The sequence below is a fragment of the Populus nigra genome, chromosome 3 (genome assembly GCF_951802175.1).
Source record: "Populus nigra chromosome 3, ddPopNigr1.1, whole genome shotgun sequence".
In the NCBI taxonomy this organism is placed as follows: Eukaryota; Viridiplantae; Streptophyta; class Magnoliopsida; order Malpighiales; family Salicaceae; genus Populus; species Populus nigra.
Window position 1 is genome coordinate 25,906,050 of NC_084854.1, and position 144,179 is coordinate 26,050,228.

Consider the following 144,179-nt stretch of genomic DNA (forward strand, 5'->3'; position numbering starts at 1 on the left):
TTGAAGCAGCTGAGTTGTTGGGAAGTGAAGCGAAGGAGCTGGAGCTTGTCTGAAAGAAAGTAGAGCGGATGGTCCGCATGGAACGGCCGGCGTGTCGGTGGATTTTGATAGGGGAAGGAGAGGCTGAGGTTAAAGGGAAGCGATTTGGAGTGGAGTATTGAGAGTGGGAATCTTGAAGGGAAACCATATTTTGGAAAAAGAGTTTTTCTTTTTCTTTTTGCGTTATTTCAATTCCCCCTCGAATGAAATTAAATTACCATGGAATTGGATGTTTGGAGTTTCAAGAAAGTTTCATGGTGGAGAGGGAGGGAGGGAGGGAGGGAGGGAGAGAGAGAGAGAGAGATGGAGGAGAATGGCTTTTGCTTTATCCAGGGGATGATGATAAAGTTGCATGGTCACAGGTGGACGCGCTTTGAGCGCTTATACAACCTTTGTTGCATAGCTTAGAGGGCATTGTTAGATTACTCGGTTTAAACTCATACATCATCGGGTCAATTCGAGTTCTTAACTTTCGAAGTAACGTAGAAACAAGAATGGCTTTCTCGAGATTTATTTTTTAAGAAATTACTTTTTAAATTTTTTTGTGTTTATTTTTCATTAGAAAAGTTAGTCAATGAAAAATACTTTCCGGTCAACGGAAACACTTTTCGGTCAACGAAAATACTTTTCGGTCAACGGAAAACACTTTCCAGTCAAAGAACAATTTGGTTTGGTTTCTAGAAAAGTGTTTTCTCTTTTGGCTGTGTTTATTTTCTGGAAAGTGGTTTCCGGGAAACCACTTTCCAAACTTTCATGTGTTTGTTTGCCATTGAAAAAGTTGGTCAACGGAAAACACTTTCCAGTCAAAGGAAAATTTGCCATGGTTTTTAGGAAAGTATTTTCCTGAAAAATTTGGGCGGAAAACACTTTCCGAAAGTTATGAAAAATTTAGAAAAGTCATTATTTGCTGATTATATCAAATTTGATCCTCAAACTTTTGATTGCTATATATAATTTGTTTTGAATATTTATTTTTCAATTTCATCTCTTAAAATTTAATTTTTATATTAATTTTGGTCTTTATTTTTATAATTGCTATTTGCTTTTTCCTTATCATTGTTTTATTGAATTTTTTTATCTATCAAATTTGATCCTCATTCTTTTGATTTTTACTTATTTTATTTGAAATAATTTATGAAATGTTAATTATTATTATTTTAATTTCTTCACCTTTCATTTTTTTTAATTTTTTAGATTTGATCTCTATTATTTTGATTATTATTTATTTTATTTGAGATAATTTATGAAATTTTTTTTTTTTCAATTTCATTCTCATTCAACTTTTTAATTTGTAAGATTTGTTCCTTATTATTTTAATAAACTTGAAAAAATAAAACATTAATAAGTTATTTTCCAGCTTATTTCCCATAACATAACCAAATACTGGAAAGTGTTTTCCAACTTATTTTCCATTACACTACCAAACATCAGAAAATACTTTCCTGAAATTCACTTTTTCTGAAATTTATTTTCCAAAAAAAAACTACTTTTCTGCAAACAAACCGGGTCTTGATGATAAAAATTTCTTAATTTTTTGCTGCAGAGTTGTCAGGCAAGATATAGGGACTGATCGAGTTTAAATTGATAGATAATATCTACAAGTAATCAATCCGATTGATTCGAGTGAATTATTTATATATATATATATATATATATATATATATATATATATATATATATATATATATTACAGGACATTAATGACGTTGAGTTTGAATTTGGATTTTGAAATCGTGGTATTGTTTTTAAAGTTTTTAATTTTAAAATATATTAAAATAATAATTTTTTTTATTTTTAAAGTTTATTTTTTATATTGTTATATTACAATTTGAATTCGTGGTGATAATTGTTTTTAAATTTTTTTAATTTTAAAATATATTAAAATAATATATATTTTTTATTTATTTGAAGTTTATTTTTTATATTAATATATTATAATGATATAAAAACATAAAAAAAATTAATTTTAAACAAAAAAATAATTTTAAAAACCCTTTGACCTGATTAGATTGACCTGAAATCTTTAGCTAGACCTTAAACCAAACAAAAAACACTGATTTGACTAGAAAACCAAACCAAAACAGAAATTAAAGCTTAAAATGAATCAAACTTTAAAAAATAGAAAAACACAATTTTTTTATACCAAAAACAAATTAAATACAAAAAAATCAAGAACAACTCAAGAACATTAAAGAACATTCAAAACAATTATAACAACAAGATTTCCAATCCGGATTAGATTTCAAGAAACCAAAGGCATAAAAAGGTTGGAAATCATTTGAGAATAAAAAATCTAGCATCCATTCACTTCTATTAGCATTCACAAATTACAATTTCATCAAAATAGATCTTGAATCAAAAACCAAAATTCTAATATTAAAACCCCAAAAAACTTTTAATCTCGTGCAGTTCCGCACATGTCAAGCTTAATAATCAACCATAAAGTTCAGCATCTTTTTCAATTAGGTCCTTGATTTTTGATTTATGCAAATTGACTTTTAATTGACCATAAAACTTTCAATTGTCTTCAATTTGGCCCTTAAGTTTGCTGATTTAAGTCTATAAAGTCTCGTGCCTTTTACAGTTTGGTCCTTGATTTTGAATTTCTTCAATCAAGTCTTTAATTGCCTATCTAACTTCAATATTTATGCAATTAAGCATCTGATTTGACTAAATTACCTTTTCAAAAGTGTAATCCAAACCTTAAATTTCAATTTTTTCCAATTAAAGCCTAAATGGAATTCAAAAACTAATTTTTCTTGCAATTAAACCCTTAATAAATTCAATTAAACCCTGCAAAATCTCAATTGAGTTATTAAACATCTAATTTTAAATTTCTCTTCCCAAATTAAATTTTTCTTGTTAATAAAGCCTTCATCGGTCAGGATTGAGCTATCAATTTTTCAACTTTGGGTATTTTGATTCTCCTCAACCAGTCTTTGACAATTGTTTTGGACATTTTTCATGTTTTTTCCACTAATGTATTTTTTTTGAACTTTTTTTTATTTTTTTTGTATATTTATGTGAGGTCCTAAGATGGGTAACAATAACCTTTTATTTCAAAGTTATTGATGTTAAAGAATAATATAAATTATATCTTAGGACCTCGCCTAACAACTTAAACTATTGGGTTGAGATGGTTTTTTGACATGGTATCAGAGTCTTGATAACCAAGTGATCATGAGTTTGAATCTCATCGTCCCTGTTTATTTTATAAAAAATAAGCACAAGATAGTATGGGGTTATACGTGTTTCAAACTCGAAAGACTTTCACTTGAGGGTATGTAAAAGAATAATATAAATTATATTTTAAAATCTCACCTAACAACATAAACTATTAAGATAAAATAATTCTTTAACAGTTGGTATGACACAATCAAGCTTTTATAGAGCTTAACTTTGTCTTACTAATCTATAAATATATATGCTAAGCTTTCTATGTGATTTGTTAATAACATATCCCTATGACAAGTCTCTATCTAACTACCCAGAACCTTCATTTTTTTTCAATATAGCTACATCGGTTGGAATTTATATTAACGTAAATTAATTTAGTGTATTTAGAAGGATTAAAGTAGAGAAACACTAATTATTATTTGATGAAAACATAACAAAAATTTATTGATTTACTTTATAAATTTTATTTTTTAATTGTTTTTTGTTTTGGTTTTTTAGAAAAAAATAGTTAATAATTTTAAAAATAGCAAAGACTACTTACATCTCATTAAAAAATCATAAAAAAACATTTTTTTAATTTTTAATTTTATTATTTCAAAGATAAAATATCCTAAATGATCAAGCCAAATTGGTAGAAATAATAGATAAAAAAAAAACAAATCAAGAAGAAAAATTCGTTGGCTATTTAGGTTAATCTAATACACTTTCTAAGCAAAAAAAAAAAAAAAGAGGCAAGAATAATGGTTTATTTATGTGATTTTTCTTTAAACAATTTTATATTGTAGGTCTCCAATACAGACAACACGTGCGGTAAAAAAAGCTTAGCCAATGCTCATTATTGATTATCATCTGTCCGATCAAATATCTAACGTTGAGCAAAGGATTCTATTGGCGGGATTAGTGATCAAACAGTTAAAGCTATTATGGAACAGTTCTTATTATGTGGAATTATTTTTTAAAATATTTTTTATTTTAAAATTTATTAAAATATATTTTTTAAAAAATTATTTTCGATATCACCATATTAAAAAAATATAAAGATATTAAATAAAAATTAATTTAATTTTATTTTAATTTTTTTAAAAATATTTTTCCACCACAAAAACAAACATGCTCTAAGAAATCTGAAACAGTTACATGGAAAGCCACATCAGTCTCACGTGCTGGGAGACCCAAACCTATTAGACGTACTTTTAAGTATAGTTGTCAAACCTGAATTTAGAATATATCATTTATATGAAAACAACATTGTTTTAATATATTTTTTTAAATAGTATTGATGTGAGTTTGATTAGGTTAATTAGATCACATATTAATCCAACTAGATCTAAAGAGTTTAGCTAGATGAATACCAAAACTAATTTAAACTAAATCATGTTTTAAATTTTGAATTTCAAAAATAATTCATTAAACCAAACGAGTTTAATAATTATATGTAGGGAAGTATTTTCAAACCAAATTTCATGTATCAACACTAATTTTGTTATGGTTGAGACTTGAACCTAATCATCTAGATTATTTTTATTATTTGATAGATATACTTGTTTTCAAATTAATTTATATATTAACAAAATTTTTAAACAATGAATGATTAAAAATCATATATTTGTTACCTGTCCGTGTATTTAGAAGAGTACATCTCTTTAATTATCCAACATTTTTCTTAAAATTATCTATATTTTAATCCTCCTAGCTAGAAGAAACTTATTTAGATTTGTTCTAGAAATAACTTTCTAAGCAATTATTTATCGTCAAACATTTAACAAATTCATTAGAGAGTGTGGGTTGGTTTAGACTATAGGGAACGGTCAAATTAAAAAAATGCTTCCCTTCGAAAGCATTCTTCTTCTTCTTCTTCTAAGTTTCTTCGAATATCAATTTTTAAAACTATGAATTAAGGTTTTGGGTCTCTTAATTTCTTTACGAATATGCAATCATTATTAATGGATTTTTTTTTTTCTCTTGATCATGATTTTTTCTTATTTCATACACTTTCTTTCCACACATTATGATATCAATATTAATGATTTAATTAACCATCTAGGTGGTGGCCTAGTGGTAAGAGCTTGAGACTAAGGGGTTTGCTCTCTCTTAGGTCTCAGGTTCAAACCCTATGGCTGCTCATATGATGGCCACTGGAGGCTTACATGGTCGTTAACTTCAGGGCCCGTGGGATTAGTCGAGGTGCGCGCAAGCTGGCCCGGACACCCACGATAATAATAAAAAAAAATATTGATGATTTAATTTCCACGTACAACCAGAAATGTGTAAAGCCAAAGGAAACTGCCAAGCAATGGAGATACTTGCAAGGAATTAGAGCAATATATTTATGTTATTTTTAATATTTTACAGTACGTTCTTATTAATGTTTGCTACGTACGTTCTTTTAATTATAAAGCAACAAGCTAGCTGAGTTGTTTAGCACCCTAATTAATTAACTGTCTCTTAAAATAATTTGAAAAGATCGTATTTGTCCCTCCTAAGGAACAACCTTCAACATATTAGGTGAGTGAATAATAGATTCAATGAAGGACATCTCATACCATTATTTATAAATGTTAATTAAGGGCCATCCCCATTTAATTATTTTTATAGAAATATGTGTATATATAAAATTCTTGATCAATGCCACGCAATGTGTAATTTACATCCACATGATTCCAAAATCCTAAAACATTTATATTTTTAGATGGAATTAATTAGTTATTATCCTAGAATAAAACATACATAGGAAGATAGTTTATAATATGTTTTTACTTTTTATATATTTATTTTTTATGTTATAAGACATTAACAAGCACATGTTTTAAGGTATTGATTATGAAATTAGGTTTTTTCTTCTTCTTATGATGGACAAAATGACACTGGGATTCATTAACTCCATTATTAAGTATCATTATATATGGAAAACTCAGGTTTCATGATCACGCGTTTGACAGGATTAAAGGAAAGGTACCCTCAGCAGAGTGCAATCCACTTCGTTGCAAGTTCATGTAAAGCCTTGCAAATAGTTTTGGAGGCCCTTTTCAGCATCCTAAAGCGTGGGAGTTCAAAGATAATCTTAATTAATTAAGATAAGCAGTGGATTTCATTTCTACTTCACTACTTTCTAGGTTAAATTTCATGAGACTCGTGATGGGTTCAGGGACTTGTGAATTTAGAATGTGACTTGCAATGATAAACATCATGCACTGAGGCTGCCGGGCTCAAGAGGTGATCATGAAGAAGACAAGCTGTCGATCGATTCACTAACGTTAATCTTGCAGTTGTTGCTCTGCAATGTTCGCAGATCCAGGGATTTATCATTTATGGTTCAGTTTCCATGCATTTCTAGATAATTGCTTGAAGCTTGAAGAGAATTAATGGCATCCACAATAACCACATTTGGTGTTTGTCTGGTGGATTTCATCTCCCTTGGCAAGCAATAATTCGACTTTTTAAACACACCCTCATAATTTTGTGTTCGAGATTCTAACACGCAATTCGGAATGTCCCCGAAGTAAATCTCATTGAAGAAATTAAGAAGTGGGTGCTTATAAAATGAGAGGTCTTTATTTCCTTGAGCTAAAAGTTCAATATAATATATACATATTCTAATTCATGTTAATTTTTGAAATAGATTTATTTTTCTAGAAAAACAATATTATTTTATTTTAAAACAATCACAAAACAATATAATTTCAGGATAATCAAATAACTAATGAATTGACTCGACTAACTCATTACCTAAACGGTAGGTCAGGTTTTAGGTCTGGTATTACTTACATCATGACTTGTGTAATAATACTTCAATCTAAGCCATTAAACACAATTTTTTTTTATTTTTTTTCAATTTGAAAATTAGTTATTGAAATTGCGTCGGTACTCAAAGAATCTACATTAAGAACCTCACATTTTGATATACTTTCAATGTCAAGACTCGCAATCCACAGCTAATGCCAAGCCAACCAAATGGACTTTATGAATTAAAAAGGGTTGACAAATCAAAACTTCTATAGGGTTGATCTTACATGATTGAATTTAATTGGGTAAGGTCATTTTCAATAGAATTAATTTCTAGATCCACGTATGGGTCCTCCAATTCACCAGACCCCATGACCTAATAGTCGAGGTAGCCACCAAACAAGTGTCACCTCAGCATTTAATGGGCGAAGAGGCTTTTTCGCATATACTTTGGATGCAAGCAACCTAGAATTTAGACTCAACTTTATACCAGATGCATATGGCAGTGTCTGTGGTCCTGTGTATTTTCACTGTTGGGTATAATAACACTTTAAAAAGAAAAAGAATTGAATTTGCTGTCACTTCTTTTCATGCATTAAAAATTTAAATGAGACATGGATCCAAAATAGTTTTCAAACAATAATGCTGCTGCTGAATGTGTTAATAATTTAAAAGAGAAATGCCACTTTTTTTCTTTTTGTCAAATCACAAAAGTTAGATTATGTTTGGGGTTACACTGTAGATGCAGCCGCGTGTTAGGCCATGTTTGGGAGGATTACAAACACTGTAGACGCAGCCGTGTTTTCAAATAAATCTAACTATATTTACATGTTAGTGTAAAAAGTTAATTTCTTGCCATAGGCATTCAACACTATATATTTTGGCATATATATATGTGTATATATATATATATATATATATTGTCGGCAGGTCTAGATATTCTCCATCAATAATATTTCTTCCCCGAAAACTCATTCCTAAATAAATACGCGACCTAAATATATCATCATCTCAACAATTCCTTGGTCGGCAGGATTCTTTGTCACTTCAAAGACAAATTTTAGTAGAAGTGAAAGCAAATACTAAATAAGATGCATTATTTTGCTACAATTCTTCTTCTTTCTTTTTGTATTTTTTTTTTCTTTTTTTGGTGTGGTGATAAAATTCTTTTCTTGACAGCAACTTGTGCATGAAATGTAATCATGTCTTAATTTAAATTGCTTTTTACATGAAAAATTACCAAATTGATTTATTAAATGTCTTTTTAATGGTTTTAATATGATGACGTTAAAAATAAATAAATAAATAAATTATTTTAATATATTTTTAATTGAAAAAACCTTACACCATATAAATAATATGTTATTAGTAACAATATATATATGTAAAAAAAGGTAAAACCTAGAACTTTGCATGGGGTGCTATTCTAGGCAAATTGGTGGCTCCATTCATAGTGGGACTAGGAGCAGTGACTTGAGAGGTACTTGTCGTAGCCTATAGTTTTCAAAGAGAGGTGATGGAAATGAAAATGAAAATGAGAATTAATAATTATTAAATAGAAATGGTGATGATCGATGTAGGGCAGCGCCGGGGACACAAACTCTGGGGATAAGTTGGTGCATAATTCCATGCTTAATGAGGTTCAAAATATCGGTGATGAACGACGAGGAGCACACAATTCTTTCCATCGACAGCTCCCAGTTGGCACCTACCTTTCGGCTGGCTTTAGCATGCGTGAACAAGGAAAGCAGTATATCCGATGCTTACGATGTTTTCTTTTTGTGATTTTTAATCATATTATAATACGAAATTCTAAATTGAGTGGCAAAAACACCATAGTCACATTCACTAGAGACCATGACATAATTTACTGTGTTAGTTTATTTTTATTTTTGTTCTCAAACGTGATTTAGTTTTTTTTTTTTCCAAACTAAAGTTCAGTTTATTCAAATAGAAATGACAAGATTAAAAGAAGAAAGGATCATAATAAATGAATAAAAAATGAAAAAATAAGTGATAGTTTTGAAATTGGATTGGATAGCTTATTTTGATCATTCTACTTTTCAAATGATGAACTTTAGGTCTCTCAACATTTTAAAAATTCAATTTTAATCTAAAACTCTATTTTTTTTTTAATTCAATCCCTAATTTGATCGAGGAAAAGGAAAGTGGCTAAATTCTAGTGATTGACAGAGAAAATCTTGTTTGATACTGATTTCAGCCACAAAATTCTAGTGATTGAGAGAAAAAGTCTTGATGATATAACTTCAGTCCAAGTGTTCTCTTCTTAAAAAAATGTTTGATATAGAAAGATCTCATGCACCTGGTGGACATATAATTAAATAAAAAATAATTTTGAAAATAAAAAGTTGTTGATCAATGGGGTGCATGACTCGAATTGCGGGTTTGACAAGTTAACCCGAGTTAACATGGGTTTTTTTTCCTTTATAATCGAATATTTTTATTTTTAATTTTGTCTTTCGATATTAAGTTAATTGGAAAGTAAGCGTAGTAATTTGTTTTGGTTAGCTTTTTATAGGGTTATCACGATTTCATATTTTGAGTCATAAATTTAGATGATTAACTTCGGTTTATCTAGGTCGATGCAATATATAGTTGTATCGGTATTTTTATGTAAATATCATCCAATATATGTTAGATTTGGAATTCATGTTTAGATTTTTGTTCTCTTATTAAACACATTAAAAATATCTGCATATTTTTTTTTTGTGTTTGAAGAAAAACAGATTAATTTGACCTGTTTTCTTTTGCATGTTTTTTTATAATTATCCGATTTAATAAAAAAATCGATTCTAAAAACCAAAGGTATTCAACACATCCAGTCTATTGCTCTTGTTAGTATATCTTAATACACATTTATCTTTCAATTTTTCAATTTAATATTTAGTTATTATTAATGATTTTTTTACATTTATTATTATTAATAATTCTTGATTTATTTAATTAAATATATACACATTATTTTTTGAGATTATGAATCTTTCTGGAGAACAAGTTGTAAACGTTTGCATATAATTTTTTTTTGGGTGGAATTTGTTTTTATATAGTATATATATAATGCAGTGTAGTGTATGATAAGAGACATCATTAATTATCATTGCTGGCTTGGGTCCACTAGACTCACCTTGTCTAAAGCTGGCTCTTATCAGGATTAGGGGTCGAAGACTTGTTGGATCATTCTTATTGGATCGAATTCTTAGGATAAGATTCTTGAGCGTGTCAGGGCCAAGCCGATTATGTAAGTTATTACTGTAGCTGCCATTAGCACTGTTGGATCAAGCTAGGCTAAACTTTAACAGTATGTTCAGTACATTTGGGCTTTTGCTTCTCACTAAAACATAGAGAATGGGCTTTGGGACCCCAGAGTTAGGTCAAGCCTCAATTAACTTGATAATATAATAAAAAAATATAGTAAATAATAAAAATAAATAAATAAAATAATATTGAGTCTGGTTAACATGTAAAATTCATGACCTGACTTATGAGACCGGGATAAACCCATAGAAGGATGGAATTAGAAAAAATAAATTATAAAAAAAAACCTGGAAAAAAAGACCCCCAGAGTTAAGTGTCAATTAACTTGATAATATGATAAAAAAAATAAGGAATGACAACAAAAATAAATAAATAAAACAATATTGAGCATGGTTAAGCTGGGCTACCATGCAAAACTCGTGACCTGGCGCATTAGATCGGGATAAATCCATAGGATGATGGAATTAGAAAAAATTAATTGTAAAAAAAAACCTGAAAAAAAAAACCTAAGTTAACCCGGTTCAATCTTTTAAACTAGTGACCCAAAAAATTAACAAAATTTGGTTAAATAAAATGCTGAGGGATGAAATCAAATAAGAAAGTTCCAACAAAAATGGATTAAAAATAAGATAAATAATAATTAAAAGAATAAGGATTAAATCTAATATAAAATAAAATAAACTAAAATACTAAAGGATGCAGCTAAAAAAATAATTTAATTAAAAAAATAGTATAAAATATCAAGGGATGTAATTGAAAAGATAATTTAATTAAGAGAGTGGTTAAAAAAACTTAATAATTAAAAGAATATAGACTAAATCTAAAAAGAAAAAAATATAAAAGAAAATTTCAATTCAATATACTATTTAATATAGAAAAAAAATTAAATCTAAAAAGAAATAAAGAATTACTTTAAAAATATGTGGAAGGCTCTGGAACCAATAAAAAAATAAAAGAGAAGGAAGGAAAAAAAAAAAGTCATTGAAGCAAATCCTGATTATTTTGGTACACGCATCACTTATTGATGGAGATCACGTTGTGAGGAATAAAAACAATTGACCCATATTAATCTAAAGATCCAATAACCTATATCCTTTTTTGAATTTGTTTTGGAATGAAATCTTGCAACTAATTTACTTTCATTTTTCTCCTTCGTCTAAGAGATTAAGGATTTCTATCTCTTTCCCTTTTTAACATATTAACAAATGGTGATTCTTTTTGGAATTTGGTGCTTTTTCTTCCAATTAAAAAAGAAATTAACTAATTATCTAGAAGATGAACCAGTGATAAAAGCTTGAAACCAAGAAATTTACTCTCTATGTGATCTCATGTTCGAGCCTTGATGTTACTAATATTTATGGCTACTAGAGGTTTACCTGATTATTAACTTCAGGGTATGTGGAGATTAGTCAAAATACATGCAAGCTGGCCTGAACATTTCACATAAATAAATAAATAAATCAACAATATTGCACAACCGACAAAGAAAACAAATCTAATAAAACTCCTATATGGACTATAATCAAGCATAAATCCGGAGTAAATACATGCTTCATTGAGTGGGAGTGGGGGTGTGATGATGTTTTTTAATTAAAAATATATTAATTTTTTTAATTTTTAATATTAATATATTAAAATTATAAAAAAATATCAAAGTAATAACTTTTCATACAAAAAAAAACTAATGAAAAAACATAAACTATCGCATTACCAAAAGTTACACATCTCGTAAAGGAGCAGTGATGGGAACTTTTTCCCCAAATCCCAAGAGCTCACGTTAAACTTGAGACTTTTTAGCAGAACTTCCAAATCTTAACCCTTTATCCGTGCCATTGGAGCCTAAATGGGAACAGAGGTCTGCATGTTTCTAACATTGAAATTTAGTTCAATATGCATAGCATAAGCTTTCATTACAAACATTGATGGGATTGCTGGATTGAAGCTTGACTAAAATTTAACATGGAAAAGCTTGCTCAAGCCCATCCACCAAGCACCTTGCCCTTTGGGTTTGGTTTTGCAGCTTGTTGAAAAGCTTGTATTGTGCACAATAGACCTGGGTTTGCTTGTGTTTTGACCTTTGTATAATGATATTCCATCTTCAATTCCATTTTGAATTGAACTGAATTGAATTGAATTGAATTTTTTACATCATCTAACGTCAATCCCGTCAAGCATAATCCAAGGAAGTCAAGCATGCAATTTTTGGACCTTTCTTCTTTTCATGGATTCTTCTTTATGCTAAGCAATTTAGAGGAAAATATATGCAAGCATGCATGGTTAGGTCGGACCTCAAAGTAATCTCAATGAAAATTAATGTTTCCATAAAAGCTTCTAGACCTGTTTAAAATAATAATGGAAAAGTAAGGCTGACCTTTATAAGAAAGAGTAGACAAGGTTGTTGAAGGGTTTGGATCTAGTTTAGATTAAGAGATAGAGAATTGAAGACTTGCATATTACTTGTATGGAAACCCAATTCTAATTTTATATCTATATATATTGAGACCCCTAGCTGTAAAAGTCATTATGTAACACATATCATTAGTGTTTAGAAAAATATATAAATCATATTATAGAGTTTTATTTAATAATTTAAATTTTCTAGTAAGTTGGTTTTTTAGTATGGTATTAAAGTCTTACTAATAAAACGATCACGAATTTGAATCTCATTTCTCATATTCTATTTGATAAAAATTAAATACAAGATAATATAAAAATGTAAAAGTTTTAAGCTAAAAGGTTTTTACTTGAAGAGGTATGTTTAAAGAATCATATAAATCATATCTTGAGATCTCACCCAATAACTTAAATTTTTTAATGAGATGTTTAGTTGATAATGAGTCATTTAAAAGATAATGTTTTTTTTTATCTACCCTGTTTAATTATATCTCTTTTGTTATGAAACAATAACTACAACTCACAACTAATCTTCATAAAACAAGACTAAGAGCGTGTTTGGCAATGTGATTGCGGGTGCAGTTCAAATAACTTTTCGTGCCAAAATACATGCCAATGATTTTTTTTATTTTTTAAAAATTATTTTTGACATCAACACATCAAAACGATCCAAAACATACAAATCATATTAAATTTTAACAAAAAAAAATTTAAAGTTTTTGGGAACGCAGCCGCAGCCGCGTTCCCAAACGAGCTCTAAATGCTTTTCTTTTGAGTTCTTGTCAAATTAATTATATCTAAATTGATATGTTTACAAGAATCTTTTTCTTTGTAATTTTTTTTTTATCGATTTCAATAATAGGAGAACAAACCCACTTATTATATAAGGGAAATTTTGTAATGTATAGCTAACCTATAGATTAGCTTAATATATTGAGACTCTCATTAGTCATCATCTCACCAACCTTGGTAAAGATTGACGCACCAATGCCAAAAGATTAACCCTCACAATTTTGTATATGCATAGTTTTACACGTTATCGATCTCACATATTACATTGAAAATATTGTGTTTGTATTTGGTGTGTAAGCCACCACACAATAAAATTAAAAATATTTCAGTCAATATTTTGTGAATCTGATGAACTCATCAATCTATTTTGCTTTTGTGTGGAGGCTTTGCTTCTTCTATAATTGTGTTTTTACAAGTGTGATGAGGAGACAACCATCAAAAGTTGTCAATTTTGGTATCTTCCTCCGAGGCTTTTCCCTAATGGTCCATGTCTTGAAATAACATCACAACACTACGTACTAAACCTAACTATTGTCTTGCTCAAATTTTATCTAACCACGTCATCTTATTCTTTTTAAATAAATAAATGATCATTAATTATAATCATGCTATTGAGAGTGCATTTTTGCCTATTTTTACCTTTTGGTTCTTGTAATTTGCAAAGCTTACAATTCGATCACCAATTTGTTTTTTAGTTTTATTCTTTAATGTAATGTTTTCATGATTTTATACGCTTAAATATGTGTGGTTTATGTCTTTTCATTGCTTTTCTGATATATCATTAAATATTTTAGCGTTAAATATAAAAATAGAATTTTAACTTTTTAAAAAGAAAATTAAGAAATGAAAGGAATAAAAATGATATAACCAAAAGAAATAAAAATCTCTTTCATAAAAAGTGTAAAAACTCTATTTGATCCTTCAAACTTCATGCATTAAAATAACATAATTACACTACGCACTAAACCAAACTACTAACATGCTCCAATTTTATCTAACCACAACAACTTGTTCTTTTTAAAGAAAGAACGGAATATATATATATATATATATATATATATATATATATATATATATATATATATCCTACTAATTCGAAGAATTAAAATTTGATTCTTTGATTTTAAATTAAAAATTTAGATTTGCAAACTTCAAATTAAGTATCATAATTCTTGGAACATAAAAGAAGCCAAATTCAGTAAATATACTACGATAAACATTAAATACAATCAATTCATTTTACTATAAAAACTACAATGATTTGAACTCCATGTCTTAATTCCTTGGCACCAATAAGGGAAAAAAAGCATTATAACCTGTTGTTATTTAGAAAATACTAAAGAGAAAACAGAGGTAGAAGAAACCGTTGACATATAAACCGCTTGTCCTCGTAATGATTCTCTTAAGACTATTTAATATTATGATAATTTTTATTTTTATTTAATTAAAAAGAAAATATTATTTGATTAGCTAATTATTATTTTTTTATATTAAGACTTTACATATAATTGTGTTTCAAATCTTAATTTTTAAAAAGCTAAAATAACATGTTTTTTTATTCATGAAGATTTATTTTTCATTTATTTTATATGAAAAAATCTATCTCATAAAAGTTTTAATAAAACACATTTAAAAAAAAAAACTGTAAGTAAGAATATTTTTTTAAAACCTACTTTATTTGAATCACAATTACAAGAACAACCACCATATTAATTAAATACATACTTCAAATCCCTTCTTCGTACAACAATTCTCAACCCATGCCAACCACTAGTATTAATGTGGTTGACCACTCGTACAATTTTAGCCAATCTTAACTGATAAATTATTTTTTTAATTTTTTAAATTCAAATTTTAGAATTTATATTTAAGAGGATTTATAAAAATATTTCTGAAACTTATAAGTAGAGTTTTCTGATAAACATAACATAATGTACATTGAAATTTCATGTAAAAAAATAAACCATAATTTATTTTTGTTTTTCTAAAAAAAAAAGGTGTTATATGTCACTTCTATTGTTTATTTAAACTTTAATTGTTCTTGAAACCCCTAGAAGATGCATGCACCGATTTGACAAGTAATAAATATTTATAAGGAAAGTGATTGTGACTACATGCATGATATAAAACTTTAAATTAAGAGATGATATATATATATATATTGTACGCAAACTTTTCAAACTTCACACCTTCAAGTAATTAAAGAATTCCATGGATGATCGATCGATATATGTCACTCTCCCAAAATTAATATATAGTATATATCTTGGCAGGATTGCTAGCTATGTTATTAAATATGGAAACAATTTATATATAGTAGCTTTTCCCTACTTTAATGGTGACCTCTCCATGCTTAATTTGTGACGCAAGGTTAACATCATGCTCACATTACCATATTTCTATACATGAAGAACAATTATTCCATGATTTTATGAATTCAATTAATAACAAAATTAATGGTCTTAAGAAGAACTGACAACATAATTTAAAACAGTGATAACAGGAAATTTGATTATTAGATTGGATTTCAATTTTTACAGAGGATTTTTTAGGTTATTTTTTTTTATGAAGAATGATTTTATCTCTTATCAAACTTTTAGTTTTTTCTGAATTAAGCTTAGAAGTTGCTGTTTTGACTATTTTAGTTATTTATATATGTATTTTTGAATTTTAGTTATTTGTTTCTGATTTAGTTTATGTTTCTTGTTTAGGTTGTTTTTAAAAACATCTATATAAACAATTGGATTGTTTTTTATTATTCAAAATACTATTCATATTTAATTAAAAACATAAAAGAAATTTCCTTAGATTTCTCTACAATTAGGTTTGTAATCTTTGGGTTTGAAAATCCTAATTTTTTTTTCTAGGCAGAGGTAGAACGTTGGGAGGAAGAATTTCTTGTAGCTCGCCTAAGTTGAATTTATTTCCATGTTATTATCTAAAATTTGAATTAAAATAATGTGTAAAAGACAATTTTTTTGTAAATAATATATTGGTTAAAACATGATTGAAAGGAGATCCAGTTTTAACACACACACACACACACACACACACACACACACACACACACACACATATAAAATTAAGCTAATTATATTAAATAAGAACAGATTTAAAGAGAAATCTTATGATCATGATTCAATAGAAGAAGACAACAATGAAGAAAATCTTTGATTTGTGAGCAAAACAAATAACACAAAACAAGCAAGATCCGCGCGCTAAAGCATTGTCTTCTTGTTTTTGATCATGTCATGCATGGGATTAACTTATCTTATTATCATACATGATTAATTAAATCCTAATTATTGAGGCCCCATCAATTTTATCTCAAAATAATTAAAATTTCTTAATTCAATCCTTTTAAGGAAAAAACATTAAGTTTATTTTTATAAAACAATATCTTTTATTAGAAAAAAGAGAGTACAATATGGATGAAAAGATGCAAATGAGAAAAACTGAAACTTAAGAGATAAAATTGATACAAATTTTTTTTTATAGGAGTGGGATTGAAACTATCTCGTAGTTTGGGTCATTTTTGAGATTTTTCAAAGAAGAAAAAGAAAAATATAATTATAATGGAATGCGTGGAGAAAGGACGATAAAGCAGCGGTGCTCGAGGACAAATGGTGGTGGTGCCGTGGTGGAGCAGGTATGCCTTGAGGGCTACAAATAGTGGGTCCCTGATTAGATCACCAGCCGCTTGACCTTGTAGAAAAGCTGCATGTGGCCATCAGATTTTAGACACGAGGCCACCAGAGATTTGGTTTGACCAGGAAATCGGTCCCTTGTTTGATTAACCATATACCTAACCCCAACCTATCCTTTCCCATTTTGGTCTTTTGTAGCTAAAACGATTCGTTTAGGGAATTTTAATTTCTAATTAAGTAGTATTATGAGCTTTTGTTGTCCAACTTCGTTGACAAGCTTTAACGATTTAACTCATTTCCCACCTTGACCAAATCAGTTCTTTTCCTCTTTTTCTCAAAATATTTTTTTTTCCCATTTGGATTTGCCGCAATTATCGCCGTTATGTTCAATTAGTATTTTAGAATAAAATTTATTATTGGCAAATAGTTGGATTATCATGCATGCATGAATCGTTCATAGTCATTTGATAGGACAATCAATCTCAAAATCATGATGATTCTGTGAAACATAACATCTAATTAAAAATCTATTATCATGATGAATAAAAAATATATTTTTTTTGAATGAATTTTTATTCTTTTAAAATAAAAAAAATATAAAAATATATCATATCTATCTTAAATATCACCGTCTTTTCTGTTATATTCTAAAATAATAACAATATATTATCTAATAGTTAAATAAATATAAATCAATAATCTCTTAGTATATATTTCATTCAACTAATATACGTGAAAAAACAAATTATGTGGTTACCACACTATTGTTAAAAATGACAAATAAAATTTGGTATTTAGCTTGTGGGTTGCATAATCATAAAATCAGCAAGTATCTAGTCTACTCTATTTTCAATAATTAAAATTTAGGTGAACGATTTATTTGGTATCATAATTTTTTTAAAAGAAATTTCTTTTTTTGTTGACCAGAAATTAAATAAATAAATTGAAGGCTCCTTAAAATTTATCCTAGGAGAGAATTCTGCCATGGTCGACCAACAACTATCTCACTAACCAACAATCACCTACGAGAGTTGCTTCGTTGGCTCCATTAGTACCATGTTGTTGGAGTTGGGCATGTGTAGGTGTGAGAAGGAGTGATGGTTACGAACTAACAAAGAAAATAAAAATAAAAATAAAAATAACATGTTTATTTTTTTAAAAAAAAAATGATAATGTGGACTGACATTAATGTCATGACTTTATGTTAACATTATGGATACGTGTGACATATATAAAGATATTGATTATAAACAAATTAATTGGTTACATACAAACAACACATTTCTCATGATAATATTACAGCATTGATGGTGTTTATATTCTTGTATTAAAAAGAAAGAAAAAGAAAAAAAGAGGTTGTGTTTAATTAGTGTTTTACTATAAAAAAAATGTATTTTGTTGGAGAGATAAAAATAAAAATAAATATAAAATAATTTATTTTTTCTTTAAAAACATGAAGAATACGGAAATATGTCTAATTTATCTCTCTTATCTATTGTTTTTTTTTGTTTATTTCAAGACAGTAATCAATTATTATTTATGAATATTTGTTTTTATATTTCAATCTACTTTTAAAAATATTTTTTGCTATATTTTTTAATAATTTTAATGTATTTTTAATTGAATTTTTTTAAAAAAACAAAACACTGTACATAACATCAAATTATCCAACAAATACTTTGAATTTTATTGATTTTTGGAAGAGTGTGAAAATATGTAACTACTCTTAATAAATGGAGGCATTCCCAACGGACAAGCCAACAACCTAACCCACCTAAACTCTTTATACATTAAACTCTGTTCTCCCCTTCACAAGTATCTCATTGTTAGGTTTCTTACAATTTCTTGATCGTGTCTAGACCTTGTCACATAAGAAAGCAAGTCCTTGGTTTTTTTTTTTTTTCTTGTCTTGGTTCTTCTTTAGCCATCATGGCTAGAACGCTAAATCTTGTGTTCTCTCTCGCAATTCTCATGTCTCTGATTTTCTCTTCAACTGCTCAATCATGTAAGAGCTATGCTTTCTCTAGCAACAAGATCTTTAGGGCATGCAATGATCTTCCAGTCTTGAACTCATATCTTCATTGGAACTATGATTCATCATCAAACAAGCTTCAAATTGCGTATAGACACACAGGAATCACTTCCTCTAAATGGGTTGCATGGGCTATCAACCCTACTTCAACTGGCATGGCTGGTTCACAAGCCCTTGTTGCATACCAACAAAATGATGGAACTATGAAAGCTTACACATCACCTATCAGTAGTTACCAAACCTCATTGCAAGAAGGGAAACTTAGTTTTGATGTTTCAGATTTATCAGCTACCTTAGCAAAAAATGAGTTGATCATGTTTGCTACTATAGAACTTTCAAACACTAGTACCGCTGTTAACCAGGTTTGGCAAGATGGTCCACTCTCTGGTAATGCTCCTCAGATTCATTCCACTAGTGGGTCTAATGTCCAATCCATGGGGACTTTAAACCTTCTTTCTGGAGAATCTAGTTCTACAGGAGGGAATGGAAAAGTTAGAAAGAGAAATGTAAGCCCTAGAATCAGTATTTTGTTCTCCATATATGGTTCATTCTGTTTCCATTTGTTCTGTTTTTTACCCTGTTTATGACTGTTAGTGAATCAAAAAAATTCTTTTCTTTATGAACAAAGAACTAATTCTGATCAATTCTTGAAAAAACTTCAGATTCATGGGGTGCTAAATGCTGTCAGTTGGGGTATTCTGATTCCTATTGGTGCTTTGATAGCAAGGTACTTGAAGGTATTCAAATCTGCAGATCCTGCATGGTTTTATCTCCATGCCAGTTGCCAATCCATAGCCTATATTGTTGGTGTTGCTGGGTGGGCTACTGGTCTAAAACTTGGCAGTGAATCAGCTGGCATTCAATATGATGCTCATAGAACAATTGGCATCATCCTTTTCTGCCTCGGAACCCTTCAGGTAAGCAAAAATTCTCCGTGTCACATAGTTTTTGAGCGTGTTATACCTGCAATAGCGTTTTAAATGATAGGTTTGTGGTTTGGATTTTAGGTGTTTGCTTTGCTTCTAAGGCCAAAAGCTGATCACAAGTATAGATTTTACTGGAACATCTACCACCATATAGTTGGATACACTGTTATCATCCTTAGCATCATCAACATATTCAAAGGATTCAACATTTTGAACCCTGATGAGAAGTGGAAGAATGCATACATTGGTGTCATTGTTGCTTTGGGCTTAAACGCTGTCTGGCTGGAAGGTTATACATGGTATGTTGTGGTGAAAAGGAAAAGTTCAGAGACTGCTGGAAAGATGCCTCATTTCACCAATGGATCAAATGGGGCTAATGGGTATGGTGGTAGACCACACCAAGGGGTGTAAATTAAACTATAGGATATCAGTTGTGAATTTCTGTTTGTTTTTCCCTCTTTCATCCTTTGCTTTTGCAGAGTTTGTGCACCCTCATGTATATTTATGGAGGCCCCATATGCAGAGGGAGGTTAGGGTTAGAAGTGATTCTTTCACTGGTTAGTCTTTAGGAGTTTTCTGCGTGAACATGGTCCTCGAGATCACATGTATTTGCCTATCTCTGTTTATTTATTATATATTTCCGTTTTCCCCCTTGTTTCCTTGATGGTTTTCATCTCAATTCTTTGCTACCCATTTCTTGATGTCCAATTTCCTCGCAAGTTTTCACATGTAGCAAAGGAAAGAAGATCAAACTGCCTGAACGTTTGATATTTGATATCCCCATGAAACCAGCAAGCACTCCACAGATTCAATCAAGAATTCCTTGCCTATATTTTTCTGCATGTCAACCATAGTCATTGCCTTCGCTGCTATTAAATATTTATTGCTGTGAAACACTTTCATCAATTGGGGAAGACCCAAAACTCTCATTCGGTATCCTGTTCTGTTTGTTAGAGAATCAAGCTAAGAGGTTCAGGTAATACTGGGAGAGACAAAAATAAGACAGCCCATGGATCAACCAGGCATGCTTTCTGCTCAATGAAAAGTGAAGAATAACATTGTCTAACATGGTAGTTTTGAATGACCAACAATGGTACTTGTCATCTCAATTGGAGTCTACATATAAGTTGGCACTGTTTAAAAACCACAAAGCAATTGGAAGACTCTCAGCTGGCAATGATTGAACTTTAATGGTGAATGAAATCGATGACCGCTCATCGTTAGATGCTGACAATAAGAAGGGAAACTAGATTGTCTTGAACAACTAATATGTGATTTCCTTGATTATAATAGTTGCTTTCTCATTCCGACTGCTGCAAAACCTCAACAAATGCATCCTTCAGGAGAGGGTTTGAAGCTGCAACTCTCTGAGAAGTGATGTCAAAATCTTTACCAGATCTGATGCAAAACAACAAACATGAAAATTTTAATAAAGGCATTATATTCTCAAAAAAATCTTAGCATGTTTTTATTTTTAAAATCATGGACTTGATGCATGCACAAATGACAGATTTGTAGGTGTCACTAGACAATGACCGCGGCAATTTGACCTTTGATAAACACTGTTCTTGCATGTTAAAGAATAGTGTCACGGGGCTATTCCCTACTCATCTTATATCCCCCCAGTCAAGTTGTGGAAGAAAAGATAAATAATGTGCATCACTCACGGATCATAAACAAGTCCTCCAGCTTCTTTGACAATCACAGCACCACCTGCTACATCCCTGAGTTCAAGAGTAAATTATATCATTTATGCATCCTGCCAAAACTTGCTGAAATCAATCACAAATACGTACCATGGGCCTCCATATCCAGTTTCATAAAACAAATCAATCCTTCCACACGCAATTCCGCATAGATTCAAAGCACAGGAGCCACTCATTCTAAGGGATCTCACCTGATAACAAGAGAATCAGATATGTTTTATGGACACCAACACATTTCACCAAAGCACATGGTTTCCATGACAGATTCTGGTCATACCTTGAAAAGTAAGCTGTTAATTTTGTCAGTAGTGGCATCTACAGTGGACTTGTCACGTTTTGTTCCAGCCTGATGTCACCAGAATTTAATTTGATCAGTTTTCAACATGATTTGAAATGAAACATAAAGAAGTAGAATTGAAGAAGAACAGAACTTTAACAAGATTCCATATGAAGCACACCAGGAATGAACTTGAAGCACTCCTTTATAATGTATTTTTTAGCAAGTGCAACATGGTAAAATCTAGTTACTTTCAGAAACCATTGATCTGCAATGCTCAGATACAGGGAGCCAGATTCCTAGTGCCTAAGATCAATATTACAACATAATAGGAAGGGGTTAAGTAGCATGCCGGCAAAATCAATTTATGGGTAAAAGAAGACTAGCCTAAGTTTTGGACATAGAAGATGTCCAACACTATCTGGGGTCAAAGCTGAAATCCATTGCGTTGCAAGGCACTACCAGAAGCCTTAAGAAACAAATCCAACAAGAAACCAATTTGTAATGTATACTTTGTAAGATCAAATCATTACAAAGAATATAAGATCAGTAGGTATGATTTGATCCCTGGTTTAAAATACAATTCCAACTTCTCATTTTGGTTTATGCTACCTGAATCCTTTCAGCTGGTCATTGTCATCAATTTATTAAATTTGAATTCAAGTTCCCTTGTGTTTTTTAAGGAACTCTCAGTGACTCTAATTACAACTTTGGGCTGATAAAGACAGTACTGAAAAGCATACCTCTGTTGCAAGAAGAGATTTCACAAGCTCACTTTGAGATGATACTGCCATTGAAACACGAGTATGCAGTTGCTTGAGTATCATGGAAAGATTAGCAAAAAACAAAGTATCAGAATCTGAAGATTGATAATAGTCAACCCAGAAACACACCTTTTATGGGTTTTCCATTCAGAAAAGCACCTTTTCCATGGATGCCTGTGAAAAGCTGCATTTATAAATCAGAAATTTTTAGCAATTATTGGGACACATTTCAAGTTCTAAAACATTTTGACATATCAATCTTATAGTAACTTTGATGTTAAGTAGGCCAATATATGACTGGATATCTGAAATGAAAGCAAAACGTCTAAATGAAGGCAGATACAAATTTGATAGGCAAACAGCTTAAGATATCCAGTTACATTTTTCCCCAATATTAGAATATTGACAGGCTCAACATCACAAAGCAGACATTTATACAAGTAAAAGACCATAAAGCTGAAAACTAGAGGTTGGTGTTCGTTTCATGCAGAAAGGTGCACTCGCATAAGGCTTACATGTAGGAGATCACCAAGCTATATCAAAGTAGGTCAACTCTGCATGTTCTACATAAAATTTCTAATCATTCAAAGTTCTAAATGGTATCTGGCCACCTGAGCTAACATGTGAACCACAAAATCTCACCTCATCCATTATTGGGTTGTAAACAACACCTACTGTGGGAACTTTTCCAATCGTAAGACCAATAGAGATACACACAAAGGGGAACCTACATCCAAACATGTTGCAATACATTGAAGTGATGTACATGTATAAAAACAAGAAGAAACTGCTTTCACCAAACAACATTAGAAAACAAGATTTACCCATGGACAAAGTTGGTTGTTCCATCAAGAGGATCAACAATCCAAGTTGGTTCATCAGTCAGTTCTGTAGCACCATAGGCAGCAGTAGTTTCTTCCCCAATGAGCTAAGAAACAAAAGTAAAAGAAAATTTTTACGAGAGTAACACAGCCATTTGTGAGGAGACAATATACCCACAAAGAACTATATTCCATGAATTCATTAGCTACAGGGAGCGGCAAGTAGAAAAGATGAGTTAACCTTATGTGAGGGATACTGTTGCTTGAGATGATTAAAAATGAGAGCTTCACAAGCCTTGTCAGTCTCTGTAACTAAATCCACCTGCAATTTAGAAATAAAACAAGCAATTGTCAGTAATTACATGATATAGTCAAGTTTGTTTCATCACAAAAATTTTATCCTGGCTAAATTAACACAAATGAGTAGGAAACTTTCAAGTGCTAAATTTCTCCTCTATTTCCATAGTACTGTTGCTACATGTTCAAGAAAATATGCTAGCTATAGAAAATCGAAGGAGCAGCATCAACAATGGCTGATTTCCTTACCAACTCGATGACCTCAACGCAAAGATCAAAACTTTGTTGCCATAAGTTTTATAAACCGGCATGCCAATTCAACTGCCATTAGCTTTACAAACCTGGATGCTAAATTTAATTGCCATTTTAAAGCTCCCCTGGCATGTTAGAAATTGTTACAAAACTCGTTTACCCCAGTGCCAAGATTAAGACTTTATTTCCATTAGCTTTACAAACTGGGATTTTAAAGCTCCCCTTTGCATGCTAGATTCAATTGCCAGTTAGATATAATCAATCACTGATATGAATTCAAGAATATTTAGCAGCATTTGATCAGCACATTTCCTTTCTTTAGAAAAAAAGAATTGCTAAGCACAGTACTGCACAAACTCATTCTACATTCAAGATCAACAAGGAAAGAAAAAAAGAAACCAAAAAAAGCAAGATGGGTACCTGGCCTTTATGCTCCACATGCTTCGTCTGGTAAAATCCTTCACGGATAATCTACAAATCAGACGAGAAATGTAAATGAGACTAAATATGAGGGACCAAAAAAGAATCTAAAATTTACAATTCACCTCTCCAGCTTTCTTTGCTGCCTCAACAGCAGTTTCCAAGAACTCTGAAACAGAATCTGAAACATCCAAATAGAAACAAATAAAAATCAACATGCAAGATCATCAAGATCCCATATTGAAAGCGAATCAAATACATGAGAAAGAAAGTGATAAAAGATTAATGGGGTCCTACCATTTTGTGCCATGTTTATAAATTTGTATGCACAAAGAAGAGAATGGCAGAGGGAGGTCAATTATTGTGGTGATAATGATGAAAATGATGAAAGGCTACGTGTCTTTTTACGTATATAAGGAAGCAGCAGCCAGCCACAGAAAGGACCGTTTGGTTTCTGTTTTTTTTCTTTTCTCTTTTTATATAGGCACGTTTTATGGTGAGGAATCTGCTTTTCTTTTTCTGCTTTGATTGGATTTCCAGTGTGTAGTGTCCTTGTTGCCATAGTTTTAGAACCTGTTAATCGGGGGATAAGACTTGGGTTATGAATTAAAAAAACACCTGGTTTTTTGAAAAAGAAAAGGTTAACGGATTGACGATTGAGTTTTGAACTGGTTTCACTCGAGTTTATTGGATTACAAGCGTCAACTTGAGTTTTTAACTAGATCAAAACGAGTTTGTTTCTTTTTTTCTTTTTTTTCAACTTGAATAGGTCTAGACTTGGGTTAGTAAGGTCTCGATCAATTTAATGATTTTTTAATGAGTCGGCCTAGATTAACTGGATTACCAGATTAATCGAGTTTTTAACTAGGTTAAATAAGTTTTTTTTTCAACCTGAGCAGCTCTAAACCTGAGTCAGTGAGGTCTTGAGCCAACCCGGGCAATCAATGCTTCTTGCAGCAAAGTCCAGGTGAAAAATAAACTAAGTCCTTCAATGATTTCTTTTGAGTCTTTTCAACCCTTTTATTTATGGGAAAACTATTAATATACTCTTCATTTCTTGGATAGGTATCAGTCTGGTTCTTCTTTTTGTGATTGTAGCGATGATACCCTAACTTATCCAAATTGTGTTATTTTTTTTGTTAATTGAATGGTGATTTGTTTTGTTAAATTAGATGCTAATTTGAGTATTAATTTACTTCTTATTTAATCCATTTTAACCTTCTAATTATATTCACAAACATTTATGATTTAATTTCATTATTAAAAAAATAGCTGTATGTTAAATGATAGAAATCTTCGAAGTCACATAATAAACATGAATGATAGTTAATTTGGTGTCACTTGCTAAGCATAAATTAAGGCAATTAAATTGGAAGGTTAAGAATGAGGAATTTTGATATGAATTGGAAAACTTGATTTTTGCAGGCAATTTATGGGAAAATTAACATCCAATTAATGAGGAAGAGGGATTACACAATTTCAATATTGATGAGATTAGAAGGAGAAGGACCAAATTGAAACCTACACAATAATTGGAGGGTGTAGTCGTAGATTTTCCAAAATGAAAACACCCCATTGTCTTATACTCTTTTTTGCATCTCCTTTTTATGACAACGAAGAGTGCTAGTAACAGACTAACAGTCAAAGCAGAGAACATTCTGCTTTTGAATGGAAGCAGATGCTTGGAATATGCTTGTGCTTGCAGTGTTTGGTGACGTTCACCGGTGACTCCGATGTCAATCAGGCCCTGAAAAGTCCCACCTGGAAGCCTCATCTCTAATGGCAGGGAAAATGACTCCTTTTAAGCTAGGAAAGAAAGAATTTTGGTACGAAGCCTAGCCTTCGTTTCTGCTTGATGCTTCCCATAATATCCTCCTTGTTAGCATAGTTACAGTAACCTACTCGGCCCAACTCAACATATTAACTCGATGCAGCCCGAGGTTAGTTAATGAAAATCTTTTTTTATATATATCAAAATACTATGGTTTATAATTTTTTTTTAAGAAAAATTAAAAAATGAATCTACTCGAATGAATCTTATTTACAATTTTATGAACAATCTCAATTGAGTTTTATAGACAAGCAAGTAGATTCTATTAAGTGTGCTTTACTGCTAAGATACATGTGGACAAAATGGGGCTGCAAGGACAGAGGCCTTTGCAAGAGAATATTTTTCCCTAGCCTCCCTTCTTCAATAAATTAGATTTTTAGTCTTAAAAATAAAAAAAATTTAAATTTTGGTCCTCCTAAACTTTTCTCTAATTCCCCAAAATTTCTAGCTCTGTCCTTGACCACCACTGCCATCATGATGATCTTGAGGGTGGAAATAGCATAGCGATGTGCTTTTTTAGCATCCTTTAGCACATGAACATTTGCTAGCTGCAAAGATACCCTAAGTTAAGTTTGGTTAATGGTTAACATAGAAGTGGTGAGATTTTCTAAATGCATAAAAATACAGTATGAACCAGAAGTTGTTACAAAGATGATGCAGTCGGCCTTCTAAAAATTAAAGGTTCTGAATAAGAGTGAGAATCTAAAAAGAGACTTTACCATTAAATCAGCTCAGGTTTTTCCAAGTAATTCTATCAGTAATGTTCTTATAGAAAGCCACCAAATCGCATATCGAACCGTTGAATATCCCAGAATTAGAAATAAAGCCCGAATGTTACTATTTGTTTCAATTTCCTTTGTGCTTTCAAATTTCAAACTGTTGTTTTCTGGCATACATATAGATGGTCTTGTAAACCTCAGACTTCATTAGTTCTATTTTGAAATAAATAAATTGCAAATTTAAAGTTCATTTCCACAGTTCTTTTTTGTGTTGTTGCTGTCCTTGTAACTTTTGTCTACAAGAAAAGGGGGATGAACAGATGGTGAAGCTAAGAGGTTGATAAAACATGAACTCCTTCTCCTACAGGGTTCTTTTGCCACCCATTAAAACAATCTTCAAAGCCAAGTATTGGATTGAACTCAATTCATGTCTTTTTATTTCTCTCTTCCCTTCGCACAAGAATATACAGTTTTAACATATACTCGTTGGATACTGATATTGTCATCAGGGTATGAGAACTGTAAATTATGTAAAATGATTACAAGAAACCAGGCACACTCATGGCTACTCTCTAGGCTCAAGGGCAGCTATTTCTTTCACAATTTGAGCTTTGTCTGCCTCAAATTGTTCATCCTCTGCAAAAAAAAAAAATTGTCAATACAGTGCTGAAGCCAGCATAATTTCACTAGACATGTATTACGTTTTTATACCTTTATCTATCTTGAAATCAGCTAACAAACGAAGAAGCTTGCTTCTATTTGCAACAAGTATACTAACTATGTCGGGAGGTTTATTTTGGTTTGCAACAAAAAGCTGCAGTACAGGGGGGAAAAATCAATAAGAGAGGAAAGAAAAAAGCACATGAAGTTAAGGAATCAAAGAGGAAACATTCACAATTTCTTTCTTTAAATTGTACCTTGAAAACATGAAAGGCTTCTGTCTGGATGCTCTTACTTGATTCCTGCAAAGGAGGATTCATCACATATAAGTTGAGTCCAATCATGTATGAGATTGGTGTACTAGTAATCTATCCAGCAGACATCACAAATGCCAGAATGGTACATCGGTAATTTCCTAACAATCTGACAACATGGTATGATAACAAGCAATCTAAAAGGGATCATACCCTGAGAAGATTCATAAGAATCCTCAAGTTATCCCTTGAGCTCACGTATCTCGTCATCACGACTGCATTAGAGCGATCCAATAACATATCTCCCAACAGCTGTCACAATTAAAGAAGCCTTTTCAATAAACAGTACAATTATCAATAGTAACAATGAAGCAGAATTTAATGAAGGCATTTCCCAAGGTTCAGATGCCTAGAGGATAGCTTCATTGACTGATCTAAGAATATATCAAATGTTTCCCCTACCTTGATAGATTGTCGTCTTGTAATGTAATTGGTGGACTCTAGCAGCTTCGAATTAAATTCGGCAAAGAACTGAAATCCAGAATAAGGTGCACAGTTGTTAGGCTCTAACCAATAATTTCAAGGATGGCAACAACAGGAAATATAGACACACATATTTCAAATGTTACAATCCGTGTGTTTGTCATAGATATGTAACTACAAACATGCAGTTTTAAAAAGGATACTACAAAAAAGGGAGATAAAGCCACTCAATTCATCAGAGAACAAAGTAATAGATTCTGCTTTATGTCTGCTTTAGGCAAATCATCCTTTTCTAATCTCACCAGCAGCAGGCTTTCCCGCAACACTTTTGTCTGCCTTCAAACTCTTTTAAGACTGGGAGGATTAGACATGCCCTATTATCCAGTGTCTGTGTGTGCATTACTGATGAGATATATAAGCGCATATGTATATATTCGTATGTAAGTTTTGAATTTGGGTTTTCGAAAAAACCATTAGAAGTTAAAACCTTCACACAGTGATTTTATAGGGTTTGAATTGGGGTTTAGATTCTACTTTATGTCTCCATCATTGCACAGCCACAATATCTTGATATTAAAGCATCACTAGATAAATAAATCAGCACATCATCTTTCTCAGCCACAAGTTTTCCAACTAGAATACTTGTCTCCCTCCAAATTCTTTAAAAGAGGATTGGACATGCCCTGTTATCCATATTGTGTGTGTGGACATAACTAAGGAAATGTATAACACAGACACGTATATATCTGTACAAGTATCCATCTAAACAAAAGTGACAACAGAACTTACCCAGTCATAGTTTTTAGAAAGAAATTCAGCTACTGTAGATTTATGTCTTGTCAAGAGTTCCTGCAACAAAACAATACAAATGCCTCAGATTGACACTACCCCTAAAAGCAAGTATAAGACTGAAACTTAATAACTTCATAAACATGCAATGAAGACATAAAATTTCCCAAATAACAATTTGCCAGAGCATTTAAATTGAAGTTTGGGGTTTTTTTAAGTGAAATAAAATAGTGGACCCTATCAAATACAAATGTAAGGCTTAAAAATCTGGGGCTGTCAGAAGTTGCAAAAGCTGAATACACTTCAATCATTTGAGAATAGTTGCGTGCAATGATGCAGTACAATAATGAACATGTCCAACATTGTAGCATGGCAGTACAGAAGATACTCTCACAAATTCTCTAATGCAACAAGCAGAATTTTAAAGTCACTTAGTGTTAACCTTTGACAGAGGATGACAAAAAAAAAAAAAAGACCGCATTGTATGAAGAAAAAAAAATTCAAATAGAAAAGGAGGGATCAAAAGAAGTTAATTATCATATCTGAGTCAATCATACTTAACCTTGAAAGTTGCAGCAGCATCTGCAGAAATGTCGAAATTTGGAAGTTGTATATAGTCAAAGAATTTCTTCACGTGTGGTGATTCCAGGACATATCTTCCATCAAACCAGATAAATGAGTGCACAAAACATTGGCAAAACACCATTGAAAAAATTAAAAAAGAAGAAGAAGATAGAAGCTGATAGTTGATAAAAACAGTTCCGGATCAACAAATTAAAATGAGTGTTCTAGATGTTGACTTCACAATACACTTTGACATGTTTATGTAAAGATAAATGGATCATAATTTTTAGTATACAAAGTCTAAACAGACAAACAAATTTTTAGGACTTTCAGGAAAAGATTACTCTCTCAATTAGAGATGATATTGATAATCGGATATAGATTAAATCACCCAGTTGATTTTGCTTACCTTGCAACACTCTGGTGACGGATGCACTCCTTCAACATTACACCATAGTGCAAAGCCATGTCTGTGTTTTCATAACTAAAGAAGCAAAACACGAGAGTTAGAAGATGCCAAGTAGTATAGTATACAAGACAATCATTTAAAGATTCTGTAAACAGCAACATCCTCTTGCATTATAGATATTTCAAAAATAAAAATCAGAACAGCTAAATACAACTTCCAGACATACATCTGGAAGAAAGGCATTACTTGTCAAACAGATCACATCTAGAAGAATGGCATCACTCGTCAAACAAATCATTAATGGAATCTTTATACAGATAATCGATGCTCAAACTAAATGGGATGTGATAATTAAGATACCAATAGCTATCCATAAGATTTCAGAAACTATGCAGCAAGTTAAAAATTTAACCCATGAACCATCTCAATAATATTTGATGACCTATTGAATGGAATCATTGTAATCGAAACCCCCAACACTCTCCAGGGTTAATGGCTTACCCTGCTATCAAAATATCTAAAAGATCTGTATTTTTCTCCAAGTAGTCTGATGCAATCAATCTTGAATTAACTTGTTGCCTTTGTAGATTTGCAACAACCTGAGTGGCATCTTTTCGGGTCTGCAAAAGGAAACATTTTCATGCTAAATGACAAAAAGGGAGACACTGGCAGTTAAGGGCAAATTCCGTCCAGTTGGGAATTTAATCCAACAGATTCACCCAGGCAAGCATAAAGCACAAGTGTCACTAAACCAAACCATTATGAAAGAACAAAGAAAAAGAACAGTATCACCTCATAAATCTGATAGCTAATTCAAGATAACAATCTACATAGCTCTCAACAATAATCCTGTGAGTGCTTACCTCTAAGTTCAATTTTGGAAGACAGATGATCAAAAGCCGAAGTGTGTTCTCTCTGAAGAACTCCTGAGTCAATTGTGCACACGCTTCTGACACTGGTTCAGATTCACTATTTCCATAAAGAATTGACTTTAACTCCCTGGTATTTTTAGCTAATTCTGCCATCTGTGTTAGAATATATAACTGTAAATATCAGATTCCACAAATAAAATGCTTGACAGAAGCTCAAATGTCCCAGTAGCCCTACTAACGATAATAACTTGCCAAAACAAGAAACACAAGCAAGAAATTATATGACGAACCTGATGCATGTTCATCACACTCTTATACCTACACTCACCAAAACTCAGTAGGGCTATTCTTCTACCGTGAACAAACAAGTTGAAACAAATCAAAGACAAATATAGCACCATAGATCAGACCTCATTCGCAAACCTACAATCAAAGTTTCCACTTTGAATCCCTCGACAGATAAAGCCACTAACAAGTTAAAATCTTTACACTCAACTCACTGCCATCAAATCAAAATCCTCTCATAACACACCCACCCAGCCACACTGAAGTTAAACTTGATCAGCAAAAGAACCCCATCGCAATCAAATAAGCACTTATTTAGGTAAAGATCACAGCATATCATAAAATACCCTAATCTAAAATCAAATCTTCCATCAAAAACCATCCCTTAAACACCCTCACTTTTTTCACAAAGTTTCAAACTTTCGCATCCAAAACAGAAAAATAAAAACAACCCTGATCCCAAAACAATCTCAGATCAATCAAAACCCACCCAATTCAGAGAAAAAACAAAAAAACAAAAAAAAACAAACACAAACGCATAAAATTATACAGAAATGAATAAAGATAATGCCAACCTTCTCTTCTCGTTTTGAATCAGACAAAGAAGATGAACTCCGATCAACATAGATTAACAGATCGCGAGTCTGTCTAACAACATCGACAGGAGTTCTCGGCTTTGACTTGAAAAGTCCCTTCATCCTATTCGAATCACCCACTAAATGTCCCGATTTCGAACTCAACAGCCCTGAATGTCTCTTTGTTGCTGCTGCTGCTGCCGCTACCGGAGATTGTGGTGGTGGAGAGAATTTCTTCACCACTACCTCCTCCCGTGCTGCTGCAGCAGCGCGTTTTGACACGCAGACTCCTATTTTTCCTCCCTTTATAAACCCCACAAAACACAAGAAAGTGATTGCTTTCTATCTACTAAAAGGGTTCACGTTTTACTTGTTTTTAGCCACCAATTTTGCTTTTGGATTATTGATTTTTTATGGGATTTGATTTACGAGAGAGGAAAATGTGTGCTTGATTTTGTTTGTGTGAAATCCGACGGTTCTGTTTCTTTTTTTGGGGCCTTACATAGACAGACTATTAGTCGACACAAACGGTTACAGTACAGTAACTGAGGTCGAAGTGGAAAACATTGTCCTAAAGGGTTAGATTATGTTACAAGGATAAGATTCATTTATTCTTGTGTTTTTGGATTAAGAAACATATTTTTTAAATCTAATTTGAAAATATATGGAGGCTAATTTTAATTATGGATTAAATGCTTTGGCTTGGATTAATTTAAATTAACTTCAAAAATTTTATTTTATAAAAAATAAAAATAATAAAATTTTTAATCAGATCTTATGAAATTAATTTTTTTTTATTTTTGTTAAAATTCAACTTGATATACATTCTATATTATTTAGGTCATAGATTAACCTTGTCGAGTCTGAAGGCACTGCCTAGAACTAGCTAGTTTGATTAAATTTATTTACAAAGGTTTTTGAATTTTGATACTGACACATATACAATGATAATATTATTAGATATATATATATATATATATATATATATATATATATAGGTGTAAAATGCGTAATATTTTCTTTTAGAAATACGACCATTCTAAGAATTTAAAATTTTAATTTAATTTCGATACAAATAGTTGAATTTAAAATAATTAAATTAAAAAATCTTTGCACAGCGATATATAGAGTTTCATTTCTCAACGATTAGTAGTATCTCTAAAGTATATTTCTTCCCCATACTGCGAGTGAAAGGGAAAATACACAGACTACTATCAAAGCAGCCAAAAGGGAGATTTAATATATCCATGACCATGTAAATTATATCTCCTATCTCTACGAACATGAAGGAACTTCGCTAATTCTATCTACACAATCGCTGTTTAAGAAAACAATATATTGTATTTTTCAGGTGTATATATATTTTAACTAGAATTATATAAATTATATCTGGATACTTCATTTAATTATTTAAATTTTATAAGTTTTTAGATTAAGATAGTTCTTTGATATAATATCAGAATCTAAGAGTGATTATTTTCGGTTCGGTTTGATTTTTTAAAAAAAAGTGACCAACCCGGTTTTTTATTTAAAAAAAACCAAAACCGGTTCAAACCAACCGGTTTCGGTTCGGTTTTTATCAAGAAAAGTAACCAAATCAGTTTTTTTATTTAAAAAACCAAAACCAGTTCAAACCGACTAGTTTCGGTTCAGTTATTTTAGAACAAAAACCAGCTTTTTTCGGTTTGACTCGGTTTTTTCCCGGTTTTTTTCGGTTTCGGTTCGGTTCGGTTTTTTCAATTTCAAGCTTATAAAACTGAAACCGAACCGGTCGATTTTTTAAAAAATCTAATCAGTTTTTTTCACAATTTGGTTTTTTCGATTATTTTTTTCCGGTTTAATTGGTTTTTTAGTTTTTTTCCTCATATTTATTAAAGCCTTATTGATCAAACGGCTATAAGTTCATATCTCACTATTCTCTTTCTATTTGATAAAAATTAAGTATAAGATAGTACGTGTTTGTGAAAGTTTCAAGTCCAAATAATTTTCATTTGAAAAGATATATTAAAGATAATTATATAAATCATATTTTAGGATATCATGAATTATTTTTGGTAAGAAATAATGAAAAAATAGATTAGTAATGCTTAGTTAAATAGGTATGAAATTATTAGGAATGCCGGGATATCAATCACATATGCTTTAAAGTTTCAATTTATGTGTGTTTTTTTATATACAAATGTGATATGATTTTTACAATGATAGGTAATCTTATTGTGTGCGTGTGATTATATAAAAAAATAATTATTGATTTGAATCCAATGGTTTGGATTTATTATATACTTATTATGTTCTTAAGAATATATGAGAACTGATCTTTTCTTAGAAAATGTTTGGTGTGATTTGTTTTTTGGAAATTCATTAAGTTGTTTTTCAATTTTTGACTAGAAGTAATTATAAATATGTTTGGATAAAATTGATTCCAAAATTAATTAATCATTTTCCTTTTTTTATGGATTGGAAAATTGATTCCAAAATACCATGAAGTGATTGTCAAATTAATTATTATTATTTTGAAAAGCACCGGTTACTCTTATAGTCAATGCTTTCCATTCATCCCTATCATGCCAGATGCCAAAGAAGCTGAACTCCTTCCCAACTTGTGATTTAACTGTAGTTACAAATCTTGAATTAATCTGGCAAGTCGATTTAAAATCCGGTTAACATAGAGTTATTGACTAGGGTTAAAGAAAAAAAATTCAGTTAACTCAATTAAAATTTTGAGTTAATCTCTTTACTAGGTTAATGTGTGTTTAATTCGGTAAAAATTTAATTTTAAAATTTTAAAATTTTTTTAAAGAAAATAAAATTACTTTATATTTTTTAAAAACTATTTTTAGAGTTAATCTAATCTATAACTTGAATCTTATCTTGAATAGATATTTAGTTAGGTTTTACGGATTTCGAAAGACATCTGTCCTTGTTCAATGCCGCATTCTCACATGCAATTTTATTTTTTTTCTTTTTGACTTGGACTCATTTCCACTCCTTCTCCCAATATATAATTTTCAGCCGTCCCACGTGGCAAAAGTTCCTTCTACACGGTTTCAAAAGCTATCATTTAAGGATAGTATTAAGTTTCGTTAACTCTCCTCTTTTTTTATTTTATTTTTTCACTCTCTTCATTTTTATAGCATTATCCTCTTTCTTTTTTTTCTTTTTTTTTTTAAAGTTGTTTGGGATATAAAGGATGTTTGAAAGTGTGATAGTGATTGTGTTTTAAATTATTTTTCATTTTAAAATATAATAAAATAATATATTTTTATTTTTTTAAAATTATTTTTAATATCATCATATTAAAATGATATAAAAATATTAAAAATATATTAATTTAAAATAAAAATAAATAAAAACATTTTAAAATTTTTTAAAAATATTTTCCAACTCCAATACCAAACACTATTAATTTGTACTTTCATTCACCAAGGCCATGAAATTAGATCCTGACAGTGAAATAGCTAGCTCCCACGAAGAGTAGCTTCCCAAAACTACAAAAAATCACATGAATTATTCTATAAATATCCCTCCAATTCCCTCTACTATTAGTTTTGATTACCTTCATGAAACCAAAATTAAACCTGAACACCTTTTACTTTAAATAAAATGTTTTTGTGCTGAAAACAACTGTTTAAGTTTTGAAAAAATTATTCTGAAAAAAATTGATTAAATTCTTATATTCATGGGTTGAACAAACAAATAAGCTAGAAAAAATAATTTTTCATGGATCAAATTCAAACCCATATTTAAATCGGTAAAAAATCATCTGTTATAGCTCAAAAAATTATATTACAATAAATTCACATTTAGACTCAGAACTGAGTAAATTCACACGCAAGCCTGAGTAGATTCACACGCTTATAAACCTACTTTTCTGTAAAATGGGTGCTAGATATATTCTGAAACTCATTAAAAAGAGAGATATAATAAAGAAAAGAATTTTAAAATAAATTGGGAATTTTGTTATGGACAATTAATATATATACATGAAAGTGCTATTTTAAAAAAACTCCCAAGTTTATAAAATCAAGGAGCATTGATTTATTTCTATTTTCTAAGATTTCTTACGATTTTTTTTACAAAATCTTGTCCTTCCTCCATGTTCACCAAAAGCAAACACACCCTCTTAACACCACACCACAGCCATTAATTCCCTCTCATTCATTCTTCGCAATTCCTTCAGATTCTTGAAACGACAAAAACGTTACTATGAAACGACAAACACTAGCCCTCTCCCTCCTCTTCATCGCCATAACTATGGTGGTGGTTGATGTAACGCTGGCTGACGGATGGATTCCAATAAAGAACTTGGAAAACAAGCACGTGGTAAAGATTGCAGAGTTCGCTGTAAAAGAGCATAACAGGCAAGCTGGATCCGAGTTGGAGGCTATATAGTATCCACTAGCTTTGATACCCGCGTGATGCCGCGGGTCATTTTTTTTACATAAAAAATATTAAAAAAAATAAAAATTTAAAAATTTTGGATTTTTTTGTAAAGTTATACCCAAAAATTTTAGGTTTGGCTACAACGCCTGATCTAAGAGTAATATTTATAATATTAAAATAAAATTAAACTTGTATGACCCAAGTTTAAGTGAGCTTGGCTGTAATACCGGACCCAAGAATACTGAATGTGGGTCTGGCTATAAGGTTGTGTCATAAAAGTGTGACAATTAAATAGATTAATTTAAAAAAATTAAAAAACAAAAATTAACAGGAAGAAAAAAACTAATGAAGAAAAAGAAAAAAAATATGAATTAACTGGGTTAACCCGTCAAACCTGAGATTTATGTCATGAAAGTCTGATAACTAAATAAAAAAAAATTAATATCAACAAACTAAAAAAAATTAATTAAAAAGAAAAAAAATAAAGGCATTAACCTTTTCACCATGGACTGCATACAATATTAAAAGATGAAATCTGAAGAACAAAACTAATGAGGAAAAAGAAAAACAATCTAAATCAACTGGGTTAACCCGTCAAATCTGAGATCCATGTCATGAAAGTCTGATAATTAAACAGAAAAAAATCAATATTAAGAAACTAAATTAGAAGAACAATTACAAAAGATAAAAAGAATAAAAAAAGATAAAAAAAAAGAAACTAAATGCATCATCTTTTTCACTGTGAACTGCAGTGTGCAGTCCACAATAAAAGGCTTAAAAAAAAAGAAAAAAACAAAAACAAAACAAAGGCATACGCCACGAATTTTTTTCTTGCATAAAAAATATCAAAAAAAGCTAAGATCTATCAGTGTTATGTCTTTTTGCAAAAATATACTCAAGAGCTTTTGGTCTAGCTACAACGCTTGACCCAAGAGTAATATTTAAAATATTAATAATAATATTAAACTTACATGACTCAAGTTTAAGTGAGTCTGGTTGTAACACTAGACCTAGGAGCCTTGGATATGGGTCTGGCTACAAATTAAATAGATTAATTAAAAAAAACAAAAAAAAACTAATGAAGAAAAAGAAAAAAACATCTGAATTAATTGGGTTAACCCTTCAAATCAGGTTAATTCGTCAAACCTTAGATTCGCGTCATGAAAGTTTGATAACTAAATAGAAAAAAAATTGATGGGTTAACCCATAATTAACTGGGTTAACCTGTCAAGCTCAGGGTACATGTCATGAAAGCTTGATAATTAAATAGAAAAAAATTTAACATTAACAAACTAAACTAAACGAAAAAAATTAATTAAAAAGAAAAAAAGCAAAAAAAATAAAATTTCGGGTTAACTCGTCAAATCAGGTTAATTCATCAAACCTGAAATCCGTTTCATGAAAATATGATAACTAAATAAAAAAAAATTACCATTAACAAACTAAATTAAACAAAAAAAATTCATTAAAAGAAAAAAACACAAACAAAAAAGCAAACAAAAACCATAAAAGCATAAAAAAATAAATCAAAACAAAATAAATTAAAAACGAAAAAATATATGTGTATTATAATATAATAATAATAATAATAATAATAATAATTATTATATTAATAATGGGGAAATAATGGGGAAAGTAAAAGGTGTGGGGAATGGGAAAATAATAAGAAAAGTGGAAAAAATTAAAAGGCGTGAAGAAGTTACAGTATTTTTCTCACACCGTTTTAGACTATTACTTAATAAAGGGGAATTGCAGGTCAAAGAAGGCACGGATTATCGGCTTCTTTTGGCAGTGATAGGGGCTGGTGGACTGTATGAGGCTGTTTTGCATGAGAGTTATGATTATTCGACGGTTCTAATATCCTTCGTGCCTTTAAATGGTTAAGGAAAAAATAGAGTAATAATAAATGTGGTGAATTAAATATAATAAAAGCTAGTTTGGTGTGTTTTTGAATAAGATTGTCATTTTAGATTTTTTTATTATTTATCTTGTATTCTTGATAAAACAAACAAATATATATATATATATATATATATATATATATATATATATAAGTTAGTATATATGTATTTTTCTTTTTTTTTTCTTTTGCAGTTCAACCTGTTTTTAAAGTATTTTTAAATTTTTTAAAAAAGATATTAAATTGATGTTTTAAATATTTTTTAATAATTTTATTCTATTAGTATTAAAAAATAAAAAAAATATTATTTTAATAAAAAAATATTTTTCTCAAAATTATGCACCTGTGTCATCAGATACACTAAATACACAGAGGTTTAGAATAATATGAAACAACTAAAAAAGTGTTCCCAAAACTTGACATCCTTATCTTCTTCATCTGTAAAACCACAGAAATCATGGCCTCTTTATTTTGAGTTGAGCTTTTTATATGTTTTAACAAAGTGTTGGGTGAGGCCAACATTACCACTCTTTCCATTGATACTGCTGGTGGCAACCTTTGTGCAAGAGAAACAAAACTTTCTCATTCTCTTCGTGGCAGCCATTTCCATCACGATGTTGGTCCAAATTGAACTATATATATGAAATACTAAGTTCAAAGCCCACTTCTATCATTCATGCTACAATAATTATATTAAAAAAATAAATTTAAAAGTATTCGAGATAAATGGATTCACGACGAGTATCAATCTCGGTATTTATTTATGTCAGAATCATAAATATCAAATTCGATATTTATTGACGCTACAATAAAAAATATCCACATCAATATTTATTGACGCCAAAGTTAAAAATATTATAGACAAATCATTGATAATATAGAACAACAACCCATAACAATTTAAGACAAAACTAACAATGCAACCTGTTTAAAGTATGACACTTTAGGGGTGATAATATATTTCCTCTAGCGTAACCAGTCCTTTCCGTCTAAAGATCAGTTAGGGTTTCTACTTTCTAGTGATCATAAAAGTAGGTGATGACTCCTTAAATAAGACATTTCCCCTCTAAAAATAAGATGTCAGCTATTTGTTTTTTTTCATAGTTTTTTATAGGTCCTGCAATGTTAGTTACGACATTCATTAAGGGTATTATGATCTTTTTAAGTTGAATAATTATTATTTTTATTAAAAAAAGATGTTGGTGCATCCTCTTCACGTATTAGTGCATGGGAGGCGCCCATGTCTTTTAGACGATGCATACGATGCCTTTCAGTTGCCAAACCTAACCTTTCATTGTATAGCTTAAAGTGTCATTGCATCCTCTTTCTCCTAGTGCGATGTCTGACAATGGTTGATGGATAGTTTATCACTAATTGCTATTTTTTTCTTTTCTTTCTCCTAACATAAAAGTACATGTCGGTCCTTTTTATTTGTGTTTTTCAAATTCAATCCTTATTATTTTGATTTTTTTCTTGGCTCTTTTATAAAAATTTTGCTTTTTTTTCCTTCTCAATTTCATCCTTTGATTATAATTTTTCATATATATATATATTTTTTTAATTTGATTCTTATTCTTTTTATTTCTATTTTTTTCCTTGGCTCTTTTGTTAAAGTTTTATTGGTTTTCAATTTCATTTGTCAATCAGAGTTTATGGAGTATTATTTTTCCAATTTGAGGAACCAACATTCTTTTAATTTTCTTTCCTTTTGTTAAATTTATTTTTATTTTCAATTTAACCCTCCAATCAAAAAAAGTTTGTTGCCCTTTAATTTGTTTGTATTTTTTTGGCACATTAAAATAAACTTAAATAGCTCTAAAAGAAAAGGAACATTCAACTGTCTTATAAGCGTCTTTTTATAATTTTTTTCGAAACATAATAAACCTACCATATTACCTTTATATTCAAAAATTTCAATTCAAGACTAGAGGGGTTTTTTGTACTTTCATGTTAGTTTTTTTTGTTATTATCAAGTGGACAGTTTGATATTTTAATTAATATAAAAAAAATTAGTGTGCGCAATCCATGTGCCAACATGAGCGCCCTCGCCATCTTCAAGACTCGAGGGGATTTTTTGTACTCTCATGTTGGCTTTTTTTTGGTTAGTATCAAGCGGGCTAGCAGCCATGAGGTTAGTTGTTTTTTTTCTTCAAATTTAATCCATATTCTTTTAGTTACAACTAGATAGGTTGCCTATGATTCGCTATGCGTCGGCCTAATTTTTTTGAAGCTTAAAAAAATGATGACAAAGAATTGTGAGTGTGTTTTAAAAAAGAAAAAATAATAATAGCTCCATATTATAGAAAGAGAATGAAAAACAATATCGACCGTCAATCCCCATAAATACAAATGATAAAATCAGGAACAAAAATCAATGAATAAAAAAAAAGTCAAGAAAAAAATATTAGCAAACTTGAGTGATGAAACTAAAAAACAAAATCAAGATTATGGATCTAATGATGAAATAAAAAAATACAAATTGATAAATGTGCCAAGAATACAAATTTAAAATCAAAACATTGAGGCCTAAAACCTAAAATACCATCAAATATTGAATTGAAGGACTAAATTAAAAATTTCTAAGTCCGTAAATTCACAAAATAATCCAAAAAATAAAAAATTGAGGGAGGACCATATTTGAATTTTTTTTTTAAAATCAAAATACACGATTTAATGCTCAAAATGCTCGACCTGATGGGTTGACTCGTGACTCAAGGGACCCAAGGCTTAGGCCAGCCTGGGTCTCAAAAGTAATTGGAACAAAGAAAAAAATATATTTAATGCTTATATTCAATTCAAAAGCAAGACTCCTCATAAAAAAACTAAATTGAACAAAGCTAGAAAAAAAGTAAGAAAATATATGAGCATGGAACCAAAAAAAATGAGCTAAAAAAAAGGAAAAACCAAGTAAATTTAGGTGAACTTTCTAAGCTCAAGTTAATCTTTTAAAGTCGCAAACCGTTAAACTCTAAACCTAAAATAAAATAAGAAGCTTAATATAAAACAAATTCAATGTTAAAGGGTGAGATAAATTATTTTAATTAAAAAAATTTCTTGTTAAAAGAGCAAGATCTAACTAAGAACACAAAAAAAACAAGGCAATAACAGGCTAATTTAATGTTGAATGATAAAATAAGTTAATTTAATCTAATTAAAAACTTATTTTAAAAGAGGTAGAACCAACAAAGATAAAAAAAACAACTCAAGTCAACCCGTGTTACACTAAAAAAATCAGAAAAGTCCCCTCGAAAGTGGAAAAATATATCGGATGATCAAATAAAAAAAAACGAGTCAATCTAGCTTAACTAGATTTTTTGTACTCTCATGTTGGCTTTTTTTTTTTGGTTAATATCAAGTGGGCTAGCAGCCATGAGGTTAGTTGTTTTTTTCTTCAAATTTAATCTATATTTTTTTTGAAGCTTAAAAAAACAATGACAAAGTATTGTGAGTGTGTTTTAAAAAAGAAAAAATAATAATAGCTTCATATTATTAAGTTAATATTAAACAAATACATGAAAAAAGGATAAAAAGAAAAAAAAATGAGGATCAAAATTGAAAACAAAACAAAACAAAATTAAATTCTAAAGGATAAAATCAGAAAAAAAAAATTAATGCAAAGGATAAAAAAGTAGCCATCAAAATAATAAATACCAAATTAGATAAAAAAAAAATATATGAAATAAAATGAAAATAAATGGAATTAAAAAAAAAAACCTAAAAATAAAAATAAATACAGATGAAAAGGAAAAAAAAATAAAGACCAACTTTTAAAAAATACAAACTAGAGTACACATCTTAATTTGTAAATGTCTGTCACAAACACCAATACATATAACCAAGGCTTGTAGCCTAGTAGCATAGGCAAGGTTCCTTGCATCTGTCACTTGAGTTCGAGCCCTAACGTGCACGTCTGTCATCCCCGCGGTGTCTTACATACCTGCTAGGCTTGCAGGGTATTCAGTGGGTCTGGGAATTAGTTGTGGTGCGCGTAAGCTAGTCCGGACACCCCGGGTTAAAAAAAAAAAAAAAAGAAGAAAGGGAAGAGAAAAAACTTTTATTGTTACCGAACCGCCGCTAAGGAGGCCTAACATGTCACACCAACAATTGCACCATCACATAACGTGTTCAATGACACAATGATACATCCCACGCAACACCCCATCTGGGGAATGAGGACGCACCGTTTATTTATATTGATTTATTAATATTTTAATTATTAAAAAACCTTGAAGGCATTGTAATATTAAAAATAAAATGTTGCAAAGACGAAAACATCCTCCCAGATTCATCTGGGTTCACTTGTCGTATTTTATTTCCCATTTCATTTAGAGTTTATTATAACATTAATCATTTAACATAAATTTTTTAGCACTTGAATACTTTAGGAATTTATTAAATTAGAATGTTTTCACCCTTCATTTCCTTTTTCCTTTCTTTAAATTTTATTTTTTTCTTCTAATTAAAAATTCAGCACCCAAATTTTCTCAATCAATCCAACACTGGTCAATTTCTCTCTCAACAATCCAAATCAAACCAACTAAGAAGAACCCAAGAACACAAAATATATAAAAGAACCCCCAAAGTCTCTATTATTATATTATCATCCCAAATTTCTAAAAGAAAGCTGAAATCAGAACATTACATCAGAGCATTACATTTCTCAACCTTTAAAAGGTTGAAACGACGTCAGTCTCTTCAAATTCTCCCAAGGTTTCTCATACACAACAGCCTGGTACTTGGCATTAGCCCTTCCTTTCACTGCCAAAACGAGCCGATAGTTCGTACCCGATACCACCTGCGATTCGCCTTTAACGATACTCTCAAGCATCAAATTTGATTTGGCTTCCTTGTTATGCTCTGCTACGGCGAACTCCGCGATCTCTACCACGTGCTTGTCTTTCAAGTCCTTTATCGGACTCCATCCGCCGAGGAGCGCCGCGTCAACCACCACGACGGTTACAGCGATGAAGAGGAGGGAGAGGGTTAGTATTTGTCGTTTCATTGTAAAGGTTTTGCTGTTTCACGGGTTTGAAGGGTTTGTGTGGACTGAACGGATAGATTCGGGGGTGGTGCGCTTTTATAGGGAGATTTACTTTGGTGACGTGGCTGAAGGATAGGATTTATTGGGCTTGGGATTGGTGGAAATTACGGATGATGCCATGGACGCGGTGAGAATTTAATGTCTGTGGGCACTGACACGAGGGGCAATTTGTTTGATTGGCAAATGGTTTTTTTAGGTTGACACCGTGGGATGTTTTTCCTAAAATGCCAGCCACTTGTAATAGAAGTTCGATTGGCTTTGGAAAGAAATTATTGTTGTTACCTACAATGCGGGATTTCCCCCCCTAAAATAATGCACTATTCTTTTTTTTTCTACATTAATAGTTTTAATCTTATTTATTATTTGTTAAAATAATATATTTTTTCTATTTGTTAAAATTTATCAAAAGATATACTCTATAAATGAACTTTCTAAATTCAAATCTTTAAGCTATGTTATGTTATTGTAAATGTCATTTTGTTGGTTTAAATTAGTGAATGACTTTTTATTGTTGGTAAAAAAATAATTTGGCTAAGATAGAAGTTTATCAAGATTAGTTAGCATTGTTTTTTCTACAATTATTTTATTAGTTTAGATTATTTTATAAATAAATTTAGATAGGATAGAAAAAGTTATCTGAAGATAACTTTATCAAGTTAGCAGTCCATTACCAACATAACAGATTAGAAATCTTGAAAATTATCCTTATTCTTATCACATAAGACATGCATATAAAAAAGATTAAATATAAAAAAATGAATGTGTTGTATGCTTCAGAAGAGAGTTTCAGAACGTAAAAGCATCAATTACATTGAAATAAGTGTGTCAACCAGTTAAGGATTTTACACGGAGTTTCGCAGCACATTCACACACGAGGGATGTGTAGAAAATTCTCGATGAGAATTTGTCCATTAAGAGTTGGAGAGTTTGCAGACTCGCAAGGAGAGTTTTTATGTGAATTGTTAGCAACTGGAGGTTCCAGTTAAGAGGACAACAATTTAAAAATCATCAGATGTACTGGCAAGCTACTGCGATAGAAGACATAACATAGTTTATTGTCTCATCAAGTAAGATAATATAGACACAAATGGTTGTATTTATAAATACTTCTCTTGTAATCGTTCAAATTAGTGAAAAAATTATCTATCCTGAGTTTGGCTACCCCAAGGGTTTTTTGTTTTAAGAGTTCTTCAAAAAGTTTTCCCTTCGTAACCAAATACCTTGTGCATTTAAGTTTTTTATGTTTTGTATTTATTTAGTTACTGATAGTGTTTATAAATTGTTATCAAGTCATTTATTAACATATGATAAATAAATAAAAAGGGATTTTTAATTTTTAAATCTAGTTCAGCTCAGAGATATTAACTCACTAATCTGGGACATGGTTTAGGTCGAGTCAATGAAAAAACCTAGATTTTGTTAAGTAGAAAAACATCTTTTTGGGTTTTATTACTATCTTTTTTTTTAAAAAAAAAAAAAAACTAGATTGAACTATGTTAACTATGCCAATCCATGATTCAAGTCTTGGATTGAATTAGGCCGAGCCAATGAAAAAATCATTGAGTAAATGAAAAAATCCAGGTTTTGTGAAAAAACATCATTTTGGGCTTCATTATAATTTTTCTTCTAAAAAGTCTATGTTGAACTGGGTTTACTCAGTCTAATTCATTACTTGAGTTTGACGAGATTGATTCTAGAATTCAGCTTCTTAACTATAATTTTGAGCATGTTTAATATTGTGGTAGTGATTTTTTTTCATAGTATTTTTGGATTAAAAATGTATTGAAATAATATTTTTTTATCTTTTAAAATTTACTTTTGACATCATCATATCAAAATGATATGAAAATATCAAAATAAAAATTAATTAAAAGTAAATAAATAAAAAAATATTTTTAAAACATAAAAATAAATTCTGTGTTAACTATCAATTAAAAATGTTTATTGTTTTTTAAATAGAAATTGTACTGTATTTTAGAAAACAGTTAAGCAAGTTGCCTTGGGTTTCGGGTGACGCGGTGTAAGGTGTAAGAGATAAGGTTGTTTTGACCGAGGGAAAACTACTGGTGTGCCGTCTAGACGCGGCGAAAAACTTACTGCTTGGCCTGCTTGCACCCTCCGTGTATGGTGTCGGGGCCCTTGTTTTTGGGTGGATGACCACGGAAAAAAAAAAAGATGGTGCAGTCCCAATCTACAAGAACAAGTTGGGACAGCACACAGATGCATTATGCAAATCAAATCGTATAAGAAAATCCCATTTGAGAGTACCTCATGCTAGTATTCATGCGTTTTTCTCCAAACACATCCAGATCTTCATGGCTTGGAAAGTGAATTTAAGTATTTTCTAAAATATTTGGCACGCAATGTATGCTGTTTGACCAATTCTATCTAATTTCAAAGGGTTGATGTGATATGTCTGTAAAATAATCATTTCAACAAAATTCTTTTTAACTTATTTGGTGAAATTCAAAAATATAATTTATATTAATTTTTAATATATCCTTTAAAACTTATACAAACTTCTATTATCTTATATTATTTATTAATTTTAATTTTAAAAAAAGATATAAGATTTTACAAAGTAAGGTTTCAAAACATGATTTAGTTTATTCTTTACAATGATTTCTTCCCTGATTTTTTTGTTTCATATATTAAATTCAGTATTTAAAAATAAATTTCTTTGTACAAATTATATTTCTACGAGGACGTGTCTTAAAATTATTTGAAAAAAAAATAGTTTTTATTGACATGTAAGCTATTGAATAATGCCCTTTAGTGTCTTTTAGTGTTGCATTAAAAATATAGCAGTCATGTCCAAGCTTGGTATAAGCATCAATTTAATGTTCTTACTGCAGAGGAGAACTCCAATGATTTCTGATGTAGTCTGTCTCCTAGAAATTGAAGTTCTTAAACATTGAGTGAGAGCATAACACTGCGATAATATGATCTGGATAGACAATAAGATTAGGCTTGAGAGAAGTTAGAACAGATTAACACTTTAAAACTGTGACGACAAGAGATTTGATTATTGAATTAGAGTTAAATATTGTCAGATAAATCTAGTAGCAGTTTTCTGATAGGCAACAATGGAGTCACTGATCAGATCTTCCAGAATCAAATTTTAGATCCGGATGTTAATGTTTGGGTTAATTTTCTTATTTTACGTATGGTTTTTTGGATTTTATGTTATTCCCTTTATGTTTTTAAAATTTTTAGTTGTTTTCTAGTAGAGATATAATTTTCTGATTTATTTAAAAATCTTATAGACTTTTGAGGAGGTGACCACTTTATTTTTTATTTTCAAAGAATAAAACTATAAATGCAGAGTTGAATTCCATTTGCTCATTAAATCGTCTGTATTCTTATATGTTTTTTTCCTGTATTTCTACCTTGTGGCTATCCTATTTAGCTTACTCTTGAACCAAATTCTAGCACCTACAATTGTAAGTTTGTTTATTTTATATTATGAATACACTATTGGACGCTATTCATGGGTGAACAACCACTTCCAGGAACTAAAATAATGGTGGAGAGCCCGCTAACTCGAGATTTACCAGTGATCACACACTTATACATTTAATACTTACAATAATTCTTAGGAGATCATCTATTTTAATACTGCTCTAACCCAAACACGTTTAACTTCGAGTTACAGGATAAGGTGTATTAGGCTAGATGGATAACTGTTAGGATGCTACATGATTGATAACAGATCGATTTAATTGGCGAAGACTAACGCTTTCTTGAATGAGGCCTATATTAAGCTAATTTGGGTGGAATTGACTAAAATAGAAACGTATGGTGCAAATGAATTTCCATTAAACACGGTGGAAAATTAATTTTTTTTCTTTTTTATAAATTTATTAATTGAATCTCCCTTGAAACTGCACCATAACAATACGAAATTCGACAATTATTTTATTGTTTTGATCAAATTCATAGAATTTTCTCCAAGTGAAAATTTATATTTCAAGGAAGCTAATTAAAATGTTTAAACAATAGTTCATAAAATTTTGATTTTTTTAAAAAATTAATTTTTTTATATTTTTTATTCGTTTTAATATAATAATATCAAAAATATTTTTTTAAAAAAATAATATTTATATTATTTTCATAAATTTCCAAACAAAAAACCATTACTTTTAAACATCTCCTGAAAAATCTATAATTCAAAGCTTGATTTTAACATAGTTTCAAATTTATTAAAAAAATATTAATCCAACTAAACTCAATTAATACAATCAAATCATGTCAAATTAACATTAATGTTTTTAAAAAGCAAAATGATATCATTTTAACAAAAGATAATTAACTTAAATTGACCCAATGATTTGTACGTTAACATGACAATTCAGTGACTTGAGTTCTTATCCAAGTCATACTTTAAATCAAACTAGTCTAACAACTATAATTTTAATAACACAATGAAATTCGAATATTATATAAAAACATATAGTCGGGCGATAATGCAAATGACTAGAAGTCAGCTCGTTAGATATTTATCTGAATAGTGAGAAACGCACCTCTTTCCCTCCCCTCGGATATATGGTCAGGTCTTTTTTCCCGCAAAAGGAAAAAGTTCTATCTCTTTTTATGTTAAATATCATCCAAATTATTTCTTTTGTGATTTAAGATCAGAAATTTTTTACATGTTCTTTAAAATATAACAAGGGATTTCACTTTAGTACTTTATGGAGTTTTTTTTTTGGACTTTGTTTTGTAAAATCTTTTAATAATAATTTAAACAAAATGTACCTTCAACATTATTCTATTAAATGGTGTTTTTTATGACTTAAATTAATCATGGTAGCCTTCACTCGCAAATATTCAAGTAATTTTTACTTGAAAACAAACACTTAGCAATATGGAAAAACAAGTTGACTTACTTTAAAAGTAAGCAAGTCATGCGCCCAAAATGCGGTAGCTTCAAGCCATTGACATTTCAATACCAGAATTCTTAAATTTATCGATGGAACTTTTCATCGATAGAATTTTAAGTTGGTATTTATACTATCAATCCATCAACAATAATTTTACTGATAAATTCATCGATAGAAATGCTTCATTGGCAAAACTCTCATTGATAATTTTTGATATGTCAATGAGTCAGTCGGTAATAAAATTATCGATGAATTTATTAACAGGAAAAGCGTGCAAAAAAAATTATTTGCTTTATTCCATCGGTATTTCCCTTAGGAAGTTTGCCATATAACAGACATAAATACTGTATGCAATTCCTTCGGTGATTAACTAATGACACAATGATATTTGCAGTAATTCTTTTTGAACTATTTAAAATATACTGAAAGACTTAATTTTTTGGTACTACTGTCATTAATTATTTAAAAATATTTAAAAAATCTATTTAACAGAATTAGAACAATAGTAATACTCTATAATACTAAAAAATAAACAACAATAACAAATAAATAAATCAACTAAAAAATATTTTCATATAACCTAGAAAACCTATTCCATAATCCATAATCCATAATCCGTTAACAAATAAATAAATTTAATTTAATTCAAAAAATATCTAACTAAAATCCAACAAAATTTATCTCATATGAAAAAAAAATCCTACAACAACATTTCATACAATTATTAAGAACATAATTTTTTAAAAAAAATAAATAAAAAATATAATGTAAAAAAAAACACAAAAAAAGAGAAGAAAAAAAGAAAAATCTCACCTTAATTTAATTGCGAGTGAAGATGAGAAGATAAAAGAAAAAACAAATTCATAAAGTATGTTAATGAAAAAAAAATTGAGGTGAAAGAAGAAGAAAAGAGGAGAAGACATACTTACCTGTGGAGGAGAAGAGAAGAGAAGAGAAAGAAAGAAATGGATGTTGGTTTTTTTACAGAAAGGAAAGAAGAAGAAGAAGAAGAATAGGCGCGCTTGTTATAAAATGAGGGATTCTAGTATTTTTATTAGGCTATTTTACTGATGGATAATTAAATATTAATATTTTTAATCATTTTATCGGTGATTATATTGGTATTATTTAATTTAAAGTTTCAATTTAATCAAAACTTTTCAAAAACCCTTTAAATATCACCGATAACTTTTCAATCCGTTGTTATATGTTAAACCAAAACTATAGGAACAAACTAAATCAATGTTCCCTAATGTAACATGCTTGAACTAGGCGAGTATCGAATATTGGTAAATATCAATATTACACCCGACATCACAATGATTTTAAAAATAAATCTTTCATGGAAATAATGGATTTCTGGCATTCTATTCTCTTTGATGGGGAGTGGTCTTGTTTAAGGAGTCGCCGCCTAGTATTATGGTCACTAGGAACTCTGACTGATCAGCAGAGATTCTATGGTATGGGACTGATTATGCAAAAGGGAAGATATTATCACCCCTTAAACGTCAGGCAGACTGCATTGCTGGTTTTGTCATAAATTGCTAACATTTTGTTGGTTTATGCTATGATGATTTGCGTGTAATATTCCTGACTTTGATGCTAAGGAATATTCGCCCATGGATACTTCAAACTCTGGTGTTGGTAAAAATTACGTAGCTATAAAAATGAAATAAATTTAAATCAGTATTTTTATTCCTGACTCTAGCATCAGTGAATAAAAAAATAAAATAAATTTATTTTTACGCGTGCACATTTTTTTATTTTTATGTAGCTAAATAAAATACAATGAAATAAATTTGAATCAATATTTTTTATTCTTGACTCTGGCATCAAAAAATAAAAAAAATAAATTTATATTCTATTTTTTTATTTATACATACACAAATTTTCATTTTTTTTATATATGTTTTCTGGCTGGGTCCATCCCGGCCTGGTCACTGTCCCCAGCCAGTGACTCGGCTGGGCACCGTTGCAGACCGCATGCGTGAATTATTCACGCATGCGCTGCACAGTGCGAAGGTAATTAAAACTACCTTCGCACAGTGCCAAAACAAATGAAATGCAAGGCGGGGAGAGACGAGGAACGACTTACTTGGTGCAGCGAGGCGTAGCCGAAGACGATGGCGCACTGTGCTGGAAGAACGATGCTGCCTCCTCTGCTCTGGTTTTTTCTCTTTTGCTTTCTTTATTTCCTGTTTTTTTCTCTGGCTCTCTCTGTCTTCTCTCTCTCTCTCTACTGGTTTCGGTCCTCTGTTTTTTTTTTCTTTTTCGCCTGTGTTTGTTCGCCTGTGTTTCTTTTCTGACCTGTTCGTCTCCTTTGCTCCTGGTTTTATATTCTGTCACCTTCAGTTCTGAGATGAAGGGACAAAGACGATGGTGGGGCTGATCCTCGTCTCTGTGTCGTTCCTCTGCTTTTCTCTCCTTCTCTGTTTCGTTGTTTTTTTTTCCTGTGTTATTCCCCCTTCTCTGGCTTTTATAAAGCCAAAGCATGGCCTCTCTTCACGTGTTCGTGCCTCACGATCGTGAGGCACGAACGCCTCTGTTTCTTTGAGAAGAAACAGGGGCAAAAAATTTGCCCCCCTCTGTGTTTGTTTTTTTCGTATGCTCCTCCCAGTTTTTCTTCCCCGTTCTCGGTCACTCTCTCTCTCTCTGTTTTTCTTCCCCTGTTTCTGTTTTGTTTGCTTCTCTCTCTCTCCTGCCGGTTCACTCCCCCTCTCTGTTTTCTTCCTTTCGTTCTTTGTGTCTCCTGGGTTTTTTTGCCTCCTTTTTCTTCGTTGTTCCTCTGTTTTTATAGAGCCTGGCCGGTGGTAACGGACGGTATGCAAAGGGACGACAACCATTAAAACGTCCATAACTGAAGCGAATGGATGATTACTGCTGCAACGTTTCTCAGCCTTTACTGCTGAAAACGGTCTCTGGTTAAAGGAGAAGAAGATAAACAGCGTTCTTCCAAACGGCGCCGGTTTGAGATATAAAATGGCCATTTGCATTTTGACCCGTGAAGTTTTGAAAGTTTTGTAATAAAGCCCCTAGTTAAACTGTAATTGGACCCCTGCGTTTCCGCGCCATGTTCAAGCTAGTCCTTGGAGTTTAATGTTTGCAGTTGTGACCCCAATTAAACCCCAAACTTAGATAATTATTCAATTAAGTCCCTGAATAAATTAATTTCAAGTTCAATTAAGTATAAAAACATATCAATTCTCTAATTAAACCTATGATTTGATTAATTAAATTAATTTCATGCTCAATTAAATCTTAAAACTTATCAATTGTGAAAAGGCTGATGACTTTTGTATTTTTTTTCTTTTTAATTAATTTTTTTTTGTTTAATTTAAATTGTTAATGTTAAATATTTTTCTGTTTAGTTATCAAACTTTTATGACACAGATTCCGGGTTTGACCGGTTAACCTGGTTTAACGAGTTAGCCCGGTTAATTCTGGGTTAACCCATTAATTTTTTTTTTCTATTTAGTTATCAAACTTTTATGACGTGAATCTAAAGTTTGACGGGTTAACCTGGTTTGAAGGGTTAACTCAGTTAATTCATATTTTTTTTTCTTTTTCTTCATTAGTTTTTTTCTTTATGTTGGTTTTTTTTCTTTTTAATTAATTTATTTAATTATCACACTTTTATGACACGACCTTGCAGCCAGACCCACGTCCAATGCTATTCGGTCTGGTATTGCAGCCAGACTCATTTAAATTTAGATCATGCAAGTTTAATGTTATTATTAATATTATAAATATTACTTTTGGGTCAGGCGTTGCAACCGAACTTAAGACTCTTAAGTATAACTTTGTAGAAAGACCTAATACTTTTAAATCTTAACTTTTTTAAAATATAAAAAGTAATTAACCCACGGCATTGCGCGAGTCATGTAACTAGTATAATTCTAATATGGTAGCAACCCCCGCCAGCTATACATTGACTGTATACATTACATGGACATAGATTATGAACAGTTTTTACCATAGTTATGGAAACTAGGGGTTGACCCGATTAAAAGGTCGGGTTTTAAGTTTTATAGGTCAATTTAAAAAAATTAAAAAATATTTAAAATTTCAATATTTCATATAAAAAAAATTAAGAAACAACCCATAAATATATTTTATATTTTTTTTAATATTTATATAGTGAACTTTAAAAAGTATTAATAATCAACTAAAAAATACATATAAAAAAAGGGTATAGGAGAAAAACCACATTTGAAAAAAAAAGGTTTCATTTGGGTTCACCCGGGTCATGGGTCAACCTGCCAGATCGACCGAGTTTTGCTGAGTTATTGCACTAGCTGGTCTTTTATTTTACTTGAATTGGTCTAGTCACCGAGTCAATCCATCATCCCAGTCCGAGTTTAATAATCATGGTTTTTACCATAGTTTTGAAACCCGGCCCAACGGTTCTACCCGAAACCCAGCTGATCCGGGGCTGGAACCAGGCCGGGTTTAAAAAAAAATAAGGAAAGGCAAAACCTGAGGTGACCTGGTGGGTTGACCTGGTTGCAACCCGTTGACTTTTATTTTTAACTAAAACAACATGTTTTGATTAAAAAAATTTGACCTGAACGACTGAGTCAAAACCTGTAACCCGAGTCTTCAACAAAGGCAGCCACCTGTCAGGGTTTAATAATGGTTTTTACTCTTGGCAATTTGTCTCGTCATACGAGGAACAGCTCATAAGATTGTCACCTCTTGCTGCTATTCTGCGTACGCATGAGCTACTTATTTTAGGGCCCCAAATATAATAAAAGATTAGGAACAGAAGCTGCCAGTTCATAGCTGGTGGTGCATCTTGAACCTTTACATAAAGTATCAATATTCTTATCGGTGCATACCCTGCAGTTGATCAAAGGAGAACAAAAAAAAAAAAAAAGAATGGCTGAGCCAGTACATTATAATTTTAACGATTATACGTGGATAATAATGTTTTGTGTATTGTTTTCAAAGACAACATGAAAGAGAGGGAACTAGAAAGAGAGACTTTTGCCCTTAAATAATGAGAGTTTGTGTCGATTAATGTAGTAGGCACATGCTAGGAACATGGATTCACTTTATTAACATAGAAAGGTTTCTTTAGTTCTTAGATTAGTGAAAATGTCCCCTTTTTGGAACGATCACATGTTGACCCAGGTAAATTGATTAGCAATTAAGTTGTATTCTTGCATAGATAGCTCTCTGGGTAACAACTTGGTGCCATACCCGCGGAACTGGGGAATCTGAAATACCTTGACACTCTGGAAGTATCATCCCAACCAGAGCTCTTCCTTCCTTTGTTTTTTTTTTTTTTGGAATATATCTTGAATTCTGAAGCACTCTAGTTAATAAGGCCTCTTTCCTTACTGAAAATACTCAGAATGTAAGCAGGATTGTAGTTTTTGGGTTCTTCAGGTTTTTGGATACTGGTGTTTTTTCTGGTCGAATTCCTGTCAAATCTCGTCTTCGTGGATGCCATCTCAACTTTCCATGACTTCCATCTTTATTCAATTCTACCTGGTTCGGTCTTTAATGCTTCTTGGTTTAATTAGAGATTTGGAAGAGAATCAACTCATTGGTAGCTTACCAATAGAACTTGGAATTTGACCAAGACTGTAAGCTTTTCTGGACCATTGTTTATAATACTATAACATAAAGAAGAAGAACAATGATAAATTGGAAATTTTTTCAGTGTTCCAGTGATAAAGTTTGCAGCCATGTGAGGTCAAGGCCTCCATATTAGATGTGAAAGTTAGTGTTCGCGATTTAGTTTAAAACTTTTTTTTTATTTTTTAGTTTTGTTTAAGACCATTTTACTAGTATTTAATAATATAAATTCAAAACAAAGTTCTTATGGTTTAGACTTTTTTTTAGTAGAATTGTATCTTTCATCATAATCAGTCTCCATCTAGCTGAACTTTCACTTTAGAAATATTTTTTTTTGAAGATAGATTGTGGCATCTCACTGTCAATCCCATAAAGAGAGAAATATTGCACATTTGTATGAACTCCCAAGTGTAATATATTATGACATTATGGAATATCAAAACAATAATAATAAAAATACTCATTCCATTATGATGTTATTGAAATTCTACAACAAAACACAGGATTTTCTTAAAACAAACACTTAGTCTTTATGATGCTGAATACATATCACAACCAAACTGAATAAACAAACAAACAAGCCAGCACACAGAGTTCTTGCCACACCGGTGCATTTTCCACATCCTCAAAAGCTTTGTAGAGAAGATGATCCTTTGTTTTTTTTTCCTATTCCCAACTCTTCAATCTTCAATCTTCACTCTTCCTCCATGTAGCCAGCTTGTCGAGAGGATGTGGAAAATTTATCAAATTCAGACAACCACTAACCTCTGCATATTGTAACGAAGGCATATCCTTTTCCACGTTTTTCCAGTCCAGCTTTAAATTTCGCAGGACCTTAAAACATAGACCTTCAATGTTCCAAGGAAAATCTCTTCCATCCACAGACAGAGGACTTGTTTGGAAGTCAATGATTTCTCCGTTCTCAATACAAATGTATTGCAATTTAGAAAGCCTCTCAGGATTGATCCATGTAGGAAGAGTACCTTGGTGATAACGCCTGAGATACAACTCTTGGAGACTTGGAGGAGGTGAAAGGATGTTAAGCATCGTAGAGATAATGTTGTCTTCACAATCTTGGGCATCAATGGCTAGTACCTTAAGCTTCTTGAGCTTCAAGAGTACCTCCCTTTCATTTTCTGTAATTTCACTGTCCTTGCCGATACTCATTCTCAGCACTCTTAGGTGGACAAGTTTTTCAAGATCACAAAACTTGCAACTTGCTGCTGATCTGCTATTGGATGCCACTTTGAATCCAGACAGTTCTTGAAGATAGGAGAGCCTTTCTATTCCTGAAGGTAGGTAATGGAAACAAGATCCTAAATCCAAGACCACCAACTTTTTCAAAGAAGTGATTTGATCTATTTTGCCTAGGTCATTGCGTCCAGCAAAAACCAAAAACTGAAGGTTGCGGAGCTTTCTGAACGAATATGGTACTTCTTTAAGGCCTACAATACCACTTAGATTCAAATATGCCAAGCGTTTAAGAGAGGAAATCCATTCCACGAGTTCCTCTGTAGAAATCTTCTCCAACTTAGTCAGGGAGAAATCCAACACTCTGAGAGAACCAAGCAACCCAAAATGCCTACCAAACACAACTTGATCATCAGTTGACATTATCAGCAAGGCTCTGAGCTTTGAACTTCTCTTCAATGGTTCTGGGTTCATTTCACTTGTAAAACCCAACCAACGAGAATTTGCAGTTATTTCCTGCTTGCCCTGTTCATCAAATTTGCCAAATGACTCCTCCTCTGCTATTCTAGTGGTCAGTTCCCTCACCATGTCATGCATCTTGCAACAGTAGACTCTTCCATCATATCCTCGTCTATTCACAGCTTCAACCAAGCACCTAGTGACTAGTTCAGAGAGGTAACGAAAACCCAATTCTTTTGCGGTTTTCGAGCCCTTGCCCTGGATTAGCCCCTCTGCAACCCACCAATGGATCAGTTGCTCTGCTTGTATCTCGGAGTCTTCAGGATAAACGGAGAAACACAATAGACATTGTTTTAAATGTATTGGAAGTTCATCATAGCTCAGTTGAAGAGACGCCATCACTGAGTTAAAATTTCTTCCGGCAGTCAGTTCATGAAAATTTTCATTGATTTCATTCCATTGGAGAACTGAATTTGATCTTGGAGCCAAAAGTGCTGCTACTGCCTTGATTGCCAGTGGAAGTCCCCCGCATTTCTCCAAGAGTTCTTTACCAACTCTTTCGAATTGAGCATCTGGGCATTTTCTATCCCTGCACCTGGAAAACGCAGATTTGCTGAACAGCAACCAGCTATCATTGGCTGTTAGCAATTTTGGCCGATGAACCCGTGACTTGTCAACTCCCATGCTAGTTAAGACTTCTTCGTTTCGAGTTGTGATTATGATGCAGCTGCTTACTCCAACTGCACTCTGCAACCCTGAGAAAAATTGATTCCACCATCCTAGATTAATCTTCCATACATCATCCATAACAATGAGGCATGTCTTGCCTTTAAGTAGTTCATTGAGTTTGTGCAACATTTGAGCTTCATCAGACACAGAGCAATGCGATTCTAATTGTTCCAGCATGCTCCTCATGATCCTCATGTCACTTGAAACTTGAGAAACCGACACCCAAATCATGTTATCATAACGACCAGCTACATGTTGATCATTAAAAATTTTCTGGGCAAAGGTGGTTTTACCCAAGCCTCCCATCCCGACGATGCCGACTAGGAGAAGTTCTTCTTTTGTGTCACCAATCCAGCCTTTTAACCTTTTCAGATCCTCTTCTAGTCCAATTATCTCAGACGGAACATAGTCCTGTGCTGTGTATTTCATACTCTGGGCTGTGTTATCTCCATGGTCGCTCTGGTCCTGGTATTTTAAATGCTCGCCTAGTGACTTCTCCATCTCCCCCAGTTTTGCATTAACGACCTTCAACTTCTTGCCTGTTTGATACCAGAACAGTGGCTTCTTAAGTGTCAAACTGGTGCAGGATGCTTCTTTCTGATATTCATCTCTAACAAGGCAATCTGTCATTATGTTGTCAGCTTCGTAAATTAGGTCTCTCAAGCTAATCAAAATGGCCTTGACAACTTTCTTCTTTTCCTTGAGGTTCTCTGTGTCAGCAAGCAGGGCCTTTGTAAGGTCTAGCCTGGTCTTCATCAATTCAAACTGATCTTTGAAGTCAAGTGCAAATCTAGCATGTTCTCGCAGAGCTGTGAACACTTGTTGTGTCAGGCTTTCAAGCATAGCATCTACTACTACTGCCATCTTCTTGTATTTTACCTGTAGAAGAAAGTCTTCTTTTTATTCCATAGTCATCTATAATGATAAATCACGAATGCGATACAATCTAAAGCGTCCTGCAGACCATATAGACTTTAAACTTCATTCCCATCTTTAGCCTTCTGAAATCCGAGCATTTCATCAATTACATGCAAGTAAATCATAGAATTTCTATTTTCTAGTCCTTGAAAAAAACATTTGATTAGAAAAATGGAAGGCACGTCCAGTTTCAGCAACAACCTACGTTGGCAAATTGACTCCATGGTTCAACGTAGGAAACCTTATCTGATCACTCGTAACCCAACATAACAAATGAACAGCCTTTAAAAGAGAAATTGAGTTAGAAATTCTTACCGATGGCTGCTTATAGATCTTGAATATTCAGGGCGGAAATTTAAATCCTGAAAGGACAGAAAAAGTTCATCAATCAAAGAACATACGCTAGAAGTGAAAGCATACTTAAATGGCCTGAACCATGAAGACAAAGATGGTCATGAGAGCAAGAAAAAGAAAAATTCACCTTGCTGCAAGTGGCGGAGTTCGTTTAGCTGTGACCAAAGAACTGTAAAGAACTACTGAGAGAAGCCATACCATAGTCCAAGCATTGGAGATTAGAATAATTTTGGGGTCAACATTGCTGGGCTGAGGTATAGATGCTTTGTTAAAGCCACTTTCTCTTTTTTGGCAGATAGCTGAAGTGGGGCAATTATTGGGGAAAAATAGGGGGAAAATAAAAAAGAAGAAGACAAATAATGGGGCCACCACTAAAAGTGACCTAAGTCATGTTTGATGGATTCCACAACATCTATTTTAGACTTGTCAATAAGGTAGATTCCTTTCAAAATTATTTTTCTTGATGTTCCTTGTAGATATTCAAGAATAAGGGAATTAACTAAATAATTTTCTATTTTTGCAATATTGTGTCCTTTGGATGACTAAATTGATGTATTTGATTTTATTTTGTTGTCTCTCTCAAACTCTCTCAAATAAGTTAAGAAAACACACATCCAAAAACTTGGTGAAAACAAGAGCCAGCTTTGTGCATTAGAATCTGTAAGAAAAGTCTACTATTCTTGGCATATACCTTTTCTTAATTTTTTGATTTTTTTGGCAAAAGACGTACGTTTTGGGGCATCGAAAAAAACAAGAGGACTCTCTTATGGTACCAGAGGGAGTAATTTTTTACTCCAATATTTTCCAACAAGATTCCAATAAAAAAAGACCAAGGACATCAAGGAAAAGAAAACAATGAGATAAATATCCATAAATATAGAGAAATTGACAAACCACACAATCGCAAGCTACATCGACCATCAGGTCTTGCAGGACAGACTGCACACCATTCCAACGTATTGATCTCTTTGAGAAACACAAGGACATCAAGGAAAAGAAACCAATGAGATAACTATCCATAAATGTAGAGAAACTAACAAAACACACAATCAAAAGCTATATCGACCATCCGGTAACGCAGGACAGACGCCAAATCATGCCGAGGTATTGATCTCTTTAGAAATATCCTCAAGGGTTTTTGAACGTTCAAGTACAGCCACAACCTGAGGCATTGTAGGCCTGAGAGAAGGTGATTGATCGGTGCACATTATTGCCAGGTTCAAGGCAATTCTTGCCTGTTCGCTATCACTACTGCCCAACCTTGTGTAAACTAGCTGTTCAAGTTCTTGCTTCGCATGCAACTTACTGGCCTGCATTTATGTGAACCTATAAGCAATAAGTACTCAAAAGAGTATCATATCTACATACTTTTACTCCCTATTAATGTCCGATCGATGGATACTAATAATACTGAAACATCCAATCCTAAATTATGAGTTTCTTGAATACATCAATTGGATGATGGTTGCTATGAGACCGGAAAATATCAATGGTAGATTCTTCTTTTTCCATTTTTTAAGATGAAGAATTGAAGCGGGTACTTAATTTTTGTTATTTTGACAAAAAAGTTTAATTAAAGAAAAACTGTTTCTAGCTCTTACCGTATCTAGAAGAAAAACAGAGTTTTCGTCTCCAGTAGAATCTGCATTATTTTTCCCACTAATGATTTCAAGAAGAAGGATCCCAAAACTGAAGACATCGACCTTGACAGTCATGGCTCTTCGGGTTGCATATTCTGGTGCCATGTATGAACTGAAATTGCAAAGAAATGATAGATTAAATAGGGAACCCAATTTCTTTCTCTAAGCAGCCTGGTGTCAACTATCAGCTAAAAGGCAAAGTTATTAAACCCGGTCCGGGAAGATGAATTATACAAGTTAACCCATGTTCAATTCAAAATGAAGTTGTTTTAAGTGTTTTTTTTTTTTTAAAAATTAAAACCATATTTTATTTTTAAAAATCAAATCAAGTTTTGATTGAGTTATGAGTTAGCCTGCTAAGTTGTTTGAATTTTACTGAATTAACTCCTATCATATTTATTTTAAAACCCGTTAATAACAGTATGAAAAGGTGCATTACTATGATCGGTATCTTTCCAGTATTCAGAATTAAACTTCATAGAGGAAATAAAATTGTAAGATAATTTTATACTTACAGTTGTTTTCCTGCTCCAACTGCAATATATGGATTTCCCTCCTCGTAAAGCTTTGCCAATCCAAAATCTGATATTTTGGGATTCAAACTTGCATCAAGCAGAATATTAGTGGATTTAATGTTTCGGTGAATTATTTGTGGCTTCCTTTCATGTAGATACTTCAAACCCTTTGCTATTCCCTTGCAGATATTAAATCTTTTTGGCCAATCAAGTTGCACTTTAGGATTTGAATCTGCAAATAACCAAGTCAATACTCAATCTCTCTCTCACACACACAGCGATATAAGTTAAATTTTGTGCAAGGACAAAAAATGGCTTCAATTCAGTTATGTCATGTTCTTCATTAAAATTGTTTTGATTGATCCACATATAAGCAACTAAATCTTTACCTGTGCTTTTTTGAATTGTTTGTGGATTCCATCTAAGTAGATTCTTCAAAGCCTTCGCTATACCCTGGCAGATTGTAGATCTTTCCGGCGAATCGAGTTGCTCTGTAGAATTTGTGCCTGCAAATCCCCATGGCACTAGTCAATATCCTCTCACGTTGTAGATTTTGAAAATCAAACTCAATACACACACACACACACACACACACAGCAGTGAAGCCTATCAAAGTTCCAAGAGTTTTATGAAGGTGGAAGCTAACCCACTTACAATCTCAAAAGATGAACAACAATCGTGAGTGACTGTTGTATATAGAGAGAATAAAATTTGAATACAAAACAATATAAAAGGTTAATTAAAGAATTTAGACACAGAAACGTAAAATATCATGAAAAAAGGATACCTCATCTATGGCTTTATAATATTCTTTCATCAAATGAAACATATCAAATAAATCCTAGCTACATAACAGAAGCAACATGGTTATCAACGCTGGGATTGAAACTGAGATAAAAAAAAAATACCAAATAAAACTTGTCCAAGTGAGCCATGTTTCATGTATTCGTAGATGAGCAAATGCAGGTGCCTTTTGGAATAACTAGCAAGCAATGTAACAACGTTGTCATGTTTCAAGTCCAAGGCCTTCTTAGCATAAACTTCGCTTGCTATTTCATCAACTGCTTTTGACTTTGGGTCTAGCTTCTTCACTGCTACTGTCAGATTTGGCAGGTCAGCCTGCATTCTCCACATGAAGAAACGAAGGGAAATCAAAGAAAATAAAAAAATTATCCTTTCAAAGACAAAAGTTCATGAGCAAGAAATTTTTTTAACCTTGTATACTATCCCAGAACGCCCCCTACCAAGCTCGTTCTCGGGGCTAAAATTTCCAGTTGCATCAACGATCTGTTTAAGGGTGAAAGGTTTTCCTCCGATCTTCAGTTTTGTTTCTATTCCAATAACAAATGATTTAAACCACAATTATCTTAAGAATTATTCAGATAGATAACAGATTATGTTCATAAATCTTCTTCTCTTAGTGTTTACCCCGTAATTCTCTGTCTCCTATCCAGCCCATTCTCCACATGAAAGCCAACAGCAGCAGCAGAAATAAAATACAGCTTACTGCAATCACCGCAATTTCCCAAGGACGTAGTTTTCTGGGAACTTTGGAAACAAAAAACAGCAGCTTGTAAAATGCAAGCAATAATTTATTCTCAGAGTAACAGAATTCTGGGTTTTATCAGAAAAGGGTAAGTGCTGCTTCCTTTCCTACCACGGGTGACTGAAATAGCTGATATGAGAGGTCCATTGATAGCAGGTGGATTGTACAGAGATCCTTTGCCAGTCCAGAAGAAATGGATCTCCAACGAACCATCACGTATTTTGGTGGTGTATTGTCGCTTTAGTTCTTCATTTCGTCCTCCAAGAGCTTCCTTTATGTTGAGATCTTTCTCCACTATCTCTTTCTGCCATCAAGAGTTCCTTAAGAGTGTGATATTACTACATAAATTGGCATTCTGAAAAGTGAAATACTTACCTGAATATACACATCGAACACACGTTTCCCTACTCTGCTGTTATCTTCTCCCTTCGAGTATAATGTTTCAGCAAAATGAAGTGTCACATGGTACTCGCCATTACTCAAGCAAAGCCCATAATACTTTAGAGAGACAGGAGCAAGGCGGAAATTGTTATCTAATTCTGCCTCGGGACTGGAAACTTCACATGTCGAGTTTCTTACTAAAGTACTGTCATTGATTCTGGCCCAAAAGTAGTCTCCAGAATAGCTATAAGCCCAATCGTCATTTGGACTTTGAAAAAAATTTAATGTTGAGGTATCGTTATGATAATGAGCCTTTCCCACGGTTACCTCCTCACCACCACAATTTATAAACAAGGAATTATCTGCGATAAAACTTATTTTCAGTAGAAAGATGATTGTTCTCATAAAGTGGATAGAATTCAGTAGAAACAATTCTGTCTATATTATTTTCAATGATTAAGTTAGATGAGAATTTCATCAATAGACCTCTTATTGTCTAATTTTAGTGATTTCCTTCTACTTGCAAGGAAGTGTTATGTTCAAACCCTCTCTTTAGAGAGTTTGAGACTAAAAAAATGCCCTTTTAAGGAGACCAAAATAGCTCCTCAACTTTGGCCATGGTGGCCAATCTAGTTCATGTACTAATGCTAACTCCTAGACAGTTTGTCTAATGACTAAGGATTGTAGCATTCTATCTGTGCAAAGAAAGAAGAAGGTTTAAATAACTAATTCCAATTTGATATACAGTATATGCGAGACAACTTCATTTAATTAGCTATCAGAAGAATGAACATACTCTTTCGACGACATGTTTCCTTCTGCATCATCTTATCTATGAAAGATCTAAGAAATTAACAGAGAAATTTGTTAGAAATACTTCATGATTACTCTTGTTGTAGAAAATGATGATACCACATACCTAGTCGGATGACTGGAAAAGCACCAAGATCATGGATCATAAAAAAAATAAAAATCAGTGTGAAACTTTCAAAAGTGATTTACGAATGTAAATAACAGTGTCACAGAAAGCCAGATGGATAGGAGCCTGCTCTGTCCCCTTACATGTGTACTTGTTCCGGTTCCAAGCATGTTGAATTTGTACAATTCTCTTTGAAGTTATTGTATGAAAGATACCTGCAAAATAACAACTGATAAACATGAAGCTTATATAATTTAAATTACGTAATCTCTATAGGCATGTTTTTAATAAAATCCATGATTATAAAAAAATAAAATAAAATAAAATTACGTACTCTCTAAAATGCTTCATATTTCAACACAATGTCGAGGTGGAAAAGAAACAATTTAGTCAAGGAGAAGGAGAAATTACCATTTTACAAACAACACATTCGTAATGCAGGCATGACTCATATATATATTCTTTAAAATCCTTTGTTGATTATATACTATGAATTATTTAATAAAATCTTAATATTTTAACACATTCCACGTGTTAGAGAGTTAATATAATATCATTTCAGATATTTTATTTAACAATTTAAATTTTTAAATTAAAATAGTTTTTTAATATGATATTAAAAAATTATCGATTAAATGATCATCAATTTGAAACTAATTATCATATTCTTTCTAATTAAAACTAATTTTATACATAAGATAGTGATAAACTTATGTAAGTTTCAAGTTCAAAAAATATTTTTCTAAGAAAAAGTTATATTAGAAAATAATACAAATCATATTCTGAAACCTCATCAAATAACTTAAAATTTTGTGTTGAAATGATACTTTGATAACAATCATAAATTCATTTGAATCTAACTTAAATTAAAACTATAACACAAAGTAGTACTAGACATGTGTAAGTTTTAAATTTTAATTTTTTTTATTTGAGAGTATTATCACAAAACTATTTCAGGGATATCACATAATAACTTAATATTATGTAATTGTTGAGCCTAACAACTAACTCTATGTAGGTTGAGCAATTTTGATGGATATGATCTATTGCTATTGCTATTGCTATTCCTGTTTAAATACAATACAAACATTACAAATAATTAATATAATTATAATAACTATAATAATACAGTTTTTTAATGATTTACAAGTGATTTATTAAGCACCTATTATAGCCATTAAGAACATGGCTTAACAGAAAAAAATACACTATAATAATATAGTTAAATATATATGAATGATTGAACAGATAAAAATTATGTACACTATTGCCAATCTACTCTTCACGCCAAGAGTAAGCCACATTCCATAGCAGTAAGTTATACTAAAGAAATTTGTTGTCAATCTAAGTACTGTCTTACATTTCAGGATAGGAAGATCCATTTTGCTTGCTAGTGATCCAGGAAGGAAGCTCATTAAGCGAGTTGTTTGTTAGAAATCTACGCAGGAAACAACAACCCGTTAGCAACATTGGTCTGCCAGCTGTACATTATCATAAAAATAAACAGAAACGTCTAATGTTTAAAGAACACATACAACTTGCCACTAATGTTCTGAAATGAATCGGGAATGCCACCAGTTAAGTTGTTGAAGCTCAGGTCACTGCAAGACAAAAGCAAAACACATCCAATATTGGTTCTATAGCACTCAACATAGATAATATCATATTGAATTTTGTACTGAAGTTTGAAAGAATAAGCAAGAGTTGCGAATAAGTGCACGGAGCCAAAATACCAAAGATTATAATTAACTTCTTGTGCGCTGGCCCAATATATATTAAGTGCGGTGTTGCGGTGGTTGCACCGCAATACCAAAAGTAGACTTAGAGGAATAAGAAGTTAAACTACCTGAAATGGAATAAATATTTGAGAAAGAAAGGTGAACGTACAGATATCTTAACTGAGGCCACAGGCCAATGTATTCAGGTATTGGGCCCCTAATATCGCAATTCCTCAAAATCCTGTATAAACAATTGAAGAAGTAAGGGAATCATACTTGAAGATTTAGTTTTCATTTATCAGGATGAGCAATAGGCCTTGATCTAGCTAAATAAAAAGAAACTAGCCCTCCCCTTCCTAAATGCCACCCCGTCCTTCTTAAGTTTTGATCCTAGAATTAATCTCCTATTTAATATCTCTTGTTTGGATCCTATGATAGCTTCTAACGCCAGACTTTAGCTTCCATGATGGATAACCAGCAATTAACACTATATGGAGAGAAACAATACTCACACACTAGTCAAACTTTCAGATATTACATCATTTTCTGGGAGAAATATTCCAGCTGGATTACTTACGTCACTGACCAACCTGGAATCATTGAACAAGACTTTAGAGTTCATTAATAAGAAAACAACATGTTTCATCTCTATCTACACATGTAAATAAAATAAAATGCATGGCATCACAGGGCTGCACATACAATAACTTCAATTGTGGCAGACTAAAAGTTTCTGCAGTCAGATTCCCTTTAAAATTATTTCCTATAAGAATCCTGACAAGTACATAATAATATGGTCAGCTAAATCGAATTGGTTAGCTTTGATAAATTTAATTAACTCCTCTATATATAGACCATAACATTTTAGTTTATGATCTATCATATTAAAAAAAAAAAGGAGAAAAAAAAAATAACAAACACATATTATGGAAAACTTACAGTTTGGTGAGATTGACCCAATTTCCAAAATAATTAGGTATCTTACCAGACAAATTGTTTCCACCAACTACACTGCATTGACACAAAAGCCTTCTTTAATGACAACACATCGTAGAATTAAATACATGACATTGATAGACGAAAAAAAATATCAAGGAAGAAACTTACAACTCTTCCATATTGACAAGTTGGGCATATGTCTCAGGAATACTTCCGTTAAACTTGTTGGATGACAAGTAGCTGGAAGAAATTAGGGCCAAATTAAGATATGACAACGTATTAATTATATCTTGACAATGAGGCATTTTTAAACTCAAACTCTCTAGAGGGGGATTGAACCTTGCATGCTATACCATTCCTCCCTTAGGATGACTGGCAATGATGACTGACCAATTCGACTTCCCCATTGTTAAAAATAAAAAAAGAAAGATACTTACAGTTTTTTAAGTTTGATCAAATACCCAAGTTCCTTAGGAAGGTTTCCCTCGAGATCATTGTCATCCAGATACCTTTTTACAAAGGGAAACATAGGAATAAGTAGGTGACTTATAGTACACTTGGAAGAGAAAATAAAAGAAGCGGTGAGTGTATTTTTCATACAAAGTATGGAGGGAAGACAGGTTTCCCAGTTCGACAGGAATATGGCCTGACAACGAGTTACTATAAAGATCCCTGCACATTGAAAGACATAAAGTGTAATAAAAAAGCAACCATGTTTGAATGATAACAGCAGTAAAAAACAAAATTATGATTGTTGAGACCACGACATTCATGTAACTTAACAACTGGTTCTGAAGTTCCTTACAGAATTTGTAGCTTAGAGAGTGAGCCCAAACTTTGAGTTATGTTACCTCCCAGGTTGTTGAGCCGAAGAATGCTGCGACATGACGATGCACAAATATTCGATTTAGAAGCTAACTGTAGATTAATGATTGTACTAAAAAAATAAGTTTTTTTTTTACAAAGTAAAAAGTTAAACTGTGAGCATTTCTCAAACATCAAGTTATTAGAGTCTGTACTAATTATATTAAAGGATTGTTGAGACCCAATGGTTTATATTATTGTTTAAATATTTTTTCTTTGTACGATCTATGAGGAGCGGTCCACCCACTTGCGTCACATGTGCACATATATAGGCGCGCACGCTCACCTGCATGTGAGTTGTTTTTAACAAAGTGGCAATGATGCATTGCACTTTACTTTCACTAGTTTAATTTTAAGTTTCAAAGAATTTTTATATAGAAAGTGTGTTAAAAAGTTAATATAAAACCATTCTTTAGATATTATTTAATAGGTTAAACAATCAAGCTGATATAATTCTTTTACATTATCTAACATACTTTGATCAATATTCACACTATTCTTGAAAATTAAAACAAGCTTTTTAGTGTTTTTTTTAATAGAATATCAATAAGATTTAGTTAGTGCTATTAAAAAAATAACAAACTAATTAAAAGAAAAACTTACAGTGTAAAAAACAAAACAAAAGGTTAATATTTAGCATTAGAACACCTCAACACACAATTTCAACATCTAACCTGTATAATTAAAATTCTAAAATCTAATTCGAAGCTATTGAGCTAAACAATTAAAAATTAAATCATAAATTTTATCTCAATTAGGATTAGCAACATTAAAATCTAATTTATTATGAGTAATTTAAATACGTATAAATATCTTTGCACTGAAAATTCTCATGTAACAAACGATTCCAAAACAACCTTTGATGAAACCAAAAGCCTCATATATATATAATCCAAAATGTTAAAGTGGAATGATCACCACTTGGTGAGAACAGAGAAAAACAAAACAACAAATAAATCTAATGAACAAACTGCATCAAACTAGCAGCAGCAACAGTAGTTTAATAATGAAGCCCCTTATCAGAAGATGAAGTGAATGATCACTGAACGCCTCGTATTTAACCATCGTAAAACTTTTCATCACTAGAATGATGAAAATAACAAGTTTTAACTATGCTATAGTTATTTAATTACTACTTTTTTTTGACTGATAATCATGTAGGCATATGAGCTCATGAGATTTTAACTATTCTCACTAGAATGAAAATAACAAGCTTTACATGCATGCCATCATATACAAAGATTTGATATAAAAGATATAGTTTCAATTTGTCTACATTTATTTATTTATTTATTTGAGATTTTGAGAGGTCACACGTAACATTGGTTAGCTAGCTAGGGTCTTGGAGAAGTGCACATAGATTCACCACTAGCTGTGATCCTTGGATATATAGTGAATATATCTTTATATATTTGAACATTAAAGAGTTAATGTAATCTGTTAGATATACACCAATTTGTTTAGTTTAAATTAAACATTCTAATACTATATACAGTATGCTGAATTTGGATTCCTTCATCTCATTACTATCTTCAATCTCTGAATATAAATAAACAACTTTAAAGTTTTAAGTTCAACGATCGCACTACCCCTGCTTTAGGACCTTACTACAGATTTTACACATAACATTGATAATTCTGTGTACTTGATTATTATATTTTTTTTTTTATGTATTTGAAAGACTTATTATGTACTGTTGCTATCTATCCATTACCAGCTCTACTTAATTTTAATCACACAAGAATAGAAGATGAAGTAGATGTTCGGCTATGGAGAAAGACTTACATGGCTGTCAAATTTTTACAATAACTTATGCTGTCTGGTATACTGCCTGTCAATTTATTGCTTTGAAGATCCCTGATGGACATATATACGAATGAGGATACACACACACACACACACATGTAAACCAAAACTAGAGATATAAAAGCAAAGGTAGCATACATAGCATTGACTTACAAATAGCCAAGCGATTGTAAACCGGTCAGGTTCCGAGGGATTTCACCATCAAGATTGTTGTAGGCAAGTTTGCTGTTCGGGTGCAATCATCACGGGTTCCAAGAAGAGAAAGACTTTCAGTAAATTTCAATTGACTGAATTAAATAAACTTTCTTATTAGAACAATCCATGGAACTTCTTAGAGCATAATTCAAAATTCTTAGCATAGTTATGATCATTAGAGGCTAGAATGTTGATCAGTTAATTTCAACGGATTGAATTATGTACTTTTATGAATATTGGTAATAAAACACTCAATAGAACTTTTGAGCGCAGTGTTTGAAATGATTAGCAAAATTATAAATGATGTAGCAAAGTTATATTTCTTCACTATCTTTAGAGACAATACACTCTATATCAAGTAATCTTGCAAGAGAAATTGGTTGTTGTATACCTCTTTCTTACATGCACATAGGATCCATGAAAAGTGTCCATATATCTGATTTTTATATGATAGATGGGACAATATGTGGACTAGAAGAGAACTCTTTGTGCAGTTGTTTAAAAATAATATGCCTTTTTTCTTTCTTTCGAAACATTATGTCTGGGGAAAAAAAAGCATGATCAATGCCATTGAAAAAAAAATAGAAGGATATTTTGGATTAGCTTTTAGCTTAACATAATTTTTCTTCCTTAAATAATTATAAATTTTAGCTCTAAAATTAGTAAATTTTAACTTTTTAGCTCTTTTAATTTTGTTTTTTAATTTAGCCCGCTCAACACATAATATTCTGGCTTCATCATTGTTTATAAGTGTATCTTTATCTCTTAAATCATTCTAAGCATGCTCCTATGCTTCTTTAAAGAAGGATTTTATTTTATAATTTGTTTTGTTTTGTTTATTATGAAGTTAAGTAATGATACAAAAGCAATTTTACAAATATTCTTTTACAGCTTAAAGATAATTAAAAAGACGAAGCCAAGCACCATTTAAATTAAATTGAACTATGGAACAATGATTTGTAGCTTTCTTGCACGATTCTGCCTCATTATGAGTCATCACAAATTATTGGACCGAACTACGTACACTTATCTAATATATTTTCTTGCCAATGAGTTAATTATAGTTCAATTGATATTAATATTTTCATGTAACAATTTTTTTTTTGTTCTCTCTTGATTCAACTCTATCACGATCACATATATTGTTTTTTTTTGTTCTCTCTTGATTAAATCCTAAAACTGGAAGCAATTGAGACAGACTTACAGGCGTTTCAGACTCTGCAACAGTGTCAGGTTGTCAGGTATCGACCCAGTCAATATATTGTTTGCAAGGTACCTGATTTTTGCGTAAAGGCATTTTACCGTTAGAATTAAGGAGAGCCTATGCCATCATTTATATATATAGAATCACGAATCATAGCTTTAACATACAATATTTCGAGACGCTGTAATTTCCCCAGCGAGGGAGGAATCACACCAGTAAGCAGATTGTTGGATAGATCACTGTTGTGGCAATATTATCAAACCTCAATTTCCATCATCATGACCACTGTAGGTGTTTAGCTCAACAAGCACAGCACACGACACAGTAGTATATGAACAAGTCATGCAATGAGATGGAGTGATGGTACTTACAGTATTTTCAAGTTCTCAAAGTCACCTATTGAAGAGGAAATCTGTCCTTCTAAATATTTGCCTGCCAAATTTCTGACATAGAAATTAAAGTGATTCACAAAAAGAGGATTATTTTTTTATAGGTTTCATGCAAACTTTCCCTTTCTATTGCTTGATTTTTTTAATAACGAACTGGTTTTATAATCAAGTCTAGGCATACATTTCAGTGACGGAACAAGCTTCATTGCTGTTATCATAGGAACATCTAATCTTCGCACCCTCTTTGTCTGAACAAACCATCTTCTCAGTGGCCTGCAAACTCCTGAGAAGGAGTTGAAGAGCATTTCCTGCCAAAGGTTTCAACACACAAAAGTTCTTTTGATTAAATCCCAACAAGATATTCTCATGTTCAAGATAAAAATACTTAATCTACATTAATACATAGATGGAATAAATTGAACAAGAATGGAAATTTTGAGGACCACATAAGTATGAATTGAACGTTTCAAATAATGATTTCAATCTAAAAGTTCAAATGAAATGAGGCTCTACAATATAATTTTATATTATACTTTCGTAAACTTCAAGTGGAAATACTTTGAGTGTGAATTCTTAAAATTGCAATGCTAAATAATTTCTGATATCATATTAAAAAAAAACTATCTCAGCATAAAAATTTAAATCACTTTAGATTTATATATATCTCTCTCTAATTTTATATTATCTTCTTAATCAACTTAATTCTATGAAACTTTTTAATCTTCTATCCCCATGCTTTAACTCTATCCTAAATCAATTAGTAATTAAAGTTTGGTGGGGGTTCAATTCTAGATAACAACTAAACATATATTCAGCATCTTCGAAAGAATAGGAGATCGATTAATTCGTACCTTCAGAACCTGTAAGCTTACAATTATTTGTAGTACTGTTATCGCCATTATCAGCAGCAGCTTTAGTCCCAATATTGAAAGTAGTGCCAGTGCCAAGTTGCCATAGAAGAAGAGAGACGAAGAGAAGAAGTCTACTAATGAGTATTACTGACAATTCAGAACCCATTAGTTTCGACATAGCAGTAGTACTTCTGCTGTGCTTTGCTTGGTGAGGGTGCATGTGCCACTACTCTTGTGTTCTTATATATAAGTGTACATGCAGAAAAAAGATAAAACACCTTGTAATTCACAACTGTGTTGTCAAAAGAGAGATTATCAACAACTGGGAATCAAATGCTTTGTTCTCTTCAACAGCTTTGTTGTTTTCCTCTTCCGGAAGTAATCTTCACAATTCAAAGGAATGATATCATCTCACTACGTCAAGGTGGGGAAACAGGGACTGATGGGCTATTGGATAGCGACTAAAGAGGAAGATTTCTTTTGGAAAGTAACCAAAGTAATTGATTCTGCATACAGTAATGCCTTTTGTGTTCTTTACTATTATTTGTATTTTGTTCCTTGAAATTGTCTCTTGTTGCGAAACACAAAAATAACAAAGACGAAAGGTAAAAGGATAATGACAAGAAAAAGTGCACAAACGAGGTGATAAAAAGAAAAAGAAAAGGAATCAGCTGATACTTAAACAGGAAGATCAGGAGCAATTAAAATCTCAAAATTGTACTTAAATGATTAATTAATTAGTGGGTCAGGAAAACAGGTCTTGTTAAGTCACTTGTTAATGGGTTATTTACTGGTTGTTGATGATATTTAAATTTTCTTTTTTGAGAACTTGGGATACATTAAACACCAAGCCAATGCTGGAGAAGGAAGCAAAGAAAGGCTGCGAAAAAGGGGGCCAGCTGCAGAATTTTCAAAAGACAAGAAAAGAAAAGGAGTAAAGGAAAAAAAATACAGCATCAAACTTATCAGTGGATCATGCGAAACACGTTGGCTTAAGCAGTATACGAGGGCCTTGTGGTATTCAATCACCAAGCACCCCAAAACACAAGGAAATTAAGCAGTTGCAACGATGAAAAGAGGCACAATCCTTGCAAACTTGTATGCTCATAAACTCATTGATAAGGCAGTGATATTTAAATTTATTAGCTTAATTGTTAAGAAAATTATTTTCTATAGGTGTGGATGGTCTTATTAAAACAGATGTATGAAAAACATACATAAAGTAGTGATAATTGATACCATGAAACCTCTCGATGATTATAAAAAAAATTTGATACCATGAAACAATATAAGTCCCATAACTCAAACGAGCGTGTCCTCTCTCTGGGGGCTATAATTTCAAAAAAAAAAAGAAGTAAAGAGTAAAGAAAAAGCCATTACATATTAATTTATTACATTATAAACAGTACTCATCTAATTTGTACCTTCATCATTTGTAAATCACTGATGTTAGTGGTATATTTTAGTTTAATATATCTTGTAATCAATCATTTGGTTACGTGATATTATTATATTAATCTAAATATATATTTATTATTAATAAAAGCTTAATTTATATTTAATGTTCATATAATAATAAATTTAATATTTGATTTATAAATTTAGAGTATATATAAAGTTTATTGGACAAAGATTCTTTATGGAAATTATAATATTGTTATAATAATGAGATTCTTATTACATTAAAACATTGTTTCTAAAATGTTTCTAGTCGATATTTTCTTAAATATTAGATATTTATTAGAGCCGTTGAGACTGATACATATTATGTTTTTTTTTTAATGATAGTAAGCATCTATTGTTATAAGTTGAGGTGTAAGAGATACACATAACTAATATGTAGGTGCTTGTTGTAAGCTTCTAATTTGATCAATTTCAACCCTTATATTCACGTGTTTTTTTCAGTTTGGTTTTTGATTTTGGATTGGAAGAAAATAATATATAAATATATTAGAAGAAAATAATATATATTGTTGTATTGGATTTGTTAATTTCAACCCTTATATATATTGGAAGAAAATAATATATAAATAAATATTATTTTCCTCCAGTATTTTTAAATTTTTAATTTTTTTTTATTTATACAAGTCCCAAAAAATAAGTAATAACAAGAGCCTAACGATTACCAATGGTTGTTATTAGAAATTCTATGGTGGAATTCATGATGGTACAGCCCACAAACAAAAAGATCATTGGGTTTTTGACTTACAAGGTTCTACCCTAAGAATGTTGTATTAGATGTTCATGGTCACAAATGGTTTCTGATTGAGAAGGTTCTGCCTCGAGAACATTGTTATATATAATACTCCGTATGTATTTATATAAATATGAATGCACAAAAAAGATGAGTAGCCTTCTAATTCCCCCACAGTACTCTGTGTGTATCTTGATGAACATACATGCTGCACAAATGGCTATCTAATACTTTGTTGTTCTCTTTTAACTTTTTTTCTATTTTCGTCTACACGTGAAGGTGGGAACTGGGGACTGATAAACTAAAGGAGAACGCCAAAGTAACCAAAGTAATTGCTTCAGCATCGAGCAATGCCTTTTGTATTCTTAATTTACTATATATATATATATATATTTGTATTTTAATCGTCTCTGATTCTGATTTAAAAATATCACAGGAATAAAGAGAGAATACAATGATAAGAAAAGTGCAAAATAACAATGATAAAAAGAAAAAGAAAAAGAAAAGGAATGACTAACAATAATAAATCTATCGATGATTATATATACAAAAAAAGAAATGGAATCAGCAAATACTAAAGTACTGTTTTTTATTTATTCCCATAAGATTGGGAACAATTAAACTTTGAAATTGTATTTATATCAAGGATTGGAGGATGAATGGCTAAAAATCTCCACATGCCCTTCACCATGTTAATCTGGTCCACTAACTCCTTTACAATGAATTTGATACAATTAACCCCTCGGTCTATTTTTCGGTTTGGTAGACCACATTCTGGCTGCTGATCTGAATATCATCATCATGGCATGCGTCATTGATCAGAAAAAGGAAATTAAAAATCTAGAGAATAAAAGAAAACAAGTTAACATAGTAAAACCGATTTGTCAAGTTAATTAACTTAGCTATTTGATTTCAGCTTCAGCATCATTGATAAAAAGTAGTCAGGATTAACGAGACTGAACAAGTAAAATTTATGATCAGCTGATCACAGCCAAGATCGAGCAGCTTAAGAAGCTTAAGCAGTATATCAAGACGTTATGGTAATCTTGTGCCAAGCTCCCCAAACATGAGGAAACTAACCAAGTGCAACGAAATCAAGATCTATGTGCAGTATTTGCAAACTCGTATCCTCATGAAGGGATCAACCTCCCCTCGAATGAGTTGATCTAATGATACCAAAACTAGGAGTTGGGCATTCCGGCTTACACAACACATTCATCGGTCACAAAATCTCAGATATCGATTTAGATCAAAGGGAAGTATTTTCTTGTTTCTTGTTTTTATTTTTCTGAATTTTTTAAACCAATGAAAAACAAACATCCTAATGTATTATTACATCAATTAATAAAAACTCTTGAGATCATGGTTTCAAACATGCATGCTTGACGCTGATGAGCTGCCTTTTGTAGATGAGATATACATCGCTCAGGCTTCAAAGGTACCATTTTCAGGTGGCAACCTCGCAATTCTTGATAGCTGGCCCACAAAAAACAACACCATCACTTTTGAAAATCACTCTTGAATTCAGTGAATCACACCACAATTATTTTAAGAATTCTTCAGATAGAGAACTAATATTACCTTTGCTTAGTGCCCACTGCGCAATTTTCTGCCTCCTATCCAGCCCATTCTCAAAGAGAACGCCAACAACAACATCAGAAACAAAAGACAGCCTATTGTAATCAACGCGATTTCCCAACGATGTAGTTTTCTGGAAACTAAAGAAACATAAAAAGCTGCAGTTGTCAACCATGCAATAAATTATTCTCACTAAAATTCTAAAACCTGGTCTTGATCCCAAGGCTTGAACCAAGGCGGTCAGTTGAGAAAGTTGAATTTTTAAAAACAATGTTGTGTCATGCTCTTTTTTGAAAGAAAAATCTGGGTTAACTTTACTGATCTGCAACCGGGCCTTAGGCCAGGTCTACCCGTGTTTCTAAACTACGATTCTCACAGCATATAAAGAACTGACTAACAGAATTCTGCAAGGTTTTAACATAAAAAGGAAGAGTAGCTTCCTACCACGAGTGACGGAAATAGCTTCTATGAGAGGTCCATTGATACCAGGTGGATTGTACAGAGATCCTTTGCCTGCCCAGAAAAGCTTGATCTCCAACGAACCTTCATTTATTTTAGCTGGGAATTTTAGCTTTCTTACTTCATTTTGTAGTTCAGGGATTTCCTTTATGTTGAGATCTTTCTTCACCAACCGTCCCTACAATCAAGATTTCCTTAAGAATGTGATATGAGTACATTAACTGGCATTCTGAAAAGTGAAATTCATACCTGAATATAAACATCAAACACCCGTTTCCCTGTTATGCTATGATCTTCACCCTTTGAATACAATGTTTCAGAAAAATGAAGGGTCACAATGTACTTGCCTTTATGTAAGCAGAGCCCATAATACATTAGAGAAACCGGAGCAAGACGAAAATCATTATCTATCTTTGTCTCAGGAGTACAATCTTTACATGTTGAGTTCCTTACTAAAGTACTGGCATTGGCTGTTGCCCAGAGGTAGTCCCCAGAAAAGCTATAAGCCCAATCGTCAGATGGACTGAGATTAAAACTTGATGTTGAGGTGTCGTTGTGATAATGATCCTTTCCCACGTTAAGCTCCTCACCACCACAATTTATAAACAAGGAATTATCTGCAAGTAACTTATTTTCAGTACAAACATAATCGTTACCCCTAACAAACTCAACCAGCATAATTAGAACGTAAAAATTCCCTATACATGTTAAATTATTAATGCACTTAAAGAAGATTCTAGAGATCAATTCTAGAAAATACTACAAACTACAAGTTAGTGCTCAGCTAAGTTATGAAAGTTCTAGAGAAATCAAACAAACACTAGGAATGTTCTAGAAAAGAATGATTGCTTGTCCATAATTCAAAGAACTTTCAAGTGTATTGGCTAAATTTCCAGCAAGTTCTATGGCTGGAAAGTTTATCTAGATTTTTCCTTTTAGGTTAGTTAAAAGACTATAAATAGCCATGCAACCATCTTTTGTAAAGCAAGCCATAAAACTACGCTAAGTTTAAGGCCTTTGTCCTAAAACTTTCCTCCTTGTACTGTAGCTTCTATCAACAAAGTTTTTGTTTTGTGTATCCCATATTTTCAACTATTTCTAAACTATAAATTAAATCCTTTTTTTACCAGAATACTACAACTAAAAACCTTAAGTACCTTCATTTCAATTTCTAATCACTAAAACCTCTAAACTACTTCTCAAACTACCATCATCTTCTAACAATATATCTATATGTTTCTCTATCTATTTATCTATATGTGTGAACTTGCGCATGTGCATGTACATATACTTTATACTTTTAAAATATAAAAATTCACTTTAAAATTATCTAAAAACAACTCACCAAATTTGTTTTTATGTCTTCCTATATCTATTCCTTCTATCTAAAACACTATAACCAAATGCAATTTTAACATTCCTTCTTGACAGTCCTTTCATACTCTTTTCAAGGACTAATTTAGATAAGGAATTGAACCACTGGCCTTTAGTGGTAGTGACCCCTTCCCACTTGCAAGGAGGCCACCGTTTCAATCAACCTTTTTTTTTTTTAATTGAGTTTGGGCATAAAACTGTCCTTTGAGGTCATAGTAGCCTATCAACTAGCCAATCCAATCTCTGTCATGGTAATACAAGTCTCTTTCTCCATAAACCACTAATTGCCATGGCTAAACTCTTAGACTATCTGGCTATGGACTGCTGGGTTCTTTAATAAAATAAAAAAATTATGGAATTCCAATTGGATACGCAGAATATGCCATTACTTAATTTAGCTTTCAAAGAATGAACATACGCTTTCGATAGCATTTTTCCGTCTTCATGTTATCAATAAATGACCTAAGAAACACGAAAGTTAATTTGTTAGAATACTTCAGGATCACTCTTCTTGAAAAAATGATGATTCCACACATACCTAGTCGGGAGTCTGGAAAAGCACCAACATCATGGAATCAGATTAAAAAAAAATCAGTGAGAAACTTTCAGAAGTGATTTAGAAGTCAATAAAATTGTCACGTATATAAATGCAAAATCCCTTACATGTTTACAGCTGCCAATCCAGAGCATTTTTCATTTGTACATTTCACATTGAAGTTATTATACGAGAGATCTCTGCCACATAACAAATAATAAAAATGATCAGAGTAATATAAAATTATTTTTAAATTGAAATAATTTTTTAATGTTATATTAAAATTTTAATAACCATACGGTTATTATTTGAAATCTCACATAACAACCTAAACTTTTCCATTTAAAAATAGCAAAATGTTTAGGCGTGAAAAAAAAATAGATGAGTGATTTTCTTCTTACCTACTACATGTTAGAGAAAAATATAAATCATTTCATGAAATCTCACCTACTAACTTAAGCTTTTGGATTAAATTAATTTTTTAATATAATATCAGAGTTTTGATAACCAAACAGTTATGAGTAGTGTTAGCATGTGTAAGTTTTAAGTCTAAAGGGTTTTTTTTTAAGGGGTGTGTTAAAAAATAATATAAATCATATCTTGAAATCTCATTTAATATTTTAAATTATTAGGTTGAGATGAATATTTGACACTACAGCACGCAAGAAGAATGACAAATTACATTGTACAAATAAGACATTGCTAATGCGCTCTAGCAAACTTTAAAAAGGATATTACATCAAAATTGATAAATGGTGAATTGTGGGTTTCACATGTTTTAATAAGGGGTTAAGCATGAATAAATTTATTTTAATATCTGTGCATGAAAGTTTTGTATGAATATAGTTTTCCAATTACTGTTAAGTGTACATTGATTTTCTATGATTCCAAAGATCTTCTACATAAACAAACTATTGAAATTCAAGGAGGCTACGGGTGACTGATCAATCAAATGAAATGAAATTTTTTTGACGTTATTGAATCATATTTCCATAACTTAAGTAGACAATTGCAAATAAGCTTGCAGAATTGGATGCTAATCTACTATCTTACGCTTTAGGATAGGAAGATGGCTTCGGCTTCTTAGTGATCCAGGAAGGAAGCTTAGTAAGTTCGTTGCTTGTTAAAAATCTAAGCAGGAAACACCAACCCATCAGAAACACTTGTTGGCGAGCTGGTTATGTTATATATAAGAAGAAATTAAACACATACAACTTATTCAGTTTCTGAAATGATTCTGGAACTCCACCACCTAAGTTGTTGAAGCTCAAATCACTGCAAGACAAAGCAAAAACGCATCAAATCTTGGTTCGATACTAATCAACATTGATAACTTGAGATGGAATTTTATGTTGAAGTTTTGATGCCCACAGACTAAAACAACTCAACATTATTATGAAGAAGGTACACGTACGTACAGGTATGATAATTCAGGCCACTTGCCAATGTATTCGGGTATTGAACCATTAATTTTGCAATTTCTCAGAACTCTGCAGAAATAATTGAAGAAGTAAGGGAATCTATATTTGTAGTTAACAACTTAAATTTGCTAGATAATTTTATTTTTTAAAATATATTTTTCGGTTCATGGAAGGATCTAATGGTTCTTGAGCGATACAAAAAGAGGCAGCTCTCTCACTTTTTAAATCTCATCCCTCTTTTTCAGGACTTGAACTTCTGGTCTACTGGTGGAAATCTCAAGCTTAACAGCTGAACTATACCTTCGTGGACAAATGTAATAAGAATCGCTAAGGTAAAACTTTTGGCTCCAATGAAGAAAAACGAATACTCACAAGTAAATCAAACTTTCAGGTATTACTTCACGTTTTGGGAAAGATATTCCAGGATTACTTACGTCACTGACCAACCTGGAATAATTGAACAATACTTTAGAATTCATTAATAAGAAAACAGCATGTTTCATTTGTATCTGAACATGTAAATAATACAAAATGCATCACAGCACTGCACATACAATCTCTGTAATTTTGGCAGACTAAAAGTTTCTGCAGGCAGATTCCCTTCAAAATTATTTCCTATAAGAATCCTGACAAGTACACAATGGACCGGTCAGAAAAATTCACCAAATTGTTTTGCTTTATAAATTTAATAGACTATAACATTTAGTTTTGCTATCATTTGCAGAAATATATATTTATATATATACAAGTCTAAGAAGACTTACAGTTTAGTGAGGTTGACCCAATTTCCAATATAACTAGGCATCTGACCAGACAAATAGTTTCCACCTACTGCACTGCTTTGGCCCAAACCGTAAAATAAAATAATTAAAATAGCAATAGAAAAGAATTAAAGAAGGAAAACTCACAAGGTTTCCAGATGGATAAGTTTGTCAAAAGTCTCAGGGATCCTCCCAGTAAATTTGTTTGCTGTCAAGTAGCTGGAAAAAATTAAAGCTGTTAGGTCAAGGCCACAGATAAGACAAAGTATTATAATTAATCTCTTGTCATTTGTTTTTGAAATTGGTTCAGCCCTACATTTTGTTGTCAAATGTCAAACAATTATGGAACTAGTATTAGTAATTAGTATGAATTAAGGTAGAGGAGTCCTATGATCAGATAGAAGTTGAGGCCTTGAGGGGCTACTCTTTCTTCTCTTGGGATATTTTTGAGCTCCGAATTTTCAAAGGAGAGTTTGAATATGTGATCTCCTTGAATGTGCAAGAGGCTCACTGCTACAAGGCCAGAAACCTGTAGGTAATCCTTCCTCATCTAGTATTAATCAAGGGGTCATGAGTTCGACCTCCCCGTGATTATGAACAAAAACATAAAGAAAAAGAAATTTACAGGTGTTGAAGATTGACCAAATTCCCAAGTTCCTCCGGAAGTTCGCCATCAAGATTATTGTCATCCAGATTACTTTTTCTGTTGGGTTATTCCCGAATTCAAACACACAAATTTACGTGGTTCGGCAACTTGCCTACTCCACGGAGCTACTGGTTTGTATTAATCAAGCTTAGAAACAATACAAACAAGAAAATAAGGAGGAGGAGAAAATCTTCTCTACTCAACTCAAGCTCTCTCTCACGTTTTTCTCTCTGTGTTTTCACTCTTCTCTGCGTTCTTCACACACCAACACACCAGCTCTTCACTGAGCATACATATATATTAAGCTAGAAGAGTGAAGGGCATAAATCATGCCATGATTTATGCCCACCGCTTGTGTCCACCATGTGCCAAAGTGGGAGATTAGGTATTCCCACTTGCATATGGTGGGACATTGTTTGTCTTCCACTTGCTAACAATCTCCCACTTGGAGACAAACAATGAAATCATCTTTTATCCTTGAAGACCAACTGAAGTTTTGCACAACTTCAGTTTATCAAGTGTAACTCCTTTGGTTAACATGTCAGCTGGATTCTTGCTTCCGCAGACCTTTTCTAGCAGTAGTTGCTCCTCGTCTAGCAATTGTCGGATGAAGTGATATTTGATCTGAATATGCTTCGTCCTGGAGTGAAATGCTGGATTCTTGGCAAGGAAGATTGCACTCTGACTGTCGCTGTACAAAGTACCCTTTTCATTCATCTTGCCCAATTCTTTCAGGAAACTCTGTAGCCATACTATCTCTTTTGCAGATTCTAAAACTGCAACATATTCAGCTTCGGTTGTTGAAAGAGCGACGATCTTTTGTAAGGTCGAACTCCAGGAAACAGCAGTCCTTCCTAGAGTATATACATATCCTGTAGTGCTCTTTCTGCTATCAACATCTCCTGCTAGATCAGCGTCTACAAAACCTTCAAGTTTCAAATCACCAGCTGTGAAGGTAAGACATGTCTCTGATGAACCTTTTAAGTATCTCATGATCCATTTCACCGCCTCCCAATGTTGCTTTCCAGGATTGCTCATATATCGGCTTACAACTCCCACTGCATGGGCAATGTCTGGTCTAGTACAGACCATAGCATACATCAAAGAGCCGATAGCTGAGGCGTATGGAATCTTATCCATGTATCCACTTTCTAGCTCAGTTTTTGGTGACTGGTCTTTGCTGAGCTTGAAATGATTCCCCAGAGGTGTACTTACTGGTTTAGCATTATCCATACTAAACCTGCTGAGAACCTTCTTGACATACTCTGTTTGTGAAAGCTTTAGTATGCCTTTGTCTTGATCTCTGATGATTCTCATGCCAAGTATTTGTTTAGCAGCTCCCAGATCCTTCATTTCAAACTGTTTTGACAATTGTTGTTTCAGCTTGTCAATCTCCTCAATGTTGGATCCTGCAATCAACATATCATCCACATATAATAGTAGAATGATGTAGGAGTTGTCAAAATGTTTGACATAGCAACAGTGATCAGCCTGGCATCTTGTGTATCCCGAACTACACATGAAGTTGTCAAACTTCTTGTACCACTGTCTTGGAGCTTGCTTCAAACCGTATAGGCTTTTCTTTAGCTTGCAGACTTGGTTCTCCTTTCCTGGTATTTCAAACCCCTCTGGTTGTTGCATGTAAATGTCTTCCTCCAATTCTCCATGAAGAAAAGCTGTTTTTACATCTAATTGTTCAAGATGTAAATTCTCTGCCGCTACTATCCCCAGAACAACTCTGATTGTTGTGAGCTTCACAACTGGAGAAAATATCTCAGAGTAGTCAATCCCTTTCTTTTGTTGAAACCCTTTTACAACAAGTCTTGCCTTGAACCGTTTGCTTCCGTCATGCTCAGTCTTTACTCTGTAGACCCACTTGTTTTGCAAAGCCTTCTTTCCTTCAGGTAGTGTGGTCAGCTCCCAAGTCTTGTTCTTCAGCAACGAACTCATCTCATCCTTCATGGCTAACTCCCACTTGCTTGAGTTTCCATCTTGTAAGGATTCTTCATAACTTAGCGGCTCACCACCATCTGTCAATAAAATATAATTCAGTAGAAGTGTGAACCGTTGTGGGGGCTTTATAGTCCTTGAAGACCTGCGAACATAAACAATTGGTTCACTTGGCTCTGCATCGTCTTGTGTAGTGGTGGGTACAGATGTGCTTGAATCTTCTTGTAAAGACTCTTGAGTTTTGTTATGCTCGGTAACATCAGGAAGCCCTTCTAATCTGATGAATTCAGATTTTTGTGGACTTGTATCTGAATCAGTCATATCTGTTTCTGCACTTGATCTGTCTTTGTACAAAACTTTCTCATTGAAGATCACGTTCCTGCTTCTGATAATCTTTCTGTTTTGATCATCCCAAAACCGAAATCCAAATTCTTCATCTCCATAGCCAATGAAGAAACATTTCTTGGATTTGGCATCTAGCTTGTTGCGTGCATCAGAATCTATATGCACATAGGAAACACACCGAAAGACCTTTAAATGAGAGATTTGTACCTCTTTTCCTCTCCATACTTCCTCAGGCAATCTGAACTCCAAAGGAACTGATGGTCCACGGTTGATCAAGTAAACTGCAGTATGAACTGCGTCAGCCCAGAATGTTTGAGGTAGCCCTGAATGCAGCCTCATGCTTCTAGCTCGTTCATTGATGGTCCGGTTCATTCTTTCAGCAATGCCATTCTGTTGTGGTGTGCCTGGAATGATCTTTTCCATTCTGATACCATTAACAGCGCAATACTCCTTGAAACCTCCATCAATGTATTCTCCTCCATTATCAGATCTTAAGCATTTCAACTTTAAACCTGATTCATTTTCAACCATAGCCTTCCACTTCTTGAATGTTTCGAACACATCAGATTTATTTTTCAGAAAGTAGACCCATACCTTTCTGCTGAAATCATCAATGAAAGTTACGTAATACCGAGAACCTCCAAGAGATGCCACTGGAGAAGGTCCCCATAAATCTGTGTGCACCAGTTCTAGCTTTCTTGGTCTTAAGGCCCTGCCAACCTTTAAGAAACTAAGCTTCTTCTGTTTTCCAAGAACACAGCTTTCACAAATGTCTAGATCAATATTTTTAAGCTCTGGCAGTTTTCCCTTCGACTGAAGTATTTTCATCCCTTTTTGACTCATATGGCCGAGTCTACAGTGCCATAGCTGTGCTTGATTTTCTGCTTCAGTAGAGGCAATAATGTCTGCAAATCTTGTGGTCATATACAGGGTGCCGGTTTTCTTTCCACGAGCCAAAACCATTGCTCCCTTTGATACCTTCCACATACCTCCAGAAAAAAGGATTGAATGACCACTCTCATCAAGTTGTCCGACTGAGATCAGCTTCTTCTTTAGTCCAGGAACATGCCTTACATTTTGCAAGTTCCATGTAGATCCATTCATTGTCTTGATCTGCACTTCTCCTATACCCACAATCTTCATTGGTTGTCCATCGGCTAGATAGACTACACCGTGATCTCCAGCAACATAGTTTTGCATCATCTCATGGTGTGGTGTACAATGGAATGAAGCACCAGAATCAAGAATCCAATCATCAATTGGACTTTGTACAGCAAGAATCAAAGCGTCTTGCACCTCATCTGTGGTAGTGTTTGCAGAGTCAGCTTCAGGTTTTTTCGGTTTTGTGCAATTCCTCATGAAATGACCAGGTTTGCCACAATTCCAACATTCAACCTGCTTTCTGGGTCCGAACTTGCTTTTACTTCTGTATCTTGATTTGGATCTACCTCTGGATAAACCTCTATCTTGTCTCCTCCCTCGAGTGTTAATGTTGAGAGCTGATCCTGAACTTGAACTTTCACCTGAGTCTTTCCTTCGCACTTCTTCAGCTAAAATCAAGTCTCGAATATCATCATATTTCAGTTTGGATTTTCCAGCTGAGTTGCTCACGGCTGTCCTCATACCTTCCCAACTGCTTGGAAGTGAAGCCAGTAAAATGAGTGCACGGATCTCATCATCAAACTCAATCTCTACAGATGACAATTGATTTGTGATAGTATTGAAGTTGTTGAGATGCTGTGTAACAGAAGTGCTTTCTGTCATCTTCAAGTTGAACAACTTCTTCATTAGGTGCACTTTGTTATTTGCTGAGGGCTTCTCATACATCCCAGACAGGGCTTCCATCAGTCTTGCAGTGGATCTTTCTTTTGTAACATTGTGCGCAACTCTTCTTGATAAGGATAGCCGGATAATACCCAAAACTTGTCTATCAAGAAGCAACCAATCTTCTTCTGGCATATTTTCTGGTTTGCTCCCCAACAGAGGAAGATGAAGTTTCTTCCCATATAAATAGTCTTCAATTTGCATTTTCCAATATCCAAAATCTGATCCATCAAATTTTTCAATTCCCGCAGCCTTTATTTCATCTGCCATTTTTACTGTTTCTCCGATTTGAATTTGTCAAATCTGACCTTACAGATGTGTCCGGAACGGCCAAAACTATTGGAAACGACACTGAGATCACCCCAATCGGACTTCGGATGGCTCAGATTTTAACAATCAAAGTTTTGGATCAACGGACGGTGCAGATGAAGCCGCGTGTCAGGCCAGAATAGTGTCTGCGAAGCACTGGATCAAAACTCACATTTGCTGACGTGTCAAGATGACGTGGCATCCACGTAGGCCAACTGGGACCCACGTTGCTGACGTGGCAAAAGCACGCGTAATTTCGGCTGACGTGGCAGTTGATGACGTGGCTGCTGACTGGACAGTTGACGTGGCGGATGACTGTGCAGGATTGCTGGCGTGGCTGCTGACTGGCTGCTGGCGTGGCGGGTCAACCCGGTTCAGTTGCAGACAATCGGGTGAAGACGACGCGTGGAGAGCGTGGCGCGAGTGGTCGCGCGTGGGCAGTGCTGTCGTCGGCGCGTGTTGGCGCGTGCGGGCATGCAGGACGTCGGTTCTTCGCCGGGTTTTCACCAGTGAATTCGTCTCTTCTTCCTCTACGCGATGGTAATATCAAAAACACGTTTTGAGAACTTTGATTTTTGAGTTTGGATCAAACACCCTCTTTTTCAAGAACAAGCTCTGATACCAGTTGTTGGGTTATTCCCGAATTCAAACACACAAATTTACGTGGTTCGGCAACTTGCCTACTCCACGGAGCTACTGGTTTGTATTAATCAAGCTTAGAAACAATACAAACAAGAAAATAAGGAGGAGGAGAAAATCTTCTCTACTCAACTCAAGCTCTCTCTCACGTTTTTCTCTCTGTGTTTTCACTCTTCTCTGCGTTCTTCACACACCAACACACCAGCTCTTCACTGAGCATACATATATATTAAGCTAGAAGAGTGAAGGGCATAAATCATGCCATGATTTATGCCCACCGCTTGTGTCCACCATGTGCCAAAGTGGGAGATTAGGTATTCCCACTTGCATATGGTGGGACATTGTTTGTCTTCCACTTGCTAACATTTTCCTCCAAGTAAACAGACAAAAAAGTGGATTATTCATAGTACACTTGAAAGTGAAACTAAAAAAGTGGTGAGTCTACATTTCTTACAAAAACTGAAGAACAGACAGTTCTCCTAATTCAACGGGAATATGTCCTGATAACGAGTTACTGTAAAGATCCCTGCAAATCGAATGATATAATGTGTAAGAGAAATCAATAGGAAATCTGTAGAATGAAAAAAAGCAGTGAAGATCAGAATTATCCTTACAGAATATTTAGGGAAGATAGTGTGCCCAAAGCTTCAGGTATAGTACCATTGAGGAAGTTTAGGCGGAGAATGCTGTGACAGGAAGATGAACAGATATTAACACACATTGTTTAATCCCATCACTCTGATCTATTCTTTAATTGTTCTATCATAAGATTTACTTTTTGCTTTTCTGTCAGCTAAGAAACAAATATCAAACCAAATTTCCCTTTTTCTTTATTATCTGAACATACAAGCAGGAAAACTTCATACAACTTTTAAGAACCCAATCTTCATCCTACGGGTTGCACAATTGAAGGAGCATGGAATTTTGTTACGAAAAATTCCTAGCAGTTTGGGCGCTCAATCAACTAGGATGTTAAAATCCTAGCCCCCTCTCAACACCATATCCTTCTCTTCCCCCATATGCAGGCAGAAGATAAAGATCATAGTTATCAAACCCGGCCTAACCCAGCAAGTCAACCAAGAACTAAAGAGACCCAAGACCTTGACAGAGTCTGTTTCATTCAAAACTTGGGCTTGCAATTGGCCCGAGAAAAACTGTTCGACCCGTTGGGTCAACTTAAAACTTGGGTGTCCCGAAAAAACCTGGTAGAGACTTAGTTTTTTTTTCAAATGTATTTTCCCCCCTAGGACCTTCTTTTTTCATCTTTTTCATTTGATTACTAATCCATATCAAAGTTCACTATATAAATACTAGAAGAATGTTTTATTTTTTTAATATAAGATTTGAAGCCCATTAATATATATACTCTATGTTCATAAGAAAAAAAGTTGTGTTTTTTAATATAGGATAAAAAAAACCTTTTTGATTTAAATATTTCAACTTAAAAGGATTAGTATTTTTCCAATGTGGGATAAAAAAAACCTTTTGAAATAATATTTTAGCCTATATTCACATTGATTTTTTCTTAATTGTTTTCATATCAAATATTAAAACATCAAACATTTTTTTTTAATTTTCTCAGGTCAACCCGTGTGAACCGATACCGGACCCCATAGCCAGGTCAACTCCTGGGCCAGGTCTGATAACTATAGTAAAGATAGTAAACAAACACAGAACATAGACATTTGATGAGCGAAAAAGACTGCAGATGTGAACCTCTAAATTCACAGCTTTATTTTCTCTAAAAATAATATTGATAAAGTTTGTCTTCTAAAGAAGTTTACAAAACCTTAAATAGATCTAAAACCTTACATCAACTAGAAAACAAATAAAAATCTGAAAATGCAAAGGAAATAACCATAAACCCCAAAATAAACTAGGGAATTCGAAAAAAACAAAGAAAATACCAAGTCGGGGCCCCAAAGCGAGATTTTTTATGTTTAAAAATTTGATGGTTCACATAGCAATATAGGGCTATAATTGGAAAAAAAACCTTTAAAACTCCTATAAAAATGTGAACTCGATCCAACGATCGAATCAAAAGTTATGACCTTTTTAAATCACTATTTTGGTCTAGAGCGATCAGATCTTCTCTTGAACCTCAACCTGTTTCACTGATCCATAAACATATATACTAGGCCATCCATATAATTTGTTTGGGGTAGATCATCATCTAGTTGTGACATATTTACACCTGACTGCTCAGAATCACTAGTTTTCTCAACCCTGATTACATCATCCTTTAAAAATGCATATCTCTCCCAAAATATATACGTGTAAACATGGTTAACAAGAAAAAGGTATTAAGATCCAATGGCTAAATAAGATACAAGAAAATCCAACGATGGAAGAAAGAAGAGGAGAAATAGGTGGCATGAAATTCCAAGTAGAAAAAAGAAAGAGAGGAAAAAATGGGACACATTAGACACATCAAAACTTTGATTATAACAACCCCAACACCATTACAAAGATTTCAATGAGATTAATCTATAGTATTAACAAAGGTCATTGTATGAGGCGATAATGAGCCACACGTGCCATCCAAAGACAACAAGTAGCTCATTAACAATGCACTTTCCAAGGAAAAACTCTACTAAATGGCGCCAAAGTTTATACCCATTTAGGTTTGACCTAAAAGGCTAGACTTTTTAGTCATTGGGGTCAAGCCCAAAAGCCTAGACTCCCTAAGCATTAGGGTTAGGCCTAAACATTTAGTAATCCTAGCTGTTTGGGCCCAACTTGAATAACTAGGTTTTTCTATCTCTCTCTCTCTCTCACTCATTTATCATCACCAATTTCTTTACTAATGGTACAACAAGCACCACCACTAATGATAAGCAAAAATTTCTTCACCAATGACACACTAGTTATTCTTCAATTTTTACTAGGTAAGCTGACATGTAAATTTCCGAGAGACCAACATTGGCCTAGACCATGTTGCATACACAAACGTAACTATACATAGACACACAAAATCACTGTTTGGGCCTGACTTGAATAACTAGGTTTTTCTATCTCTCTCTCTCTCTCTCTCACTCATTTATCATCACCAATTTCTTTACTAATGGTACAACAAGCACCACCACTAATGATAAGCATAAATTTCTTCACCAATGACATACTAGTTATTCTTCATTTTTTACTAGGTATGCTGACATGTAAATTTCCGAGAGACCAACATTGGCCTAGACCATGTTGCATACACAAACGTAACTATACATAGACACACAAAATCACAGTCACACCATCTCTCTTTACACACACACTCCTTTTACATGTCATGATGTGCTTAGTTTTGAATGTCTTTATAGGTTTATGGTATCACAAATCTAGTGATTTTTGGTATCTATTGTCATCATGTTCTGTATATTTTTGTTTGTATTCACTTTTAATAGATGTTGTTATGCTTTTGCTTACACACACACACACACACACACACACACACTCCTTCTACATTCACTAACTTAAGCATCAAAGGGTTGCCTATACCAATAAAAGGACTTGTTTGGATGGAATGAATACCAATTACCAATCTAGGATGCATGATGTAGCTGAGCTTAACAAGTGATTCTAAGAAATCAAGTGTGGATTTGCCATAACTAGATGATGATCTACCCCAGACAGTTTACATGGATAGCCTAGCAGATATGTTTATGTACTGGGACTAGTCTAGAGATCCAAGAGGAGGTTTGGTCACTCTAAACTAGAATGATGGCTTAAAAATGCCATAATTTTTTATATGATCGTTGGATTAGACTTAAATTTTTAATGAGTTTCTGGAGGTTATTTTCCTTGTAGTATCCCTACGGCGCTATGCAGACCATCAGATCTTGAGATATAAAAAACCTCGCTCGAGGGCCCTAACTTGGACAATTTTGTTATTTTCCTTGGTTTTCTTGGATTTCCTATTTTATTTTGTATTTTATGGTTATTTTCTTTGTATTTTTATTTTGTTTTCTAGTTGAGATAGAATATATAGCCTGTTTAAAATTTTGTAAACCTCTTATAGAAACAAACTTTATTAGTCATTATTATTTTTAAAGAGAATAAAGTTGTAAATTTAGAGTTCACATTTAGAACCATTTTCACTCATCAAATTTATATGTTTTGTATTTGTTTGTTGTATTTACATTCTATCTACATCAACACAACCATGTAAAATCCAGACTTGATCAATTCAAGATGAAATATTGACAATAACAAAAACTCGTTTTTTTCAAATTGTCTTTCATTATTAAGAAAAGGGTAATGAAGACTGTCTGTCCCAAAGTATTTGTGCATGGGACAAGGAGCAAGGACCTGATTGTAATGCTCGGAGACGCAGTTTCAACCCTCGTACCCTTGTCAGCAGAAAGAGGGTAATGAATTACAGAAGATAAAAGGGTGAGAAAGAATATTCCAATCTAGAATGCAAGGAATATAGTTGTAGAAAGAGAGACGTTTATAGCTCTATACCACTTGTTTTGAGTTTTGAATTTTTTGACATTAGAAAGCATGAACAAGTAGGCAAAGATTATAGTTTGACTTTTAATTTTAAACATTTTAATTTTATGATAAATTTAATTATCATAAACTATTTTTTGTTAAATAATAGATTTCTCTGATCCGTTTTTTAGCCATGACCGCACATGGCGGTCATGTGATAGTTTTAAAACGCATCCCACTTACCTAAACCTGAAAGGTAAAACAGGATTATTGATTGATTGACATAAATTCATAACAGTAAAAAAAGGCTTCTGAAAAAAAAAATACCATAAACAAAAGAAAGTAAAGATACCACAAAAAAGGAAAAAAAGTAGTAGAAGATGTTCTGCTCTGGCCCAGAATTCTTAATCATCATGTTTTTAAGGAGAAAGACTTACATGATGTTCAAGTATTGACAATCACTTATGCTGTCTGGTATAGGTCCAGTCAATTTATTCCTTGAAAGATCCCTGATTTTTAACACATTTTCTGAATGAAGATACGTAAATTCATGTAACCAAGACCAGAGGTACTATTAAACAAGTGGTAGCATACAATTATAATTATAATTGACTTACAAATAGCGAAGCGATTGTAAACCTGACAGATTCAGAGGGATGGTACCATCAAGATTGTTGTCTGCAAGATTGCTGTTCAGGTGAAATTACCACACCAGAAGAAAACGACTCTCAGTTAATTCCAACGGATACAATCATATGTCTATTGGCACAGCTTTTCTACATTAAATGAAAAATCCACCCATTATAATCACTAGATAAACTAGTTTATTTGTACCAACAGTGTCATCTCCTCCTACTTCATAACTGCTAGCGATTTCTTATTATCCATCTTGACTGGCAAGACCAGTTAGCAAAGGCTCGTATTGATGGAGCAAAATTTTACATTTTTTTTCAAGAAAGAATATTTGGTTTTTGGCAAGAGAATTCATGTTATCTAGAGACAAAAGAAAGAGAGTTAATCTTCCAAATCAAAGAATAGGATACAGCTCCTTTGAAACAAACTAGTGAATTACGTATGAACTAGCAAAAAACAACTAGCAGTAGAGAAGGACAAGGGAGAGGCTCAATTTAGACAATTCTTCTTTCGAACATATCATTGGCAATCCAGAAATTTGAGGAGGAACATAGAAACTTAGAGCTGAAACCGCAATCAAATAGCATCCAAGCAAGAAAATCATAAGTCTAAAACAAACATGATAAAAGAGACAAACTCGGCGAAAAAGATTAATGCGGTTTAAAAACGGAGAAAATTAATTAAACCCAAATTCAACTCGAAGCAAAACTATATAAGACTTACAGAATTCTCAGACTCTGCAACGTTGTCAGGCTAGGAGGTATAGACCCGGTTAAGAAATTGCTTGAAAGGTCCCTGATTTTTACACAAAGTCATTGTACCATTAGAAATAAGCAAAGCTATGCCATCATTTATACATATAGAACCGCTAATCATAGCCTTAACATGCAATTTTATGACACTCCGTGAATTCCCTAGCGAGGAAGCAATTCCACCAGAAAGCTTATTACAGGTGTTTAGCTTAACACGCACAGCATATAATACAGTAGTCCAATATGGGAATACTGAAAAGTGAGATGGAGTGATGGCACTTACAGTACTCTCAAGTTCTTAAAGAGACTTATTGAAGAGTGAATAAACCCATCCAACATTTTGCTTGCCAGGTTTCTGTAAGAGAAATTGAAGTGATTCAGATAGAAAGGATTAATTTTAAGCAGGTTTCATACAATCTTCATCGTTTCCGTTTCCATAGCTCTGTACATACATTGCAGTGACCCAACAAGCTGATCGGTTTTTGGTGTTGTCACAAGAACATCGAATCTCGGCATCCATGTTGGTAGAACAAATCGGATACGATAGGGGGAACTGCGTTGTGTTCCTGGACTGCAAACTCTTGAAAAGGAGTCGAAGAGTACGTGCTGCCAAGGTTTGAACACAAAAAAACTCTTTTTATCAAATCCGACTAAGATCTTCTCATGTTCAAGATAAAAAGACTCAATTGAACTAACTATAAACATACATTTATGGGTTAGAATGACCAAGATCTGTAATTTACACAAGAAATGTTAACTAATAAAGTTAAAAGTGATGGATTGAATCATTAGACCTCAGCAATACTGCGTATGCATAACCTTTTTTTTATATATACTATATAAAAAGAAATCAAAGTAATAATATTTATTAGCATTCCCATTTCCTAGCTGGTCTCGGTTAATAGGGTTTCTTGGCGCGTGTGTGTGTAAACACTATATTCTATTTATTATGATAGGTTTCGTTTCTTAATCAATTTATTCGTGAGAAATTCTTTGATCTTCTATCTCCATGCTTTAACCACATCCTGCATCATTAAGGTTTTGTTGGGGCTAAATTGTTGAAAACAGTTAAATACATATTCAATCAAATATCTTTGAAAGAAAAAGAGATCGATTAATTTGTACCTTCAGCATCTGTAAGGGCACCAATTGTAGTGTTATCACCATTAGCTTTAATGTTTGTAGTGCCATTATTGACTTTAGCCCCGTTGCCAAGTTGCCAGAGAAGAAGAAAGTTGAAGAAGAGAAGTCTAATAACTAGTACTACTGACAATTCAGAATCCATTTGTTTTGATTCAACTCCACCTCACTAATGTGCTTTGCCCCGATTTCATATCCTTAGTGTGCCTCTATATAAACACAAATAAAAAAACATATCTGAACAGGAAAGAAAGCCACCTCACTCCATGTGTAAAATGCCCCCTTTTCCCCATCATTGGAAGCCACCAGTTGGACTCGTGGATACTGTTTCAGCTAAAAGTCGCATTGAGCAAGCCATCCGTCCATGTAGCAAAAAGAAAAGAAAAGAAATTAAGAAAACAGAAGCTAGCTTGTGACAGAAAACAATGGTAAACTAATCAAAAGTGAGATGCTAAACCAATATATAGCAATATAATGCTTTGTTCTCTTCAAATACTTTGTTATTTTTGTCTTCCAGAAGTAATCATCAAATGAAAGAAATGATTCCACAACGTCAAGGCGGGGAACTCAGGACTAATAAGCTACTGGATAGCAAGAAAAGAGGAAGACTTCTTTTGGAAAGTAACTAAAGTAATTGCTTCTACGTAGAGTAATGCCTTTACTTTCTTTACTATATGTATTTTGTTCCTTTAAATTGCCCCTGACTCCGACAGAAATAAATCACAAAGAAGAAAGAGAAAAGGGAAATGAGAAAACAAAGAAAGAAAGAATAAAAAAGATTGAAAGAAAATAAATGGAATCAGCTAATTATATTAAATACTATCTTCTATTTATTCCAACAAGATTGAGAACAATTAAAGTCTTAAATTGAACTTGATTTATTAATCAATTAAAGTCTAATATAACATCAGCTCTGCTTCTGATAGCTGCATGCGAAAACTTTTCTGTGAGTGTTTGAATCATGGCGTCTACCACTGCTCGTACTGTACCTGAAATACTTATATTATAGGATAAGCCATCTGAGTTCATAATCATAAATCAAAAAAGCAGAAAATAATTACGATGACCACCTGAAGACAGATTTCTTCAGATTGCATATATAGCTCACTGTATTTAGATTTTAATAATTGATTGGTTTATTAATGAAGCAGATATTTAGATAATGGCCGAGAGAAACATAGTGAAATTTAAAGAAAACTAGAAAAAAAATTGGAAAAAAATTCAATTATAACATTAGAATATATATATATATATATATATATATATATATATATATATATATATATATATATATATATATATATATATATATATATAAAAGCTTCTCTTTCCTGCCTGTATTTACCCAAAAATATAAATGCCTTAAAGCACTGCTTATTATTGATGACACCAAAGATGAATGATTATTTGTTGGGCTTATATTTAAGATCCTAATCAATTTTAAAACGTTTTAGAGATGAAAGAAGGAGGAAAATATAAAATAATCTCAAGTAAAGGTGATATCAATTGAATAACCATCAACTTATTATTTTAATCTAAAAATTTAATTTATAAGATGAGATATTAAAATATATTTTTGTTATATTATCAAAATACAATAAATGATAGTGAATTAAGTCAACATTTCTGAAATTAATCATCGCAATGGATTGATGAAAAAAACTTAACCTGCACGGACAAAGACAGGTTTGTCAATTGGATCGATGACATTAAGCTCAATTGAATAATCAGTTATAGTCAAATGCTTCTGTAACTATTCAAAATGAATATTATAGCGTGTTTATTTTTATATTTTAAAAATATTTTTTAAAAAATTAATTTAATTGTTATTTATTTATTTATTTTAATTTAACTTTTTCGGTATTTTTAGAATATTTTAATGTACTGATATTAAAATTAATTTTTTTAATATTAATATAATTGGGTTTGGATTGGATAGATGAATTCAACCAAAATTACTAAAATCTAGTTGAGTTTGAGAAAATTTATTAGATTAAAGTTTTTTTTATTTAATTAAAAACCCAGACTGAAAGGCTTATGTTTTCAGGATGAACTCGCCAAAATCAGGCCTGCTGCCAAGTGAGAGCTTCTATGCTTGTAAACCGAACAATTTCTGATGAAGGTAGAGAAGTCAAGTGTGGCTTGAACAATGCAGACAGGAGAATACAAGTGAAAGAAAGAAGACGAAATATGGTAATGGGCTATCAAAAAAAGAACGAGGGAACCGCAACGTCATGCAAGGTGCAGTATACCTGTCAAAGTTGTCGTAAGAGCAGCAATGCGAGTGATTCGATGTCTTGATGACCGAAGACTCAATAAAACTTGGAAAGCATCCCACCTTTCTTAAAAGAAAAATAAAATTGTAGGGCCAATTAATTAAAGTTTCTAATTCTTACATGGAAATGATTGATGTGAAGAAAAGAACATATAGGAGCCCAAAACACAAGGAAAGGATAATTGAAGCTTAAGCCTCACTTCAAATTCCAGATTTTTCAACGTTTTTAAGGAAATGAAATCCTCTGCTATGAGTAAAACTAGGCCTAGGGACTAGGTAGAAATATGACAATGAAAACCCAATGAAAGAGAGCATATGGGCTAGATAAGTTCTTCCATTTGGAGAAAAGTTGGCCTGATGGACCTAATTTATGAACCCATTGATCGTGCGTCTTTCCATTTGTACATAGAAGAGTATATTATACTTTTATTTAAATCCTCATAAAATTTAGGATTTAAATGTTTTCACTATTTATTCATGAAAAAAACATAATATATAGTTTACATCGAAATGAATGGTTCGTATTATCTTTTTCTTTTACTGTTTAATCTTTCGTCAATTCTTCGTGGGTTTTTCTTTTATATACTCCAACCATTTATGATACAGCAGAGGAAGAAAATATGAAAAAATTAGAAATAATCTTACATTTGGAAGCAATTACTAGATACAAGATATTTTAGCTATCAAAGGAAGGAGCTGAAAAAAAACTGTGGGTGGAGGATAAGAGGGCTGCTTTTGTCGTAGCAGCAGTACTCTTCTCTTTATCTTGCAAACTGTACAATAATCTTCCTGTATTTCTAAGAGCTAAAGGGAAATTTCTACATCTCAGCTAAGTCCTACTGCTTAATTATCATCCATGCACATTGCGTCTCTTTGCTTGCCATGAGACTTGACTTGAAAGAACCATCCATAACTATATGTTACAGTTTGCAGCTATTAAACTTCTCCATTTGTCCCGAAAACATAAGCTCCTGCAATGACATAAATTTAGCATCGCAAATTTTGTTTTTCCCTGTGAAAAAGAAAAATCAACCTCAAAGAAATGATCGAGCTTACCTAGTGTAGGCATGAGAAGAGATAGTGCAGCAATGCCAAAAATCTTAAGTGGCAGTCCTGTCTTGATCATGTCTTTGATCTCAATATGCCCTGTAGTGAACCCAACAATATTTGAAGGTGTTCCAGTTGGAAGCAAGAACGAAAACTGTGCTCCGATTGCCCCAGGAACCATGAGGAGAAGTGGATGCACATGCATCGTCTTCGCAATTTGGATCAGTAGAGGAACCACAAGGGTGGTGGTTGAGTTGTTTGAAGTGAATTCAGTGATTGTGGCACTTATCAGACACACCATAGGTGCAATGGCTAAGTATGGTACCTCTTCCAAGAAGTCTAATGCCTTGGATAACACATCAGCCAGGCCGCTAGTCTTCACTCCATCGGCGATGGCGAAACCTGCTCCTAGCAACAACACAATGTTCCATGGTAGTTTCTTGCATTTGTTCCAGTCCATCAATTTCTCACCCCTCTGCTTCTTGTTTGGAATTATGAACAATAAGGTTGCCATCATAACCTTTTTTCATCATGTAAAAACCTTATTTCAATTCATTTATTTTGGTTATAACTGACTGTAACTTAATTAACAGTTAAACATATATAAACTACAAAAAAAAAAAAAATCGAATTAATTTTTTCCAGGACTAAATTATACTCACACTAACGGTTCCATCGCCGGCAAGTCCATTGAAGAGAGCTCCCCAACCAGGAATGTCATCCGTTATGCTTCTTGTCATCCATAGGACTATTAGCATCTGCACTAACCATCTTTTTTCAGAAACATTATTTTTATTTTTATTTTTAAAAAAAACCATAGTTTAAAATTTATATGCTGACTTGTGAGTCAAGCTGCCCAACCGACAACTTTGGCTTTAAAATAGGTAGACACTTGAGTGTTACAGCTATGATTAATTAAAGATTGATTGTAGTACACAATAAATATAAAATTATGGATTGTATAGTAGTTTAAAGCATTGTTTGGAAATATAATTAGACTATATTTTTTAAAAAACTTCAAATTAATATTTTTTAATCAGATTTTAAAAATATAAAAATTATTTTAATATTTTCAAATAAAAAATATTTTGAAAATCAAATTTATATTATATATTCCATGTACTCACCCCAAAAACAGCCAATACCATCTTTTCAGCAAAAGCCATCGGACCTACACGCATCACATTTAAGATTAATCGTTGGCTTACAAAATTCATCAAAATAATTCTGCAATATTGAAATATTAAAAAGAACAAAAATAAAAAAAATAATTTGGGATCCTTACCTAATAATTCAAGCTCACTCTTAAGGTGGGCTTTGTCCAAATAAGCAGAAAGGACCTGTCCTGAGCCCTTTGAGCAATACAGCAAACAAAGAATGGCCCACAAAGCAAAGAAAATCATCAAAGCTAAAGGAAACCCAAAGAAGAACCACGTGTTAAAGCTGATGGGATTTGCCTCAGGAAAATAGCTCTTCCACATACCCACTAATATCAGATTAACGCCTGTCCCTGTCAAGGTACTCATCCCTCCTATAGCTGCAGAATATATGACCCCAAGAACCACTGCTTTGCAGAATTTGCCCACAACGCTGGATTGAGTGGGACCCCTTGGCAGACGCTGTAAGATACCAGTGGCTACTGGCATCATTATAACAGCCGCTGCCACGTTGTGCATCCACATGCTGACAAATGCTGTGGTGGCACAAATTCCAAGGAGGAGCAGTGGTGGATTCAATGGATCTCCACAGAACAGCATCGTCATCTGCATGGCCCACAATTGTAGTCAGAAAGTTCCTTGTGTACAGGAAGAATTTGTTTGCTTTTGTAAAGAAGCAGCAGTGTTTGATTCAATGGATCTCTACGAAAATAATAACAGAAGATTTGCAAGGTGGATGTATATATAATCAGTAGTACAACTCAAATTCAAGCTCCAGAAGTTAAGTTTCACGTAAAGGAAAATTTCGAAAAGAATCATGAATTCCAATTTTAACTTACATTTAATGCCAATCTTTTGTGAATGTTATAATGCTCAACAGCAAGAGCAAGAATGAAGCTCCCAAGAACAAGAGCAATCACATCATCCATGTAAGATCGAGCAACACTATCAGCAGAAGCAATTCCAAATAGAGGAAACAGAAAGAGAGGTGCCATGGAGGTGATGGGCATAGGCACAGCCTCAGTGAACCACCAAGAAAATATCCAAGCAAGAATAGCTAACATGTATATGCTAGTCACCGGAGCATCCAGCTTGACCAAAAGACATATAAGGGTGCACAGAAGGGGTCCTAGCAAGATGTAGAAATTGTTTGGTGTGAAGAGGGAAGTTAGAGACGAATTGGAACTTGGTGACCTTTGAATTGGATCATGGACTGGGAGAAGTGGTGTCTTGGGATCATCAGGGTTGAGATTAGGGGTGTGATCACCGTTCATTTTGTTGAAATGAACAAGGTGGGGATGATGATGATGATTTTGTGAGAGACTTGAGGATATGGAGAAGAATGGGAAATAAAAATGTTTCACCCTTGCGGCTATTTTTATACCATCTCATGAATTTGAGATGGAGGGAAGCAGTAGACAAGTTCTCTTTTCTCTTTCGACTCTTTTTATTTTTATTTTTTTGTGATTGGATGTTGCTTCATTAATTTTTAAATAATTTGCCACAGTTCATATGATGATCATTTATGCACAGCCAAACGTGACTAATAAAGACATTGCCAGATAAGAATAAGAGTAAAATATTTTATTTTATTTTATCCCAAGTATATGGTGGCTATGCTGCCAACTAATGCTGCTTAATTTTGATGTGCATCTTAGATTAACTAATTAACTCCAATTTTATCCAATTACTAATCCTTATTTAGTAAGGAAAATCTAAACCTCATATTCAATGAAGTTTAGGACATTATTTTAAAATCTGGTCGGGTTTGATTAATTAATTCAGGATTTAATTAATTTGAAGTATAAATCAATCTAAATTAAAAAAAATAATCTATATTATCATGATAAAAAACTAGGTTAACTTGATAATCAGATGGATTCAAGCCTGTAATGTTAAAACCAGCTATTAACATGTTAATTTTTTTTATTAAAAAAATATTATTTTAATTTGTCACACTTTTGACCCGTAACTAACTTGGGCCTTCCTTGATATTATTCTAAGAAAATACGCCACTCAAATGAAATTAAATAATCAACATTGTGATTGAGAATGTAACTAGAGGGGCTATAATTGGCCTCTACAAGTCTTGTAAGTAACTCAATCCAAGGGGAAGTTTCTTGGTGAAAATGATGCGTACACAATTATTGATATATCCTATTGAACGATGGTGTGCTTGTAATTGAATTTCAAATTGTTTTTTTATTAAAATTTAATTTTTTAATAATTTATTATTATTATTATTTTAAGATTATTTGGATGTTCTAATATAAAAATAATTTTTTAAAAAAAATATTATTTTAATTAAATAAAAAATACTTTAAAAAATTTCTAATAAAATAACAATCATGGTTCACAAACCAAATGAATCCCAGGAAGAAGTTCGGTTATTTTGTATATAAAACAGCTAGCTTTCATTTTGAGAAGCCACATGGATATCAGACAATCCACAAGTTACTTGATTACTCCATGTGGCCCTTGCCAATTTTAATAATGATGTAAAGACATAAATATGTCCAGGATGGCTTCTGAAAAAGGTACAAGGATATGGCTGTCTGATTTTGAGTGGATAGAGATAGCTGAGTCAGATGTTATATGTGTATATTATTTCATTCTTACTATTTCGGAATATGACGTTTCAATACAGGTGGCAGCGTGGCCCCAATAAAATCGTCCAGATAAGGATTAGAGTGCGCATGTAAGCCTGATTAGTCTTGTGATTAAGTTATGAGATTATTTTATATGCCTAAGAGGTAGGTCTACTATTATTATCTCTGTAATTAACTGCTTAGATAATTGAAATCTTCAATCATGATTTTTGTTTTTCATATTGTAATCTTGAAATCATTTAAAAAAATTTATAAGAAAAATATATGTGGAGTGGATTGTTTAATCTGAAATCTAATAAAAAATATATAATTTTTAATGTGACAAAATTGATCTGAAAATATTTCTGGAATAAATTAAAGATGTGTGGTTGCTCGGTTAATATTAATCTAATGTAGCTTAGATTCTCATGTTTCTAAGTTTAATTTGTTCAATGAATGTTGATAAAAAAAAAAAAAAAAAAAACTAATTTTTTCCTGCCCTTTATAATTAATTAATTTATTTATATTGACGTGACGAAAAAGAAAAAAAAAAGAAAGACATTAGCAAACATTAAGCAACTCAATTTGTATTCAAATATCAGGAAAAAAAAAAGGATTAACTTGAAGATTTCAATTTGGAAACCATCCTCGTACGTAATCGTTGAGGTTCATATGTAGTTGTTACTACCTCCCCTGCTAACAGACAAACGAGGAACCGAAAAGTCTGTATCCCATCCCTTGCAGCTCATAAATGACAAAGAAGCTTAATTATAATTCGCGATTTGTAAGAACATCATGCATGGCTCTCAACCAAGTGACCATTCGAAAATAAAAATCTAATCAATTTCTAAATTTATTTTTTAAATATTATCTGTTTAAATCTTATATATTTTAAAATTATTAAAAATTTATATAATTATTAATTTTAAAAACTATAAAATTAATTGAATTACACGTAAAATAATCTAAATAGCAGGTTAATAAAAAAATAAAAAAACAAGTCTAAATTATTGCCATTATTCAGGAACTGTAGCTCTCAGCCCGGCACTGGCACACATGGCAAGAACGAGAAAGAAAATGATGAAAGAGAAAGAGCAAGATACGTGTGTGGACTAGGTTATGCTGATCGAGACCGAGGATGGCCCATTTGGATTCAATAATGCAAGATCGGGAGGCCAAACATGCCCCCTCCTGTTGAATAATTTGAAAGAGACACTCACCTCTTGCAGGGTCCCTCAGTAATATTCTTGCATGAATTATTTCCAATCTCCTCACATGGGATGCTTAATTTGCTTACCAAGGTAGCGTAACTCTATTTTTTATTCTTTATAATGTGTTTCATCTCTCCTAATTTTATGAGTCAACGTAGCAATATCTCTCACATTAATGGTGTGGACATTAAGATTATTCTGGTTCTAACAACGATATAAATGTGAGGTATCAACTAGCATATATCTATCTATGTCTTGGATGAAGACTTACCTGGTTTTATGTTAATTTTTAACATATTCTTTTAATTTAATCATCAAATCTTTAATACTATATTAAAAAAACTATCTTAATAATAAAATTTAAACAGTTAGACCAAAAATCATTAATGATTTTATATTAAATCTCTAACAACAAATTAAGATATTATTCATTGGTGATTATCCAAAAAAAGAAGATATTATTCATTGGAATTTTAAATATTTTCAATCTTCTTATGTTTGAAAATGGATGACATTAATTTTCTATCATTTGGTACAGGAAATATTATGGGCAGGGAAAATATAAGGCATTTAACTACTTTCAAAGTTGATTTCCCCCTTATGGATCATGTTTAATTCAAACAAAATAAATAAAGAAAACAAATTCAAAAAGTATAAACACTAAATCTATATATGGCTATCTTTTTGTTTTTAATGAATGACGAGAATTTTTATTACGCTGGGCTGGATCCATCCAGCCCAGCCTGGTTACTAGTTCAGACCAGTAACCCGGTTTCGGCAGCGGGCACGCGTGAATTAATTCACGCGTGCTCGCACGGTGCTTGGTTAATTAAATTTGCAAAACAGAGACGGAGAAGATGGCTTACCAGCTGCTGCGCTTGGAGACGAGGTTGGTGACGCTCGTTGCTGGGGAACTGGGGTTCCTCCTTCTGCTTTCTCCTCCCCTCTGTTTCTTCTTCTCTTGTCTTTGTGCTGTTCTATCTCTCTCTCGTTTGTTCTCTCTGTTCTTCCGTTTCTCTTTTTTTTTCCTCCTCCAAACACAAGAAAATTTGGAAAGTAGTTTCCCGGAAAGTGAATTCCGGGAAACAAACATATTGTTTGTAGGAAAGTAGTTTCCTTTTGGAAAGTGAATTCCTGGGAAAGTGAATTCCGAGAAAGTATTTTTCGATGTTTGGTAGTGTAATAGAAAATAAACTGGAAAATAATTTTTAGTGTTTGGTTATGGTATGGAAAATGAACTGGAAAATAATTTATTAATGAATTAATTTTTTTTTCAAATTTATCTAATATATGAAAAATATTAAATATAAATATTTAATCACTTATAATAAAATAATAAAATCTAAAAAGTGTAATGATGAATTTTTTTATTATATTTTATATTCATATATAGCTTATTTTATAAAATATATATATGTCATATAATATTATAGAGATATAACGTTGCGAAATGTTTCATAAATAAAACCTATTAATTTTTTTTTTCAATTTTAAAAGCTTAAAATATGTTTTTTTTTTCATATAAAGAAAGCCAAATTAGTTTATATTAAGAGTTAGATATTTGGGGATTTTTTTATATGAAGATTTTTTTAAAAGATAAATAAATACAAAAATATTTTGATGGGTTTTTTGGATAAAGATTTTTTTTTATGGGTATAGGCAATTATCCCTTTAATATATATCAAATAAGCATCAAGAAATAAATATAAATATCTAACATCAAACATAGTCATGCATAAATATTAAGTTTTGATATCATATACATACATATTAGTTCAAATTAACAAACATAAACAAGTTAGACCAAATTAAACAAGTAAATATACTTGTCAAATAACAAACATATAGTTTCTTATCATAGTCAAATCATCTTAGCAAGCAGACCTGTAGTAGTGTTGGTTCATAAAATTCTGAACCCAAATTTTCCTCAAATTAGCATTTTTTGCTATAAATGCTTTTGCCAACATTTTATTTTGGACCAAGTGATCAAATGCTTCCCCAAGAGTGATCTCATAAAAAGCCTTTAATTTTTGTCACTTCCGTATACAACGCATTAACATCAAGTTGATTTTTGCTGAGGTTTTGAATTGTAAGTGCTACATCTCCAATCTGTTTAGACAACTTTTCAACACCATCATCTTCATACATGCAATTTCTCTTCCTATGTTGCCTCTTTTGTGTACTAGAGGAAGATGTCTATTTTCCCTTAGAAGTTTCTTCATATTCCCCTTCATTTTCAATTGAAATTGATTGCTTTTCAATGTTCTCTTCCAAGTTGACATCAACATATGATTTGATATAATTTTCGGTTGCCATGTCTTTTCCAACAACAATTGTCATTGCCTCGTACACAAGGTTGTTAAAATCGTGATTTTAACACGGCACGGAAAGCCGTTCACAAACTCGGATCGTAAAATCGTAAAATCGTAAGGAATTTTAAAATATATATATAAAAAAATTCATGCTTTAAATAAAAATAAAGATTTTTTTTTTTAATTCAAGGCATTTGAAATATGTAGATAAAATATATTTCTTTAATCTAAACTTTATTTTCTTATTAATGCATCTCTTAATGATTTTAATGAAAATATTTTTTTTTTAAATTGCAAACACGATTTTCTAAACAACAATCTATCATAATATTAAAAGTAATATTTGCCTCCGATAAATTTTGGTCCTTGAATTTTAAATTTTTTTTCAAGCAATGAAACTAAATTGTTTTGTTTAAAATTGAGCATTAACCCAATGACATAATCTTTTTTGACATTAAGATAACCACTTAGAAAAAAAGTAAAATAAAGTTTTAAGCTTAATTCCTTGTGAACATTATGTAGAATAACAAAAATGAAAAATAAATCAATAAACATAGTAGAAAAAATTTAAAGGATGGAAAAAAAAATTTCAAGGACAGGAAAAAAAAAACATTGTTGTTTCTCCTCTTAATACCTCCTAGTATACAGTAAAAACACCTTTAGATATTTTTGTTAATAATTGCATGTTGTACAATATCCACAGAAGAAACCAAAACGTGAACGGCTTTCCGTATTTTTCTTAAACCAAATCCTAGGGAAAGCAAATCGTGCCCGCGAAGCTTTTGCTCTTACCAAAGCATCTGACAGCTGTCCAAGAGGGGGAGATTTTGTTTCAGGGCCTCATTTTATCAAAATTGCAAAATGGGTCATGAAATCACGATTTTGCGTGATTTCATCTGATTTTTGCGATTTCACTCGATTTCAACCCGATTTTACCCATTTTTGATTTTTTCAAGCGATTCAACCCGTAATGCATGTTTTGACTCGTAAAATCGTACGATTTTAGGAGTCAAAACACGATTTTAACAACCTTGCTCATACATATCAAGTTTTTTGTTGAAATACTTGTCATGATTGGGATGTGCTTGTTCATAAAGTTTAGAATATGCAATTTTTTAGTTTATTGTATAACATTTTAGAAACAAAGATAAATATAAAAATTATAAAGAGTATAATATTTATCATACCTTTACTTCTTCATCATATACATCTTTTGAAACTGTAATCATCTTCAGACAATCATCCCAACCAAATCCACTTTTATTTTAAAGTTTGGTTATTATTCCCCATTCTTTTTTCACAGTCTTGAGATGATTGTCCACATGCTTAGGCTCGTATTGCATGTTGAACTTTTGATTGATTTTTGTAGCAACCTTAACAAACGATTCTGTTTTAAAGATGGAAGAAGGTTTGCTTCCTTTAAGTGCCTCCTCAACTAATATCTCAAGTAACATGTGAGACATAGGCTTAGACCATGTGAAGTGCTTGCCCTTGCATTTTTCATTCTGTGTGGAACTCATTTCTACAAAAAAGAAATTACAAATTTATACAAAATAAAATCATATAATATTTAGATTTAATAAATTTCATATAAAAACTATAATTAATATTTAAAAGAGAATACATAAAATACATAAGAACTTATAATAAAATCAACATCTACTCCAAATACATAACAAAGATAATACAAACTCAAGCAAGACATAATCAAAACAAACATATATAATTAACACTCAATTACTAGTTTCTTTGAGTGTTATAATCATTCCACATGGTTGATGTAATCATTTCTCTTTTTGTTATTCACTCCCTATTCTTTTTCTTTTTCTCCCGTTGACTTAAGTTGATTGTTCATCTAATTGGTTCACTTTTTGAACATATTTCTTCCATAAGAAAGTCATAAGGATCAACTCCCATTATGTGATTATGAATAACACAACATGCAAGCACAACATCTAATTATGTTTCATAAGACCAAAAAGATTTGCCATCAATTGATCTAAAACAACTCTTCAAAATACCAAACCCTCGCTCAATAACGGTTCTCAATGAAGAGTGTCGAAGATTAAATAGCTCCTTTTCATTTTCTGGTGAACGTTCTGTAAACTCATTCAAGTGATATCGAACTCCATGAAGAGGAGAAATGATTCCTTTTCGAATACCGTAACCAGCATCACCGAGATAATATTTCCCTACAAATTAAAAAAAACCTATTACTATCTTTATGTAATAAGACATTTTATATGTTTATTGCATATAATACATACTTTATTATATACATTCTGGAATTTTTAGACCATTCGGTCTTGATAATGCATCACCTAAAACCCGTAAATAATGGGCACTTCCTTCTCAGCCAACTAAAACATATATAAACTTCAAATCAAAAGTTATAGCTGCTAAAACATTTTGTGTTGTTCCTTCTTTTCGACCTTGAAACTTTTCTTGAATCTCAACAGGAACATTTGCAGGAACATGGGTACCATCAATTGCTCCCACACAATTCTATATAAACATGAAACAATAATTTATAACCTTTTCTTCTATATGTAATTAATTAATGTATAAAAATATTGGTATTGTTTTTATACCTTAAAATAAGGATAGAATCTTCGATTATTCATTATCTTTACTGGAACTGTATCCTCTGGATCTTTAATAAGGTGTTTGTATAACTTAAGAACTGCTTTTAAAACAATTCTAAAGTAACGATGGATAGTTTCAATAGACCTATAGTATACACCACTAATAAAACAAAATCTTTGGTTTTGGCCTACAATTTATAAGAACACAATTACTTGCTCTCTAATAGACACATTTTGAGTTGATCGTAATAGGTCAGAACTTGTGAGAACATCACACAATCTATATAAGACAACATGTTTCATCTGAATTTGTTCAACGCAATGTCTATCACCTCGATTCAAAATGCTGTCAATATAGAATTCTTGTTGAGCAATTGCATTTATACGTGGTTATCATGGTATATAAATTATATTTCTTTCTTATTCAATAATAGCTACCCCTGTAGCTATCACAGTTACAACTGCTCCTATACATGTTGCATGAATTATCTTACTATCCATAACATGAAAGTGAAGTTTTCTGATAACAAAACCTAAAAATTTGAGGAAATAAATATTAAAAAAAGCATATAAAAAACTTACACAATCAATACAATAAATTATGTTGAAATAAGCTGACAATATATAATAGTTATGGCAATGATATCTGATTCCCTAAACAAAAAAGGTCTTAAAATATATTATTTAAGACCATAAAATTCAATTTCTCGATGATAAAACTGTTTTGAAAATTATACAATTCATAAGTTCACAACGATCAATAGACATTGCGCAATGAAATTCATATAATTACCGGCATCGTCCCACAAATTTATCCATATGTAACAAATATAATCAAACACTAATCATGAATTAATCAAAGCAAAATAAAACAAGTACATTTATAAATATAGTAAAATAAAGCAATAATTATGGCAAAAAATCACGCTTTTTAGGTGTTATCCATGTTTTTATATTTGATTCTACTAATTCCCCTTATTAAACTTCCTCTCGGTCTTGGTGGGTTCCCCTGTAATGAACTCTCATTCTCCTTCCTCTCATTCCCTGTTCGGTTTCTTTCATCCTCTTCCCCTGCTTGATTTCGCTAATCCCCTTCCCCTTCCCCTGTTCGATTTCTCTCATCCCCTTCCCCTTCCCGTGTTCCCTCTCTGTTGTTCGGTTTCTCTCATTCCCCTTCCCCTTCCTCTGTTCCCTCTCGGTTTCTCTCATTCCCTTTCCTTTTCCCCTTCCCCTATTCCCTCTCGGTTTCTCTCACATTCTCGTGTTCTTTCTCTAATTCCTTAACTTCCTCTCTCTGTGCACAAAGAAGCAGGACAAAGATCGAAGCTTCAAAGGGCAAGAGGGCTATACCTCAAAGACTCGCTCCTCCTTCCCAGTTCTCCTCCCTCTTTCCCCTGGCTACTTCTACTAGGACTTGAAAAAAGAGAGAGCAAGGGTTGATTAATTCCTTGATATGGTGGCTAATTCCAGTTCTACACACTACCTCTCTCTCTCTCTCTCTTTGTGCTTCCACCCGGGATATGGTGGCTGGATCCGGGGACGGGAAAACAGGGTAGAGACTGCTTTTTGCTGGGGAAGTTTGGGGATTTTGCTTTGATTGATTCACAGTAATCTTTAGGGTAGGGATTTTACTTTGATTTGGTTTGTTTGGTTCTGTTGGTTTTGCCGAATGTGAGTGATGAAGAATGGAAAAAATGTGCTTTTTATGGCTTGCTTGCTGAATTTGGGTTGTTTTGAACTAACCGAATGTGACGAGGAAATATGAAGAAGAAAACTGTGTTATGTTATGGGAAAAATATGACAGGTAGCAAATTTATCAAGAAGATGAAGGATTTATGCCATAATTCTTACAGATCTAAACGAAGAAGATAAAAACATAAAGGAGATGAAAATACAAACATAAAGGAAATAATATAGGAAAAAAAATACCTGAAATAAGAGCTTCAATTGTTCTAGAGAAATGATGCACTTGTAAATACCTGAAATAAGAGCTTCAATTGTTCCAGAGAAATGATGCACTTGTTCCTGCTTCCCAATTGTTTACAAAAAGAGAGAGAGATCGTGATTTGAGAATTTGAAAAATATGTGTAGTGAAAGAAAGGAAAGTGTTTTCCTTTTCTTATCAAAAGGAAAACACTTTCCTTTGATAAAGTTATGTTTTCTGTTTTGAGTAGAATTAAGTTTTTGCTGCCTAGTTTTTCATATTGTTGCCAAACATGAGAATTTGAGGAAAATGAATTCTAGGAATTGGTTTTTCTGGAAAGAAACAAGGTATTAGTGAAAGTGTTATTCCAGTGATATATTATATTGTATATGTTAAAGTCCATTTCAAATGTTGATAGTCTAGAAAGTTGATCTGCGACGGGCGGATTGGGTTTTGCATGTTGAAGGATATGATGGAAATGTGATTTCTTTGGAGATGCTAGATTCAGGTTAACAGTAGAAGATTTTCACCCTCTTTTGACTCGATGAAATGTGATAAATTGAGCTACTATTGAGCATATGTGAGCAAAATCGGAAAACCTGGAGAACATATAAGTGGCTTTTCTCTAAGCCTTTCCTTAGAGAAAGGCTTAGTTGATCATTCATGGCTACAAAGCTCAAAAGAAGAATGAAGTTAATTCTGGAGACAAGCGTGGATACTCTTCATAAGTGGCATGGAAGGCCATCTAGTTGAAATGATCCTCTAGTGTATGAAGAGGGGTGGTGGGAGAACCAGTTCATGACTTGGACATGGTTAGATAGTTTTCTTAGAAAAACTAGAAAGATTTGGCAAGTACCTACAAAGCTCTTAGCTAATGGCAAACACAAACATTGGAGATGACTTGATGTGCATCCAGAAAACAGATAAAGTAGTAGATGAACACTTTTCGTGAAGAAGTGTTGAACCCTGGTTTATGGTAACAGTTACTACTTGGTTTTCTCTGGTGGAGAAGTAGATGTAGACAACTTCATCGATGAGGTATAATCTATGCTGGGTTAAGCTTGGAAATGTTGCAGGTTGTAAGCATTTGGTTTTAGCTAGCACGAGCATGTGATTGGAAGACAGACTATACAGATCAAGTGGGAGTTATGGCCAGGTATGACTACTCAAATCAAGTAGGAGTAAGCCTAGTGGCGACTACTCAGATCGAGTGGGAATTAGCCTTGAAGGATGAAGAGTAAAAGCGTCAGCAGGTCTACAACGGTAAAGAATCACAAGGATGTGGATTGAAGTCAAAGCTTTAGGAAGGCATCGAATGTAGAAGACAATTACAGTGCTATTCGTATCAGGTGGGAGATTATTGGAAATGTGACACAAGTGACCCAAAGTCAGTAGTACCATTTATGGTGGTGGTTGGCAGATAAGTGTTATTGGTTGGTTTTTGGGAAGGTTTCATTAACATGGCTGCCATTTGAAGCCTATAAAACGGCATTTTGAGAGAAGAATAAACAAGTAGCAAGCAACAACGAGAGCCAAACACAGAGAAATATAAAGAGGCTGCTGCCTTTGTGGCAGCAACATGAGCTTCCATAAACAATAGCTTGTGTAGGCTAGTAAAATGTGAATGATAGAGAGAAGTGATGCAATTACAAGAGAGTGTGAGTATGAGGTTTGTCCTCCTTCACTATTGTAAATTGTGGTGTTTCTCCTATCCAATAATATTGGTACTGCTCTCTTTTTGGAAGATTAACAACCATGAAATATATGTATATGCGTGTATTTGATAGTGCTAGCTGATCAACATTGATGAAGTTAGCTTGAGATAAGAAAAGGTCTTTTATTCTTTTTTTTTTCTGGTTCAAGAATAAGAAAGGGACCGTTTGGGAAAGCGGTCCAACCCGCGTTTCTAAAAATTTTGAATTTTATTTGTACTTAAAATTAATTTTTTTAGTATTTTTGGATATCGTTTTGATGTGTTGATATCAAAAATGATTTTTTAAAAAATAAAAACAATATTATTTTGATATATTTCTGAGTAAAAAATATTTTGAAAAGTAACCGCAATCACATTTCCAAACACACCCAAAAAGTCTTTTATTCTTTCTTTCTTTTTTTCCGGTTCAAGAATAAGCTTTTATTTCAGTTGTAAGAATTTATAGTCGTGAATTGCATCTTTAAAGAACAGGAAGCTTACCGAAGTTTTAACTTGTGATGAAAGTAAAATATTTATTCCGTTTTTTCTTATAAATAACAACCTATGATTTCAGTGCTAAAATATTATGTATACAAATTCATAAAGTTACACTTCGCTTTGAATAAAACACAATTTGGTGGCACAGCAAGTGAAGCAAAACTCAGGTTGTTCGTCGAGTCCTCGAGCATTATTCTTCAGGTACGTTGAGATGGGAGTGAATGTGTCTATCTTCTATTTCTTATATTTTATATTTGTACTTGTCAAAGGAGACGACAGCTGAAACCAAATTTATGATGGGAAAATAAATGGGAGCATTCTTCAGGAAGCTTTGATAATATTTTATATTTCTTATAGGTGGCACATTCTGTTATCAAATCCTGAGAATTATTGAATTATTGAGCATAATAAAGGGAGCTCACGCAGGAAATTTGTGAGTTTTTTTTTGGATAACCATCGAGAGAGGAAATTTGTGAGTGATTCATGTTTTAAAATATTCATGTTGGCTTGTTATCTGAATTACTTGAATTATAATGATAGTTAAATTTTTAAAGGTAGATAATTGGAAGCACTAAATGCATATAGGATTTTCTTGAATCCTAGTAAATATACTATGAATTACTTTTCATATATAATTAATGTTTTTGTGGTTTTAGTGTGTTTTACATAGTTAAATTGTTGAAAAATATAATATGCTAAAGAATCAATTCAAATTAAAAGTTTAAACTATTATATAAAATCTCAAAATATGTTTTATATTAAACTTTTCTTAATATACTTATACTTTTCTTAATATACTTATACTTTTCTTAAAGTTTTGGCTTGAGTTTTTTTCCTGTTCAAGAATAAGCTTTGATTTTAGTTGTAAGTACTTATATTCATGACGTGCATCTTGCTATAACAGCTAGCTTACCTGAATTTTAACTTGTGATTAAAGTATATATTATTCTATTTTTTCTTATCAATAACAACATACGATTTCAGTGCTAAAATATATGTATACAAATTCATAATGTCACACCATTACTGTAAATAAAACACAATTTGGTGGCACAGGAATTGAAGCAAAACTCAAATTGCTCGCCGAGTCCTCAAGCATTATTCTTCAGGTACGTTGAGATGTGAGTTAATGTGTCTATCTTCCATTTCTTTTATTAAATATTTATTCTTCTCATAGGAGAAGAGAGCTGAAACTAATTCATGATGGGAAAATAAACGGTGGTATAATATATAGGTAGCACATTTTGGTAATTAATCCTGATAATTTGATTTGTTGAGCATAATTGAGGGAGCTCAGGAAGGAAATTTGTGAGTGATTCATGTTTTAAATTTATGCTGGGTTCTTTTTTTAATCTGAATTATTTGAATTATAATCACCGTGTAAATTGTTATGTGATTACTAGCATTTTCTTTGATGTGCCTTTAGTTGTGCTGAATATGCTTTTTTTTTGTTGTTGTTGTTGGCACCTGGTCTAATTGAAGGAAATCAAACATGGGCATTCATAAGGTGTCTGAAACTGTTGAAAGACTATGGAACGGATGGGAGCTTCGCATGGTGATGTTGCTCAGTCTCTTTCTTCAAATCTTTCTTATAATCTTTGGGCGTAGACGAAAAGTATACAGCAGGATTCTGGCTCGGAACTCTTGTTTGGTTAGCATACTTGTCAGCAGATTGGGTGGCAACATTTTCATTGAGTATCTTGGCTCAAAAGCTTGGAGATTCAGAAACGAATTGTATAAATTCAAATCGAGGATTGATCCCAGCATTTTGGGCACCAGTCCTCCTTATGCACCTCGGTGGCCCGGACACTATCACTGCATATTCAATGGAAGACAAAGAATTGTGGTTGAGACATCTGTTGGTGCTAGTAAGCCAAGTTGCTGTGGCTTTTTATGCCTTTTCGAGGTCATGGTGGAGTAAGGATCCTCTGTTATTTGTAGCCATTCCCATCTTTGTTGCTGGAATTATTAAATATGGAGAAAGGAATTGGGTTCTGAGGTCAGCAAGCTCGGAGCAGTTCAGGAGTTCGGTATATAGTGATATGAAAGAACTACATCACCAATTTGATGAATTTTCGAACACTGAGTTCTTTGACATGACTGATGAACGACTCAATGAAAAACTACGCTTGAGTGACATGATACCTCAGGCTAAACTTCTCCATGAGGCGGATTTGTTCTTCCAAATGTTCAGGGTACTATTTGCAGATCTTGTTCTTGCAGATTCTAATCATTTGGCTACTCATATTATCCTAAAAAAAAAAACTGCGGTGGAAGCCTTCAATTTAATTGAAGTTGAGATGGGATTTATGTACGATGTGCTTTATACGAAGGTGGCGAAGGTTTGTTCGTCACGCATCATTGTCCGTGCTATCAGCTTCTTATGTTCTGTTTCTGCACTACTTGCCTTCTCACTAGGTATGTCCAGAAACAACCATGCCTATTTAACAACTGAAATAACTATATCATACCTCTTGTTGTACGGAGCCATCATTATTGAGATTTATTCAGTTGTTTTGCTTCTTTTCTCTGACTGGACTATGCTTTGGCTTAGTGGGCAAAAGAAGCCATTGTTCAATTTTGTGTATAGAACTATTTGTTCTTCACGATTTCTGCCATTTCTTCACAATGACAGAAGGTGGGCAAGATCAATGGCACAACACAACCTGATAAGGTTTCAGTTAAGTAAAGGCAAATTGACCAGCATTTCTCTTAAGAAGTTGCTAGGAAAAAGCCACATTCATAGTTGGGAGGATGTGGGTGCTGATATGAAAGAATTGATCTCCCAACAACTCTTAGATAAACGTACAAGATATAGTTTACGGATGCGCAGTCATGATCCTGGAATGAATGATTTACATGAGATATTATCAGAGAGAGGCGATCAGGTGATTGGAAGAGAGGGATGCCTTGAAAAAATTGGTGGGAGTGTGAAATCTTCAGATTTTAATGAGAGCCTCCTTACATGGCACATTGCTACCGAAAAACTCCACGAAAGGAAATGAGGTTGCCCTGTATTGCTCTCCTTCTGCTTGACACTTCATTGTGATACAAAAGAAGAAAAGTATGGACAGGGCATATGTTAATTCTGTCTACAAGAAAGTATAAATTTGTTAGTGTTGATCAAAATTGAAGTAGAGAAAATAATTTCAGCTTGTGACAAGAGACAAGTAAACAACTACAATTATGTAGGTGCTCAATTTCATACACTTCTCTCAAAGTTTAATTAGTTTGGAGCAAGAGAAAGTTATTTGTTCTTGTTTTGGATCTCTTCCTGCTCAAGAATAAGGTTTTATTTCAGCTTTAAGAGAATTGATAGTCCTGTAGGTGCATGAGGCTACAACAGCTAGCTTACATAAGTTTTAACAATGATTTATTCTATTTTTCTGATTATGATTTAGGGTCCAGGGAGTGGAAATTTAATTGGCCAAGATCAATGCATCCTTTAGAGGAGTTACAATATCAACAACTTCTTACATTGTTGCCATCAGTCAGACTGAGTACAAGCAAGGAAGATTTAAAACGATGGGATCATTCCAGTGAATGAAACTATACGGTTCAGTCTGGCAGTAATATCATTGACCTCCTGGATTTCCCAGGTTCTTTTGCTTTCACAACAACGTTATGGAAAGGTATTGCACCTCCTAAGATTGAGATGTTCTTATGGTTAGTTCTGCAAGAAAGAGTCTGTACAAGAAGTTTCTTGCTGCTAAGGAATTTAATACACCCAAGTCGAGCTTTGTGTCCTCTATGTCAACTTGAAACTGAGCATGTGCAACATTTATTCCTACACTGTCAATGGAGTTCTGTATTCATCAATAAAATTCAACTATTATCCAAAAAAAAGAACAAACTATGATTTCAGTGCTAGAGTATAGATACAAAGTCATAATGTTACACCATGACTACGAATAAAACACAACTTGGTGGGATATAGTTGAAGCAGAATACCCAGGTTGCTCGCAGGGCTCTCAAGCATTCCTCTTCAGGTTCTTCTTGTTGATCATCAAATTTTTATGATAATAGCTAAGGAATGATTATTAAATTGAAACTTCTTTTAGAATCCATGAAGTATATGTATTGGAAAAGGAAAAACAGTATTGTATCATTAATTCCATCAATTTTCTGATAAAAATTAACGAAAAGTATTGATTGATAAATTAGGCAATCTCAAGAAGTTGATTAATTGAGCTAAAATAAGGCTTTGATGATAAATCAAAGTAAAATCATTACAAAATAACTTTTCATACTAATATATATATGTGCGCGCGCGCACGTGTGGGCGCACTACAAGATTTCACAGTTTTACCAACGAAAATATTCTATCGATCTGTGATTCAGAGTTTGTCGGTAATTTTTTTACCGACGACATCCCCGACAGAAAAAAGTTCGTCGGGTTTCCTTTCATCGGTAATACCTAATTCCATCGCTATATCGGTCGGTAAAAAAAACATTTGCCGATGGTTTTACAGACGGAAATTGCGTGCCAAAAAAAAATTCCCTGCTTGAAATATACCGACGGATTAATTCTGTCGGTGATTGGACAATGCCGACGGACTAATTCCCTCGGTAACTTTGTCGGTGAGTGTGTGAAATACCGACAGAAAATATATGTCTATACATTCATTGGTGATTGTGGCAAGTATTGTGAAATGCCGACAGACTAATTCCATCTGTAAAGTCGTCGATATGAGTCAAATGCCGATGGATACAGTTCGTCGGTAAAACCCTCTGTGATTATTTTTAAATATGTTTTTAAAAAATTATTTAGAATACATAATATAAAATTATATAAATTAATATTAAAAAAAACCAATTGTGCAAATAAATTTTTTATTAAACATCAAAAACAAAAAAAATAAAGTTAAATAATATTCATTACAAATTGAATGTGTTTCAAAAAAAATATTAAATTAACTATTAAAGTTAAAAAATATTCATTACAAATTAACATAATGGTGGAGCTGGAGGAGGAGGAGGAGGCTTGTTGTTATATGACCAAAAAAGAGGAGGCGCACATGTATCATCACTATGTGATGCCATGTTCATGACCATTTGGCAAAGCTGTTCATAATTCGTCGAGAGTTGTGTATACCTCACTGATAGGTGGTCGTATTTTTGGGTGAGTTGAGCCGTTTATTTCTGCAAGGCCACGAACTCTTTAGATTGAGTGCTCGATATTGATTGGGATCTCCCAACGGTTGAGACACTACGGGCCGCTCGCAAGTTCTCGGCCGTAGTGTTGGAGAGCTCGTACACCTGATTTTTATCGGGTCCATCGAACGATCCAACCTCCATCCACAAATCCGGATTGAAATCCAGATGGGTCGAAGGATCGTCCCCATATCTCTCCCTCAACCAGCTATTATAGGTCTCCTTAAAATGAAAAAATTAATCATCATATTCAATTCAATAAAAATAATAACTTATGAAATAAAATGGTTGAACAAACATAACACAAAGTGTTGAGCACGGTTGTCAACGAACTGTTGCGCTCCTTTTTGGCGGTCTTGACTCCGCACGTGCGTCTCAACAAACAGCTCCATTAGGCTCGACTCACGTCCAAGAGACGTAGCCTATAATGAAAAAAATTAATTAACAACAAATTAATTTAACGATATATTTCATTTAAATTAATCTTACCATCCGTTTCGCAAGTGCAGCAAACGGAACGGAGCCGCCAGTGTGCGTTGTCACCGAGCCTTGAATTGGCCGATTCTGGTTGCCAACACCGGACTGTGAGTGTTGTGTGAACCGCTCAGACGACACGTGCTCAAGATAGTGCAACCATATATCTGCCGGGATGTATATCGGTTTAAAATCCCTCCAAACCGCCACGTCATTCCAGCCTTGGAGACCCTTATCTCTAGCGGTTTTTTTTTGCCTTTTTTTGTGCTTCATACCAAAAATCACGCAACCTACTTCCATAGCGAGAAATTAGATTTTGAAACATAAATTTTTTTCTAAAAAAATCTTGTATTGTTTTCGATGTTACCTAGTTGCCACGTGATGTTTTCACACCCTCCTCACAACAGTGTCATGTCCATTGTCCCAGGCAAATTTGTTCTGTGTATAAATAATTAATTTTAAATAAAAATAATAATGTATTTACAATTATATTAATAATTTATTAGAAATAAGCTGGAAATTAGAAATTAACACCAACCTCAAATCTGTCAAACTATGTATCGATTTGAGGTATCCATTCAGGATGTCTGGATACCTGACTCCATTGAAATAATAGAATCTCCATCGATGATTTAAACGTGTGTGTGTGTGTGTGTGTGAGTGTGTGAGTGTTAAATTTTAAATGATTGACTTTCCATAAAAGAAGGGATTTCACTACTAGAATTTTTATATTTACCAACAGAATTTTCCATTAGTGTTTATACTATCATTCTGTCGGCAATTAATTTACCGACGGGATTATGGAGAGAAATACTCCGTCAATAAAATTCTCCTTGGTAATTTTTGGTCTGTTAGTGAATACGACTATAATAAAAAAATATTTATTACCGATGAATTTACTGATGGGAAAAGCACGCAAAAAAAATTTACCTGTTTTATTATGTTGGTATTTCCCTCGAGAAGCTTGTCATATAACCAACAGAAATATTGTATGCAATTCCGTCGGTGATTAAACAGTGGCACAATGGCATTTGCAGAAATTGTTTTTCAACTCTCTGAAATATATCGACGAACATATAATATGTCGATAATTATTTAAAAATATATATTTTAAAAAATATATTTAATAGAACTAGAAAATAATTAAATTAATATAAATAAACACTCCATAATACTCAAGATTTCTTGGATAAAAGAAGAAGAAAATCAACTCAAACAAATTTGTAACAAATAAATAACACAAAAAAATAAACAACAACAACAAATTAATAAATCAACTAAAAACAATTTCCACCTAACTTGAAAAACTTATTTCAGAATGCATAATCTAGCAACAAATAAAATAATTTAATTGAAATTGAACAACAAAATTGAAAAACAAAATCCAACAAAATTGATCTCATGTGAAAAAAAATCCTACAACAACATTCATACAATTATTAAGAACATAAAAAATAAAAAATAAAAATAAAATAAAAAACAAATATAATGCAAAAAAAGAAGAAGAAAAAATCTTACATTAATGTACTTGTGAGTGAAGCTGAGAAGAGAAAAGAAAAGGCAAATTCATAAAGTATGTTAATTTAAAAAAAACTGAGAAGAGAAAAGAAAAGAGAAGAAGACATACTTGAGTATGGAGGAGAAAAGAAGGAGTTGGGGAGATAAGAGAAGAGAAAGAAAGAAAGGGACACTGATGTTTTTTACATAAGGGGAAGATAGAAGAAGAAGAAGAAGAAAAGGCGTGTTTGTTATGAAATGAGGGATTCTGGTCTTTTTAATGGGGCATTTTACTGACATATAAATAAATATTAATATTTTTAATCATTTTATCGGTGATTCTGTCTGTAATATTTAATTTAAATTTTCAATTGAATCGAAAATTTTCAAAAACCCCTCATATATCACTAATGACTTTTCAATTCATCGGTAACTTAGTCTATAAAGAACAATAATTATAGTGCAATTAAGAAGTGAATAGTTCCAGAGCTTTCTAGAAAATACCAACGGAATTAATCCATTAGTGATACCCTTTGTAATTGACATGATGAACAGTGCCAGAGAGAAGTGAACACAGTATACCAACGAGTTTACAGATGGATTTTACCGACAACATTAATACCATCAATAATTCTGTCGGTATAAATGACACGTCTTCGTACTCTTTTTTTCTTTGTTTTAATTAATTTCATTGTACTTTTTGGATTTGTTTTAATTTCTTCTTTTCCCACTATAATTCTCGTGGTATATACCGAGGGAAACATTTCGTCAATGTTTTCGTTTTTATTTGTTAATTTTCTGGTAGTGCTTAAATAAAGTTTTGTATGAAAAATTTGTTTTTGTCACATTATTTCTAATTAACACAAATTAAAAACTTCAAGAGAATCTTGAAAAAGAAACCTCAAAAGAGTATATGGAAATTAACAGCAAAAAACATAACACAAAATGAATGTTGTACTTCACCTTACCGAGTAGAACTTTTTTTAAACTGTAGACAAACCAACACAATAACTCCTTAGTTTTTATTAGACAATTAAACAATGCAGTCTACCTTAATTAGGGCATAGTTGGAGTGTTAATACTTTTCCTTTACGCAACTAGTCCCCATACCCGATCTCTGAGACTAGTTAGGGTTCCTAGTGACCAAAATACTAGGTGGCGACCCCCATTTCATTTTTCCACTGATAAAAAATAAGAATTTCTTGTCTCCCCATATTTGCCAGGTAGAAACGTAATATGAGAGTGGATGATTGCCGCTATGCCGCACACGTGCTACACGTATCATTAATTCCATCAATTTTCATATAAAAATTGACTAAAAGGATTGATTGATAATTAAATTAGGCAATCTCAAGAAGTTGATTGATTAATGTGGTAAAAAAAGGCTTCTATTATAAATCAAAGTAAAATCATTACAAACTTTTCATACTAAGTTTTCTTCTTTAAAATAAAATCTGTGTTAAATTTAAATGATTGACTTGCCATAAAGAAAGTAATTTGTATGAAATTTTGTATGAAAAATTTGTTTGTATAACATTACTTCTAATTAACACAAAAAAACCTCAAGAGAATCTTGAAAAAGAAACCTCAATAGAGGAAATAGAAATTAACAGCAAAAAACATAACACAAAATGAATGTTGTACTTCACTTTGCTAATTAGATGTACGTATGAAGAATTTCTTCCAAAACAGAAAGGGTGACCATGATAATCACGGGTTAACTAGAAGCCTGCAGCATAAAGTTTTGCCTTGTGACAAGAGAAAGTAAATTATTCTGAAAGAACAACATATCCTCTCTTTTGTAACTTGTAATTAATTAATCATCGTTCTACAGGAGTTCAATATCAAAGTTCTGTGCTTGTGATATTGTTTTGAGAAACTATGCCAAAGTAAGGTATCTATATACTAATTCATAACCCAATTTTTCAGGAAACCGCAGGACTTGTAAAACATATCAGTTGGCATGTTTTTCTTGGTCTAAACATCTAAACTTTATAATTTTTTGGTCAATTTTAGTGTATATATAACAATCCCCACTATTAATGCTCTTGCACGTATAATATCCAGGTATGGTTTTTGGCTACTATTGAGAAGATATATTGGTATAAAGTCCATCAAGAGAGTGGCCAAAAAGAAAGGTACAGATCAAAAGAGAAACACAGAAAATTAAAGCCAGGGATCCAAGTCCTCAAGGTTTAGCTTGTGATTAGAGAAATTAATTTATTCTATAGCTGGTGGGAAAGACCCTATTCAGCGGAATAACTCACCATTCATATGTACGTACCATAAACATTTCATAAAGTTGTATATAGCTTGTGAAGACAGTAAATTATTTATTCTATTCCTTCTAAGCAGTATAAAAAACGTTTAACATTTTGCTTCGTGACAGGAATTTCATTTTCAAGTTCGTAGTGTTGCACAATATCGTTAAATAAATCACCATCTCTATAAATAAAACACAAATTTGTGGCCCCAGGATTGGGAACGAAACTCAAGCTGTTTACACAGCAGCGTAGTCGGCAGACATTTACTTCAACAAACGTTGGCGCTGCAAGTCCTGTGTGAATGTATGTCTATATGCTTTTGTATATGCATTAATTTTTTATGTTACTGTTATTTTTGGTGGATATAAAGGTGATGCTATTTTATTAAGTTGAAAGGTTGGCTTAAATGAATGATTTTTTATATATATAAAATGTATCTGCTTCTTTTTCTATCCCTTCTACCTTAAATTCAAGCTATATTACATTTAATTTCAAGAAAGTTACCTCATTTTCTCACCATAGGTTTCAACAAATAGTTTTTACACATATTTTTAGGTGTTTTTTTGTGAAAGGCTTAAATCCTTATTTTATTGTATTTATATGCATGAGTAATTGATACTATTTGGTTTATGGCATCTCTACACTCCATTTTTCATCTTCTGAATTAATTTACATGAGAAAATTTAGGGTTTTGATTTAATTATTGACATGTTCACTAAATTTAGATATTTTTCTATTGCAATATATAATGTAGATATAGTGATATTTGGTCTGTAGCCTCTCCAACTTGTTCCTTTTTTTTTTTTTTTTTTATCAATGACACCTTTTTATTTATAAAAAATATATATATTGTAAAATCCAATTTATATTCATTAGGTTATTGTAATACATAATTGCACAATATCTTTGTATTTGGTATTTATAGCCTTAGAGGAACTCAACTCCTATTAAAATAATTTCCTTTAGAGGAACTCTCGCCTCTGAACTTAATAGAGAAACTCATATTAGAAAAACTCTCATTAAAGGAACTCAACTTTAATTAGAGGAACGCTCATCTTCAAACTCATTGGAGAAACTCAACTCTCATTAAAGAAACTCTCATCTCCGAACTCATTAGAAAAACTTTCATCTCCGAACTCATTAGAGAAACTCTTATCTATAAACTTAGTGGAGGAACTCTCATTGGAAGAACTCCTTTTAGAGGAACTCCCATCTCCAAAATTATTAAAGGAACTCAACTCTTTTTGAAGGAACTCTCATCTTCTAGCTTATTGGAGAAACTCAACTCCTATTAGAGAAACTCATATTAGTCCTCATACCAATTATGAGGCTATTATCCTAAGGATATCTCATACCAATTCCTTGGATAGTGGTGTTATGCACTAGAAAGACATCATATTAGTCTCTTAAAAAGTGATGTTATTGCACTATGAAACCAAGTCTATGAAACCAAGTCAATCATTTCCTTGGTAATTGTGGGGTATTACACTAGGAAGACTTCATACTAATTTCTTGAAAAATGATGTAATTGCACTTGAAAAGACCTCATAACAATCCCTTAAAAAATGGTATTATTGCTCTAAGAAAACCTTAGACCAATCACTTAAAAAGTTTCAAGTAAGTAAAGCTCACCTAATAGGTGGAACTCATCAGGAGATGGAGCTCGTCCAGCAAGTGGAGTTCACCTTTTATGCATCTTCAAAACCCTTCAAGTCCAAGTGACATCTTTTCATGTGTAACCATCATAAATATTGAAGGCATAGCCTTGGAGCATAACCATGAGCATAGCGATAAAGCATAGTCGTTTGTGTATTCATAAATATAGCCATAAACATAGTTGTTGTCATAGCTACCAGAGCGTTGTGATTTCATCAACCATAAAAAAAACTTTTAACAAATATAAATAAATTGTTTTTTTTTATTTTTCTCATAAACAGCATCAATAATAATATTCTAAAAAATCTAAGTAGTTTAGAAGCAAAACTTATATATTGAATAATCAATTAATTTATTGATTCTAATAATCTAACTTATTCTCTCTGGTTAAGAAAATTAATAGCTTATACATGATGCTTGATAGCTTATGCTAATGCCTATTGGATTAAGATAACTTATAGCTAATACCTATATAAATTTTTTTTATAGATTTGAAAACTTTCAAATATTTAAATATATTTTTTAAAATAAAAAATAATATTTTAAAAATATAAACTCTAATATATATATATATATATATATATATATAATGAAAAAATTTTAAATTTAAAGTTTAAAAAATTTATATAGTATTTGTAGTTAATGATTTTTTATTTTTTTTAATTAAAGAAAAGAGACTGAACTCAGATGCGCTTGTCAAGGCATCATCTTTGAGTCTAGGTGAATTTAGGGTAATCACCACCAAAATTAAAATTTGAAAACAAAGGATTCCATACAACCCTGAAAAATAAAATTAATTTCTACCCTTTCCCAGTTCTCTCCCTCCAGCCTGAACCATCCTAGCCAGACCCACCAGCCATGCCACTCTCTTCCTCCACACCATCAAACCAATGCCAAAAACCATCTGGAAACACCAGCCGTCCCTTTCTTCCTCCTTTCAAACTGATAGCCCATAAATCACCCGATCTTCTCCCAAAATCCAAACACCCGATCTCCTCACTATTACTAGCAGTAGCACCGTAAAGAAACTGACGCCAAACCAGCTAAGAAACCACAGCTGCCCGTTTTCTCCTTCCTCTTTTGAAGCCGACATCAGCGGCCCCTCAACAGACCCGATCTCCTCCCAAAAACCCAGCCCCCGATCTACTCTCCGTTGCTACCAGTAGCCCCGCATATAACCCTGCCTTGCCTCTCTTTTCTCCCTCACAAACAGGTTCCAGGAGACCCACAACATATCCGAACTTTCCCCTCATCACAAGCAGCTACCTGCAACAAAAATCACACCCAATTTCGGCCATAAATTACAGCCCCATTCTTACCCAAAAAAGAACCACTGGCAGCTCAAAGGAGGAAAGTCTTCTCCAAATACTACAAACATACTAACCACTTCACCTATGGCCACAACTTCAAGGAACTAGTAAAAAAAATTAGATCTAGATCTGAAAAAAAAAGGGGAAGATTAACAAAAGGGAAAAAAAATGTTAAAAAGATGTTAAGGGGCTTACCGCCGACTATATTTAGCCGAGGGCAGCCCCCATAAGGTTTTGTTCTCTCTTTGGCTTTTTCTTATTTGCTTTATAGAGAGAGGTCGGAGCTTCTCTCTCTAGAAAGCCATGTAACAGTGAGTGTGAGAGATAATATGTGTTTGTCTGTCTAGACTGTGAGACAAGGACTAATAATTCTATTTTCATAGATATTAGGAGTTCGTCCACGTTTTCCTTTTATTCATTTATTTTAATTCTTAAACTAAAAAGTTATATATATAATTCTATTTTCATATATTTTAGGAGTTCATCTACGTTTTCCTTTTATTCATTAATTTTAATTCTTCAACTAAAAGGTTATATATATATATATATATATATATATATATAAAATAAGGAAAAAGAAAAAAAAAATGGTCCTTTTGTATGTTGTTTTTAATTTTCTCAAGTTCGTTTTGATCAAATTGTTTGTAACTATGCTGATTTATTCATGAAAAATGTGTTTGCTAGGGACGTGTCGTCAAAGATTGATGTGGCCCATCTGTCTCAAGATATTGTAGAACTATGGAATGAATGGCAGATTCGGTCATTAATGTTACTCAGTCTCCTTCTGCAAATCTTGCTCACCATTTTTGGAGACCGACGGAAGTATACTAATGGACGTTTGCTTGGGACTTTTCTTTGGGTAGCATACCTGTCTGCAGATTGGGTGGCAACTTTTTCGTTGGGTATCCTTGCTCGCAGCGAAGCCGACTCCGCAAATCCGAAATTAATTCCTGTATTTTGGGCTCCAATCCTTCTTGTTCACCTTGGTGGCCCTGGAACTATTCCTGTTTATTCAACGGATCGAGCCAGCAATTTATTGATAGTTCGCCTTTTTCAGCTAGTAACCCGAGTTGGTGTGGCTTGTTATGTCTTGTTCAGGTTATGGAACAACAATGTCATCATGTCGGTATTCATTCCCATCTTTGTTTCAGGAATCATCAAATATGGTGAAAGGATTTGGGTTTTGACGAGAATCCACGAATACAATAATGTGTCGCCACCACCTTGTGCGGAAGTACATTGCTTCCAGATTAAAGATATATTACCCTGCTACAAGAATACAAGAAGTAAGGTCATATATCTCCATGAGGCTCATATTTTATATAAAACGTTCCAGATACTGTCCAAGAATTTTGATCTCGTGAGATTGGATCAAAAATTCACCTATGATTTGGTTTCTAAAAAAGAAGCGGAGGAAGCCTTCCACTTGACAGAAGTTGAGCTGGGATTCAAGTATGATCGGCTTTATTCTAAGGTGACAACGATTTCCAGGTCTCGCGTCATTCTCCGCTCTACCACCTTCTTATCATCTATTTCTGCATTAGTTTCCTTCTCAATAATGGCAAAGAGCACTAGTGTCTATTCGAAAAATGATAAGATTATATCTTACGTGTTGCTGGGTGGAGTTGTGTGCCTTGAAACTTATTCCATCATTATGCATCTCTTTTCCGACTGGACTATGATTTGGCTTACCAGTACTAGTGAAAGAGCTGGTGGTATTCCCCGTGGAATCAATTGTCTTTCTCTGTTACTAACATTTTGTAGGAAGAGAAAAAGATGGTGGTCAGGATCTATGGGACAACACAACCTAATAAGTGCTCAATCAAACAAACCAGTGAACAAGCTTCTTAAGAAGTACTTTCCATGGATCATTGGGAACATTGATAGCCGGAAAAAAGTACTGGGCAAGGATTTAAAAGAATTGATCTTCAAACAAGTCAAGGATAAACGTTCAAGGTACGATCCCGATACCAGTGATTTCGCTGTCCTCAAGAATCTGTTGAACAAGAGAGGTCACGAGGCACTTCAAAGCAAGGATTGCATCGGTAAATTTGGATGGAGTGTGGATGGTGTAGAATTCATTCATAGCCTCCTCACTTGGCACATTGCTACTCATGTTTGTTACTTATATGATTCTGATCAGAAGAATGGTTTTCACAAGAAGCGAAAAGGTGTAATATTGAACAGCACATTATTATCCGATTACATGTTGTATCTCCTGGTTAATTGTCCAACCATGTTAGCGAGAGAGCCCAGCGAAACAAGGTATGATGATACGAGAATTCATTTGCATCGTCTCCTTTTCTGGAATACACATAAAGAAGTGAAGCTCAACATTTCCTTGGAAGAATTGAATGCATTATCGTTTGAGGAAGCTGAAGTGAAAGCCTTTTTCAAAGAATTGCTTCAAAGTCCGTCTACCGTGTTAAAGGAAATTGAAGAACAAGGCAAAGGAGAAATGTCAGCCCTACTAGATGGTTGCATGCTTGCTGTGTCATTGCAGTCATTGGAGACACGGGATGGTTGGTCAAATGACGAGAAATGGGAAATGATAAGTGAAGTGTGGGTGGACATGTTGATGCATGCCGCAAGTCATTGTGGATGGAAGCAGCACATTCATGCACTTGCCCGAGGTGGGGAGCTACTCACTCATGTCTGTCTTCTCATGGCACATCTCGGTTTAAGCAAGCAATGTCCACCTGCAATAAATGAACAATTAGCTGATCGGTCTAGAAGGCTTGGTTGTATTCTTGAGTCTGAAAAACCTAGCTCCCTGGGTCTGAGGTATATTACTGTGGAGTAGTACTGTTATTTTTAATGCTTCAATAAGGATGGAACTTTCTCATGTATTGTTATACTATGCCTTTTAGCTTTATTTCGTTGTTTTCATGTATTGAAAGTTTGTAACCTTTTTTTTCTCATTTCAGAACTGAAAATATTATCACTGGGGAGAGGCCCGAGTCAATATGTATAATATATATATCCTTTCAATCAGTTTTTCCTCGAGCTACTTTTAAATTCTTAATTAAGTTGCAGTACCTTCCATGGGGAGCAAGAAATTTATACTCATGTCCGAAGAAAGTCTGGAATATTTGTGATTGCTGATATAGTGCTCAAAGTAGAGAGCTTGAAAAAGTTTTTTGGAATAGTGGACATGGATGGTAACTAGAGAAACATTTTATAGAATGTTGTAAATAATAAGAACAAAGTGAATTATGCTTTCTCTTTTGGAACAACCTTTATTTTATTTTTTTTCAATCTGATGAGAATTAAAGCAAAGAATTTGAGAATTACAAATATTTTAGGCAATAAAAGATAAAAACCTCTCTGTTCCTAATACTTAGTTTTGGCTTGTGATTAGAGAAAGTAATTTAGTTATTTATTCTATATATTTTTGTCTTGCGAATAACCCTTAATATATATTATAAACCTATCGTAAAGTTATATGTAGCTTGCGATGAGAGTAAATAGTTTATTTTAGGCAATATTTTAGGAAGTACATTTTCAAGTTGTTGTGTCACACAATCTCTAAATAAAACAAAAAAAATCATGGCCAAAAAATAAACTAAGGATTTTATTTGACCTGACCCGGCCAAATACTCAGGTCAAACTATAAACAAGTTAAGTAAAAAATTTATTAATTTTATTTATTTAATTTTTATCAAAACAAGATTGCTTTGATTTTTTTTTTTAATTTTGGGTCAAATCAAGTTGATCCTCCCAACTCATGACCTGAGCCTTATCTCGAGTCGATCCTAATGCAACTATATTATTCATTAGTTTACCCATATTTACCTAGCATTTTGTCTATGTTTTATATATAAAATGTCTTGATATTTTTTGTTTTAAGTTATGAAGGTATTTTTAGATGTAAGATTAGAAAAAGAGTAAATTGGAGAAAAGATTCAGATCACGTTCCAACATGTGTCAAATGTTGACATATTTGACGTTCGATCAATGTTTTACGCAGAACTTAAATTGTAGAAGTTGAAATAAAGTGATTCTAGTGGCTTTAGAAAGTTAACATCTATATCTTTCTATACATATGTGGCAAGAGAAAAGAAGAAGAAAGAGCATGAAAATTGCAGCTTTCAAAGACAAGTCTTGTATTCTGCTATTTTTTACCTTCAGTCATTTTAACTTGAATATCTTGAGTTAGAGAAATCTATTTGATGCAAACTTAGTTTTTTTTGGTTTCTTGACTCAAAGACATATCAACATACCAAATTGCAGTAAAAAAGCTCATATGAGAGAGATGATTTTTCTAAAATAACCCATAAATTCTGCCAACATACAAGTTTTATGAAGAAACAAGTCCAACTTACTTACCAAGCATCCAAACCAATATGGCAATTATTTATTCACATGAAAGAGGTCTTTATTTGATCAAATAAACTTCACTAAGTTTAAAGCCAAAGCTTGAAGATTTTATGCAATTCTATTTTTTTTCTTTACAGAAAAGTAGTTATTGTACTTTTTAAATATAAATTGTCTATTTTGGAAAGGACTCCTACTTTTTTTAGGATACAAACGAACTCGTAGGGGTGTGGGGAAAGGGTTTTTCTATCAGATAAAAAGGAAAGCAAGAAAGAAAAAAAGGGTGGTGGCCAGAAAGAAGAAAAAAATTAACTCTAACCTTTTTTCATACACACGAAATTATCTTTTGCGGCTACAAAGAAGAAAGAAACTCTAACCTTTTTTCTACACATGAAATTATCTTGTCATCTTTTCTATTCCTTAGTTTTTTAATAGTCATACTAAGTTAAGTTATTTTTTGGTTGAAAGGATACAAAAGACTTTGGATTTCAAAAATTTTGAGATCTATTTTATCTTTTCTTTTCAGTTTTGTTACTTCTCAATTTTCAACCCTATTTTGAAGTATTTTTTAGGGAAAAAAAAACAAAAAGCAAAAAGCAAAAAACAATGAAAACCCAAAAAATATATTTTTGATATATTTGTGTTATTTTTAGCATTTTCAGCATTATTTCAAAAGGATTCGAATTTCAAATGTTTTTTCAACGCTTTGGGCTTTTAACACATCATTTTAAAAATCATTAATTTTATTCATTGAGTCGACATTGATATTGCTCATTAAAATAAAAAATCAAAATACAAATGTTAGGCAAAACAATTGAAGAAAAAAATATTTTTTTTTACCTATAAATAGGTGTACACACATTGGGAGGGACCCATAAAAGAAAACATAACACAAAAAATCCTTAGCCTATTTTTCTTTTGGCAATTGTGCTGGCACCCCCTCCCTTGGCCAAACCAGAGCCCTGCAGTTTTGCTAACCTTCTTTCGGTTAATATATTAAAAAACAATATAAATTATAATTTAGTTTTTATATGAAAACAAGATTTTAAATATAATTTAGCCTCTTGAAAACTGGATCAACGCGTTATTGGCAGAAGATCAATTATTGCTATTCATTATTACACGCAAAATTTTCGGAACAATTGAAATTCATGGCCATGTCATATGCTAATTCCGATTAAGAAAATTAAGTACTAAATATAAGTACTCTTAACTTTAATGTGCTGCCCAATCATTTAAAGATTTGGCTTAATTGCGACAAAAGAGATATATTCTCACTTTTTTTTTCTCTTTTTGAATATCCCCCGGTAGTTTTAATTTAATTTTTGGGTAGTAATGCATGGGGGTGTAAGAAAATTCAAATTTTGCTTGATTGTAGCATAATATGGTTTTGAAAGCCTTGTGTTTAATTTTCAGGTATGTTGAGATATGATCAGTTAATGTGTTTATCTTCCATTTCTTTTAATTAATCCTGATAATTTGATTTGTTGAGCATAATTAAGGGAGCTCAGACGGGAAATTTGTGATTTATTCTTGTTTTAAACTTATGCATTACAGTAAATTATTATGTGATTACTAGCATTTTCTTTGATGTTTCTTTAGTTCAACATCATTTTCTTATAATGTTGATATTTTCTTATTTTGGTTGCTGGCACACCTGGTCTAACTGAAGGAAATCAAACATAGGCATTCATTCAAAATGTGTCTGAAACTGTTCAAAAAATAGATTTCCTTTCCTATCATAACCTAAATTAATTTGATTCCCTTCAAGACAATAGGATGGCACTATCACTTGACATAATTTGCTACTAAAATTATAATAGTAATTATTAAATTGCTTTTATGAATAATTATTTAATCAAATATTTTAATGATAATTAAAAATATATTTTTTCGAAGGGAAACACTAATTCCACATAGCATTTCCCTGAATCCTAGGTAACTATAGTACTATGCATCACTTTTCATTTATCACTATTGTGCTTCCCATAGCTAAATGGTGAAAAAATATGATAATCTTTGGTCCTATGAGTTTTTTAGTTTTTATTTTACTTGAATTTATTTAATGTCAAGGATCATAAATAATTTGAACCTAACAATCTAACTCCTAGACTTTGAGCCATAATTAATATGTAATCAAAATATATACTTATCAATATTAAAATTAATAGCCATCCAACATTTTTTACTCACTATTCTTCTTTTTTTTTTAGTTTTTTAGTTTAACGTGGGTGTCCGGGCCAGCTTGCGCGCACCTCGACTAATCCCACGGGTCCTAAAGTTAACGACCATGCAAGCCTCCAGTGGCCATCATATGAGCAACCACAGGGCTCGAACCTGAGACCACAGAGGGAGCAAACCTCTTAGTCCCAACCTCTTATCACTGGACCACCACCTAGATGATTTTTTACTCACTATTCTAATATTACACGTAGTATACACTATTACTGTTTCTTTATACATTCTTAGATTAAAAACTTTAGGCGATTGATTGATGTAAGTTCGTGAGAAAAATAAATAAATATATTTAAAGAAGTTAGCTCTTTAATTATAATAATTATATATGGCATAAGTTTTTATAAAATTTTGTGTACATTATTTTGACTTTAGTTTATTGAAAACTCGTGATTGTTTCATTCACTAGAAATCAAAATCAAAATTTCAAATAATTATTTTAAGATCATAATATGTTTAAAAATAATTAAAGTTTTTTTTTATATAAAAATACATAAGAAAGTTCTAATTATTTTTTTATATTTGAAGTTTTGATCTAAACTTCATTTTATTAATTGCATATTAAAATATACAATTAACTCCTTGAATTATCAATAAAACTTCAATTATTATATATATATATATATATATATATATATATATATATATAAAACTCCTTGAATTATCAAAATTGATAAGGTTTTGCTAGATGAAGAGTCAATCACATTTTGTTTTATAAAGGTTCTGGGAATTTTTTTAACACAAGGTTATACATCATTAGGCCAATACAATTCAAGAATGAGAAATGTCATTGAAGTATATTCATATTTTCCATTATTATTATATGAAAATTTTAATGTTCCTTTTAAAAAATATATTCAGATTTTTATTTATTTTTTTATTCAATAATTTTATTTTTTAATAGGAAGTAAGGAGGAAAATTTTATATCATTCACAATTTAACTAAATATTTTTGGACAACTTTAATGTACTTGGAAGAGGAAAAAATACATACCAAAAAGAAAATCCCTAGTTTTCCTATAAATATAATTAAATTTTAAAGTATACGTTTATAAGGAAAAAAATGAAGCACGTATGTTATTTCTGCATTAGTCTTCTTCTCAATAATGACAACGAGAAAGAACGTCTATCAAAAAAAGATACGAAGATATCTTACTTGTTGCTGGTTGGAGCTGTCTTGCTTGACTGTTATTCTATCACTGTGCTTCTCTTGTCCGACTGGGCTGTGATTTGGTTTACTAGTAGTAAATTAGTGGGCGATTTTCTGTATTGAATCAATTGTCTTTCTCTGTTACTATCATTTTGTAGGGAGCAGAAAAGATGGTCAAGATCTATGGGACAACACAACTTAACAAGTGCTCAATCGAACAAGCCATTGAACGAGCTTCGTAAGCAGTACTTCGCAGGGAAATGGAACATTCATAGCCGGGTGGATGTGGACGAGGTTTTAAAAGAATTGATCTTCAAACAAGTAAAGGATAAACGTTCAAGGTACGATCCCAATACCATTGATTTCCTTACCCTCCTTAAGCTGTTGGAAGAGAGAGGTAACAAGGCGCTTCAAAGATATGATTGTTTCGATAAACTGGGATGGAGCGTGACTCATGTAGAATTCAGTCAAAGCTTCCTCATTTGGCACGTTGCTACTCTTGTTTGTTACATTGACGATTCTCAGAATAATAGTTTTGCCAAGGAACGAAATTGCTTAATGAGCAGCAGATCATTATCCGATTACATGTTGTATCTCCTGGTTTATCGTCCAACTATGTTAGCGATAAAGCTCAGCGGAACAGGGTATGCAGAAACTACCACTCATTTGGGTCGTCTCCTTCGCAGGAATACCATAGATGAATTGCTTCCAGATCCGCCTACCATGTTAAATGAAATTAAACTTACAGACTATTGAATTGAAATCTGTTGATCACGTAGAAGATTGTGCAGATCACGTAGAAGATGGTGCAGCAACTAAAAATCAGGCCAAACCTCAGCAAGCGGAGAAGACATAACAATAATTCTGGACCTTTAGTTTCGGTTCTGTTAAATGCCTTGATTTACGTTTTCAGATTCTACTTTTGAATTTTGTATAGCAAATTAGTAGGGGTGATTTACTCACAATTGTATTATAAATATTTAGACTCTGTACACAACAAACAATGGAAATAAGAAAACAATTCTCCTCATTTGTCTCTGTGAAATTCTACATGGTATCAGAGCCAACAACTTACATTCTCTCATAAAGATTCTTTTCTGTCCATTACTTACATCTTCTCCTTCTAAACTCCTTTCTCGGATTCTTCTTAGCCACCATGGCCGTCTCTTCCCATGCTTCCCTTACTTCTGACAACACTCTACCTGTCTTCAATCCTTCTTCTAGCATCAATATCACCAAACTTACTCGCACCAATTTTCTAAATTGGAAAGCGACCATGCTTCCCTATCTCAAAGGTCAAAAAGTGTTTGGCTATGTTAATGGCACTATTAAAATGCCTGCAAAGGAAATTCCTCACAGTGATGGCACCATGCAATCAAACCCAGCCTTTGATATATGGGAAACTCAAGACAATCTTCTTCTCAGTTGTATTAATGCCTCTCTTACTGATGATATACTCATGCAAGTAGCACAATGCACTACTTCTCATGCAGTTTGGATATCTCTTCACACCACCTTTGCTACACAATCAAAAGCTAAGGCCATCCAAATCCGTTCGCAGCTTGCTACTGCTCGCAAAACTACTCAGTCTGTTACCGAATATTTCTTGTATGTGAAAAAGCTCTCTGATGAACTTGCTATGGCAGGTCAAGCACTCAAATGTGATGAAATTATCACATACCTACTCACTGGTCTAGGACCTGAGTATGATTCTCTTATCACCACCATTTCAATTAAAGAAAATGTCACCTTAGAAGAGGTGTACTCTATGCTGCTCATTTGTGAGGCACGTGTGCAGCATCATCAACAAGCTCTCCTGTCTGCCATACCATCAGCTAATGTTGCTACCAAGCAACAATCCTTTTCTGGATCCCGTGTCCGCAACAACAATTTTACCTTCCGAGGCAAGGGGCGTGGCCCTTCCTCCTTTCATGGTAGAGGTAACTTCCAAACTGCTTCTCGTCCAAATAACAACTACACTAATCTTTGGTGTCAGCTCTGTGATAAACCTGGCCATACTGCGGCTCGCTGCTTTAAGAGATTTGACAGTCAGTTTCTTCCTCAACCTTTTCGACCAAATCCTCAAGCCAACATTGCCTCCAACCAACACATTCAGCACTCATTGGAGCAAGAATGGCATGCCGACACTGGAGCTACACACCATTTGACTAATAACTTCAACAACCTTAATGTTCGTAGTGAAGAGTATGCTGGAAATGATCAGATTCAAGTCGGAGATGGCACAGGTTTGCACATAACTCATTTAGGCAAGGCATCTTTATCTGCACACTCTAAATCTTTTATCCTTGACCAAATATTAGTTGTCCCTCAAATTACAAAAAATCTTATTTCTATCAAAAAATTCACTGAAGATAATTCTGTTTATTTTGAGTTTCATGCTTCCTGTTTTTTGATCAAGGATTACTCGGGAAACACCCTGCATAAAGGTGTCGTCAAAGATGGTCTCTACTGTTTTTCACAGCCTCTTCAACATTTATATCCCAAAGCTCTTGTTGGTGTTCGTGTTTCAGTCTCAGATTGGCACTGTCGTCTTGGGCACGCCTCTTACAACACTGTCAATCATGTTATCCGCTCAAATAATCTTTCCTTTCTTTCCAATAAAAGACACAAGATATGTCCTGAATGTGAGATGGCAAAAAGCCATAATTTACCTTTTTCCGCTTCTGTACCTCATGTTACTAAGCCCTTGGAACTCATTTATTCAGATGTTTGGGGGCCTAGTTCCGTGATTTCCAGCTACGGCTCTCGCTATTATGTTTGTTTCTTGGATGCTTTCACAAAATATATTTGGTTATTTCCTCTTAAGCAAAAATCCGATGTTGAAAATATTTTCTTACATTTTCAAACGTATGTTGAACGCCATTTTAATACCAAAATTAAGGCCATTCAAACTGATTGGGGAGGTGAGTATCGTAGATTAAATACATATTTTTCCAAATGTGGTATTCAACATCGTCTAGCTTGCCCGTACACACATGAGCAAATGGGAGCTGTTGAAAGACGACATCGTCAAATTGTTGAAATGGGTCTAGCATTATTGGCCTATGCTAATCTTCCAAAACCATACTGAGAGGATGCATTTTTAACGGCTGTTTATATAATCAATCGTCTTCCAACTAAAATTTTAAACCATTGCTCTCCTTTTGAAAAGGCTTATCATCAAAAACCAAATTATAACTTTATGCGTGTGTTTGGTTGTGCTTGTTGGCCAAATTTACGTCCTTATAACAAACATAAATTTGATTACAGATCGAAAACATGTATTTTTATTGGCTACAGTCTCTCACATCAAGGGTATAAGTGTCTCGATTTGTCTACTGGCAAAATCTTTGTGTCTAGACATGTCATATTTGATGAACTTTTCTTTCCCTACAATTCTCCCCAATCTGTGTCCTCAGTTTCCGAGTCCACTGCTATCACCTTACCTTAAGCTGTTGGAAGAGAGAGGTAACAAGGCGCTTCAAAGATATGATTGTTTCGATAAACTGGGATGGAGCGTGACTCATGTAGAATTCAGTCAAAGCCTCCTCATTTGGCACGTTGCTACTCTTGTTTGTTACATTGACGATTCTCAGAATAATAGTTTTGCCAAGGAACGAAATTGCTTAATGAGCAGCAGATCATTATCCGATTACATGTTGTATCTCCTGGTTTATCGTCCAACTATGTTAGCGATAAAGCTCAGCGGAACAGGGTATGCAGAAACTACCACTCATTTGGGTCGTCTCCTTCGCAGGAATACCTTAGATGAATTGCTTCCAGATCCGCCTGCCATGTTAAATGAAATTAAACTTACAGACGAAGGAGGAATGTCAGCCCTGCTAGATGGTTGCGTGCTTGCTATGTCATTGCAGACACTGGATGGTTGTCCAAATGAAAAGAAATGGGAAATTATAAGTGAAGTGTGGGTGGAAATGCTGATGTATGCTGCAAGTCATTGTGGATGGAAGCAGCATGCTGATGCACTTGCCCGAGGTGGGGAGCTACTCACTCATGTCTGTCTTCTCATGGCACATCTCGGTTTAAGCAAGCAATGTCCACCTGCACTAAGTGACCAAGTAGATGCGCGGGCTAAAAGGCTTGGTGATCTGTCTCGACGTCATTGGGTCTGTGAGATTCCTCTTGCTTAGCTAGTTTAGTCTTCTTGGGGTTTAGCTTTATTTTGTTGTTTTGATGTGTTGTAACTTTTCCTCATTTCCGCTGCTTGGTCATTAATAACATTGCTTGTTCTTTGTCTTTTAGACCTTTCATTGTCTTGTTTTCTTGGCAATATCTTTTATTAGTTACACGGGAAAAATAAACAAATCGTCTTAACACTATTTTTATTTTTTTCTCTGGAGGCGGATCTTTTCCAGTTTCCCTTTACCAAGTGTGGTAATCTATTCCTTAAAAATTGATGTATCCAAGCTTTCGATAATAAATAATTTAGAGTAGTTATGTATGGATCTACTATAGATAAATGAGGATTTATCTCAAATAAATTATGTAAATAATTTAGCAAATGTATTTTAGACCAATAAAACAGGTTTGTGCTCAATAAAAGATCTAATCGTGTCATACCATAATAATGACTTGAAAGGACAATAATTTTTGATCTACCGTTGAATAAATTTTACAAAAGTTTTTCTAAGTTGTTTTCCATATTAAAGTCATTACAATGCTATATAAACTACTGAAATATTTAGACCTACTTATTTCAAATTTTATGCTTCTAATTTTTTATTTTTGGTTCTTAGTTAAGGTAAGGTTTTGACTTATTTAAATCTTCCTAAACTTTTTAAGAAGGCACACTTCAAGTATTATTATTTTAGAGAGAATAAACATATAAATTTAGAGTTCATATCTACAACCAATCTCACTCCCCTTTCACCCATAAAAAAATTATATGTTTTTTATTTGTTGTAGTCTTTAGTTTCCTCTGCATTATGAATGTTGTCAAAAGCATGTAGATGTAAGTTCACCAACAGATCAATAATTTGATACCGGAAATTCAACACCATATGTTATGCAGACAAAGGACATGGTTTGTATTTGTGAATTAGTACAATGTGTTATATTTACATGCATTAATGTAAACATTTTAAATATCAAACAATATGTAATCTCAAGTGATTCGTAATAATTGTTTGTAAGAAATAATAACAAAAAATATTATATAGGGTAAGATTAAAATGTGATGTCATTATGTATTAGATTTGATAAAATATTAAGAAGAACTCATTAACATCAACTTTAATCATTAAATGATGTTGTTATTTATTTTTAGGTTCCCACAAAAAAAAACTATTGGAAGAAAAAAAAATAATAGCAATAAAAAAAGGATATCGGAGTGCCTAGAAAATGACTAAAAATTGTTTGAAGAAGTTCAAAAATATAAAGATTAAAATTTGACAGTATATTTTTGACTAATAAGAGTTTTGTTGACAAAGAGAAAATTCAATTTGAAAAAAAAGAGTCCAAAATCAGATACTTAAAGGCTCAATTAGATTTTGTTGAAAATTAATTGAGTTTATGAAATGTTTGATTGTAAGAAAAATTAATTTTTACATCAATTTTGGCATTAATTAGATGAAATTAAAGCTTGGGGATCGAATTATAATTTTTAAGGATTAATTTGTTTAAATTAGAGGCTTAATTTTATAAATATTAAAATTGATAGGCAATTAGGAATTTTATTGAAAAAATCTAAAATCAAAGACTAAACTGGAAAATACGCGTTAATATAGGAGCTCGAATTGACTAAATAAGGGGCTTGATTACAAAATTCAAAACTTCAGTTACCAAACTACAAATGGCCATTCCCATCCCGAAACGTCGCCGTGTCAAGGCAAACTGTTCATCTCCTTCATCCCAATTCAGCAGGAAACAGCAGTAGATCGTGGTAACGTCTCTCTCCCCCACGATGCAAGCCGTTACTAAAGCATGAACACATGGCATTATTTGGCTCTATAAAAGTCAGAGAAAGCGACAGAGGGGAGGAAGCCGAAAGCAGAAGAACGAATCCCATTTATTTGCCAGAACTCCAGAGATGATCGCAGCACCAACCTTCTACCCGAACCCCAGCAGTGAAGCGTCAGCACGTGTAAGTCCTCCTGCTCTTCAATTTTAATTCATGTTGTACTGTTCATGTTAATTTTAATTCACTATACACTGTCGATACACATGTGAATCACTTTACACATGTTGTTGGGCCGGGTCACTACCTTGGGCCAATGACTAGGTGGGCTGGCTGGGTTCAGCCTAGTCCGTACGAGCTGGGTTAGAACCCCCCCCAAAGAGCAAAAGCTGAGGTCATGTTGGGCGGGGCCTTAGGCCCAGCTGACCCGATTTATTTTGGGCCAAGGACGTTTTTGGTAAAACACACCCTTATACCAATTCCTTTTATTTTATTCATCTTTTAAAAAACTTTGCGGTTTTGTCGCGTATTTTTCTATCAATTTTTAAATAATAGAGGTTTGTATTTTTATACTATAAAAGTAGAAATTCGGTATTAAAATACCTGATTTTCTCTTAAATGTTTCAATATATATATATATATATATATACGGAGAAAAAAATATCTTGTTTTCATGCATACAACTAAGTCAAAATATAAAAAAATTCATATCATATTTTCATACAAGACAAAAAAAAAATGTATGCATTTTGAGCTTTAATAACCAGTTTATTAAAGTCATGAGAACTAGACTCATATTTCAAAAATACCAAAGAAAATTGTTTTCTTTTAATATTTGAGATTACAAATTTATACGTAAGACGTATTTCTAATATTAAAAAGAACTTTTTGTATTGATATTAGAATGGTTAAGTTTTTATCCGATAAGATAAGGATCTTTTTAGGAGGATTTGTCTTCAATCTTAGATAGCCCAACAATCAAACAACTAGTTTAATCAGACAATTAAATAATGTAGATTACCTTAGTTAAGACGTATTAGGGGTGTTAATACTTTTTCTTTACACAACCAGTCTCCATGCCCGATCTTTGAGATCAGTTAGGGTTTTTAGTGACCAAAATAATAGGTGACGACTCTCATTCCCTCTTTCCACTGATAAGACAAGAAATTCTTATCTCCATCATTTTCCGATTACTCAGATACCATGAGAGTGAATGTTCGTCGCGATGTCAGGTATGACAACTGGTATCGATATTTTATAGATATTCTATGATATTGATTATTAGATAAGTTATCCCAAAATGGACCATGAAAACCTCCCCTCAAAATGTTTGTTGCCCTTTAAAAATGACCCAAAACAACCCTTGATCACCATCTATTTTGAAAGTTTCCCTTCCCACTAGAGAGGTCTATGGATTTGAAAAAATTAATATCTAGATTTGGAAATGTTCTGGATGTCTAGGTGCCTTTTTTTTAATGATAATCAAGATAAAATATATTGATATGAAAGTTAGATCCATCGCGATGATGGCACTAGAAAAAAGAGTTCAGTACCAAGTAAAAGAAAAAACATGTAAATATCATCTAATTGGACTAGATTAGAATATCCTTTAAGCCTCTATACAAATCCATGCCTATATATATATAATTGAAATTGAAGTTGTTAGCCTTCAACTATGACGTCAAGCGGCGTAGAATAAGTTGGGAATTAACTAACCAGTCTGAAAGTATATCATGAATATAAGATTATTCAGACACGACAAAATTTACTGACCAGTCTGGGATGTAAGTACCTAAGAAGCTAAATCCTCTTCAGTTGAAATCTGGTTTTGCAAAGTTGGATGGTAACTCTGACGGAGATACTATTATTAAAGACCTAAATTTCACTACAAGATTTCACAGTTTTACCGACGGATATATTCTATCGGTATGAAATTCAGAGTTCGTCGGTAAGTTTTTTACCGACAGAAATCGTTTGTCGGCATAACGTTCGTCTGTAATACCACATTCCATCACTAAGGCTGTTGGTAAAAAAAAATAATATTACCGATGGTTTTATAGATGGAAATTGCGCGCTAAAAAAAAACTTCCTGCTGAAACATTACCGACGGATTTATTCCGTCGGTGATAGTGGCATATATATAGTAAATATTTTTTAGTTATCGATGAAAGGCTGACGGGCGTTATCCGTCGAGAACTTCGTTGGTGAGTGTGCCTTTCCACCAAACTTCTGTGAAATGCCGACGGATTATATCCGTCTGTAAATTTGTTGGTGATACATTCCATCGCTAAATCCATCAGTGGGTATTTTTAAATTTTTTTTTAAAAATTATTTAGAATAAATAATATAAATTAATAGTAAAAAAAATCAATTATACAAATAAAATTTTATTAAAAATTAAGAACAAAAAATTAAAGTAAAATAAATAATCATTGTACGCATGGACTCTGATCGACATGTTTCCTTTTTTTACATTTTTTTGGAGGGTGTTTCCTCTGTTTTCAGAAGAAGAAGACGATGGCCAAAAATGAAAAATGGCATCGTTTCTGGACTGGGCGGCCGTTTTCAATCATGTCCTCCAAGTTTCAAACATTCTTAATCGGACTCCTGGGCAGAATTGCTGCGCTTTTTACAAGATGGTCCCTGAACCTTAATCACTTGTAATGTTGACCTTAATTAGCTCAGGAATTTAATATTTTTTTTCAATGATGCCCCTGATTTCATTAATTAAACAAATTCTAAGCTTAATTAAGTCCTCATTTTTATCAATTCTTTAATTAAACTCTGGATATCATTATTTAAACCGAATCAATTCTTTTAATTTCTTTCAAAATTAACTTTCAAGTTCATAAATCTAACATGATTAAACCCTCAAAACTTTTAATTTGTGTTCTTGAGATCCAAATCTCATTTTTTCTTTATTCATTTTATTTTTTTTTGGTGGATTTATTTTTATCAAAAATTGTTGAGTTATAACAATATTCATGACCAGATATTATAGTGATAGAAAAATTGTCAAGAACAATCACAACACAACTAGTAAGGTGAAATGTGAAATTGTTTTTGAACAATTGTATTGTCCATATATAGGTACTGGTTACATGTACAAAAATTTAGTATGATTAATTAAATATAGTCAAGCTTTATTTAAGGAGATTGAATTTTAAACAGTACTATTATGATCTTTCCAATCTTTTCTAAAAAGTTATTTAGTGAAAGTGTTATTCCAGTGATATATTATATTGTATATGTTAAAGTCCATTTCAAATGTTGATAGTCTAGAAAGTTGATCTGCGAAGGGCCGATTGGGTTTTGCATGTTGAAGGATATGACGGAAATGTGATTTCTTTGGAGATGCTAGATTCAGGTTAACTGTAGAAGATTGTCACCGTATTTTGACTCGGTGAAATGTGATAATTTGAGCTACTATTAAGCATATGTGAGCAATATGGGAAAACCTGGAGAACATATAAGTGGCTTTTCTCTAAGCCTTTCCTTAGAGAAAGGCTTAGTTGATCATTCATGGCTACAAAGCTCAAAAGAAGAATGAAGTTAATTCTGGAGACAAGCGTGAATACTTTTCATAAGTGGCATGTGGTTGAAATGATCCTCTAGTGTATGAAGAGGGGTGGTGGGAGAACCAGTTCATGACTTGGACATGGTTAGATAGTTTTCTTAGAAAAACTAGAAAGGTTTGGCAAGTACAGGAGCTCTTAGATCACAAACATTGGAGATGACTTGATGTGCATCCAGAAAACAGATAAAGTAGTAGATGAACACTTTTCGTGAAGAAGTGTTGAACCCTGGTTTATGGTAACAGTTGGTTTCTCTGGTGGAGAAGTAGATGTAGACAACTTCATCGATGAGATATAATCTATGCTGGGTTAAGCTTGGAAATGTTGCAGGTGGTAAGCATTTGGTTTTAGCTAGCACGAGCATGTGATGGGAAGACAGACTATACAGATCAAGTGGGAGTTATGGCCAGGTATGACTACTCAAATCAAGTAGGAGTAAGCCTAGTGGCGACTACTCAGATCGAGTGGGAATTAGCCTTGAACGATGAAGAGTAAAAGCGTCAGCAGGTCTACAACGGTAAAGAATCACAAGGATGTGGATTGAAGTCAAAGCTTTAGGAAGGCATCGAATGTAGAAGACAATTACAGTGCTATTCGTATCAGGTGGGAGATTATTGGAAATGTGACACAAGTGACCCAAAGTCAGTAGTACCATTTATGGTGGTGGTTGGCAGATAAGTGTTATTGGTTGGTTTCTGGGAAGGTTTCATTAACATGGCTGCCATTTGAAGCCTATAAAACGGCATTTTGAGAGAAGAATAAACAAGTAGCAAGCAACAACGAGAGCCAAACACAGAGAAATATAAAGAGGCTGCTGCCTTTGTGGCAGCAACATGAGCTTCCATAAACAATAGCTTGTGTAGGCTAGTAAAATGTGAATGATAGAGAGAAGTGATGCAATTACTAGAGAGTGTGAGTATGAGGTTTGTCCTCCTTCACTATTGTAAATTGTGGTGTTTCTCCTATCCAATAATATTGGCTACTGCTCTCTTTTTGGAAGATTAACAACCATGAAATATATGTATATGCGTGTATTTGATAGTGCTAGCTGATCAACATTGATGAACTTAGCTTGAGATAAGAAAAGGTCTTTTATTCTTTTTTTTTTTCTGGTTCAAGAATAAGAAAGGGACCGTTTGGGAAAGCGGTCCAACCCGCGTTTCTAAAAATTTTGAATTTTATTTGTACTTAAAATTAATTTTTTTAGTATTTTTGGATATCGTTTTGATGTGTTGATATCAAAAATGATTTTTTAAAAAATAAAAACAATATTATTTTGATATATTTCTGAGTAAAAAATATTTTGAAAAGTAACCGCAATCACATTTCCAAACACACCCAAAAAGTCTTTTATTCTTTCTTTCTTTTTTTCCGGTTCAAGAATAAGCTTTTATTTCAGTTGTAAGAATTTATAGTCGTGAATTGCATCTTTAAAGAACAGGAAGCTTACCGAAGTTTTAACTTGTGATGAAAGTAAAATATTTATTCCGTTTTTTCTTATAAATAACAACCTATGATTTCAGTGCTAAAATATTATGTATACAAATTCATAAAGTTACACTTCGCTTTGAATAAAACACAATTTGGTGGCACAGCAAGTGAAGCAAAACTCAGGTTGTTCGTCGAGTCCTCGAGCATTATTCTTCAGGTACGTTGAGATGGGAGTGAATGTGTCTATCTTCTATTTCTTATATTTTATATTTGTACTTGTCAAAGGAGACGACAGCTGAAACCAAATTTATGATGGGAAAATAAATGGGAGCATTCTTCAGGAAGCTTTGATAATATTTTATATTTCTTATAGGTGGCACATTCTGTTATCAAATCCTGAGAATTATTGAATTATTGAGCATAATAAAGGGAGCTCACGCAGGAAATTTGTGAGTTTTTTTTTGGATAACCATCGAGAGAGGAAATTTGTGAGTGATTCATGTTTTAAAATATTCATGTTGGCTTGTTATCTGAATTACTTGAATTATAATGATAGTTAAATTTTTAAAGGTAGATAATTGGAAGCACTAAATGCATATAGGATTTTCTTGAATCCTAGTAAATATACTATGAATTACTTTTCATATATAATTAATGTTTTTGTGGTTTTAGTGTGTTTTACATAGTTAAATTGTTGAAAAATATAATATGCTAAAGAATCAATTCAAATTAAAAGTTTAAACTATTATATAAAATCTCAAAATATGTTTTATATTAAACTTTTCTTAATATACTTATACTTTTCTTAATATACTTATACTTTTCTTAAAGTTTTGGCTTGAGTTTTTTTCCTGTTCAAGAATAAGCTTTGATTTTAGTTGTAAGTACTTATATTCATGACGTGCATCTTGCTATAACAGCTAGCTTACCTGAATTTTAACTTGTGATTAAAGTATATATTATTCTATTTTTTCTTATCAATAACAACATACGATTTCAGTGCTAAAATATATGTATACAAATTCATAATGTCACACCATTACTGTAAATAACACACAATTTGGTGGCACAGGAATTGAAGCAAAACTCAAATTGCTCGCCGAGTCCTCAAGCATTATTCTTCAGGTACGTTGAGATGTGAGTTAATGTGTCTATCTTCCATTTCTTTTATTAAATATTTATTCTTCTCATAGGAGAAGAGAGCTGAAACTAATTCATGATGGGAAAATAAACGGTGGTATAATATATAGGTAGCACATTTTGGTAATTAATCCTGATAATTTGATTTGTTGAGCATAATTGAGGGAGCTCAGGAAGGAAATTTGTGAGTGATTCATGTTTTAAATTTATGCTGGGTTCTTTTTTTAATCTGAATTATTTGAATTATAATCACCGTGTAAATTGTTATGTGATTACTAGCATTTTCTTTGATGTGCCTTTAGTTGTGCTGAATATGCTTTTTTTTTGTTGTTGTTGTTGGCACCTGGTCTAATTGAAGGAAATCAAACATGGGCATTCATAAGGTGTCTGAAACTGTTGAAAGACTATGGAACGGATGGGAGCTTCGCATGGTGATGTTGCTCAGTCTCTTTCTTCAAATCTTTCTTATAATCTTTGGGCGTAGACGAAAGTATACAGCAGGATTCTGGCTCGGAACTCTTGTTTGGTTAGCATACTTGTCAGCAGATTGGGTGGCAACATTTTCATTGAGTATCTTGGCTCAAAAGCTTGGAGATTCAGAAACGAATTGTATAAATTCAAATCGAGGATTGATCCCAGCATTTTGGGCACCAGTCCTCCTTATGCACCTCGGTGGCCCGGACACTATCACTGCATATTCAATGGAAGACAAAGAATTGTGGTTGAGACATCTGTTGGTGCTAGTAAGCCAAGTTGCTGTGGCTTTTTATGCCTTTTCGAGGTCATGGTGGAGTAAGGATCCTCTGTTATTTGTAGCCATTCCCATCTTTGTTGCTGGAATTATTAAATATGGAGAAAGGAATTGGGTTCTGAGGTCAGCAAGCTCGGAGCAGTTCAGGAGTTCGGTATATAGTGATATGAAAGAACTACATCACCAATTTGATGAATTTTCGAACACTGAGTTCTTTGACATGACTGATGAACGACTCAATGAAAAACTACGCTTGAGTGACATGATACCTCAGGCTAAACTTCTCCATGAGGCGGATTTGTTCTTCCAAATGTTCAGGGTACTATTTGCAGATCTTGTTCTTGCAGATTCTAATCATTTGGCTACTCATATTATCCTAAAAAAAAAGACTGCGGTGGAAGCCTTCAATTTAATTGAAGTTGAGATGGGATTTATGTACGATGTGCTTTATACGAAGGTGGCGAAGGTTTGTTCGTCACGCATCATTGTCCGTGCTATCAGCTTCTTATGTTCTGTTTCTGCACTACTTGCCTTCTCACTAGGTATGTCCAGAAACAACCATGCCTATTTAACAACTGAAATAACTATATCATACCTCTTGTTGTACGGAGCCATCATTATTGAGATTTATTCAGTTGTTTTGCTTCTTTTCTCTGACTGGACTATGCTTTGGCTTAGTGGGCAAAAGAAGCCATTGTTCAATTTTGTGTATAGAACTATTTGTTCTTCACGATTTCTGCCATTTCTTCACAATGACAGAAGGTGGGCAAGATCAATGGCACAACACAACCTGATAAGGTTTCAGTTAAGTAAAGGCAAATTGACCAGCATTTCTCTTAAGAAGTTGCTAGGAAAAAGCCACATTCATAGTTGGGAGGATGTGGGTGCTGATATGAAAGAATTGATCTTCCAACAACTCTTAGATAAACGTACAAGATATAGTTTACGGATGCGCAGTCATGATCCTGGAATGAATGATTTACATGAGATATTATCAGAGAGAGGCGATCAGGTGATTGGAAGAGAGGGATGCCTTGAAAAAATTGGTGGGAGTGTGAAATCTTCAGATTTTAATGAGAGCCTCCTTACATGGCACATTGCTACCGAAAAACTCCACGAAAGGAAATGAGGTTGCCCTGTATTGCTCTCCTTCTGCTTGACACTTCATTGTGATACAAAAGAAGAAAAGTATGGACAGGGCATATGTTAATTCTGTCTACAAGAAAGTATAAATTTGTTAGTGTTGATCAAAATTGAAGTAGAGAAAATAATTTCAGCTTGTGACAAGAGACAAGTAAACAACTACAATTATGTAGGTGCTCAATTTCATACACTTCTCTCAAAGTTTAATTAGTTTGGAGCAAGAGAAAGTTATTTGTTCTTGTTTTGGATCTCTTCCTGCTCAAGAATAAGGTTTTATTTCAGCTTTAAGAGAATTGATAGTCCTGTAGGTGCATGAGGCTACAACAGCTAGCTTACATAAGTTTTAACAATGATTTATTCTATTTTTCTGATTATGATTTAGGGTCCAGGGAGTGGAAATTTAATTGGCCAAGATCAATGCATCCTTTAGAGGAGTTACAATATCAACAACTTCTTACATTGTTGCTATCAGTCAGACTGAGTACAAGCAAGGAAGATTTAAAACGATGGGATCATTCCAGTGAATGAAACTATACGGTTCAGTCTGGCAGTAATATCATTGACCTCCTGGATTTCCCAGGTTCTTTTGCTTTCACAACAACGTTATGGAAAGGTATTGCACCTCCTAAGATTGAGATGTTCTTATGGTTAGTTCTGCAAGAAAGAGTCTGTACAAGAAGTTTCTTGCTGCTAAGGAATTTAATACACCCAAGTCGAGCTTTGTGTCCTCTATGTCAACTTGAAACTGAGCATGTGCAACATTTATTCCTACACTGTCAATGGAGTTCTGTATTCATCAATAAAATTCAACTATTATCCAAAAAAAAGAACAAACTATGATTTCAGTGCTAGAGTATATATACAAAGTCATAATGTTACACCATGACTACGAATAAAACACAACTTGGTGGGATATAGTTGAAGCAGAATACCCAGGTTGCTCGCAGGGCTCTCAAGCATTCCTCTTCAGGTTCTTCTTGTTGATCATCAAATTTTTATGATAATAGCTAAGGAATGATTATTAAATTGAAACTTCTTTTAGAATCCATGAAGTATATGTATTGGAAAAGGAAAAACAGTATTGTATCATTAATTCCATCAATTTTCTGATAAAAATTAACGAAAAGTATTGATTGATAAATTAGGCAATCTCAAGAAGTTGATTAATTGAGCTAAAATAAGGCTTTGATGATAAATCAAAGTAAAATCATTACAAAATAACTTTTCATACTAATATATATATGTGCGCGCACGCACGTGTGGGCGTACTACAAGATTTCACAGTTTTACCAACGAAAATATCCTATCGATCTGTGATTCAGAGTTTGTCGGTAATTTTTTTACCGATGACATCCCCGAGAGAAAAAAGTTCGTCGGGTTTCCTTTCATCGGTAATACCTAATTCCATCGCTATATCGGTCGGTAAAAAAAACATTTGCCGATGGTTTTACAGACGGAAATTGCGTGCCAAAAAAAAATTCCCTGCTTGAAATATACCGAC

General features: G+C 32.7%; 12 protein-coding genes, 2 long non-coding RNA genes and 1 other non-coding gene across 18 annotated transcripts in view; 5 read left to right on the top strand and 10 right to left on the bottom strand.

Moving 5' to 3' along the window:
• Positions 1-388, bottom strand: part of LOC133687912 (U-box domain-containing protein 4-like) — a 2,233-nt gene extending 1,845 nt beyond the window's left edge. Inside the window, exon 1 of the mRNA XM_062107254.1 lies at positions 1-388. This exon is cut by the window's left edge and continues 1,187 nt beyond it. Coding sequence (XP_061963238.1) covers positions 1-187 — 187 coding nt within the window. The 5' untranslated portion in view covers positions 188-388.
• Positions 389-18,809: 18,421 nt separating this feature from the next.
• LOC133689729 (cytochrome b561 and DOMON domain-containing protein At5g47530) lies at positions 18,810-20,665 on the top strand. Its single transcript, XM_062109731.1, has 3 exons — positions 18,810-19,586; positions 19,743-19,997; positions 20,088-20,665. The coding sequence occupies exons 1-3, from the start codon at positions 18,978-18,980 to the stop codon at positions 20,415-20,417; spliced, it is 1,194 nt and encodes a 397-aa protein (XP_061965715.1). The 5' UTR covers positions 18,810-18,977; the 3' UTR covers positions 20,418-20,665.
• A 339-nt stretch (positions 20,666-21,004) lies between these two features.
• On the bottom strand, positions 21,005-25,066 carry LOC133689730 (inositol monophosphatase 3-like). The gene is made up of 12 exons (XM_062109732.1): positions 24,841-25,066; positions 24,669-24,724; positions 24,544-24,594; positions 23,816-23,896; positions 23,578-23,681; positions 23,396-23,480; positions 22,883-22,937; positions 22,733-22,776; positions 21,990-22,058; positions 21,803-21,903; positions 21,674-21,730; positions 21,005-21,404 (listed from the first exon to the last, which is right to left on the bottom strand). The coding sequence occupies exons 1-12, from the start codon at positions 24,851-24,853 to the stop codon at positions 21,308-21,310; spliced, it is 813 nt and encodes a 270-aa protein (XP_061965716.1). The 5' UTR covers positions 24,854-25,066; the 3' UTR covers positions 21,005-21,307.
• Positions 25,067-27,502: 2,436 nt separating this feature from the next.
• Positions 27,503-32,485, bottom strand: LOC133689982 (putative MO25-like protein At5g47540). Its single transcript, XM_062110106.1, has 11 exons — positions 31,985-32,485; positions 31,116-31,277; positions 30,754-30,872; positions 30,253-30,327; positions 29,842-29,935; positions 29,280-29,339; positions 28,470-28,538; positions 28,221-28,319; positions 28,011-28,055; positions 27,805-27,907; positions 27,503-27,729 (listed from the first exon to the last, which is right to left on the bottom strand). The coding sequence occupies exons 1-11, from the start codon at positions 32,105-32,107 to the stop codon at positions 27,659-27,661; spliced, it is 1,020 nt and encodes a 339-aa protein (XP_061966090.1). The 5' UTR covers positions 32,108-32,485; the 3' UTR covers positions 27,503-27,658.
• Positions 32,486-42,831: 10,346 nt separating this feature from the next.
• LOC133689045 (cysteine proteinase inhibitor 5) lies at positions 42,832-43,326 on the bottom strand. The gene has a single exon (XM_062108756.1). It carries the CDS (start codon positions 43,267-43,269, stop codon positions 42,928-42,930), a length of 342 nt encoding a protein of 113 aa, XP_061964740.1. The 5' UTR covers positions 43,270-43,326; the 3' UTR covers positions 42,832-42,927.
• Positions 43,327-54,219: 10,893 nt separating this feature from the next.
• LOC133689857 (disease resistance RPP13-like protein 4) lies at positions 54,220-57,685 on the bottom strand. The gene is made up of 3 exons (XM_062109931.1): positions 57,550-57,685; positions 57,384-57,430; positions 54,220-57,029 (listed from the first exon to the last, which is right to left on the bottom strand). The coding sequence occupies exon 3, from the start codon at positions 57,012-57,014 to the stop codon at positions 54,459-54,461; it is 2,556 nt and encodes an 851-aa protein (XP_061965915.1). The 5' UTR covers positions 57,015-57,029; positions 57,384-57,430; positions 57,550-57,685; the 3' UTR covers positions 54,220-54,458.
• A 581-nt stretch (positions 57,686-58,266) lies between these two features.
• On the bottom strand, positions 58,267-64,778 carry LOC133689858 (probable LRR receptor-like serine/threonine-protein kinase At1g53430). Its single transcript, XM_062109932.1, has 16 exons — positions 64,654-64,778; positions 64,311-64,382; positions 63,959-64,024; positions 63,784-63,861; positions 62,567-62,638; positions 62,424-62,435; positions 62,301-62,347; positions 61,499-61,866; positions 61,235-61,427; positions 61,006-61,125; positions 60,793-60,908; positions 60,486-60,696; positions 59,967-60,083; positions 59,578-59,809; positions 59,024-59,174; positions 58,267-58,732 (listed from the first exon to the last, which is right to left on the bottom strand). Exons 1-16 carry the CDS (start codon positions 64,761-64,763, stop codon positions 58,517-58,519), a joined length of 2,181 nt encoding a protein of 726 aa, XP_061965916.1. The 5' UTR covers positions 64,764-64,778; the 3' UTR covers positions 58,267-58,516.
• An 11-nt stretch (positions 64,779-64,789) lies between these two features.
• Positions 64,790-68,377, bottom strand: LOC133689493 (LRR receptor-like serine/threonine-protein kinase RGI2). The gene is made up of 10 exons (XM_062109348.1): positions 68,337-68,377; positions 67,904-67,975; positions 67,730-67,801; positions 65,886-65,957; positions 65,681-65,752; positions 65,518-65,589; positions 65,249-65,320; positions 65,081-65,152; positions 64,844-64,915; positions 64,790-64,793 (listed from the first exon to the last, which is right to left on the bottom strand). The coding sequence occupies exons 1-10, from the start codon at positions 68,375-68,377 to the stop codon at positions 64,790-64,792; spliced, it is 621 nt and encodes a 206-aa protein (XP_061965332.1).
• A 777-nt stretch (positions 68,378-69,154) lies between these two features.
• On the bottom strand, positions 69,155-69,926 carry LOC133688702 (uncharacterized). Its single transcript, XR_009841189.1, has 3 exons — positions 69,521-69,926; positions 69,317-69,388; positions 69,155-69,221 (listed from the first exon to the last, which is right to left on the bottom strand). It is a non-coding gene; the product is annotated as an uncharacterized LOC133688702 (long non-coding RNA).
• A 3,877-nt stretch (positions 69,927-73,803) lies between these two features.
• On the bottom strand, positions 73,804-91,778 carry LOC133689009 (probable LRR receptor-like serine/threonine-protein kinase At1g53430). 4 transcript variants are annotated; one of them, XM_062108705.1, is made up of 23 exons: positions 91,360-91,777; positions 90,687-90,840; positions 90,518-90,589; positions 90,206-90,277; positions 89,467-89,538; positions 89,287-89,358; positions 85,039-85,110; positions 84,879-84,950; positions 79,337-79,408; positions 78,859-78,930; positions 78,715-78,789; positions 78,505-78,576; positions 78,323-78,397; positions 77,948-78,019; positions 77,742-77,804; positions 77,583-77,660; positions 76,658-76,729; positions 76,533-76,544; positions 76,413-76,456; positions 74,870-75,237; positions 74,606-74,798; positions 74,165-74,301; positions 73,804-74,059 (listed from the first exon to the last, which is right to left on the bottom strand). In XM_062108705.1, exons 1-22 carry the CDS (start codon positions 91,517-91,519, stop codon positions 74,171-74,173), a joined length of 2,145 nt encoding a protein of 714 aa, XP_061964689.1. In that variant the 5' UTR covers positions 91,520-91,777; the 3' UTR covers positions 73,804-74,059; positions 74,165-74,170. The 4 variants fall into 4 exon arrangements, with proteins under 4 accessions (XP_061964689.1, XP_061964690.1, XP_061964692.1 ...); XM_062108706.1 differs by having other exon boundaries at positions 78,715-78,786; positions 91,360-91,776; XM_062108708.1 differs by having other exon boundaries at positions 91,633-91,774.
• A 2,585-nt stretch (positions 91,779-94,363) lies between these two features.
• Positions 94,364-97,307, bottom strand: LOC133689965 (tonoplast dicarboxylate transporter). The gene is made up of 6 exons (XM_062110084.1): positions 96,693-97,307; positions 95,982-96,459; positions 95,824-95,867; positions 95,359-95,454; positions 94,706-95,216; positions 94,364-94,620 (listed from the first exon to the last, which is right to left on the bottom strand). Exons 1-6 carry the CDS (start codon positions 97,125-97,127, stop codon positions 94,586-94,588), a joined length of 1,599 nt encoding a protein of 532 aa, XP_061966068.1. The 5' UTR covers positions 97,128-97,307; the 3' UTR covers positions 94,364-94,585.
• An 11,142-nt stretch (positions 97,308-108,449) lies between these two features.
• On the top strand, positions 108,450-110,273 carry LOC133688497 (uncharacterized). The gene is made up of 3 exons (XR_009841166.1): positions 108,450-108,865; positions 109,721-109,773; positions 110,147-110,273. It is a non-coding gene; the product is annotated as an uncharacterized LOC133688497 (long non-coding RNA).
• Positions 110,274-118,207: 7,934 nt separating this feature from the next.
• Positions 118,208-124,013, top strand: LOC133689315 (uncharacterized). The gene is made up of 2 exons (XM_062109129.1): positions 118,208-118,356; positions 121,704-124,013. Coding segments are annotated over exons 1-2 (2,121 nt in total). The 5' UTR covers positions 118,208-118,354; the 3' UTR covers positions 123,823-124,013.
• Positions 124,014-130,372: 6,359 nt separating this feature from the next.
• Positions 130,373-130,508, top strand: LOC133690396 (small nucleolar RNA Z247). Its single transcript, XR_009841428.1, has one exon. It is a non-coding gene; the product is annotated as a small nucleolar RNA Z247 (small nucleolar RNA).
• Positions 130,509-139,662: 9,154 nt separating this feature from the next.
• Positions 139,663-142,890, top strand: LOC133687988 (uncharacterized). Its single transcript, XM_062107351.1, has 3 exons — positions 139,663-139,861; positions 140,717-140,769; positions 141,143-142,890. The coding sequence occupies exons 1-3, from the start codon at positions 139,727-139,729 to the stop codon at positions 142,662-142,664; spliced, it is 1,710 nt and encodes a 569-aa protein (XP_061963335.1). The 5' UTR covers positions 139,663-139,726; the 3' UTR covers positions 142,665-142,890.
• The last annotated feature ends 1,289 nt before the right edge of the window (positions 142,891-144,179 follow it).

Excerpts from the sequence above, each read along its gene's own strand:
- LOC133689729 (XM_062109731.1), top strand. The coding sequence starts at position 18,978 with ATGGCTAGAACGCTAAATCTTGTGTTCTCTCTCGCAATTCTCATGTCT. Across the intron at positions 19,587-19,742 it reads GAAAAGTTAGAAAGAGAAAT|ATTCATGGGGTGCTAAATGC; the intron begins GTAAGCCCTAGA and ends AAAAAACTTCAG. Across the intron at positions 19,998-20,087 it reads TCTGCCTCGGAACCCTTCAG|GTGTTTGCTTTGCTTCTAAG; the intron begins GTAAGCAAAAAT and ends TTTGGATTTTAG.
- LOC133689730 (XM_062109732.1), bottom strand. Across the intron at positions 24,595-24,668 it reads CAGCAAAGAAAGCTGGAGAG|ATTATCCGTGAAGGATTTTA; the intron begins GTGAATTGTAAA and ends TCTGATTTGTAG. Across the intron at positions 23,481-23,577 it reads ACAACCAACTTTGTCCATGG|GTTCCCCTTTGTGTGTATCT; the intron begins GTAAATCTTGTT and ends GTTTGGATGTAG.
- LOC133689982 (XM_062110106.1), bottom strand. The coding sequence starts at position 32,107 with ATGAAGGGACTTTTCAAGTCAAAGCCGAGAACTCCTGTCGATGTTGTT. Across the intron at positions 29,936-30,252 it reads CGTCACCAGAGTGTTGCAAG|ATATGTCCTGGAATCACCAC; the intron begins GTAAGCAAAATC and ends GTTTGATGGAAG. Across the intron at positions 27,730-27,804 it reads TGATTTCAAGATAGATAAAG|AGGATGAACAATTTGAGGCA; the intron begins GTATAAAAACGT and ends TTTTTTTTGCAG.
- LOC133689045 (XM_062108756.1), bottom strand. The coding sequence starts at position 43,269 with ATGAAACGACAAATACTAACCCTCTCCCTCCTCTTCATCGCTGTAACC.
- LOC133689857 (XM_062109931.1), bottom strand. The coding sequence starts at position 57,014 with ATGGCAGTAGTAGTAGATGCTATGCTTGAAAGCCTGACACAACAAGTG.
- LOC133689858 (XM_062109932.1), bottom strand. The coding sequence starts at position 64,763 with ATGAACTCTAAAGTCTTGTTCAATGATTCCAGGTTGGTCAGTGACGTA. Across the intron at positions 60,697-60,792 it reads GTTCTGGGATAGTATACAAG|GCTGACCTGCCAAATCTGAC; the intron begins GTTAAAAAAATT and ends TGGAGAATGCAG. Across the intron at positions 60,084-60,485 it reads ACTTGGACAAGTTTTATTTG|GCACAAATTCTACAGAGCAA; the intron begins GTATTTTTTTTT and ends GGGGATTTGCAG.
- LOC133689493 (XM_062109348.1), bottom strand. The coding sequence starts at position 68,377 with ATGGACACTTTTCATGGATCCTATGTGCATGTAAGAAAGAG. Across the intron at positions 65,590-65,680 it reads CTGTCTTCCCTCCATACTTT|GTATCTGGATGACAATGATC; the intron begins GTATGAAAAATA and ends CTTTGTAAAAAG. Across the intron at positions 65,153-65,248 it reads CTTGTCAATATGGAAGAGTT|TGTAGTTGGTGGAAACAATT; the intron begins GTAAGTTTCTTC and ends GTGTCAATGCAG.
- LOC133689009 (XM_062108705.1), bottom strand. The coding sequence starts at position 91,519 with ATGGATTCTGAATTGTCAGTAGTACTAGTTATTAGACTTCTCTTCTTC. Across the intron at positions 85,111-89,286 it reads TGTCAATACTTGAACATCAT|CATTCTCCGCCTAAACTTCC; the intron begins GTAAGTCTTTCT and ends TTCCTGTCACAG. Across the intron at positions 79,409-84,878 it reads CTGTCTGTTCTTCAGTTTTT|TAATCTGGATGACAATAATC; the intron begins GTAAGAAATGTA and ends CAACAGAAAAAG.
- LOC133689965 (XM_062110084.1), bottom strand. The coding sequence starts at position 97,127 with ATGAACGGTGATCACACCCCTAATCTCAACCCTGATGATCCCAAGACA. Across the intron at positions 96,460-96,692 it reads ACAAAAGATTGGCATTAAAT|ATGACGATGCTGTTCTGTGG; the intron begins GTAAGTTAAAAT and ends TGGGCCATGCAG. Across the intron at positions 95,217-95,358 it reads CCGGCGATGGAACCGTTAGT|GTTATGATGGCAACCTTATT; the intron begins GTGAGTATAATT and ends TGATGAAAAAAG.
- LOC133687988 (XM_062107351.1), top strand. The coding sequence starts at position 139,727 with ATGATTTCAGTGCTAAAATATTATGTATACAAATTCATAAAGTTACAC. Across the intron at positions 139,862-140,716 it reads CCTCGAGCATTATTCTTCAG|GAATTGAAGCAAAACTCAAA; the intron begins GTACGTTGAGAT and ends TTGGTGGCACAG. Across the intron at positions 140,770-141,142 it reads CCTCAAGCATTATTCTTCAG|GAAATCAAACATGGGCATTC; the intron begins GTACGTTGAGAT and ends GTCTAATTGAAG.